Genomic DNA, 111,160 nt, shown 5'->3' with positions numbered 1-111,160 from the left:
GTCCCTTTGGGAAGGTGCTTGTAACACCTTCCAGCATACAATCACACGCTCACGGCTACAACTCTTGGTACACAGTGAAGCTATTATTCCGTTTAATTGTGCCTTGTTGTGCTTGTAAGCGATTTGGGATGTTTAATTGATCGTGTTAATTGTAGTATTAGAAATGAAAATTGTTCACTAACTTTCAGGATCTGTTTCAGGCTTAAAGGAGCTTTAATAGTAATAAATTAGTAAAAACTGCCACCCAGAGTTGTTCTCTCTAATCACTTTTATCATATAGAATCATGCAGCTCATCTGGTCCCCTATCGTCGGGCACTACTTTATTAACTTTAAGGATATGATAATTGTCAGTTTTAACAATTACATTAAGCAACATCACATATCTCCACAATCCGCTGACGCGTTTCGTACCAGAAAGCTAAGTGGCCATTGCAAGGGGTCAAACCAGCCCGATTTACTACACCCTTCAGCTGCATCCGAGAAGCTGAGCGATTAGAATCCTAGGCATAAAAAACGCGCTCCGCACACACACACATAGCCGCATGGCTAACATTTTCCCTCAACCAAAATCATAGCCTCTGGGCACTTTAGTTCCCCCAGTTTCAGCTCAAAAAGTGCCTCACTAAATCCGAACATATGAAACAAATTATCAACAATAAACGAAGCGCAACTCCCGCATCAAGAAGACCTAAGCAATTGGTTCGAGCGCTTGCTGCCGTCATCCTCGTTCTAGGACACCCCACCGTTTGCTGGGAGATGGGACACAGACATGCGTATTGCTAAGGACAGTAGGAACGCACCAGGCACGACTTGTAAGGGAATGAGAGATGCCCCAAAATTTTCACCAATCGCTTCTTTATACGCTGCGACATGAAACGAAGATGATTTTGAAGCATTCGTTTTCTCACCTTCTCTAGCTCACTTCTTGTAGCTCTCACTATGAAGCACTCACTATTGTGCTTTGGTGAGCATCAATAAGTAACGACCAAATAGAAAACGACAATTTAATAAAAAGATTTGAGTAGACAGACCGTCTCGGGTTTTGTAAAAAAAATGTAACGCTTATCGCCATTCTGGCCACCGTTAGCGTCCTATGCGAAGCTGCCTGCAAACCAGCTCTCCGGTTACGCGTATACACGCGGGTCAAATTTTTCAATAACAAGCGATTAAGCCCGACCTACACGCGAGGGATAAAATTCCCTTTTCGCATCGCGGTGTTGCTTTAGGTTGAAACTTTCCTTTTTTTATTTTAAATGGACGCGTCCTCCGTGTTACACGTGTTGTTTTTGCGTTGATTTTGCTGTTGCGATAGCAACATTACCTGACGCTAAATTAAATAAATAAAATTGTGTGTCTGCAAGGGCAAGCAAGTGTTTTATCTCCGTTCGGTTCGGGAGTTCGAATTGATCAAAGGCAGATTATAAATCAGTACACTCGAGGTGTATAAAAATTTTAACACTTTTTCGCAAATTTTCTGTCATCGGGGAGGGATCGGGGATCGGGCGAGTGTGGAGATTATCCTGACTTTTCAAATAGTGTGCACGTGCCGCATTAAAAGTTTGCCCAGACATTTCCCGAGGCTTCCACACAAACACAGCCGGAAGGTTTTCCACGGATGTCATCACGCACGGTCAGGCACGTGCCAGTAAAGCGTCACCCGGCCGACCTCCAATCTCGGAGGCAAATGTCATATTTTTGGGAAAACAAATTATGATTTCCTAATTGTTTTCCGATGAGCGCGTTCAAGGAGTCTTTATGGTTCCTGCATGTGTTTTCCTCCGCAGCATGGTTGTGTTTTTCCTTTTTCTGCTTTTTTTTTTAAAGTTCACTTCCCCTCAACACAACCAGCAAGCCGATCCGGACATCCGGGGCAAGTGGTTGGTTGATTATTAAAAAATAATTGCTTCCCTACTGCGTCTGCATACACCCTCCAGTGCGGGAGCAAAGGGCACGAAATAAACGAACGGACGGTGGCCACACCGGTATTAATTGACACGCTGCCACCGTCATCCGTGTCAGGGTGGGTGTTGTGCGTTAGGAACAACACCAGCGAGCTCAGCAATCCTTGCACCTTTTGCGGAAAACGTGAGATTTCCGTCAGGAAGAAATTTGGATGACTGTTTGTTTTCAAATGAGTTTCCCGTACAATGGGATACGAAGCAAAACAATGCAAAGCAACAATCTGTGCGAACCGTGATATGCCGGAAGGTGTTTCATCGGGATGGAGCTTGTTTTCATTCTGGTCGGAACTATTATTTTATAATGAGCATGTCAATAGAATCAACCGGCATGGGAAACGCATCCGTTCGTGTGAACAACCCCGTGATATGGCACGCCGTGTTGAGGAGATAGGTTTTCCCATAAGTGCAATCTTTCTCAAGGAAATGAAATATGGGAATACTGCTTTATTTTCCTCTTATATACCTCTCTTCTTCTTCTTGGCTTAACAACCTGCTATACATCCTGCCGACCATCTAATGGTTTACGAAACGTCTCGATACCTCGTATTTGGATAGTCAATCCTCACTACGGGGGAACGGACGTAATAGTATTCGAACCCATGTGTAGACCGGCGTCGCTTTCGACTTTACTAGTCGCACATTTGACAATACAATTAATTACTTACTTTCTTATCAGGCGCCACAACTACTTTGCGGTCTTGGCCTGCCGCAGCTTAATCCGAAACCGCTCACGGTCCTGCGCCGTCGTCCGCCAATCCGTTATCCCGGCCTTGATGACGGATGATTCCACGCCATCCTCCCACCTCAATCTGGGCCTACCTCGCCTCTTCTATCCGTGTGGACGGCCTTAAAAAAACTTTCCGAGCTCGGTCGTCCGGTGCCTGGCGAGCCTAATTCGCTGCACGACGGCGAGGTCTTCATTCAGTTCGTACAGCTCGTCGTTGTAGCGAGCATCTTCCTCTCGAACGCGGCTAAGAGAGCTTCGTCTGTTTTGGACAGGGTCCATGTCTCAGAGGCGTATGTGAGTACTGAGACTATTAAGGTACGATACAGTCCCAGATCCGACCGTGGCGACAGGGTTTTTTGAGGTGAGATGTTTCCTCAGGCTGTAGAATGACCGGCTGGCCACCAGCATTCTAGCGCGCAACTCCGTCTGTATGCTGTTTTCGGTGCTGACTTTTGACCCGAGATAGGTGAAGTTTTGGACAACTTCAAATTTGCGGTCACCTACCCGTACATCACCCCCACGTAGTTGCGGATTTCTTAGTAGGGCCGCTGATGGTGCCACCATCAATTTGGTCTTTGCCTCGTTAATTTGCAACCCGAGGTTTTCTGCCGCCTGATCGATCCTTTGGTAGGCCTCTGCAGATCAATGATGTCTATATCATCAGCGTATGTCAGGATCTGGGTTGATTTATGGAGGATGGTTTCCGAAGTCTCCATCTCCCTGACGCAGGCTTTTGGTGGTAGCAAAGGACCCTGAGAGTTTTCCATCCACCTTCACCTGGCACGTGACGTTGGTCATTGTCATTCTAACACGCCTGATCAGTTTGACCGGGATTGTAAAAGAGCTCATGGTCTCATGAACATTACAATTAACTCGCAAAATCGTAGTGGGCTTGTCAATTCATGAGACTCGAGCTACATAATCTTAGAAATCGAGGCGTTCACCCGACTGAAACGCTGAAAGAAGTGGATTGAACATCAATGCGACGGTTACAAAATACCTGCTTGCCGGAGGCTTTTATCGTGATAGAGCTCGACTCGGAAGCAGAGTATTAGTTTTCGGATACGATCTTGAGATGGTAGAGGTGTTCTGCTACCATGGTAAGATCGTAACTTGGGACAACAACGTAAGTAGTGAAATCCGAAGGCTCATTGCTCAGGGTAATCGTGCCTATTATGGGCTCCACAAACTCCTCCGATCCAGAAGAATCCAACAACACACGAAGTACTGTAACAACACTGATACGTCTGTTAGTACTACGGGTACGCATCCTAGACTATGCTGATGAAGGATGACGCCAATGCACTCTGTCATTTTTGAACCGTTGGTGCTTAATGATTATCTTTAGCAGTGTGTGCAAGCAGGGCGTGTGGCAAAGGAGAATGAAGTACGCGCTAGCTGAGCTGCTTGGTGGTGCAGATATCCTGACAGTAGCCAAAGCCGGAAGGATGCGATGCTTTTGAAGATTTACCCTCTCGGAGACCCTAACCGGAATGGCCCCTAAGCTCGGGCCGCTTACTCCGCGTATCGCCACTTCTACGATGGTTAGAGTACGAGAGGAGAATGACGAACACATGCCCCACCAGGAAGGTGCTCGTCAGCAATCCGTACGTCATGAGGCATGTAAATTTACCTGTAAATATGTTTTGCTGACGCATACGAACATGTACAAACAAGCAAATATCTTCCAAAAATACAAAATTTACAAGGCAACGAGCTTTTCGAGGATACGTTTAAGAACGTACAATATGTTATAAAGCTTCTTTAAAAAGATATACATACAAAAACAAACAAACCTCCAAAGGTTTCTACGCACATTTATTGTACGCAGCGATTACGTAAAATACTTCATTGTTTGCCCACTGTACTTAAAGGACCATAGCAAAGCTCCCCAGGGTAAAAGAAGTATTTTTAATAAATTTCCAAATTTTTTCTCTCTCCCAATGGTATCGTTTGCCCGTACGAGCGCCGAACAAATATTTGCCCACACAGCTCGAAAAGAAGCAAACGAGTTCCACCCAAAACGGACCATTCGCCGTTCTTGTGGCATCTAGCGTGATGCCACAGCCCAACCACCTAACCCCTCGCCTTCCGAACGGAACATCCTTCAACAAAAAAAAAAAGACGACGCCAGCTCGGTGCAGTGCACCAAAGCAAGCGGGCCCCCAAGTGGATTCTACTTAGAAAACCATCGAAATTAATTTACACACAAATTCATCAATCCATCACCATTCATTCGTACGCTGGTGGTGTACCTGGGGCGCGATCGTGTGCACAGGTTCCGATGCGTGCCGCGTTGAAGACGGTCATGATGGTTGGCTGTCCGGTTACGGGGTGAGGGCAGTGAGGGCGGAAAAACTCTCAACCAAAATACTAAGAAAACGATCAAGATGCTGCTAGCAAAACAATAACAAGAAGCGGTCAAGAAGATGGCTGCGTTGTTTTCTCGGACCGCATGGAAGTGGGGAGTGTGAAAAAGGGGACAGAAGAAGAAAAGAAACAAATTCTCCAGCCTGATGACCCCCCACCACCCAAATCCTTCCCTCTGGCTGGCTGCTTTGCATACGGAGCATAAACAATCAAGATGGAGCGTCTTGCGCTGGACGTTGGACGGAAAAGCATTTTTTTTTGTCTCTATCGTCTTCCAGTGTACCAACGTTAGAAATATACACTTCTTACGTAACAAGTGAAGTGTTTTGCTAACTAACGTGCGCACGCAAACCGTGCCACCTTCCCTTGGTTCCCCGGACCAGCGTTGGCCGTTGTCCTGGCCATCGCACACCACCTGCCACACATTTCATTCGGCCGTTCTATTCTGTTCTGTTAAAACAACGAATCACAATCACAATAGCGATGATGAGTTTGATTTCCATTGGCACCGGCACTGGCTAGAAACCCATGGCACCACGGTTTGGAAATTCAAATTCTTCCTTCTTCCTTTGCGCCTCTTGAACGTACCATCCTCTTCCCCCCTTCCCCCTAGACACCTTACAACACGGAGTGCTAATGAGCACAATCTGGCCAACGGAAGCCTTCCCGTTCCTTGTGGGAAAATCGGTGACCTCTCGTTGCGCTACGCTAATCGTTCAAGTGCACTCGTCTCGCCTGCTTGCTGTTGGGCCATCTTACACAAAGCGAAAAATAAAACAAAATACACCACACACAAACACTCTCACCCTCGTGGGGTGGTAAATGAACTGGCCATGCTGCGCTTACTCTATCTATTGATCTACCAAGTGATTTGTTGTTTTTTTTTTAATTTTAAATTTGCCAAAGCTGTCTAGAAGCGAGGATACGAAACCTGCTCACGACACTTGCAAACGTGAAATAAATGTATTCTGCACTTGAACTTGGCCAACTGCGGGTCGCGTCCAGGGTTACCCGTGTGATGAATGTACAACAAAACGCGTTTTGTGAGCGAGGAACAAAAGCATCGTGGTTCGCTACAAGTAGCATGGATTTTGGAATAATAATGGAAACAAATGTTTGCTGGATTATCAAACTAATTTTATGGTAGAAAATTTTCAACCTGAGAATTCTCTAAGAATTTTAAGGTCTTTTAACTACAAATTAATTGAAGCTCTTCTTCTTTTGGTTAAACGACCTCTAAAGGTTACGTCGGCCATCAGATGACTTACTAGACTTGCCGATACCACGTGGTTGGAAAGTCAGTCCGCCGACGATCCGACGAGGACGATCCGAAGGAGATGGCCGTTTGAAGACCGCGCCGGTCTTCAAACTGTCGCCTACATTAAAGGGCCGCTCAAATTGAAGTGACGAAACTCATATAACTCATAAGATAAAATTATGCGCGAACACAAGAAGGATTCTTTACAAATATTAGTATCCCTGACCCGGAGGGCTTAAGGTAACTAGCAGAGTCCTACGCCTAAGGCTGTCTCAATAATAATGTGTCGCATGTGTTCAACTCTTTTGTGGCTATGGTGATCAGGTGATCCACTCTCATTCCAACTTGCAGAACGATAAAATTACCAAGACCTCAAATTCCTCATCAGATTTAAGAATTTATTTTGATTGACCTTAACAGTCAGTTGGATGGCGTGTGATGTTGATGGTCAAAGAAGGTATAAAACCCGAAACGAAAATAGTCCTTCTCGGGGAAGTGTCCCACAAAATTCTCTGTCTACATCCGAGAGTCTTCTTCTTGGGCTTCTTGATCACGCCGGTCATCTAATGGACTACCTTACTTGCTGACAGTGCGTAGTTGGATAGTAATTTCTCACTAAAGAGGAACGATCAGGATGAAATTTGAACCCTGGTCCTGTCATATGAAGACTTAGTCACCTCTACCATTGGGCCTCCCTAGTTTATATGCAAGGATATTCTCAACAAATATGTTAAACCCCATTAATTAAAGCATATAACATAACAAATTTTACTGAAAACTTTTCGATCAAATATTTTTAGATTCTATTTAATGTCCTCCACATTTTAGTATGGATTACTTTAGTTTAAAAATCAAACTATATATTATTTTATAGTTTGAGTAGTAAGGCTCACCCTTGCTACTCTGAATACAACAAAAAAATCATATCAGAATGAAGTTTGAACTGCGTGCAACGAAGCCTAATGTAAAACTGAAGCAAATTAATACCAATGAACCACTCAATCGCAATACACCGAATTTCATACTAAACGATCGTTGGTTGCCAGTCCCCCTGTCCGGTTCCGAACACCACTCCCTACGGCCAACTAACTGTGCACTTATTTACTGTGCAGGATTTCCGAACCCAAAAAGCCACCAATCAAAGCTTCCAACTGATCCACGTTCACCGACATTCCGACATTCAGTAGCATCGTCAGGCGAATGGGGGGGGGGGGGGGGGGGGAGGGAGATCGGTTCAATGGATTCCGACAAAATCCACAAGCACCCAAATTTCTCATCAATTTCTACCGTCTTTCTAATCGGTTCACCAGCCGGATTCGGTAAGCCGGCAGGAGTTTGATGAGTTGGCTGGCTGTTGGGGAAAGGTTGGATCTGCCTGGTTGCCTGGTTTTTTGGGGGATGCTTCAGGCCGAAATTAGCGGTCGGACCCGAATTGGCATTCACCCATTGAAAATTTTCAAACCAAAATTCATCCCATTTCTAAACCGGATCCCCCGGAACGATTCCAACCCACCTTCCTGGCTGCTCTCTTGCTAGCTATAAATGCGTCAGACTTTCCGGTTCGATTGATTGCGAAAGGATACTCATTTGTAGTTCCATTCGCAACGCATTCGTATGAAGAGTTTGTATGAAATTCGTAGCCAATCGAATGTATGTTTTACGGTCCGAAACGAGAGTAATTGTGTAATCACGCCATGCTGACCATTACATCTAAGTGCTCGCAAGTTAGAAAGAGGTAAATAATAAACAAATTGTACCAAAATCCGATTTTTTTCCTCTATCTTTCTGATACTGCTGACTGTATTTTGCGTTTTCCATGCCGCATACGATTCTTGCATCCCAACGCCTTCACTATTTTACTACCAAATCTTAATTTATTCTTTTTTATATGACACCTCCTGGCCCTACAAATCATAACTCATATTCTTTTGCATATCAGCATCAAAAATCTACATATTCTGCAGACTCTCTATTGCTCACATATTCTCCACACAGAGTTCGTCATAGTGGTGTTTTCTTTTTTTCCGTTTTGGAAACTTTTACTGCCATAAAACATTCCCATGCTGGACGAAGTCTGAACGTATGGGAGAGTGGAGCACACACACACAAAAAATCCTGCAGACAGATTGGCAGATGGCAAAAAAAAAGAAGCTTAATCCTACCCAATGAAGGTTAGGTCACAATCGTACCATGTGGGTACGGTTGAGTGAAATGCTGCTATAACCTGCCGGAATCTGCCGCTGACAGGTTTTTCCACTGACCGACGATTTTCAATTTTCTGCTTCCGTGTAAGGTTGGGCGAGGGTGTGAATCCCAGCCGAGGGAAACTGGATTCATTCACCCGTAACTGGTCATTCGTTGGGTTTTGGCTTCTGCTTGCCCTTCGGAACGTACCAGCGCCATTCGGTGTCGATGGTACGAGATGGGCTTTGGGTAATGGTCAACTTTACTGCCTCCTGCTTCGTGGAATGGGAACGGCTATCTAAAACAAAACAAACCCCGGTGGAACGCACTGGTGAGGGTACAATTTTTAAAACTGAGTTTTAAAACACAGCAAGAAATTGAGCAATAAAAACAAATTATTATTATTTTCTTCACTACAATGTTTTCCGATAATACAGAAATCAATTTAATTTTATTTTTAGCCACTACTAAGGAAGAAAAAAGTACTAAAATATATATTTTTAAATAGTAAGTCCTGGGGGAAGATGTTCATGTCCGCTCCCTAGTCACAAAAATCACATCCGAGAAAACGCATTAACGCTGGACAGTGCTGACTTCTGTTGTGGATGTGGCGTGAAATGGAATGTCATCACATGCCCACAGAGTCACACACATACAGGCTTCCCATAAAGAAATGGTACGAGATGGGGTGGACGCACTTAAGCGGCACGGGTAAACACGTGGGACACGGACACGAAACCTCACATGATACCACGATAACGAGCCTCTGGACATCAATTCTTTTGCCATCCTTTATGGAGAAGGTTTCTAGCCCGTCACACCAGGACAGGCGGATCGTTTTCATCGCGCGTTATTCAAGAAGCACTCGTCCAAGAAGCGCCAGTTGCAAAATAATGCATCCATCGATGGTATGTACATGGTGGGCACGTGGCATTTGGCACGTATCTGTTTCATGGGTATAGGAGGGAAAATCGGACAAGCTGAAGTGTCAACTAACATACTTCCGGCTTGTCTGGCAGTATCAAATATAACTAAAGATATAGAGCAAGGAAGCAAGTCTGTTATTCGTATGCAAATTGCAAAGCAGAAGACTGTCGCGAATCTTATTCGGAAATTAGCATGCAGCTTATTGCTGAGCGTAATGTTGCGCTATAAATTTAGCCAAGAAGTTTTGTAATGCTTAATCCTTTTTTACAGTGCTAATTTAAGTGAATATCGATTGGACTTTATCGTACTCTTCTTATAAACTCTCTCGTACCAGAAACCTGTGTCCTGTGTCAATAATACTCAATGAGCCCGGATTGCCGAAGGAAACACGAAGCAGCAAAGGATGTTCTCATGTTTCAATCGAGATATGCTTCTTGAAAGGCAAGTACTACACAATTAGGGTTATATTGACATTTGCTCCCTTTTTTTACATCGTTTTTACTGATCATATTCACTAAAGTTAACATATTTTTTAGTAAAAATTCTTATAAAACAATCATGCTACATGTATACTACGAATTCGACCTCCGAATGCAAGTAAAATAGGTCCATCTTTCATCTAACATTTCGCCCCAAAACAGATCGTTTATGTAAGTTTTATAGATTTGATTTTTAAAATAGAAATTTTTTCTCATATCATCTCCACACCACATAACAATAGACGTCCAAGATAAACACGACGCGCGAAAGTGAATCGTGTAGTTTTCTTCCTGCACAAAATCTCGGACCCGTCCGGACAACCTCCGCAGGGCCACAGGCAGGCAGGACAATGGACGAAATGTTATTTTTTAACTCTAGCCCTTTGCGTCCACACACACACAATATCTTCGTGCCTTTTCAGAGGGTTTTTCGTGCTTTCCGTCCAATTCCGTCCGTCGACATAATCCGTCCCTGGTGGTGAGGCTGCACAATGGACCGAATGCCCAAAATGGAGAAAAGGAAATCGAAACCTTTGACAGGCACGAATCAAACCGTACGCTGTGAGCTAGCCAGAAGGCCAGGAAAAATATTCGGTTATTTTCACAAATAATATTGACTTTACAAATGAAGGTTGTCAGGCCGTTTAGGCAGGCCAAAAACGGCCAGGCCAGTAAACGCAAACCAGAGGAAATCAGGCGCACCGGGGGTGGTGGAAAGGGAAACGCGCAGTCACATCCTTCTCGGCCAGCATAAACATTGCTGATGTTTTCGTTTTTTTTTTTTTGTGGTGTGTGTCGTACAATATCATTCGCATTCCCAGTGAACGCAGTGGTCAGTAAAGAAACCCACAGATGGAATGCTGTGTGTGCGCGCCTTTCACTTGGTGCGGGCTCATAGCGAAGTTATTTTACTTCTTTATTGTGAACCGTTTTTAAAGAAAGTTTTGATTTCTTTTTTCAGTGCCACATCATGGTTTAGTCCTGGAGAAAGCGCTATAAAGCATGGTCTGGCGTTGCCGTTATAATATAACGTCTGGCGTTGGCGATCGAAATATAAATAAAATTGCTTTTTTAGACGATTTATTTGTGAAAGTTTTGTTGAAATTATTACATCAAACGTAACCGAAAACATTAAGGGAGGATTTGATGACCGGACAGGTAGAATAATGCCACTAATTTATTTAAATAATTTAAAAAAATTGCTAAATAGCATTACTCTGGGTATAGATAGTTGAATTCGTGTTGATATTAATTAAAATTTTCATAACAAACATGTTCCATCTCTAGTTAGATATCAAATATTCTCCGCAATAGCTGGTCTACCAACTCTTTCGATACTGTTTCAAAAAATCCTCTCACGCTTCTATCTATTTCTTTGCTTTTAATTCGTTTGTTAAGCCAATCAAAACTATCGAAATAATTGGGCTATTTCATTTTTCATAAATTGTTAGCACACCAACCTTAACATACCTAATTTAGAATTTCTTATCTTTATCATCAAATTGACTATTTCATACAAAATGACTAGCTGCACCATATTCTATCCCATACTCTATAATCTGCCACCGTTGAAGCAGTATAATGTAATGTTCATTCTGTTCAATTCATTTGTGTAAGCGAAACGTGAAAATCCCACATAATGGAACGTCCAAGGGAGACGGCACGTGCCCGAAGACCGAGCGTCCGAAAGAGATGCATCGCGACAAAATGGAGGAAGTCAAAAAGGCAACATTTTGTAACCAACCAACCAATACACAATCAGCTTTTACACCACTACCACCGAATCGAAACGCACAAAAGCACGCACACTTTGGCAGAGAGAATGGCTTGCCTGAACCCGCTGAATGGCCGATTTCGGTTCCGCCAAAAACCTTTCCTGGTGTTGTGCCTTGCCATCGAGTTCCACCACAGCTCAGCATTCCCAAACGTCGTGCCGGAACAAGCTTCAGCGAGGACACGCAGAGCACGCAGGACACAAGAGGGACGAAATGAATACAGTTTCCGATACCTTTACCGTGAGCATGCGCTCCACTTGATAAGACATTCCGCCGGATGGTGGTGGGTGCGCGGTGATGTGGGTCCGATGCAGGTTGAAATATGGTGAGCATGGTTTTGGTTTTGTTTTTGCATTTGTTTATTGCTTGTTCGATGCAACGAGCAAGAGCAAATTGCATTTCCGAAGCTAAGAGCATCAAAGCTGTGCGGTCGTAAATGCTAGAGCAGTGGAGTCGAGAATGGAGCGGAAGGATATCGGAATGGGGGATTTATTGATTTTACTACCGAAAATGAATCGTCAACGAATCTGTAAGACAATTTTAATAGCTTTAGTTACATCGCGTTGCAACTTAAATTGATGAAATTATTTTTCCCACACAAATAATAGTATCATTCACTTGGCATAAATTTATCAGGACCATAACTCCAAGTAAAACGATGAAAAAATTTACCAGCAAACGTTTTACACCGCGCAATACGCAGCTCTAACTCCTCTTTTGTTGATGCAAGGAAACGGTCTGGTTTGATGCACTTTTGGCGCCGCATTTTCCTTCCCACGTGCGCGTTCCGTCACCGGTTGTCGTGTGTTTCAAATATGCCTTTTAAATGCATTTCCTTTCTTCTTGCGAGCCCCGGCGAGTAGTGGTGTTGTGTTGTTTTCCAGGTAAAATGCCCTGTCCCACCAGTGAGGGAAAATCCCTCACTTCTATAGAGCCTTTTAGACGACTGCTTTCTCTTCCGCAGTTGCAGCGTTAAGTGCACATTCAAACAAGCCACAATTTACTACCTATTGAAGCAAAAGCTTGAATTCGAGCCCGTCTTCCGGTGTGCCGGTTTGCCGGAGCCTTCGTCCAAAAACGACGGCTAGCGGCCGGGCCCGGGTGGAACCAAAGGAACAATGTTGGTTAAATTGTTTTGAGGCCAACATCCGCACGATTGTTCGGGGGGATGGGGTGAGACGCAGAAGCAGGGAGGAAAACAGTCAGTCGTAAGTTAGAATCTTTTGAAGTCGCGAGAATAATTAACCAGGATGTAAAGCAGTTTTGTGCAAGCTGTGTAATGTTGCTATGTTTGTTTCGTTTTTTTTTGTTTTTGGTTTGCGTCACATAAAGAAAGGAATCCATTACTGAGTTCAGACCTACACAAGAGGCTGGTTTTAAACCTTTGCCATTAATGTTTTGAAGGTACAGTGGAAACATCTAAGCGAGATAAGGTATTAAATGCAATTGTGTGAAAATAATAGACTTTTGTTTGAATTTTTCTGTAACATGCAGTGCATTCAATGTTACATTGTTACAACAAAAGAATTTATTTAGTATGTACCAACGAAGGAGTAGCAAAGTAGTAACAACTCGGGCTAATTTATAAGCAAAACTATTGCCACTTTTAGTGTTCTAAGTCTGGCCGTTATTGTCTAACCTTTTTCACAAATTTATATGATTCTCGTCAAGCATGATCTGATCCGAAGATCCGAACTATTGAAACAAAAGTCACCAACATACTTAGATATATATTTTTAAGCATATTTAACCGCTTCTCTACATATTGCCTTCTTGGGTTTTATTGTGTCAATTTTTCCTTCAATTAATGTCCACGATTGATTAAGCTTACTAATATTGTGTTAAGGTTAAGATAAGAAACCAGTATCAATGAAATTTCAAACATGTATTCGAAAATTCAAGAAATAAATAAATAAATAACCATTTAACTAAGCATATATTGACAAGAGTACCTGAGTCAAAGTCTCGTAGGTTATTGACTCTCATGAATGCTGGTTTATGCTGGTACACATCCAAAGATAATTCTTAACGATTTTTAGTATATGTTACAACGTTACAGGTGACCCGTTGACATGACCAGATGGCTGGTACCTATCAAATTACGCCACGTTACGCCAAGAAAAATAAGACATTCATTTGCAAAATAAATATTTTTTCTTATCAGAAAATTCCTATTACGGCCACGCAACCAACTTTGACGAGTATAACCGGATGCTCCCTTATTTGGTGGCTTTTTCGTAATAAAACTTGGATTCTGGTACCAGATCATTCATCCAAACAGTGAAGAATAATCTCCACAACATGGACAATCTTATTTACTATGAGATGATTGAGGTGGAGCTGGCTGTGTGGCCATCGCCCAGAATTAGGGGCTGCCGGCGCTTTCGAAAAAAATATTTTTGACGGTGAACAAGAGACTGTGAAATTACCTCAGTAGTAGTAATTTTTTGGCCTGCCTCTGCCCAAGGATCTTAACAAATAATTCTGTTACCAAAAAATAGTAACAACTGATCGTTAAGGTTCGGTCCAGAAAGAGCCTTCCAATCGCCTGAAATATAATTTATCATGAAGTATTTGTGTAATGCTTGTCCTTACAATAATACCCAATCTACTAGCATCAATGGGCGACCCGGTGGTGTAGTCGACAGTGGCGCAGGTCTTCAAACGGCAGGACCGGGGTTCAAATCCCATCCGGACCCGTCCCCCCGTAGTGAGGACTGACTTTCCAACTACGTGGTATCGGCAAGTCTAGAAAGCCATTTCGATGGCCGGCATGACCTTAGAGGTCGTTAAGCCAAGAAGAAGAAAAACTAGCATCAATAAAATTTTCATCTTCCCCATCATTATTATCAGCAACAGAAATAGTTTCAAATCAATGCATACCCATTTTTCAATCATGGGTAATCTAAGGCGCAGAATCCAGAATGGCTGGCTGAGAATATTCTAACATTTCTCAATCAAATAGCTGATACTTTTTGAGTATGGAATCTGATGTAATTTACTCCATTAAATTTTTATTTTATAACAAAATTATTAATTTCACTCAAATGCTATACTATGAGAACAATTTTGCGCCAAATTACACACAACCGTAAGAGCGAAATGAAATTCATGTTAAACCATGTGACCAATACATTACACTTTTCTTTTTAAAACAAATAAATATTAGTGCGAAAAAAGTTAAATAGGCGTAATTAAAACCACAACACAATGGAGTTTTTTTTAATTATCTCCAAAATGATTTCAAAAAAATACCACACAATAGGTGCTTGTTGTAACATGTAAAAAAGTATAATAGCTAATACATTATCTGTGCAGATATAACGACGAGCACTCGTGACTTCCCTTGACATAGCGTCCCTAAAAACATCCAACACCCATCGCACACTGATCCAATTTAGAAGCCACCGCTGCCCCTTTCAACTAGGTTTCCCGGCATTCAGTGGGCCACTGGATGGGGAGAGTGGCCCGGAAAAAAGAGGGGGGGGGAGGGGCAACGAAACGAGCGGCACTCAAGCAAAACCACACAGAATCACTAACGAAGTAATTCAAATCAGTGCCGCATGTGTGTCTGATGGTTTTTATTATGCGCGTTTCATACAATTAAACACGCATTCAAATGAACGCCACAAACATCATCTCGATGATGCTTCAGAGTCTGGTTGGTTGGTATTGATTAATAGTCGATTTTAACTGGAAAATTCTCTAGCTACAGCTTTTAGTGGCCTTCGGTTGGTGGCGTCGAAAGGTGTGCACCTTGAAGCTTTAAACAAAAAAAAAGCCAAGCATTGCATTCAGCAGGAAAAACAAATGCATTCATAGTCAAAACTCTAGTCGATCGAGGGTACTAATGTTTTTTTGTTGGCTTTCGATGGTTGTAAAATAATGAAAAACAGTTTGGAAAACAAATGCTTAATTGCTGTAAATGAATAATAACACATCGATTGTAGTTCGACAACGACCGATGGTAAAGTCGACCACTATCTGTTACTAATTTAAATTTACATTGTTGTAGTAAGTATGGTTCAGAATGCGTGTTGAGTACAACTCCGAATGTGTACCACAGGATATTTTTGTATAAAATGCTCAATCCTTTGTACAGCAATTCCGCCATCCGTAGACCCCTATCGGTGTTCGCTCGCTCTCCCCGCCCTGTTAGTAATCCATTTGATAAAAAGCTATAGGACTCCTTTTGCTGACATGCTGGCATTCCCATCTTCAAGCTGTCAAACGTCTGTGGCAATTGCGATCACCTTTCTTGTTTTTTTGTTCGCTCCCATCTCTTTTATATCGGTTAACTGGTGCTGCTGCTGCTGCTGCTGCTGCTGCTGCTGCTGCTGCCGCTGCTGCTGTTGCTTGATCCCAAGTATGTATTGTTTTTCGAGCGGATGTACACACATATTTTTTCGTTGTTCCGTTGCTTTTGACATTTTTTTTTTTTTTGTTCGTGTGTGTGTGTGTGTTAATTCTTCTACTACAGTGCGAACTCGACTCGGACTCAATTTCCATTTTTTCTCGGATTCGCCTTCCCTCCCCACCAACCCCTCACAGCTCCACCGCACTGCCTCACGGCCAATGCGCATATATGAAATCGTGAAGAGTCCTTACCGGGGGAAACTCACTTCCTCACACGCACCGCACGTTCTTGGTCCGTGCCACCTCACTACGCTACGCACCGTATGAGGCCTCAACCGACGAATGCGCGAGCGTTCGCTCCAGTCCCGTTCTCGTTGTTCATCGATTGTTCGATCACGAGTGGCCACTCGAAGATTTTGTTTCTGAAGGAGCGCGATCTCACCGTTGCAGCATGGCTCGCAACGCAGCATATGCCCTTGCTCTGCGCCATGTGCGCATTGTATGCGCCGGTGGAGTGGAAAACCTACAGCCGTCGTCACACCCCACCCGGTGGGCCCAGCCTTCTACCCCCCCCCCCCCCACCCTCTTGACGGGCCGTTTCCGGTTGCAGCCGTCCGTCGGTCCGTAGCTAACCCGCTTTTTTCCCGGTCAGCAACACAATCAACCTATTCCGGAAAGGATTGCCTTATGGCTTTATGGGTTGCATGTACCGCCGTCAGGCGCGGTTGTTTGTATATCCTATTCTTTGGTTTTATTTTTCTATTAAACGTAAGAGTTTAACAGAATCAAGAAATCAAACGATAAGAATCTCAATCTGCTGGACGGCGAGCAATCCTTTTTGGAAATTTTTACGCCGTTCGTTAAGCAATTTAGAAGCTTGGTGGGAATAATACGATTGATAAATTCATTCCATGCATCGAAATTCATCAGTTCATAAATACATTGATTAAATTTTGACTTTAATATCCATACTCCAAACATTCCAAAACAGATTTTTAAGCCTGATAAAGACTAAGGGAACCTCCGTTTTATGCTTAAGTTGAATTTATAATCAGAAATTGATAGAGCACCTTCACCTTTAACATTTCTTCGAACGAGTGATGAAAGAACAGTTGTAGTTTACAAACTTTTCAGCCTTAATTGCTTCTCGTCAATATTTAACAACTTAATAACTCTTATCATTATATTGTCCAGTCATATCCGTTACGCTATTGAATAAATGATATCTTTCCCCAAGTTGTTACTTCCTACGCTTTCTTGTACAGATGGCGTAAAATTTAAAGAAATCGTGGGTTCACTTTCACACCGTTGAAAGGTCATCGTCTTACGAGGACAAACACAAATCCATTCGTCATCAACGGAATGCTTACTACACGTATTATGTAGTTAAAAGGTTTCAAGTGGAAAATAGTGCGAACGTAACAGAGAAAAGTGGATGTATTTTTCCATGCAACATATGGAACTCCTAGGGGTGTCCGTCCGTGCGAAGCAATAGAACAGAAGATAAAAGAGGCTTGTCGGCTTTATGTTGGTTGGTTATGTGGCTGGTCATTTTAAGGATTTGAATTGGGGTATTGCGATTGCGTCTATATTCAACAGACGATTTCAAATAAGTTTATCTTCGTACAGCAAACCGAATTAATTTAGCTCAAAATATTCAAGGTCTAATGCCATAGCAAGGATTGAGATGTGTGAGAACTATCAGTATTTGGGATATCAAATCCACATCCCTGGCCGAGACACCACATAAGCAGGCCCGCTGACCATGTTGTTATAAGGAAATTGAAGTCATGAGACTCTAACATGATACTCCAAGTGTTCTTGAGCTTGTTATTGTTCCAACGACATAAACGACATTACATCGTCTATGAAAAAAATCGCCGGCAAACTCCAATTGAAATAGAAAACTTATTCAGACAACTTCAATAAAGCGAACAAATTTAATTGGGTCAACATTAACGAATTCATTTCTGCCTTTGCTTAACTAAATCACTAAGCCCATCATGGACACATAGGAACCACTTCATTGTCCACAAAAAAAATGCCTCACAGAGTATAAACAAAGAATGAAAGGTGTTCTCCAGGACAAAAACCACCAAAGTTCAACGGAAAACTCAGCAAAGTGCTGGAAAACTAATTGAAAATTTAGTCAAGATTGCATACCAAACATAATGCCTGCTTCACAGCTTGAAACAACTGCCCCAAGTTGGAAATGCAAAGCAGCAACTCGCCGACAACGACACAAGAACGCACAAAAACTAACTCGTCTCTACTGAAACACTTCCAATCAACACCCGGGCGTCAGATAGCTGGAGAGAGAGAGAGAGACAGGGAGATAAGCAGGTACTTACCGAAGAAATGAGGCAAGCAGTCAGTCGGCGGTTCGGGGAAAAGTTAGTAGTTTTTCCTGCTTTCGAGAGGCCAGCGGTGAACAGCACTTGATGACGATTTCGACGTGTGTTGTTTTCGTATGCCGTTTCGATTGTACTGGCTGGACCGGTGAGTTTTCTGCTGTCCGCTGCATGGGCACAGGCCTGCTTCGCCACAAAGCACACAACACTGAATCCCAATACCTTTGGACGGAAATCAACTGTCAAACCTGTCATCACAGTGATCGCGCGATGTTTGATGCGCTAAACGCAGTAGAGAGTACGAAGTGAAAGAAAGAATAAGTAAACTAAACAGAGAGTAGAGAACCGATCGTTCCTCCGATTCCGATGGCAGCTTTGGCTGCCATTATTCTGCGAGCCTCGTTCTTGAGGGATACCTTCATTGCTGATGAGAAGTTGTGGTCATTTTTCCACTCAGAGAAATAATGAGGCAGAATATTTCAACTAAACTTTGGGACTGGGTGGAGGCCAATTTTGAAAGACTTTTTTTCAAGACCTCCAGTAAAGCGGCACCGTACATAATCCCGCTAATAGCCACAGCAAAAGCCACTTACCCGTAGAAAACATTTGACACTCTTTCTAAAAACAATTAAATGAAAAATGCGAAATTAGCAATACACATCCATCAATGAACGGTTGAAGTTTCAGTTCAGTGGAACGATTTTCTTCTACTCCAACCTAATTACCATTGAACATGGGGCCACTTTAATGTGCTCGCCGTTCCACCTAGCACTCCCCAAACCAAACACCTCTTGGACTCTCCGCTCGAATAAATGCACCGAACAAGAAGAAAATTCGGTTTTTTGATGAGCAGACATTTCAAGCACAGCCCTCTCGATGGACAATGGAAGAAGCAGCATCCCGCCGCCCCCAAAAATACTACCCACAAAACGGTACCACTACCGACCGATCCGAACACTTCAGGTTCGGCCTCATCTCTGCTGCTCATCAGCGAGCACACTTTAAGGCGCCATTCGAGCATTCCACGGTCCTAGTCTCCCCGCCGGGTCCTCCTTCTTTAGGTTGAAGCGACCATATCAACTCGTTCCGTGTGCGTAAAGAACCCACCAGCAGTTGGGCGTAAAGTGTGAGGCAAAAGCAAATCCCATAGCCACAATCAACCTGACGTGCTCCACCTGTCAACCTGGTGTGCGCGTTGGCGGCCGTCTAAGCAGGCGCCGGTAACAATTGGAGAGTTTTCTCGATAGTAATTTCCGCCAGGTCTGACCGTTGGCTGGATCGTGCCTGGTAGAAATGTGGAATGAGAGCTTTTGTTTCCTAGAAAGGTAAAACAGTTTTGGGATAAAAGTTGTAGAGTATTAGAACTATGGTTTCAAACTATCCCTGTATAGCAACTTTAGTAAGTTTTGTCCAACACTGTTCACCGACTCTACGTCGACGCCCTTCAAGAGAATCCTACGATTTTCCGGCAATTCTACTGCCAGTGTAACGTTGTTAAAAAGGAATGTTAATCTCAACGGTAGCAACACAGAATGTCTAACATTTCTAATATCTTCCATTGCTTCCATAACAACATCCCTCGTCATCGCCGTCGTCGCCATCGTCGGCATCACCAGTCAATAGTAAGGAAATCCCTTTAGTCACAGCAATTACACACCACGTTCAGTATCCCCCCCCGGGGTTCGCGTAAAACGTTTCGCCGAAAAGTCTTACCCTGGGAATGGAGAAAAACTCCGTCCACGTGCCTGCTCACGTTTCGCTCACCTGAACGAATTAAGGCGCAAACTGGAAATGCAATTTCATTAGTGGCGCTTTAACGTAGCCCCGGCTCGGTTATTCATGGCAATTATTAAACTTCTTTTCATGCTCACCAACTGGTTGGTTGGTTTGGATGTACGGATATATTGTTGCTATCGGTACAGTGGCTCGTCAAGAGTCCGAAAATGGTTTGTTTACAAGCGATTAGAACATTTCAAACGAATTTTGTTCGGTCATGTAAATCGTTTACAGTACTTTTTTTAACGAATGGACAGGGATGATGCCTTAAGGGTTTCTCTTGCTGACTATGGATATGAAGATTCTCATATCCTAAATTAGGATACAAAAACAGGAACCCGGTGGTAGAGGCACCAGTCTTCATATGGCAGGACCGTAATTCAAATCCCATCAGGGCCGTTCTCTCTTAGTGAGGACTGACTGCTCATGTACGTAGTATCAGCAAGTGTAGTAAGCCTTTCGGATTGCCGGTGTGACCTAATAGGTCCAAGAATAATAGGATGCAATTTGGATTGCATTTTGCTTTTATTCAAAGTTCTTTACATATTATCTAAAATAGTGTCTTATACTGTTTATTCGGCAGTGGAAAACATATTACTTCGACTCCACAAGAAGATTGAAAAATTCGGATGATTGTAAAAGGTCCTCCGATTAAGGCTTTTCCAGCAAATGTTATTAGTTGCTGCCGAGGGAAGTTCCGAGACTCTTACTCTAAACGAACCACATTCTAAGCGTTTGTCTTCCGCTCATATATGACCAGCTTCGTTCGGAATTTTTTAAATAGCATTCCCCTGGATCTTAGCCAGTTCGAGCTGAGAGCAGATAATATTGTAATTTTGTGTTTTATTCGTTTGAGGACATTTAAAAATAAATCAATCAAATGGCCACCAAACAATTTTTGATCACCACTTTTGACTCTCCTTTTCCGTGGCGCACAATAGACACGCTTCTCGACTGTTCGCGCATGACCACATCGTGCCCATGTTTCGTGAGGGTCTTGCCAATCTCCCGTTGCAACGAAAACGAAAAGCTAAGGGAGGAAACGTGGCTTCAAATGTCGTGTGACTGCCCAGTAGGTGGTGTTTGCTAGACATCGGGAAGTTAAAGATTTACCCCACAAGACGAAAGGAGAGTTAGAATTGAATGCAAAAAAAAAAAATCACCCGTCGTCCCGGAACACACCCGGATGGTACCGACCGTTGTGGACGGTGTTCTTTTCCCCGGTCCAACAACAGTCTGCTCCTTTTTGCGATCGCTAATTGATGTCTCATTTTCAGTCACACGGGGTGGTCCCCGCGGGACGGGTGGTCGGTCTTGCGCCAGTGACTTTCTTATCGTTTCCTTCGCATGCGCGGTATCTAGCCATCAAACAACGTGAAAGCAACAGAACAGAGGGAACATTTTGCAATGTGAACAATACTTCCTTCCGCTGTGCATTAGTTGCTTCCGTTTTTTGTTGGGGAATTCGGGGAACATGATAGCAGACTGAGATGGAACCTGAGATTGCATTTCATGGGTTTATTGACAAATTATTCTCTGCTGTAGATCATTACGAAATTATGAAGATTTTATATTAAATTAAAGCATTTTTCTGTAAAAAAAATTCTTAAAAAAGACTTTAATTGTGCTTCTAAAATCTCGCATACATCAACCGACCGCTTTCAATACAATTAGAATAAGACGTCGTGAGCCAAGATATCGCATCAGATCGATAAGAAACATTTCACATCCGTATCGTTTGTTGGTACTTTCGCCAATTACCCTCCCTTTAATCAATGCAGATCGATTGAAAAGACTGCGCAGGAAACTCAAGTCCCAAGCCTTACACACATGGCGGTGCACCCGCGGCGCATAATGCAGGATTTGAATCTGTGGCGCGCCTTTAGCTAGACCAGTGGGTTTTTGCCTTCTTCGAGGAAAACCGTCCCAAAACAATAGGATGACCTTTACCACTCAATTGTTCTTCGGCCGTATGTACGGACAGAGGCAAGGAGCGCTCTTTTGTTGAGAAAATTTTTCTACTTCACATCACTGGTCGGAATATAATAAGTGTCAAAAGATCGCGAGAAAATTCGTTAGCCGATGGTGAAGATGCTGGTTTGTGAAAAGCTGGTTACGTCTTGTTGGTGAGAACGATTTTCTCATGGTTGCGTGAGGCTCTGATTGGGCCTTCGTTTGAGCCGTTTGAGCCACTTCTTACAACACCACCCACTGAGATTCCGTTTGCTGAAGGGCTACAGCTGAGGGAGCACCGTGAGAATTCAGGTTCCGGTGGCAGTTTGTAGAAATAGGTGTAGTCACAAAGATCGTTAATATGATAATTGATAAACACAAGGGAATGTTATTAAAATATGCTTTACTTTCATGCTGAAACTAGAATATTCTTCCATATTTTCTGGCGTTTTTTACGAATCTAATTATAGAACAAACTGTAGATCTTTGGTGATCCACTGTAAGATATATTTCAATGATTATCGGACTCTCCAAGCTGTTTTTGTTTGGATATACACCTCTTCTGCCCAGTGATTTTTCAAACGATAGGAGGAAATAGCGGAGTATGCGGCCCCGTAGGGCCCAGGTAGCTGATTGCCTCATATTAGAAGCTTCACAATAGAAGCCCCTCGTCTCTCTTACTCTCGTTACCTTTTATTTGAACATCCCAACAGTCCCGAACATCTTTCCACACAGTGCTTTTCATAGCATTCATTAGCCATTGCTCCTGTCTTTAGTGATAATCCTTGTGGGAGCAGATTTTAGCGACTGGATCAGAGGCAGATCTTCCTATAAGCGGTCTGAGCGGCCGCACAGGACCCCCGACTCGAATGTGGCATAGTGATGGGATCCGATATCAATTCCGCCAAAGGCATTCAATTCGCCTTAACTTCCTGGCCACAGCATGTGGAATTACAGGGCCCTATACGATAGGGCCCCAACATCATTTTCGCTTAGGGCCTTAGAAGGTCTAAATCCGCCTCTGGTCTGGATCGTTCGATGTGAATCTCGTGACGCAATCGACCCACGTTAACCAGAAAAGTTTTATGCGACCCAAAGGAATTAAGTTACAGTGCAAAACCCCAAGTTTTCCCAAGACTTCCCAACTCAACTTAGAAGAAGATACTTACCATCATGAAGTCCATAGATGTTGACAACATGTCCATGAACCAACAGCTATCTTTTAACCATACTCGGGTCCTGTTATCACTCTGGAAGTCTGGATAGTTGCATCTTCCCTATCCATTAAATCCTCAACAATTTCAAAGCGCAATAACAGCTTGGCAGAGAGGTTTATTATTCACATTTTACTATGTTCTCAATTTTTTTCTACATACCAAACAGTCGGATAATAAATAAATCCATACACCATAAACATTAGTCGATAAAAGAAGTTGCGTCAACCGTTTAATATTCACAAAATACGGTTATGATTCTAAATATGGTTTCACGTGAATAGTCTACCGATCATCTGTCTCATCGTAAGGGCGAAGTTACGCTTTCTTACTAGCACAGAAAATTCAATTGCTGTTCAATCCCGCAACTGTCTGATCTGTACCTACCAGGTAAATGAAACAGTACATGATCGATACAAATGCAATTTTGTACACTGACGATCTTCCACTAGTAAGTCCTACACATGATACTCTATCAACCTAGCGTCCTATCTACACCCTGGCAAAGTGAGGTTTCTTCCCGCTTAGAAGATGTGGATATTTGGCCCTAAGAACCGGTTTGTGTCTTTATACCCAGGTGTCCCCTCTAGCGTGCTGTATGAGTTTTGCACCTTACAAACTACACACCAATTTGTACCATTCACATACGGGGCAAATAGTTTGTTTGTGATATTCTTAAAAGCGATCCGTATTTACTATCTTAAGTCCAAACCGATCGATCCTCTCTGCCATCCTGTCTCTGCTACCATTATGCTTTATATGCGTACGAGGATATATGGGTGGTGCAGATTGCCGAATGTTTTGTAATGCAATTTAACACAAAACTCGGAAGGGGACCGATCATTCTCCCGATTAGTACTGTCTCCGCTGATTGTTAAACCGATTATTTCCGCCCCCACCACCACCACCACCGGAACCATAATTGTTCTGTCCGTAGCGGTTATTGTTGTTATTGTTGTTCCTATGGTTACCTCCACCACCACCACCACCATGAAACTGTCTTCCACCACCGCCGCCGCCGCCGCCGCCACGACCTCCACGGTTATTATTATTCCGTCCACCATTGTTGTTTGTCCAGCTGCTATTGCTACGATGATTGTTGTAATCGTACTGGACCTGATTGGCGAACGGGTTTGGCAGCAGGTTCGAGGCCCCGGTCGTCGACTGGGACGGCGTAGAGGTATTGCGCGAAATTTCGTTCATCATCTGCTGCTGGTACTGCTGTATCTGACTGCTAAGCTGCTCGAACACGCTCCGATTGCCGGTGGCCGATCCGGAAGGCGCGGATGCTGTAACATTATCAGCCGACTCATCGCCATTCCCTTGGCGACGTTGCTGACCTCCCTGCTGGCGATTGTACTGGCCACCGGTGCTATAGGTACTGTTACCGTCATTGTTATTGTATCCGGAGTTGTAGTTGTTGTGGGAACCTTGGGGGAAAAAATAGAAAATAGTTATCTTCAGAATCGTGATATTGTTGCACTTTCTGTACCAGCAAGACTGATAGCAGACCATAAAATCAAATGAGTAAGCGCTTTGCATGGGCACACCTATTGACGATCCCGTGTCCTCTTATAGTCAACCATACCTCTGCTATTATTTTCGCAATTTGGAAAAAATCCCATTTCGTCATGTCTTGCTACTCGATGTTACCGTTACGCCTGGCGGAATATCGAACCACTCGTCGCATAATTACGTCCCATAAGCTTTGTACAGCGACACCAACGCTCACACCCCACCAAATCAATCCCACAAAGAAAAAAGGTCAACTCGTACGGCGAAGGATTCTGCGTCCATGTGCAGAGCGAGCTACCGATGTTTCCGTTTCCTCAACAAACACCATCACAACGGATGGAACCAAACAGTAGCCACCGTCGTACTCCAGAGTGTATCGCTTCTACGCTGTTTTCCCAACGAACGAAATCCCAACACGAATGGAAATAGAGGGAACCTTGCTCAAGTGCCGAACATTTCCACACCAAGGATTCGAGTGGGGCCCAAAAGGAGATCAACCCTTTGGATGGGGGTGGTTTGCCCGCAGCCATCCTGCTCAAAGGCTCCAACCCCTTGCAAAACTATGGCTCCCACACTGTACAGAGCGCACAGCACGAGAGTTAAGCAGCCAAACCACAGCTTCACCTGCTTCCTCTTTTTCCTGTCTGGTGACAATTTGTATTTGTTCCGCTAAAAATCTACCTATGCTCCAGCCACACTTTCTAAACTGGTACAAGAGAGGCGCTTGTGTGGTGAAGTGGTATGAGCCCTTATTGTTATTATTTACGCTTTTTTGTCGCAACCACAGGACACCAACTTCTTCCGTGTTTGGTGTTTGGTTCGATTGTTCAAACAGGATAGATTTGGTTCTGGCCAGTACCAGGGACGATTGTTCGAAAAGCATAATGATTATGGGATTGTATATTCCAGATGTTTGAAATTAATTCTTTTCAACAGTTTATAGTGTGTCATTCAGACCAGGCGGTAAATTAAAGTCCAAAGTAAACTGGAACACAAGCCTGACATGAGTGGATGAATTAAACAACTTTTCAAAAGCGAGATAAGTTATCTAAACACTGCACAAACTATTTGTTTTATTAGTCCTCAATTCTTCATCTGTCACACTAAGTAACTTTGCGCTTACATCCATACACCAATACCAAATCCTCAACAGTTGCATCATTAGCAGCGGAAAGTGCATCGAGCGAATGAATATGATGAACCCCTTAAACTAGCGGTGGACCTGGGCAAATCCTAGGCTATATTCGCTGCATTCGCCCTCACCGGGTGCCGGAAATCACTTGACTTACAGCGCCTTTCATTTGAATAGCTCCACACAGACACACACACACACACGCTCGCTCGTGGCACAAATCGCCACGAATTTCAGCGATAGAAGATAGAACAGAACGAAGGACCACACAGCGCGGAGGATTTAGAGATGAGATTGATGCGAATTTTCCACCGCCACCTAGCTGCGGTGTGCAAGTTTGAAGAGAGTACTTTTCGCCGTAGAAATGATGCGCCCTGCTGCATTAAGCCTCTTGAATTCAATTTGCAATTTATTGTCCGATTGTCGCCGGCATGACATAAACGAATGAAACGGAGGGAAGCATTGGAAATTGTATACGAAAAAATCTCCTAAAGTTCAAATACTATACTATTGATTTGTAACAAAAGCATTACGCTCTTTTCTTAAATAAGAAGTAACGTAGATTAAGTTCAATAATTTGGTGCCTGTGATTCCTACAAGGCAAAAAGTACCATACGAAAAAAGAAGAAAAGCTGGTGCTAAGATTGGGACAAAACAGCTCTTTTGAATAAGCGGAGCGAGCCGCTCATGCCTCTTCTCGGAGAGCGGTGAGCGCCAAGCAGCTCAATATTGAGCAAATTGCGCTCAGAAGCTGATTCGGTTTCAGTTTGTCAATTGCTTTCTAAGACTGAAATAGACTTTACTCTAAAGAGGTTCACCAACACGATTAAATCGAGTGACGAAAATCTCACCTAAACTAGTGCACTGTTTCTATCAAGGCTTTTCGTCATTAATGGTTTATTTCGCAGATGGGAAGATAGTGCCGATCGGATTTCACAATTTGTCCTGTTGTGTGGAGATCGACATCGTTAGCAAATATAAAGATTTGTTTTGAGCGCTTTTTCCGATACAATACTTCTACAACAACCCAACCCAGCTGTCTTTGTCACCTGACAAAGGATAAAAAAAAGGATCACACTCTGAACAAGCAGCAACGATGACAACTTTAACAACCGTAAACAGTAATTAGGCTCCGTGAAAAGCCATAGGCCGAACATAATTACCTTTTCAACAAAAACAAATTGGTGCAATGGCAAGTCACATTTTGTGCGATTTTTTATCACGACCATGATGGTTATCAGATTACAACGAGAAGAAATTTAAACAAAAGTAAAGCATTATGCTTCCCATTTCTTTCGGCTTGTCCTAACTCTGACTGCACGCTACACTTCGCTTCAATGCAATCGAACCTTCCGTGTACAGAGACGGGAGGAAGGTTGTAATTTGATGCCAATCTGATATCTTAGCCCAACTACAAACCGCGTCGCCGGGTAGCTTGTGAATACACGGATACCATCAAATAATATGTTTTGTTGGCAAACAAATCTACAGCAAACCACAAGCACACGTTAATGACTACTGAAGAGAAGCAACAACAAAAATGCTTTGCGGACTAGTTGGAAAGCATAAAGATGAGTGGCTTCGGGCGGTATCATCCTTCGCGCAGTTGACTCCTCGATCCTCAATTATTATCTAATCCAAATCCATTTTACCTTTCCACCGATGGGAAACGTGGGATGCTAGGGAAAAAAAAGGCTAAGAAAGCAAAATGTGAAATAGGGATCAGCTTAAAATCTTTTCTCTAGCTCTGTCCCTGCGTTTGCGACACAATGAGAAGCTAAACGCACTTCGAGAATGGATACCTGGCACATTAAAGCGAAAGATCCTTTTGTGTGTGTGTCCTTTATGGTACGATATGATCTTATTAGACAAAATGCTTTCGTTTTCTGCACGGTGGCTGATAACAGGACCTATGTTATTATCCTCTTTTAGGACATCTAACCGATTTAGATTTATGCTCCTACAATTGATGTTTTCTTCAATTTTATATTTTTGTTTACTTCATGATACAAAAGGTCATAGTTTGAGACGTCGCGATTAATCCAATGATGGATTGTATCTAAAATTAAAATAAAAATATTATATTTATCACCATCGTAAAACTGTCCTCCCCATCCATTCCATTTGCGTAGGCAATTATTTGTCCTTGTGCAAGCCTTGCCGCAAAATAAGATTCCCTTCTCCGTGTGACGCTAATGCTTCATATAATTTCGATTTGCACCATCGCTTCGTTTTGCTCCGATCGTTGCACGATTCGATTATTTGATCCAGGAACGACACTTGAACAATTCCAGAAGCTTCACATGAGGAGATGCTTTAGAGATTTTCACCAAGCGTGCATGATTGTGTCCACGCATATCTAAAAAAAACCACAGCACATTCCATTCCTTTCGACAGCAGCACACAGATTCCGGGGTGCTATCTAACCTAAATCTAACCACCCCACACACATGCAAACACGCACAAAAGGAGAAAAAACGTTTGCTTTCTTTTCCGAACATCCCTTTTCCTTCATCGCGTTGTTTTGTTGTTTATCTTTCTTCAAATGCTACGGGTGGGAAAAACAGAGTGAAGTGAAGATCCTTATTAGAAACAAATAATCATTCCTTTTCTTCCTTCTGTGTGCGTGCGTGAATGGTGAAAGCACTTGCAAGTGAACCCTTTCCACTTGAAGGAGATGGGAACCGGAGGAAAAAAAAATCCTTAAAGGCCACAAATAAACAACAACCAAATGCGACAAAGCATGTGAAATGTATGAAAAAAAAAAATAAAACAAGGCTGTTAAACTGCATTGATTGTGGACTGGGGAATTGGACGACAAAAAAACAGACTGTGAAAACACACCAAACACGATTGTGTTTCTTTATGCCACACAATGGTTGAAGTTAGCGTAAACAGTGTACGGTGTAAGATTCGATTCCATATTCCAGCATCAGAAAAGAAGTTATGGTTCAGTATTATAACATCCCTATAATGATTTTCAACAAAATAAAATTGTACGACACGGTCAACTTTGTTGAGTCTTGATTAACCTTACATTAACCTTAAAAAATGGTCGACTCATCCTATTAAGCAGAATCTAAATTAAAAAATCTCCTTCTACTGTTTCATATCAGCTACCAGACAGGCGCTAACATTTAAATTGAATTATTAACAATTAAACAAAACAAATAGATTTTACTCCCCTGGTTACATACCATGGTGTTCTGTACCGATCTGTGTATAAATCTTCGCGAAATTGACCACAAACCTTCGGTCAACAGTCTGGCAACACCTGTGGCAATAGACTAGGCTGAGATGCCATAACTAATAAAAACTTTTTGAACCACATTCGAAAGACGATGCTCAGAAAACAATGTAACCCCCTTTGTATGGTAGAAGAATATAGAATTGGACTGGCCAGGGCCGATCGGACTGTTAGCATACTAAGAATGACACCAGACGAATCATCATCTCGAATCCTTGTTGGCATATCCACATGGGACGATCTGGGCTACAGCAGTCCTGCCTTCCCGTTCACAGGATTGGCTAGCCAGCTACAGAGAAATAAAGTCATGGAATACGGAAAACCAAGACCACCTGAGATTGTAATGTTTCGGGCAATCGGTAAAAGAACAAGCCGATACATAAGCTAGGATCTTCTGTCCTAACAGTATTGGGAAATTAATTTTAACTGAACTGCATCGCATATCGATGGTTCTAACTTTTCCTAGGCAAAAACACCATCCAACATCAAATTGTAAATTCAATCCATTTGGTGCAAAACACAATCTGCCATTAACGCTCGTACCACAATATCCCTCGGGGACAAACACTTCAAACTCGGCTACTGGTGTTGTGAGTGTACCAGCGGTGCGCTAAGCAGCTTCCACCCGCAGGGGGCTACTTATGCTGGATGGGATTGCACGATGCATCATCATTTGCCGATTGTCCCAAAAAAAAACTCAAACCGGCGTACGTGCGTTTGTGATTGTTGACGTTGATTGCATACAACGCTTATCATTCTTCCGTGGTGTAGTGAAGAAGAAGAAGGAAAAACGTCTAGCAAAACCCACAAGCCATCATTATCCAAGCCGCAAAGCAGCCGTGCCATTGAAATGAGCCGCCCCATCCATCCATCTATGCAGCCACGCACACACACATACACATTCTCTCATTAGTGAAAGATATACCAGAAAGTCTAAGTCCGAAAAATGTACGTTATCACCACAAAACCACCCCGAAACCGGGAACTAATTAACCGAACAATATCCTCCGTGCTATTGCTGTTGTACCAAACCAGAGAACGGGGTATGCATTTGGACGGTGCCACTGCATGGAGAACGAGGAAATGACAGGAAGGGTAAAAAACGTGCCAAAGTGGCAAACCCTGTTAGGGGAGACGCTGAACGATTCTCGTCTCGCCCACCGGAAGAAACAAAAGCCTTACACCGACAATGGGCGATTCTGTCAAGAGGACACTTATCGTTCTTTTACGTGGATTTACGGGCGGTAGGTGAGACAATACAGGGGGGTGAAAGTAGGCTAGCAAAACTGCATGACTTCTAAACCAAACCAATCTGTGCACGTCTGTCCACTGTTGAGCATGATCGCTAATTCATCATTATCTGTATCCGTTATTCCGAGGTTCGTTGCTTAATTTGAAGCCAAGATCTGCTGTACTTTTGTGCGATACATAAGGGACATAGCTTTCGAGTGATTGGATTCTTCAACTTTCCTTCAACTTAGTCCAAAAAAAAGCATTAAAAATTTGATAAGGGAAACTTACCTCCTCCACGTCCATTGTTGCGGTTGTTGTTATTGTTATAACCTCCTTGGTAATTGTTGTTCCTTCTGCCGCCATCATCATTGTTATTACCATATCCACCTCTGCCACCACCAGCTCCACCACCGTACCCTAGTCCAAGACGATTGTTCAGCATACGATGTCCCGAAGATCCTAGGGACGCTCGATCGTTCCGCTGTCCGAACCCAATCACCGGACCATCGTTCGCACCGAGCACTTTCGGTTGATCCTTCGCATTCTCCAGCTTCCGGGCCGGAAACACAAACCCGTCCGCAAACTTAGGATCCTGGAAGCGGACCGTTAGGACCTGATTTTCTGTCACTGCCGCCAGTCCCGGAATGGGTGAAGGAAGCATACCCTCTCGGGGTACATTTTCCTTCGTCGGAATAATAAAACCTTGCAGATGATCGACCGTTACCGGCATCTCGCGCTCGTAATCTACGTCCTCACCGACGTACAATCCGGCCAGCGTTTTATATCCAGCCGAACCAGGCAGTACGAATAGTTTCGCATCGCCATTTTCATTTCGCAGTCGTTCCTCTACCGTTAGCAATGGTACTTTTGGATCCGTTGCTTTGAATAGCCGCTTCTCGTCGACGAACGGTAGCAGGGCGACACCCTGCCAGGCAAACTTTTTCCCATTCAGATCGATGCGGAAATCGATCGGATAAAAGTCGATAATGGGACTGCGCGGATCGACCATCAGCTCGGCGAATGCTGGCGGCACGTGGCTACGGCTAGCAGCCGGGAATACACCCATCAACTGCTGTAGCGGTTTGAAGGGTGTTCCCCGGTCGAAGTGAGTATCGACGTTCTCCAGATGCTTTAGGTCCGAGGCAAACGGTGCATAATGGTACGGAAAATACCATTCCCAGGATGCACAGCCCTGATAGTAATACTGCAATACCCAGCAAAGTCCACGCACGTACTCCCAGGCAACCGTTTGACGGAATTTTATGTTCTGTGGCATAACGTCAAACTTGGATTCGTAGTACCGGTCCTTAAAACCGTCTTCCCAAAGCCGCACCTCGTCCGGTGTTTCCTTTTCCTCGTCGTCGGCAACCGTCACGGCGAGCGGTTCTTCCGGTTTGCGTTTGACGCCTCGTGGACCTTGCTGATCGGCACCGGTGTCAGTCGCGGTCGCCGCCTCATCCTTAGCCTTCCCACCCTGCCCAAGCATACGAAAGTGGGCCGCTTCCTGACGCGGATTTACTATCGCCTGCGGCTGCACACCACGTCCAAGCGGAGTCGGTGCGAACTGCGAATTGTTGATGTGCTGAAAGTTGGGCCGCTGTTCGCGTTCCTTCTGCAGGCGCATCCGCTTGTTACGCTCCTTGAAGCGATCTTCGCTCACCTTCCGCTGGCGAAAGATTTCATCCTCCGCGTACCCTAGATCGGTCATGATCATTTCGACCCGCTCGAGCAGGACGCTGCCCGAATCGGTCAGATAGCCCTGCGTTTTGTACACACACTTTTTGTACAGCGTCACCAGCCGATCGATCGCATTCTCGCGAATTTCCAAGCTGGGCAGATGGGGCAGGAAATCGTTACCGACGAAAAAGCACATAAACACCCAATCGTCCAGCACGCGCTCAAAATCGTACGCAAACGGCAGGTTGGGCATGTCGAGCTCCTTCTGCAGGTACTCCTTCAGCACGTTCAGCCGCACGAAGATGTACTGCGTTTCCTTGCCCGGTGCGGGCGGTGTCCGGTTGGCCAGTTCACGCTCCGACTGTAACCCTGCGCACGACTTCATTTCATGTCCCATCTGCTGACAAATGTCGCACGGTCGATCTTTGTTCGGGAGAAACTCTTCCCGGATGATGGTGAAATGCGTTTCGTGCGTTGCCAGCCCCAACATGATCAGATCCGCATCGGCACCACACAGCACATGGTGCGTGTTCGGATCGTAATCCGGCTGTACGCGCTGCTTCCGTATGTAGTCCATAATTTTGTGCTCACCTTCACCGGGCACGTTCGCATCGGACAAGATCACCTTCAAATTCTTCCATCCCGGATTGTTGTTCATCCGGTCGTGTACGTAATATTGCAGACACTTGCTTAGCCGGTCCATGAACGGTGTGCCGGGCGTAATGCAGTTCGAATCGAAATGACTTCCCTTTTCCTTTTCCGGCGGCAGAATCGCACCCTTGGCTGCTAGCTCCTCACGGATACGGGCCACTTCGGCCGCTTTTTCAGCCGTCTCCTTCGAGGCCCGGAAACGACGAGACCGCTGCTGATTCATTTTTGCACGAGGCGCAACACCATCGATGGCCATGTACAGGACCTTCCGTGGCCGGACAATGTTCATCAGTCGATCGATACACTCGAAGATAGCGATCATCATCTCATCCTCGTTTCGTGGAGCCGGTTTATCTTCCGGATGTGTACAAGGGTGAATAATACCGTTCATATCGAGGTACAAATTATCAAACTCAACCCTGTTCGGGTTAGGAGCGGACATGTTTTCGTAAACAACATTTCCCTGATCGTCTACGGTCTGCGGGCAAGAAATGGTCGTGAGATTAGAGAAGGGTTCGCTTTCTCTTCGCAAACACGGTCGCCGCAGCTTGCTTACCTTCTGCTCGACGCATTCGATTATCACGGACGGGTATTTTCGCGACAACCAGCGGAAAAATGCTGGTACTCCCATGATGTGGACGAATTGGCGGTGGTTTCGTTACGCGAGATTTTATTTGCTAAGAGATATTCACTAAATTCTACCGAAACAAGATTCGTGTTTTTATCCACTCTCTGTCCTTTCCCACGAGTTTAGAGTTGCTGTCAAAAAATGTAGCATTTTCTTGCTGTCGAAATTGACAGCTGCGCGGGTCCTGTCAACGTCTGTAGGAGCTGAAAAATTTTGCCGGCAATTTTAATTGTTGGTTGTTGATTTTTAGATAGGGATAGAGGGAGTAGGGAAATTCAAACTTGCTTTAAGAAAAAATAACATGATTCTAAACCTGGAACTAGCAAACACGAAATGTTTTTCAATGCATTCATTAGGAGCCACGCAGATCAATTTACTCGTACATTTTGTACATTTGACAGTTGTGCTTCGACTGCCAAGAATTTCGTCCTGGATAGTTTTTCGAATTGATTTATCACAACTTCGTTTTATTTATATTGTTGATAATGCACTCAAATCATCTTCTTTTAAGCAACTGAAACAAAATTATTACTTTCGAAACAAACCCCAACTGGTCGATTGTCTAAGCAAATTGTGAAGTATCCATCAAAGCCCGACCATGGACGAACCTACGCCATAGGGTGTATTTTTGCTTTTGGACAGGAATTTAGAAAGGAAAATAAAACTACGTCAAATTTTTCGTCATCACAACACTAGGAAGGTTGCGAACTATTTCGTGCAAGCCTAGGTAGTATTCAGAAAATCTGTGAGTGTTTGCTGCAACAAAAATTACCGTCGGTTACGTTTTTTTTTCTATTGCTGTTCGTATATCAAGGTGTTTTCATCACACGAGTGCGCAGTGTGTCCGTGTGTCCCAGTGTGCTGAAGTAACGAAAAGGTCACTCGAGGATCGGTCGGTCAAGCAGCACAGCTGTAGTGAAACGTAGCTCCAAAAGCAAACAACATTTCCCCAACCTCAGAGTACTGTGTGCGTGTGAATAATTCCGACGTAAACACACAGCAAAAAGGCACCTGCGGATCGAATACGGGTGCTACACTTCGCTCGAATACGGGTTTGCTTGCAGTAAGCAGGGATTCACCTTATGTAAGGGAAATTTTGTTGTGCGATTTGTTGTTGTTTACATTCTCCGCCCTTGGTGATGATGATGGCCTTTTGTTTTCCATTCCCCCCAAAATCAGGATGTGCCCATTGCCACGGATGCATCAGACACGGATTGCCTGTTAAACGCACGTTAGCCGGATCGCCCCACTAATCGTGCCGCGTTGTCCCGACAGGCAACAGCAACGTGTAATCGTGGGGGAAATGTTGCCGTTTCTGGATGAGACCGATGAGTTGTTCAACTATTGGATCCTAAGGTTGCTGCTGCTGATCGTTATCTATCTTGCGTGGCGCTCGACGTACGTGAGGGAAGATCGCACGAATGCGGCCGTGTTGGTGATTGAAAACAATTTGGGCCGCTTGAACAGCATCCAACCGCACAGCGTTACGACGATAATACGTAAGCAGCGTGTTTACTGAATCCTAATACATCTGTTTAACGCGTTTTACTTTCCGGTTTGCAGTACGCAGTTCCTCGCAGCAGTCCAACATATCGAACGTAACGGAAACGGAAGAGCTTGATTTGGAAAACGATAGTATAGCGTCCTCGATCGATAACATCACACAATCCATCCTAACGGAAGCGTCCGAGTCAGCGACTGGACTTGACTTAAGCGATACCGAAGGCTATCCGGGTGTTGTCGGTGCTCCCGTCGTGGACACATTTAACGATCCGGGACCGGAAGAAATCATACGCCAGATGGATGCTACCGATCCCGAATCGTCCCTCCCGTCGACGCAACCCGTGGACGTTTCTTCAGCGGAAATAACCGGATTGCGACAAAGATTGAATGTTACAGGGAGTAGTAGTAATGGAGGTTTATCGTCGGGAGAAAAATCGTCTACCGATGTGGAGAGTAGTACGGGGGGAACCGCTGGTTCGTCGAGCAACAGTTTACCGGATCCTACTCCATTGCCTACCAAACCTATTCGAATCAAGCTGAAGTATCTGAACGATGACTCGAAGCTGGTGGAGGGCAACCTGAACGAGGGTATCGGTGAGTTTAAGCGACGAAACTTTACCCTTGAACTGGCGGCCCATAAGCTCGTACGATTAGTATTCAACGGACATGTGCTGCAACCGGACAACAAAACGCTCGCCGCCTGTGGACTGTTTGACAACTGTGTCGTGCACTGTTTGATACACAATCAGAAATCGGCCCTGAACGGTGTTAGTGGGGATCGGCCGTTGGAAAGTTCGATAGGGGATAATCAAAACCAAGCGCACGGTACGACCGGCAGCGGGATGGACAATGGGGATGGTATCGATACGGACGGTGTAAACGATCGGCGTGGTGCAGATATGGATAACAATCGATCCGGCGGTGGTGGTACCCGTTACGGGACGTACTTCATTTACATTGGTACACTCGCCGTGACCGCGGTCATACTGTACGGATGGTACTGTCGCTTTCATTATGGGCATTTGTTTAACCTAAACTCCACGATCGGACTTATCGTGACAACGACTACGTTCCTGATCATGATGCCGACAATTATTCTGGCTGATAGTAATACACCAAATTGAATTTCGTCGGGTACAGTGAAAGCGAAATTTAGACCCAACCGACCCCCCCCCCCCCCCCCCTGGACCACTGGTTTCCTACCGGCAAGCAGTGGCGTGCACTTCTGTTAACGCAAGATATTGTATCGTGTGGTTAAATGAATGACCACCACTACACAGAATTAGTGTTTATTTATCAATTGCTCTATCTTGTTTGATATCTCTAAAACGCTCCTTGTTTTGTACATATAATGTGATCCAATAAAAGGTAATCCAACAACACGAACGTAATCAAAAGGAAATTTTCCCGGGGTTTTAGCTGTGTGTCAGCTGTATTTGTGTTCGATAAGATTTTGGTATGTTGGAGGAAATGTTCTGTGGTGACATATAGGGTAAGATGGGGCAAGTGAGCTACCTAGTGTTTGTACTGTAGATTTTAGTTAGTTACAGCATGGATTGCTTAACGTGGCACACTGGTCCTAATTTCCGCTAAATAGACGCGAGCATACGCGAGCCTAGTAGGCGATACAGTTTGCATGAATGACGTCATCAATCGCATCGACTACTGTCCGGCGCACTCTGTCAGTGTTTTGTGTTTATCAACATCGTACCAACTGCAGTAATACTCATACGCTCAGTGCAATCCGACAGGTTGTAATTGGAAGGTGCCAACAAGATGAGCTCATCAGCCGAATTGCATGAATTGCGAAACGCATTCGATCGATTTTCCGTGTGGATATTAATGCGGTAAGTAATTTCTATACTTTATTCCTAATTTCGTTTACAATCATTTTTTACTACTTTTAGCTATGCGTGCAATCCAAATGCTACGATCGTCAACTTGTTGCACGGGAAAAACATTCATCCCAAATTGTCCAACTACATGATAGTGCTAACATCCGATGGAAAGGGTAATGAATTGGAGCTCTCAGTGCTAGAATTTCATCTCACAAAGGCACAGTTTGAAGCTGTTACGAAAATCACCCGACAGCAACAAATCGAACAGATGGTGGAGGATTTAAATTTACCTTCCAAATACTTCTTCCAGCATTACATTCACATTGCTAACGAGTTTCCACCTGCAGAAGAGTCATACGGTCTGAAGCTTTTAAAAAATAGCGATCTAAATTCGATCGACTTATCTATGGTACCAACCAACGCCCTCTGCCTGATAAGTGCCGCACGTGAACAGTGCAATGCGATAAGCAAAAACGTGTACGACATTACCTTACAGCGCAGTGGCCAAACAGTGCGACAATTATTGCAACAAATCCCATCCATGGCAAGAACAAAAAAGCTCTCGCCTGCAAAGATATACTATCCAATCGCTCCAAAACCTGTTAATGGTATCAAGCTGGAAGATTTATCGTCCCTTCTAAAAACGACCGAAGGCCAAGCACCTTTAGGACTTTTTCTCGTACGACAAGCGGTACTGAAAGATATTGAACGGTACGTAAAAAAAGCCTGCTTAGATCGGTTGGAAGATGTGTCCCCGGAAACTTGGTTTCTGGTGAGTGAAACAATTCCGTTTGAAAGCACCACGTTTCCGTATCACTCAACCGTACACGAGGTAGCATACGTGCAAGACTATGGTATAGTGTTTTGGTTGCGCAGCCGAGGACCAGCGAAGACTTCCGTTGGGAAATATTTCACAATAAACTGTTGGAATGAGTATGATGCGGTTCCACCGGCAACTGGCTGGCTGAATGTGTTGGTGTCTAATGAAACCGATGGAAGTACTACCTACCTGCAGCGTTTTGCCGAAAAAGCTCAGCAAATGGATCCGTTTCAAGCGATCGTTCTTTTACAAGCTATTGATGTGATGAGTGTTCTACAAAATCCTGAAGGAACGGTACTTCGTAAGCTTTGCCGCTTGTTTGATGCAGAAAGCGATGAAGAACGTGCCATGGTAGCTACCGTGCAGCTGGTACTGCTGATAGACCACGCGATCGCGGACAATGGGTCAGATGTAATGGCGCAAGCTTTGGTTCAATTGTTGAACTCTCTGGACGATAACACTCGCCAGCGTATGACCGTTTGGATCGTTGGAGATGATCTTCTATGGACATGTGTTGCAAGCAACTGTAAGCATTCCGCCATTAAGCACACTATCCCAAAGTTGGTGGAAGAACAGTGGAATGAATGCTTATCCCAAATGCTTAAGAAAGAGGACACCGATGAGGTGGACTCGATCGCAAAGCGCATAATTGCAAGCAATAGTCGAAGCGTGGGTCATGATCTTTTTGGAAACGTGTTTGTAATTAGCGTCCTGTCGGAAAGTGTATCGTCCTACTGGTGGATCGATGCAATGGAACGTTACGTGTGGGAACACATCGCACCTCCAAACAGCCAAGAATTGGATGATCTGGAGAAGTATTGCTATGAGCGTATATTTGAAAATTACTCCGATTGTATGAAGAATTTTTCCTCACGCAGTGTTGTAAAGCATCGAACACTTCAAACATTGCTGGCGGCAAGATATCTCACCAAGTACCCACATTTGATCGACATTGTAAAGTGCCGTAAAATAGGGTTCGATTTAATCGATCTTTTACTATTCCGGCACAGCTCGGTAGCGATCGCAGTGCTTCATCATGATCTGGAAACTGTACGTGGAAGCACACTGGAACAGCTAACCTCAACCGCCGATTGTTTGCATCGAAATCTTCTCCATGTGGTGCACAACTCGAGGGAAATTGGAGAAATTTTACTTGCGTCAGGAATTGCCTTCGATCAGCAATGTGCTGCACAGCTGAACAGTTGGACACCGATACTCGTGGCCGAGGATCGCTGTGATTGGCCAATCGTTGACAGTTTATTAGCGAAAGGAGCTACACTGTCGGACCGGAACTCAAAACTCCACACCATGCCGGAATCCGAATTATCCGACGTGTTTTGCGACTGTATTGCAGAAAACTGTCCGGCACTTATTGTGTGGATTTTGGAAAATCGTCCCAATTATCAAATTACCCAGCAAAACATTTACTCCTTATCGGTGTACGAAGAGTTCCGAGATGGTGATCTGCTCTTTCGTATACTGACACTTGCCCAAGAGCAAGGACTTCCGAAAAAAGAACCACCATACCGGTACATCTTTGACAACACTGCACTGGACAATGCGGTCGAAGATGATCGTATTGAGATGGCAATTTTTCTCGTAGAACGACTCCACTTTGAGCCAACCGAAGAATTCCAACGATTAAGAGCACGGTACCAGAAAAATCCGCAATTAAAAAGCTACAAGCGGATGTTTGAACTTTGTAGAGATGGTGAGCTGGGTAAGGTGCAAGCTATGATTGAAGAGGACGGGCTCGATCCACATTACGAGTACGATGGTAGTAATCTGCTGATTCAAGCAGCAGCTAGTGGAAGTATTGAGCTGGTTCAATATCTCTTCGAATCGCATTGTTTCAGGGATCGGTTGGATGATTGCGATCAGCACGGTTGTTCCGCATTGTCGGAAGCTTTAGTCAGAGATCATCAACCGATCGTACAGTTCTTGCTCGATCATAATGCAACGGTAAAACCAAAGTGGATAGAATATTGCCCCAATAAGCTACCGGCCTATAGCGTAAAGGTAGATACAGAGGATTTCCTATCGCTCGTAGCATGTGATCGAGAAAAGCTGGAACAACTAACAATCGATTACAGTCGTTTCGAGGTTGGTGAACTCTTGTTGCATTGCTACATCCGATATGTGGAGGAACCGAATGAAGATACGTTCCGATTTCTGCTCTCCCAATACGACAATGTGGACGTACGAACAGATGAGTCCTCCGAGGTACGGTGCGGAGAAACGCCACTTCATATCGCTCTGCTGAGCGGTAATAAGCGGTGCATAGAACTGTTGCTAGCAGCGGGTGCAGATATTTACGCGAAATCACTTAAGCATGAACTTACCTCGTTCCACTACGCCATCATGGGTGGAGCTGATCGATCGCTTATAAAACGACTAATCGAGGAGTATGGGTTCGATGTGAATGTGCGCGATGCACGTGGTCGTACGATCAGTTTCTACATGCCGCTAAACACCGATCTATACGATTGGTTGACCGATCAGTACCAGTTCGATCCTTGTGCCCGCGATAACGATGGACGTTCGTTGCTTCACCATCGGGTAATCAGCAACAGCTTCTTCGGACAGGCGGAAATTGAATATCTGCTGCGGATGCCCCAACACTTCTCGCCATCACACACGGACAATTGGGGTCGACTGCCGTTACATTATGCGGTGGAGATGAATAATTTGACGATCGTTCGACTGTTGCTAAAATATAGACCGGATCTGGGCGATGTTCCGGACGGTAAAGGTGTGACAGCGATTCAGCTTGCACGCGATCTAAACCATTCAACAGTGTGTGAGTTTTTCTCGATGTTTAACGAAGGAAAACTGTTATAGGTAGGCGGAAGTTGGCGCAAATATGCCATAGGGCGCAAGTGACTTAGTATTTGTACAGTAAAAATTCTGTTAAGCGACCATTTAAATAAACAGAAATAAATCGTAAATGATAAAAATCCTCATTTTTCTGCCGATCAACAATATTCAGTGCAATCTTCTAATATTTCAACCAGTTAGGAAAAGCTCCTAAAACACATAGAAACAAAAGCCAAAAAAGTGTGAATAGCATGCCAAAGTTGAGACAAAAAGACGTCGAATCACGATAAAAAAATATTTAAAAAAAACATATCTTTTAACGGAAAAATCGTGTTTGGGGTAAGAGCGTCTCTCACTTGTCGCGAATTTTATTGAGAGTTGAACTATAAAAATATCGTCAAAGCTTTTGTTCATAACTACGGGATCTAAATTCTGAATTCGAAATCCGGTTCGTATTTTTTTCATAAACGATTATCGAACACATGATGAGCAGGATGCTGTGTGTTTTTCTAACGGGATAGGTGCCAAAAAATAGGTGTCCTGCGGCTAGAATTGAATTCCCAGTGAGAACCGTGACCGAAAGGAGCACGAATGAACACGAAGATTTACCGATAACACACGTCAAATGCTAGAAGCAATAGGATCAAATCCTAAGACCGTAAGGAGATAAGTTCTGGTCGTAATGAATTTATTTTTGAAACCCAAAGTGATGGAATTGGTGAACCAAATGTATCCCTACCATTTAGTAATGAAACATCTCATCCGATATTCCATTTTTACGTAATTTTCGATGATTTTATCTACATGGCCGTCTTGCCCCGTATGGATGACACCACAATATTCTCAACAATTCACCACATTTTTAACCATTTTTAGAGCTTTCAATAAAACGGATAGTTTTTGCATGCTTATTAATTGCTCAACGTGGCAAACTTGCCCCAATTTCCGCTAGATAGGTAAGCATAGTTTTGATATTGTAGGATAAAATTTATTATACAAAAACATATTATTTCCATTGTACGCTCACATTAGATATTGGTTCTTCTATTACAATAACTTGTGTTTTTGTAAATAAATTTACAAATACCAACACAGCACAATAAACAAGACAATAGCAAAAAAACGGATCCCCTCACAGAACCATAGAGGATTGAGAAATAATTGTTCCTAGTCTGGCCCTTCGATACATGTTCAGGGAGAGAGAGAGTATTGCATATATCTGAGAAACACAATTTGTCATCGTTATAAGAGACGCTAGAATGCAACGTTTTCGAGTGCTACAACTGGCTAGAATTCCACCTCGAGATAACAACACAGGAACCATTCTCAAATGTCCCTCTGCCGGCGGAGTAGAGATCAGTTTGGTTGATGAGCTTGTTGATGGGCGGCCGGCGGTACGGGGGGTTGCAACGGCGCGACCAAACCGCCCACTGCTCCTAGCGCTGGTACTCCCCCTGAACCCTGCGCTAGTACTGGCTGTGGACCACCACCACCACCGAGTCCCATCGCTGCTGCAGCTGATTGATTCAAAAATGCCACATTGAATGGTTTCAACCGTCCCATCGCGTTCGGTTCGTTTATACTGCCCGAGAATGCCGAAGGACAGGGTGACATGCACGGGGTCGAGCAGTGGCTATTACTAAGATCACACTGATCCAGCTCCCGGATCAACTCATCGGCCGTCGGACCTCCAACGGTACGCTTCGGTTGATCTTTCTTTTTCGATATCTCCAGCGCCGTCGTAAGATCCCACATCTGAATCGCACCGTTACAGTGGCCAGACAGAATGAAACGACGCGGTCTCGATCCCATGCGTGATACTTCACATTCGTGCTCACAGAACGAGGTGATCGTCGTACCGTCGACGGATCGTATCAAGCAGATGCGCTCACCGTTCGAAGCGAGCCGAACGTACAGTTGATCCGTATCGGGGACAACCTTCTGCACGAATATCTGCTCTTCGTCCTGCTCACCGAACGGGCCAAAATCATTTCCAGCCGAGTAACTAAACGTTGAATCCACAGCCTCAAGCGAAACGATCTAAAATGAGCGCATAACAGCGATGGTGTTAATGTGTACCTGTGCTACCAAAAGGGGCGAAAGGGTTTACCTTGAACGATGCTTCCGGCGTTGATTCGGGCTGGGTGGAGATCATACCACGAAACCGTGGCACCTGCCACGTACGCACGTGATTATACTCGCTGCATACGGAAATAAGAAACTTCTCCGATAGGGTCACCTTCGTCACCGGACTCTGATGGACGGTGAACGTTTGAAACAGCTGCGGCCCATGTCCGACCGTTTCCGGGTGCTGTACAATAACGCGAACCGAACCGGACCGGGTACCGTACGCAATTTCGATCCAATTTCCCGAAAGGCCTAGCGAAATAAGCGCGAATTGTAAATGCGTAAGAGGAATGGTAGATTAAAATGCATAATGTAATAAAGAAATCAATCACGATCGAAGAGCGTGTTGAATAGGGTAATAAAACAACAAAATCACACTCATAGATTGAAACATACAGAGGTGGATGATGATAGTTGGAAAGGAAATGATTTTCCCAAAGTGCTTCAGCTAAAATACAGGTTTATCGGCAAGGAAAATGTGCGAAATTATTACCACCTTAATATTTATCCAAACCGTAGCCCGGTCGGAACCACCTGGAATCTAACACTAAGTGGAAAAGATCTTCTAGTAACTCATTGGAAGAACTTGCATTCTTGGTTGATGAAATTGATAAATTGGTTGAGAATTGAATGGTTTTCCACTGAGCGTCGAATGGCAACCATAACCAGTTGGAAGCACCGCGGAGTTAAACCGTTTACGCTCACTAGACGAATATTGAGACGACCAGATTGAACACGAGCATTGATTGATCGATGTTGATCAGTGATCGATCTACGGTGGCTTAGACGGCATCGGTGACGATCGAAGATATTGTACCAAAAAATTATGCAGTGGCCGTGAATAAAGTAAGCCCACCACCGCGGTCTATGTTTCTGCAAATTAGGTAAAAATGTGTTTGTGAAACTGATTTCAACGAATCTACTTAGTTGTAATTAATTCGCACCTTTTCCTGCCACACCTTGTATTGCTCTAAAAATTTTAAAATAATGAATCGACTATCAACGACCACACACAACCACCAAGGATTCAACGTTGAGAAGAAAGAAAAAATCAACACATGATCAGACTCGCATTCAATGAACAATTATGAACAGCAAATAGCGAAAAACAATACAATTATGCAACAACACATACACACAACATAGAAAGAGAACATGCCGGTTGATGAGGTGACTTGTATGTAGCTGAATGTGGCACAATCTTGAGGGCAAAGAAACGAATTCAAACAGCACAGACGGGCAGGCGCCCAGTGCAACAGAATTAAGAACCAAAACAGCAACAACAAAAATACAGTAAATTAACAAAAACAAACAAAAAAAAGAAGGGAAATCAACATTCACAAACACAACAAAAAGCGGTGTGAAACAGCGTTGCGTTTGCTTTGGGCCCTCCGTTTTTTTTTAGGGAGAAAAAAACTCCGTTTACCTTCCTTCACACGATCCGCGGCTATTACATTCATTCGCAAGCCGAAAACACGATAAGAAATGATCGACAATGATCGATTCACGCCCCGCACAAATCGCGCATTTACCGGGCGAAATAGGAAGGCGGAAATACAATAGAATAGAAAAAAGAGAGAGAGAGAGAAAAAGTGTGATTGTGTGAGATATATTATGGAAATACATCACCATATGTATTTTACGAAAATTTCGATTATATGCCCTACTATTAAAAAGAAAACAAGCTAAAAATGATTTTAAATTTGCGTTTTTTTTTTGGTGTCGCATTTTGTACAGATTTTCAACAAAACGACAGTTTGGTGTTCGACAGGTGTGGTTGGTGCCCGTTTTAGGTTGTGTTTAAAAATTTCGGGTTCAATAAAGAAGATAAATTACAACACGAAAGTAAAGGGAACAGAAAAGAAATGGCATAGCAAATTTGGTTAAATCAAGAGAGAGGGGAAGATGATGGGAATTTTTTTTTATATGAAATGAAATTGCTAGAAACATGTGATGTAATTTGGAACCACGAGCCGGATTGCATGCAAAAAAAAAAAAAAAAAAACAGAGCGATTTTCGGATCGCTTGGAGAAATATGTGTACAACGGAATTTTCAAATAAGCATTTTCTATCATTCGAGTGGTTCAATTTTCCTTGTGTTTGGCACCATAAATCCAATTCATTCTCGTCGATGGCTTATTATTTTCGGCTGGTTGATATAGAATGACTCTTAAAAGTAACCTCAAAAGCTATGTTCTAGTGGGGTTATAAATCACACGATCTTCGTGATCATTAACTACATATAATCTTGTCGTTGACAAGGAAACCCTCTGATCTACGATCAGCGGAAACCAGCAAATGGGCCTGCTCAAACAGTTAGAGCGTGAACGAAATTATCCGGTTTCGGCTAAGATGCATTGGAAAATCTCGAGGTTTGCTCTGCGTTCTTGAGGGACACCAGGATAACTATGATGGACGCTGCGGGCTACTTGGCCTCGACACATTGAAACAGAGAGACTCAATCTATACGCTCCGGCAAGATTGTTCACTGCTTAAGTGATATCTGATGTAAAACAATGCCGTGCTTATGTTGATTCCTCAAATCCGTTCAGCATTCTTAAATTGTATTCGAGCTGTGGACTATAATACTAGTAACTTGTAAACAGAAAAGTAGAAAGAATGCTTCAAGGGGGTCCCTGGCAGTCCGTTGAATTTAATAAACAAGTAAGATTGTGCTTCCAAACTCATCGAGCGGTAGAGCTTGTTGACGGTAAAGTATTCGCCAATGTCTGTAGAACGTTTACAAGCTTTTGTCTGCAGGTCTTACGTCCCAATTCGTGGTTTTCCTAAATTACTTACAGAAATGAGGTTTGTTTTTTTTTTTTTTTTTTATTCATGAGGGACGGCCTGGCCGTATTGCTTACAATAAACTTAAAATTAGTATACTCCTTTCCTCTTTGCAGGGAGACATTTCCTTCTCCGAGCTGTGAAAGGGCACCATATCCCGGGTGTGCTCGGTTGTTCCGTTGCGTGTGTTCCGTCATCCAAAGCCAAAGTCGTGTTCCTAGCGGGGGTCTTATCGTGTGAGGGTACCTTATCCCGGGGTATGTCAGGCGTATCCATGCTCGTGGTCCAGATGGTAGCGGGGGTCTTGATCATTTTCCTTTCCGAAAGTTCCTTGATTGTGTCCGATTGTTGTGATGAAGTCTCGATACTGTCCTTCTTCACCCCGTCGCTGGTTTGTCCGTCCATAGCATAGGCCGATGCAATTTTTCCATACGCTACCCAACCCTTCACGCATCGTACTCATTCATACATTCAAAATGAGGTTTGTTGCTGAGAGGAAAAACCGTTTCGTACAAAATTTGGTGATCTGTTCCTATATGCCCTTAAACCACAATCAGCAAACGATTGACGCTTTGCTTTGATCGTTGAGCTTGAGCTTCCGCATCCAATATCCATGCCAAAACTTGAAGAAATTTGGAAAGAAACACTGTATAGATACAACCCGTTTTTGATAAGCGAGAGCGAAAGAGCAATCTCAATGATATGGCCAAAATCAACAGTCAAAGCTAGAAAATGCCTTTTGGAAAAACCGTTTAGTTTGTAAAAGACGATTATCTCCGTTGAGGGACTCGTGAGCCATACGTTTGACATGTTTGTGCTAGACAATGAGGATGTTATACATGCATGCCGTTCATTGCATTTCCCCGGGAATTAAGCAATCTTCCGGCGGTGACAAGTGTATTTAATCGTGTAAATGTGATTTTTCGGTGCTCGAAATTGGAAAACCGTGTGCTTGAGGTGGTGGTGGTGGTCGTGATAGTGTTATCATTGTAAGTAATCGTGCATATTACATGGTAGCGTGCGCGCTTCGAATTACAGCGTGATCGAAGGATTCGAACGTAAGGGAAAAACGGGGAGCAAATAGCACTACAAACAGGACACGGTTGGGTGAAAGAATGATTTAAATACTCACTTGTCGTTTTCGGCGTTAGGTACACCGATATAGCGGTAATGTGATCATTCGAAGGATCCTTGTACAGTTCCGTCACCAGCAAATCATTGTCCTTCATGCGTAGTGGAAATTTCTGCATATCTGCAACACATTATTGAAAAACCCGTTGTTAGCAACGGCCAACCAAAAAATGCAACGCTCCACACACTTACCAATGTAGTAGATCGAACCATTGTTACATCCCAACAGCAGGAACGAACCGGCCGTATCGAAGGATAGTATCGGGACGAGATCCTGTATCTGCCAGTGCTGTGTCATCGCATGCCAAACGCCAATCTTCCCCGATGACGACAGTGCTACCAGCTGGCTGCCGATGAAGAACAGATACTCGACGCGCACGTGCAAGTTAAACGTGCCGACCTCCGCCTTACTACCATCCTCCGAGATTCCCCACAGTCGGATCTGACTGCCGTACGAGATTGCTACCATCTTGCTGTGCGACTGTTCGCCCGCGGACGTTGCCAAACTCATCTTCGCATTGATCGCGATCCGCTCGATCGTCGTTTCGATGTACGGCGAAATGAAGATCTGTTGCCAGCCGGAATAATCCTTCAGCCGGTAGCACGTGACGAAGTGGGCGTACGCAACCGAAATCCAGTTGTGGTGTGCCTTAATGATTTGCACCCGCATCGGATCGGCCCACCCGGTACCGGTTGTACCCGGTCCAAACAGTAAGCCGACCTCATTGCGTATATATTTGTTCAGATCGACGGACGAGTTCCGCGAGTGACGCATCATGTCGAGGGAGGCAGTACGCGAGTGGCCCGGCATCCACTGGGAATTGCCACGATTGCTATTACCACTGTACGATACACGCAAATCCCACGATGAGTTACGCGAGTGGCCAGCGTGTCGGGATGAGTTACTGCCGCCGCCGCTACCTCCTCCGGCTGATGATGTGGCCCCGTTTACACCGCCGACACTACCACCAGCTGCTGTTCCAGTTGCGCTACCCGGAACGGCACTACCCCCACCGCTACTGCTGCTTCCGGAAGGACCTGGTGCTGCACCCTGCGAAAGTTCCGGCACACGTACCATCGATCCGGGGCGAGCATTAATTTGACACAGTCCAACGGGAGCGGTGGCAGACGCTGCAGGATTATGTTGCGGGGCGGCGGAGATCGCCAAATTTGCCAACGGAATCGACTGTTGCTGCCTTTGCTGGCTGTTCGAAGGACCCGGTACGGGTTCCGATTTGTTCTGTGTAGAGGAGCTAGCAGAATTATACGAACCTGTCGTCGTAGTACCGGTGCTTTTCGAACTGCCTGACGAACCCGACGATCCGATTGGAATTTCTTGTATCGGAATATCTGCCAAGAAGAAATCGTATGTATCAGTGGTGGAACGATAGGTCCCGGAACCTTACTTACTTGGTGCGGGAAGATAACCGTAAAACAGCACATCGCCACAGCTGGATTGGTCCATCTCTTCGCACAGCATAAGCCTCTTAATTAGTGGAGCAATGTTGTAAAATTCGGCCTCATGGCGCAGCACACGGATGTCGACCGACTTGATGTCAATTTCCTTCGTCCGCAGGTAGTTCAGTACTAAGCTGAAGAGCTTCGGATCACGGTCGATAAAAATAGCGTCCGTTTCATCTCGTAAGCTGTAAATAGTGGGACCATTAGAGATGGTATCATTGCTTTCCATCCTACTGAACTCACCTCGATATGCGCCCATTCAGCAGCGAGGTAAAGAATGTATCGGGAACCCATGTTAGGGTTTGCCGGGAGGTGGAAAATCTAGTACCACCAACATTCAGATGCACAATGTCGCCAACGTTGTTCGAGTAGGCCATCTTTTAAGCCACTCTTTCCACCCAATCGATATAAATTAAAACTCGTGTTTCTTCTTGCTGTCTGGTGGAACCGATTTTCACTTGCAGTTTTGCACAGCACACACAACACACGTACACATACCCTGTGGCTCCACTCTGTTCCACTACCTCGTCACCACATTATCACATTTAACTAACGGATACGTTTTTCACCATTGTTCTACGGTAAAACTTTCTATCTGTACACGAAATGTTCATTACAAAAAGAGAATGTACATTTGATAACAAAAAAGCAGTGTTGTTTGCTGACGGCAGTGCGCCAGCATCTGTCAGTGATACCTGCAGCATTCAGCAGGTTTGTGTGTGCATCGTAGAGTTGACGGGGAATTTAAATAGAAATTTAAAGATAAAGGATTTAAAAATTGCAACATAAAACTCAAATGCATCAGAAGAATAGAATAGAGCAAAATAAAGACACTGCAGAAATATTGGTGCTGAATTGCTGCAGTGGCTGAATTAACCATGAAGATGTGGCTTTGACAGTTCTGCTGACTGTTGACACTTCGCGTAGCGTTTGCGTTTGTTATTGTTTTCTTTTCTTCCTTTCGCTTTGTTGTGCAGCATATTTGCGTATGTGCGTACACGCATTTTTCTTGCCGCACACACAGCAGTGGATCGTACGAGTATTATTCAACTATTTGCTGCTCATTTTCTCCTCCTACATTCCGGCATCAGCACGACTGCGCCTACTGTGATATTTCTGCATCTCCATACGCTTGCCATACGGATGCCAAGGTGGAACAGCTGGAGGTTATTTTGCAGCGTTGGGATCTGTTCGTGAGAGTCTGGTCTGCCGGGATGGCAAACGAGATGACGACGGAACAGCATCCGGCGGCCAGTGGTGAGGCAGGTGGCCCTATCTACCTATCGCCCTTCGTATCGGTTGGTGCCTGTTTTGTGATATCGATAATTTATGTCGCTAGCCTGTATGTGTGGAATTCAAAGCACGATCGGTAAGATCTAATGGTTCTGTGTAACACAGGTCCCCGTTAGCTCAGACCAACTATATGTATATATATACCACCGTAATCATCCCATTTTAGAGACCATCCTTCAACCATAAAGCGGCGATTTTTTAGCGTATTTGTGGTAATGCTCGTAGCTCCATTTTTCGTGCTAACTCTTACCAGTAAGGATGTGTTCCAGCGTTACACCATGTGGCAGATTATGGGATTCCGGAAGGAAGGAATGTTTACTGCCACGTTTGTACCACTGTTACTCACGATGGTACTGTTTCTTGGTCCGCTAAGTGTGCAGCTATCGAACGGCATTTGGCGCATCTACTCGGAACCTATGTACTGGATGAATGCGATGCGCAATTTGGTGTGGTTGAGGAACCATCTCGTTGCGCCCCTGTCGGAAGAGTTCACCTTTCGTGCCTGCATGCTGCCCTTGCTACTACAAACATTTCGACCATCGATCGCAATGCTAATAACACCACTGCTGTTTGGGCTGGCCCATCTGCACCACATCAAGGAACGGCTGCAGAACGGGCGACCGCTACGGGAAGTGCTGGTAGTGTCGTTCTTCCAATTTTTCTACACCACCATCTTTGGCATCTATTCGGCCCATTTGTTTGTGCGGTCGGGACATTTTGTGGCACCGTTTGTAGTGCATGCGTTCTGCAACCATATGGGCTTTCCCGATGTGCAAGAGGTGCAATCGCAACCGCACCGGAAAAAGTATCTTTTTATCGGGTTTTACGTGCTGGGGTTGGTTGGGTGGATTATGCTTTTGCCCACGCTAACCACGCCAAGCTGGTATGCCAATAATCTGTTTTGGGCATACGAATTGTAGCTGAGTAAGGGGACAAAAGAGAAAGGATCTAGTGCCATCACACTATCACTACCCTGTCTGCCCGTCTGTTCCATGCTATGTGTTCCATGTCCTGCTTTAGAATAATTTGTTTAGCGAACCATTGTGTGACTCTAATTGTTATCCTGTCTGTGTGCGTGTTTTTTTGTTTCATGTTCGTTTTCCATCGAATGTGTGTATGTTTATAATAGATTTTGTTTTAAAAATACGTATAGCATTGAACAGTCAAAGTGATCCTTACAGAAATGTTGAAAATAGTGAAATATACATCGACGGCAGAGACCTATGGCATGCGTTTTCAAATTATAGGCTTATTATTTAGTTATTGCATTGGGCTACGTTAACTGCCTACGCTCACACGGTCACACTAGGTTATTTTAAAGTTTAAAGCAAACAAAATATCATAAGCCGTTTGATGTGGTCTTGCGCCAACATGGACATAGATATGTTTTGTTTCTTTGAATTATGTTTCAATATGAATTGTATAATAGGATTGATTGAATTTTAAAACATAATAAAAATAAAATACACTTATTACTTAAATCTTCTATATCTACTCTTCTTTCGTTTCCTGCAAATGTACACGGGCAAATCATGCATATTTTTTAAATTTTTTGGTGACCATGGAAACAGTGTTTTGAAACCTCACAAAAGCATTGATCATTTAGAACTGTTGTAAGGCTTTGTGGCTGTTTACCTTTACTGCACCGTATAACCGCGGCTTCATGTAGCTTGACAATTTGCTTTGCCAGTGATAACCATTAGCTCCAAACCAAATTAACAACAATGCGCTAAAATGGGCACAAACGTGGAAAGTAACGAGGTGGATAGCGCCAAACAAGCGCTGATGGGTGCGCTGGGCGACAAGTGGACCATGTACCTAACCAACATGAAGCTATGGTTTCGCAAGAAACACTCCAAGGAAGAGTTTGATCTCGAGTGCCGGAAGCTGTTTAGCACGAACCAGCTCCACCTGCACAACCGCTTTCTGTTGGCCATGCTGAACAAAATCGATGCCGTATCGGTACCGCAATCGACCACGGTCCATTTCGACGGCACACCGATCGGTTCGAGGACTGGTACGTACGGCACGATCGGTGATGGTACGAGCTACAGCTGTCTCGACTCGATGCAGCAACACGATGGACGCAGCAGCAAGAAACGGAAACGTTCCTCCAAATCATCATCGGATCGTTCCACCTTTGAGCCAATGTCACCGTATGATTATATACCGCGCGAACCGGCGACCCCGGACCAGGACCATTCTTCCTCGTCACTGTGCGGAATGGGCACGCATCCGACGTTGCGGTATGCCGCACAGGAATTGTTTCTACCCGATAATGGACTGGTATTGGGCCGGTTGCTCGTAGGAGCCTGGGAGCATGGACTTGCAAGTGCGGATGACGGAGCGGTTGAGCTGATCGTCAGTTCGGTGCAAGTGTTGCTGAAAAACATTCTGTCGGCTGTTATTATGAATCGGAAGCATTACCGGGTGACAGCGAATGGGACGTATTACTACGATGTGGGCCACGGGATGAATCAAACGATGGTACGAAACACAGTAACGAAGAGCAAAATTGACGATGAACCGATGGAGCTGGACAGGGAGATCATAAGCTATGTGAAAACGTCTCCTACGGATTCTACGTTTCTGGCAAGCTGCGAGCAATTGTAGGTTTACCGTACAAGCTGGGTAGGTGGGAGATTAGCAACTAATTGGCAACTGTTCCAATTTCTCAATTACAGATATCCTACCGTGAGTCGAAAAATCAATGCCTACGAGCTGTACCGAGCGCTGCAAGATCGGAACCTTATTTCATCACATTCGGTGTATTCGACGAACATTGAACGAATTTCAAGCCAACTGTCGTAGTTTCTGAAACCTTTTTCCTTCACACTGAATAGAAGCAAATAATGAAGGTCATATTTAATGATCTTCATTATAATACTGACCTTGATAATAATGATAGAGTAATACATGTCACTTCACTTTCTCAAATTGCTTTTGTGTAAAGCTGGGTGTAAACACACGCAAAGTGTTATTTATTTAAAAAAAAAATTATTTAAAACCTTATTTGAGAGAGGGAGAGAGAGAAAGAGAGCAGTTAGAAAGGTTGAAGAAACACTTTTCAATGATCATTTAGGTGCAGGGCGTTGTGTTTCTTCATGGCGGGCAAATACTCGGTTTGAAAGGCACAAACATGACATCTCAAAGGACCTTCGCGCAATGCCAGAATATAAGCGTCTGATCGTTCCGCGATGTGGCCGTACAGCTTCAACTCTTTCAGCACAGCTTAAACATAAAAAAATCATTGTAAGAATAATGCTTTTTTCTCTTATTTCATTTAGACCCCCTAACTTAGTAATTAATTAGTTGAGGTTGATTCTATAGCAAGAGATAGCATTTAATTTTTAGAACCCCATTATTCACTTCACACTACAGTTACCTTCATGCCTTTGGAATACCTCCGAATGGAAGATTGTCCAGTGGTGTCGTCGCTTCAGGCTCGGTGAATCATAATCGTTGGAAATAACGTGCAGATGTAACCGTTTCATGTGCGGTTTTAGATGGTACCCAAAGTTGAACTGTTTCACACTGAGTCTCATTGACTGAATTACCTGCCTGCCCAGCTGATACATATCCTCCAGCAGCTGAACATCTTCGAACGTGAGCTGACGCGCAATCGTGAGTCGCGGTTAGAATTGTGTTGAAATAAGTCCCACGACCTCGTGCTTACCTCGTGCAGTGTATCGATAGCCTTTCTCGGCAGCACTAGAAAATGATGGCGAGCTTTCGGATGTAGATCCCTGATTGCAATCGATTTTGCGGTACTGGCCAAATGCAACCGTTCATCTGCCAATTCGCGCACCAGCTGATAAGACCAGTGCTCGCGTACCATCGTTGCAAAGGCTTCCTCGTCGGCGTTAGTCATGTTAGCGAGCTGTAACCGGTCCCGTACACTAGAGGAACGACACATCCGACACCAGCCGCTATTCAGAACATACTAGGTTCGAACAATTGCGGCCAAACCACGGTCCCGCCTAATGGATGACGCTACCGCGCGCATGTATGTATGTATATTATGTTTCAAGTATTAAAACGCTAGTGTACATAAAGTAGGGATTTTTTTTTAATGATCTTTTGTGGGATTTATATTTGAAATCATACGGTTCGCGTTCGTATTTTATGTTTACGAATCAATGTATTAAAAGAAACACGATATTAGGAACTGGGCATACTTTGTAAATTGAATGACTGACCATTTTGTTTGGATCAGCGATTCAGCTCTTACAAATAAACACCATCCATAAATTGTTGTTAATCTGTAAACCAGTCGAAGAAAAGGATTTATTGTGTTAAATGGAGCACATCGAGTTAATATGCGTTTAACCATTAATCTGCAGAAACATTCTGTACGTTCTGGGTAAAGATTATAGAATAGTAGCTAATGCTAGTTTAAGCTGCGACTAGCTAATGCTAGTTTAAGATGATAACAGACTATTCTTTTCTTATAACTTGGTCTGTAAATGTTAGCTGATTAGTAGGACAAATATCATTGATTATTTGTTTCGTATCATTCATAAAAATCCTGCTGGTTTCTTTTAAACAAAAAAACATCCTTTTCTTCTCCGGAACCCCGGTCAGTATCACGTGAATATGCAAGTGAATTACGGAAATGCAATTGCTATAGCGCGTTTTTTATTTTTAATGTTATTTATTTAGTTTATTTATAACTAATTATGATAATACAATGCCGTATTGTCAACACCGCTTGTGATGACTAAATTGTACAAACATAATTAATGGATTATAGCACTTCTCGTTCCTCTGCGGACGGCCTTAAAATTGTTTCTACCCAACTATTTCACTGCAGAGACACCTTCGTATCAGTTCGAAACAGATGAGGCCCGCAATAGCAGCTTTGTAGCAGTATTTTGTTCTCCCGGTCACACGATGAGTTAGACTATAGAGGTCTCGATGCACTTTGTCTCGATTGCATCGCGTTTCATTGCTCCGATTTTTGTATGTTTAGAAAAGTGTCTACTAATGAGCAACAGCAGCATGAGCATTTTTGGAGTACCTCTCAAATTTCCCACCCACTCGAGATTTTGATGTACTCGAGACCAGAGGCTTTCCTGCCAAAATACTCCAAAGTGCTACTAGGTTTCATAGAGCTCAGCCTTCATAATTGAAGTGGTTCCTCCATTGTCTTTCCAAATCTCCGGGGTTACACACAATTCTCCGATGCGTTTTCATATCGAACGTGTCCAGTGGATTCAGCCGGTCCGAGCGGGTAAGGGGTAGGGACTTATGACTTCCGAAATTTTGTTTATAAAAGGACTCACCTACCTTCGATTAGATATGTTACACTTAGATTTAGTTTCACAAGCGATCGAGAGATTCGCTAATATTGGATATTTGTGGAGTGAACATAGGAAACACTCGATGGCGAATGCTTTAAAATCTCCAAAGATAAACACGTGTGCGATTAAATTTTCCGTTTGAATATACTTTTTGTCGTTGAATGAACGCTGCTAGTGAAACTCGGATCAAATGTTCTACGATGACGTAGAACAAATGCTAACTGGGAATGCAACGTGTAAACGCAGCATTAGCTACACGGGCTATTTGGGTTTTTGTTTATGAATGACCCCAGCATTTGTCTTGTCGTACGTATCCAAAGCTAGCCGAGCTAGCGAAAATATACCGTCTCTATGGCTGAGGAAGCAATATTTGAATTCTTACATTCGGAAATAGTAAACTATACATTAACGAAAGAAAACAGTAAGGTAAAGTATGAATGAGTGTTCTTGGCTGTTCAGCTAGGATGACATTACCACCACCTTCAATCCGCTTTGCAGGAAAATGATCTTTCTACGCTAGAATACATCGGCTTCACAACTGGGTACAGAATAATCGAACGATTAACGCGCGAATGGCCTCGATTCAAGGATGAGCTGGATACGATGAAGTTCATATGTACCGACTTTTGGAGCTCAATCTACCGCAAACAGATCGACAATTTACGTACCAACCATCAGGGGGTGTACGTGCTACAGGACAACGCGTTTCGCTTTCTCACACGTCTCTCGTCCGGCTCACAGTATCTAGAGCATGCTCCAAAGGTAAATGGGAGAGTGTAGCGTAGCAGATGACCACTCTACGGGATACTGATAGTTTTTTGTGGTTCGATTTGCAGTTCGTTGCGTTCACCTGCGGATTAGTGCGGGGTGGGTTGGCAAACCTTGGCATTACCAGCACGGTTACGGCAGAAGTGCAGACCATGCCTTCGTGTAAATTTCACATACAGGTTAATCGAGCATAAAGCGGAGGATATGGGAAAAAGGAAGCTAATTTTCCACCCAGAAATTCCAATATTCCAAATGAAAATAAAATAACAAAGGAAATGACACCGGAAGGGAGAAAAGAAAACCCCAGTTTGTTATTGTTTACATTTTTGTGAGTGCGGTGAGAAACGTCAGTCAATTGGTGTGGAATAGGAACGCATGTGGGTTCTTCGCTGTACAATAGATATCGGTTCGAAAAGATGACTGCCAGCGGTACGATGAAGAAATATGTCCTTTGGTTTGCACAAGAGCATGTAGACTTCAGGCAAGCGGTAAAGTATAGTGTAGTTCACAAAACTTCCCGCGTTTATAATGCCGTTCCGTGTGTCCCGTTGGTTGTTACTGTTACTCCTCCATAGGAAATCGCTTCCCTGATGCGGATATGGAACATACAAATGAACACACCGGCCAATCACAACCCGGAACGACCTTTCTGGGTGGTAGAAATGCAAAACAATGATGCAGCTCGCAAGCTTGCATCCCGTTCAATGTCACTGCGCTGTATATTCGAACTGTGGGCACATTCTGACCAGGGTCTGGCACACTTTCACGAAACACTACGGGCACACATTGAAACGCACCGAAAATCGCTGGCGTCCCATTTCGAGGCAACCAAATCGTTCAAAATAACGGTGGAAACGTACAACAAACACTTTAGCCAGAAGGACAAGGTAGCGAAAATCGAAACGATGCAGTACCTACCGGTGGAAGGGCCCGTTAATTTGAAAACACCGGATGTGCACTACTGGTACATTGAGTTTTGGGGCTTGGATCCGATGAACGTGCCGGAACATCCGCACGATGTACTGTTTGGCCGATGGATAGCGGATGGGAAGCGTGATATGATTAATGAAATATCGTTGAAAAATCGTAAATTTATCGGAAACACTTCGATGGATCCGCAGCTGTCGTTGCTGATGGCAAACCAAGCGTTGGTATGTAGTGGTGATCTTGTGTTGGATCCGTTTGCCGGTTCAGGTTCGCTGCTTGTTGCTGCGGCAAAGTTTGGAGCGTATGTGATTGGGGCCGACATTGACTACATGATTGTGCACGGGAAATCGAAACCGACGCGTGTGAATCAGAAGATCCGTGCGGAGGATGAAAGTATCTACGCGAATCTGCAGCAGTACGGCTGCGGAGGTCTTTTCGTTGATGTAGCGATAGCGGACTTTTCACGTAGCATTTGGGCGGAAAGCATGGTCTTTGACAGTATTATCACGGATCGTACGTAGGGGTTTTTGGAGGGTCCTATTGCTGGAAAAGAATTTAAAAAAGTGTACTTAAATCCTTGCAGCTCCATACGGCATTCGTGAAGCCACGGAACGGATTGAGTTTAAAACGCAGCGAAGAGCGACCGCCATGACGGAGGATGCGGTACACTATCCCTCTACCTCACCGTACCAGCTGTGCCAGATGTACAAGGATTTGCTTCAATTTTCCGCTCGACATCTAAAGCTCGGTGGACGGCTTGTTTGTTGGTTTCCTATGTTGAGGTATCGTTATTGCGGCAACTTCTACACTTTTCTCCTACTTGAACTAACGTAGCATGAATCTGTTCCTAGGAAAGATCTTGATTCCGATGTGCTGCCACGCCACAAGTGCCTTCAACTGGTGGCAAACTCCGAACAGCCACTATCGGGGTACAGTTCTCGGCGATTGCTAACGTACGAGAAAATCTCCAACAGTGAATCCGATCTGAACGCATTCGAAATGCCCGACAAGGTCGTTGAAAACTTCCGACAGCGTTACTTCACCCAGCTGGCTGAGGATAATGGCACGCGAAAGGAACGCAGGTTGGCGTTGCGTGAGGTAGGACGCAACGAGGCAAAGAAACGGGGCAAACAACAGCAACCGGATGGAAAGTGGCGTTACGCACAAGAAACGCCGGATGGAAATTAGTTGGTAAGCGACAATCCAATTTAGGTTGAGAACTCAAGGACCCGTTTCTTTTGTCCGAAGATGATTTTTATTCGAATTGTGACAAAAATTACATTATCACACGGCCCCATTTTGTATCGATTGTTACATACGTTTACAATTGTGCTTACGAAACTGGTTAGAGGGATAGCAGCCGGTAGGGAAAATAGGTTCTTGTGTCTGGTGACTATTTCTTACTCAAGATTAGGTACGTATAAAAAAAAAGAACCAAACACAATACAAAAGCGTCCACTCGCTTACAACCAATTCGAATTCACATTCTGGCAACGGTTATTTTTTGTCTCGGAACTCTAAAATGAAACAAATAAAAGGGCAGTTTTTAGTTGAGCACAATTTGTGCAATCTTTTTCATCCTACCTTATGTGAATGACCCGTCTTCGATCGCTCGGGTGAATAAGATCCAGCTTCTGGCTCCACTCGTACTCCTTCCAATCTTCTTTTCTCTTCTTTCGATCGAAGTACGCAATAACACAGCTAACTGGAATCCAAAACAGTGCCGTAAGCATAACCACCGCCACTGTAAAAAGAAAGAAAGAAAAAGGGCTCCTTAACGCACCATTTCAGCACAAATTGCCACACAAAAGACACTTACTAACGATGTTGTCGCGCAAGAACCGCAACACCTTGTTAATGTTAATCTCCTCAATAATGTCCCAGAACCGTTCCACCACATCCTGGATCGTTTTCTCGCACATTCCCTTGTTGCAGAAGCCCTGTATGCACGGTGTCCCATCCGGCAGGACATCGGGCGGTTCCACTGGGAAGCACGTTTCGTTAATGCTCTGCCGACAGCAACGTTTACAAGCGTCCGCTATAATATCGCACATGCAGCTCTGCAAGCCTTGCGTTTCACAGTACGGTACACACTTCCCATTGCGACATTGGCCCCGCTCCTGGCACATCGTACCATCGCTCATCGGTGGACTCTTGGGACATTCGGCATGATTTCCCGTACAGCGAGCTTCCTGCTCACAGGTGGCGTACTGTGCCTCGCGACACTTTACGCCCGCCATCATGTACTGGCAGTTCTGGCAGCAGGGTGAATTTTTATCACTACACACCGCGCCCTGATTGCGCCGCAGCTTACAATTTTTATCGCAGCACGCGTCATTATCCTCTGTACCGAGCAGCCCCGCATCGCACTGCTCATCGCCCTCGACCCGCAGATTGCCACAGAACGATTCTTCCGGCTCGGAAAAGCAACGGCCCGATTTAGCTTGCAACACCTTACGAATCGAGCGTAGCGAGCATGGTGAAAACTTCTTATTGTTAACATCGTACCCGCTGACGGAGTACGTGTACATCAGGAAGCTACCGCCCTGGGAAGCACTCGGTGAACATTCCGGAATGTCGGGATCATGCTCCGAACCCCAGTTGTGACCAAACTCGTGAGCTGTTACAAGATCCGCTTCGCGCGTTATTACCCGTTGTCCGTAATGATTGCGGGAACTGCTGAGACCCGAGTTTAGGTACAGTGTGTAGCCATTTTTGAAGTATTCTGTCGAAATGGTAGATAAGACGAGTTGGTTTAACCTTCGTTTCAATGACCAAAAATACATCTTTCTATAAGCCACTCACTCGCCCGGGTTAGGCCATTTGTATGTATTTGTACATTTTTTATGAGAGTTTTGATTTTTCCGTCTAAGAAAACTAATAACTTTTGATCTGCGAACAGCTTTTGAAGTTTTCATTCATATATCAGTTTAGTTAAAAGACAACAAATAGTCATCTTTCTTGAAATTTTCATGAAAATATGAGGTGCAGCAGCCAATAAAAACCAGATCTCTTGCTAAATAATGTAAAAAATGTTTTTCTAAGCATTGCAAAAGCTGATTAGCTCCATTATATTGAATGTTATTGAAAAATCAAAATGCAAAACATACCAGGGCAGATGTCAATTGCAATAAAGGTTAAAGTTTGTAGTTAAAAATGAGAATTAAACTAAATTTTGAACAAAGCTATCAGTAAAGGGTTCAGTGTGAGACCTGGTGTACAGATGCCGCCGACCGAATTGCGACGCGGAGAGCCCACGTACGCTAAACCGAGAATTCCTCCTTCAAACTTTAGATCTGTAAAAAGATGTGCCAAGCAAAAATCCTTATGACTGTACTCCCGGGAGAATACCTACGTTTGTTTTTTTTTTTTTTTGTTTATGAATATTTCAATTACAATTTCCAAACCCATGTTTAAGAAGCAGCGTGTTAAATAGAGTTTTGGCAATTTTTTCATTAGTGGATATCTTAAGGTAGTTATGGTTAAAAACATTTTCCCATTGGAAGCTTACCTCGAGCAAATTTCGTACATCCCACTTTTCGCGCACCATGTTGTAGTGCGCTTCACCACCCCGAACCCTGGTCGGTTCTGAGTGGACAACAATCTTTTTAATGACGAAACCCATTCCCTTAAATCCTTCCTGATCGGACCGATCCTGCCAGATGGTGTCGTTGTAAATTTTGTGAACACGATCGATAAGGCTTATCTAAAATCGGGATGTTAAATATATTATTGCGATAGTTAACTAGGAAAATGTACTTAGCATACCAAGTAATTGATAGTCGTTTTTGTATTGCTTCCACCCATCTCCTGGAAGAATCGATAGTCTGCGACGAGCAGCAAAGGGCACCGAGTTTTGGTAGGTGTGTACTCGTACTGATCGGCCTGCCGTTTGCGGCGTGACTTTTTACTATTTTGGGAATCTTCCGCATGCCACACCGTTTCCGGCGTTGGTTCGCTATCGTTTTCATACGCTTCCACATCACCATCCGCAAATACTTCTTCACTAGCGTCACCATCACCATCATCATCGGGCTGTCCTTCCAGCTCTAACCCTTCCTTGATGTACCCACACGTCCGGGGCACTCCCAAATCGCCCGATATAGCATCAACCTGATCCCAGCTAAACTTGATGTCCGACGTACGATACGCGATCATGTGCTTATCGCTCAGGTGTGGCAAATGACGCCACGACGGCTCAATGTGGTACGTTTCGTCCGGTAGTACGACCGATGCAGTCATCACCCCGTCATCGATGTGTGCATTCACGTGCGATTCCATTTCGCCAAACACACGGCCTTTGAAAAAATTGCTCCGATCGAGATGTACAATCGATTCACTCCCATTACCATCGACTGTGTACGCTCGGAAGTTGCTGTGCAGTACCGATGCATGAGGGTGCAAAATAAGGCGAAACTTTCTGCCCAACACGTTAAATTCCACCTCCTTGATCGTGTTGAACGGATGGTTACTGTGCTTGGTTCCGCGCTTTTCGATCCGATGGGATAGATCTTTTGCGTGGAGCGTCTCATAGTATTTGAGATTTTTGTGCAGTTGTCCTGTAGAAACCATGAAGGTGAAGAACATTGTTTACCATCGAAAATGCGAGTCTCTCTATTGTATGGAGATAGATAGTAACTACCTTGCAATGGTGCAATAAAGATGGCAAACGAAACCACCAACAGCACGGCCAACATGATGCTGGGGAGCGACATGTTCTGGCCCGTTTGGAGCTGGGTAAATCCTTTGAGAAACTTTTCTTTCTTGTGCGATAAAAAGAATGGTGGTTTGTTTTCACCTTGCTAAAGTCGATTTTTCACCATACTTTTTCTGTTGTCAATTTGACAGCAGTTTGTTGACAGTGAGGCGTTGGTGTGAGAGCGATAGAAGATGCACGCCTGACATCCTGCTTTCAACACCACGAACAGCTGGGGATTGTTTATGTTGGTAATTGTGGCGATTGTTATCGCAGGGTGGAATAAATAAAACCGGCTTTTAAAAACAAATTTTACTAATTCATAAATGGAGCTGCGCTGTTAGTAACAGCAGTTTGTTCAAAGTTACGAATAGTTATTCGCCAAGCTTTAATTCTGCAAAATGGTTACGAGGTGGATTTTCTCCAGACGGTTCTCTTCCCAAGTGCAGTCCTCGTTCGTTACCACTCCAATATTTTACGTGAATGCAGGTAATTAAGACCACTTCACTTACATATAATCCCTCTCGAAGAAACCAGCAGCTATTACGGGATTAATTCCATCCACACATTCATTCAAACAAACCCTGTTGCCGTTTCCAACCAGCTCCTCACATAGGGCATCTCTATTCGTCTGTGATTGCCGATGCAATTCATCGCTTTAACCAAATCGCCGACTGCAACGAGCCGGGCCAATGTTTCTTAAGCACCGGAACCGATGAACATGGACTAAAGATTCAGCAAGCCGCCATTAAGCATTCCACCTCGACGGAGGATTATTGTAATGCTATTGCGTCGAAGTATCGTAAACTGTTTGACCGTTTTAAAATCGACTATACACGTTTCATTCGAACCACCGACACGGATCATCGCCAAGCAGTGCAAGCATTTTGGCAATCGCTAGCCGCTTCCGATAGTATATATTCGGCCAGCTACTCTGGATGGTACTGTGTGCCGGATGAAACCTTCCTTACCGATAGTCAGCTGAAGGAAAATGAACGGGGCGAAAAATGTTCTCTCGAGTCAGGACATCCGGTCGAGTGGACGGAGGAACAAAACTACATGTTTCGCTTGGGACGCTATCAGAACGATGTGCGGCATTGGGTGAAGGGGTTGGAAGGTCGTCGCATACAGCCAGAAAAATTCAGCCGTATATTGCTTCAGTACTTAGAAGAGCCTCTGCCAGACATATCCATCTCGCGACCAATGAACCGTGTATCATGGGGTATTCCTGTCCCGGCGGACCCATCTCAATCGGTGTATGTGTGGCTTGATGCACTGGTAAACTATCTAACGGTGGCAGGATATCCCAAGCAAAATTTCCGTGCCCGTTGGCCACCAACCGTGCAGGTGTTGGGGAAAGATATTCTTAAGTTTCACGGTATCTATTGGCCGGCCTTCTTAATAGCGGCCAATTTGGAACCGCCACGACAACTGTTGGTCCATTCGCACTGGACTGTCGATAATCAGAAAATGTCCAAAAGCAAGCAGAACGTGGTGGATCCGAACGAGCGTGCGGAACTGTACACCTATGAAGGTTTGCGATACTTTTTACTTCGCGAAGGCGTGGCACACAGCGATGGAAGTGAGTATTTATGTAATCGTATAGTTTGCAATAACTTACTGTTCGCCTGTTCGTAGATTACAGTGACACAAAGATTTTGCGAGTATTAAATTCGGAGCTGGCTGACACGCTTGGCAATCTTCTTTCGCGTTGCTGTGGGAAAGCTCTTAATGCGGCATCCGTGTTTCCGGCGATCGACAAGGAGGCGTTCGAATCGTTGAAAGAAGTGGATGCTACTAAACGGATGTTGGAAGCGCTTGAAGAAATGCCAGGTGAGTTCAAAAATGCCATTATCCAAACAGAGGTATGAAGGTATACAAATTATTCCTTTTTTCAGATAAAACGCTAAACCATTACAGAAACTTCAACTTTTACCTGGTAATTGATGTCGTTGTGCATCTACTGCATACCGCAAATAATTTCTTCGAAACCACTACACCATGGAAGCTGAAGAAAAGTGATAATCCTGCCGATCGTGCTAAGTTAAACACCATTCTTTCCATTACGATGGAGGTACTTCGTCAGACAGGCATCGTTACACAGCCGATTGTTCCGGGACTTTCGGCGCAGTTGCTAGATAAGCTAAAAATTTCACCTTCAGCTCGCCGATGGTATGATCTGAAAGTGTGCCTCCGTTCCGAGGACAAACCGTTGTTGGCAGACGAATGCATACTTTTCCGGCGTATTGTGCCACCGGCCCAAACGGTTGTTAACAGCGAAACGAGCCGATCCGAAAAAAAGTCACCAAAAAAGCGAAAACAATCCAATTGAATGCGACAGATTGAAGAAAGAAGTAAGAATAAAGCAAATGTAGAAATTAGTCAAATTTAAATTAATTTGTACAAATGCTCTCGCCCGAGAGATAAAGTGGCTGCGTTCTGTAGCTGTCAAATTGCTGTGCATTTCCGTACGTACGCAACCAAACAGCCATGTGACAGCGCCGTCAGACGTGTTGACGTTCGTCATCTGGTGTATGTGGAAAGTCTGCGGATCGCTGCAGCGTACGGGAAACAAAATAATAATTGTGCCGTTTTGTGTGTTTTGCATTGATTTGCCTTGCCGTGTGTGTGGCAAAACAAGCGTCCTTGCAGTAATTTACTGGCAGCTAGGGCAGCATTTAAAGTGCTTATATTATTTGTTCAACGCGTGTGTTTTGTTGTTTGTTAACTACTACCGATCATTGTTGATACTCTGATACACCTCAGCATCATCGTCGTCATTAAAATATCATCGGCATTCGCAACAACGCTCAATCAATCCGATTGGGGCAACTGCGTGTGTGTGTGTGGTGCGTGTTTGGAGAAAGTGTTTTGGAGACTCAATTTCTAGCTGAAAGTGCCTAACCGACTAATCTTATCCGTGTAAAACCCTTGAACCGCGTGAGATTCGCCACAAACAGATCAAATAACAGTCTCAAATATCGCTACGAATTAAATAAATAGGTGTAGTTAATCGAATCTACCATACAGCTGCAATTGAACCTCACTGCCAAATCACTGTAATCAGTCAGTTATCTAAAGATCTTCTGGTAAGATTACAAGTGCATCACCACGGACCTTGATCCCTTAAACCGAGTGTCGGATTTACTGTGTCCAAACGCAGCATAACTCGCAATGGCTTCCAACGTTCCTCCACCGGGTGGAAAAAGTGACACGTCACGGAAACCACCTGTGATAAAGAATCCATTACTGAGCACGCAGGTTACCGGATTGACACTGGACGACTTTGCGCCGGTTGCGGTGTTGCAGCCTGCGGCACCGCTGCCGCCCATCGTGAAGGAACCAACGGAATCAACAGGTCAGTCGAAGGGAAACCGTACCATACTCTTACTTTCAATCGATACGAATTGGGGTTGGATAGAATTTAATATAATGCTTTAGATGGTCCTAAAGCAGAACCGAGGCTCGCAAGTAAGTTCGGTTTCACACGATTTAACACATACGTTACATTTGTTAGATATGGATTGGAGACTTCAGGGATGTCAAACATAGGACCTAAAATATTGGGAATGTTTTAAGATTTTGGGACTGCTATTTTCTGGATTACAGTTTGAGCCACTTTCATAATATTATCGAGTCCGATCCGTGGCGGATTTAGTTCCTCAGAGGCCCTAAGCGCAATAGAAGTTAGAAGCCCCTTTCGCATTGAATCTGCTGATCGGGGCGAAGGCTCTTTGTGGATGCAGGAACCCTTACCGTTAAACCCGCCATTCGCTTTCGATTTTATTATTGGGGCATGAGGAAACAAAACATAAAAATCACAACAAATTTTAAATTCAAATGCTACATTTATTTTGTTTTCACGTCCTAGTTGAATGTGTTTGGTAACTACCTTTCTCATACTACAAATACATTTGACTGTTGCTGTTAGTGCGTGGGTCCCTTACGTACTAAAGCGAGGAGAACATCAAAAAAACTTATTTGCTTAAACACTACACTATTCAAAAGGCCTTAATCCTTACTTGGTACGCCGCGTACCACTGGACTCACCCCGGTAAATTGGTAACTCTTTCGACTGTCGCCGTTTGCGAATGCAGTATCGTATGAGCAGTATAAGCAGTATGATCAGCGCAATAAACAATAGTATACCGAGCACGACGGCAGCAATACCGGCTTCGTTCAGCCAGATATCTGTTACGTCCAGATTCAGACTGCGCACGTTCCGGCTGACATCGTACGCTGTGACGGTTACGCGCGGTTGGCAGCAGGAAGCGGTATAGCTAGCCCGTACCTCATCACGTGTACCGGCTGTGAACGGTGTCTTATACAGCAGTCCAGCCGGGCTGGACGAGATGCGCATCAGTCCCGTCTCATAGTCGCGTGCCATCACCTCAAGCGTCCAGAACGCGCCGGTACAAGTGGCCGGTGTTGATCGACCTTCGCAGCGGCTGGAATACGTGTACCAGAGCGATGGGCGGGTCGTATCGGCAAGCCCGGCCGAATCGGACACGGTAACCCAGGCTGACTGGGATACCGTATCGACACCGGTTGTGGAGAACGTTACCTTGTCGCGGGAACCAACTTCAGCCGTTGGTGTCACAATTAACGCGACGGCCACGGTGACTGACTGTCCGGGGCTTAGCGTTACTCTGATGTGATGAAAGAAACGGTGACGGTGGAAAAATTATCACATTGATCAGTTTTAGGTTGTTGCTTCCACTACACAAGCATAAACTTACTGTCCTGGATTGAGTGATCGTAGAAATGCTAGCTCGTCCGTGACGCGGAAGAAGTACGTGATGGGTGTTTGGCGGTAGTTGGTAACTTCGAAGTAGAGCTGCAGTGTCTGTCCGCGGGCTCCAATCAGCTGCGAGTTAACGCCAACATCTACCTTGGTGATGGCCTGGATCGATGCTCGACCACTGATGATGCCACTGTCTTCATCGGTCAGCTCGGTTTGGCGGGCAAACCGATGCTCTTCACCATTCGTTCGGGGTAATTTCGAGCTGTTGGATGATAGGGGAGAATAAAGAATGGGTTCATTTTTATAATTTGTCTGTCGCTAGCGTAGTATAGTTATGCACCTTAAACTCTAATAACATGTACACTGACAAAAGTACTAATTTTAAAGACTATTCAAGCGAAAATACACTCTCTGTTAAGAATAGTTCATATAATGTCTTTTATTAAAATCTTTAGATCGTTTGACATTTCTCGATCACTTGTCATAGTGTGATTTGCAATATGTTCTCCTTTCTGCGAAGGAAAGCGAAAACATCGATTAGAGGCCATATCCTACCAGTACGAAAGTCTTGTCAACCAAAAATTAATAAGGAAAACTTGAAGGCCTGGTGGTGTTATCGTTCTGCATCTCCCCTGGTTCTGGTCAAAATATCCTTTCATACCTTGAAGAAAATCGTGAAGAAGATCATGATCGTGCATAGAAAATATCCTCAATTTCCTTGACGAGAGTTGAAAGAGAGAGGGTCACACCTCAACTGAAGGATCTTTGCCAATCATTGTGCGATCAAGACTGAGGATCAGCTGATCGTCAGGGCCTAAAAAGGACTGAAATCCCAAAAAAAGGCTGCCGACTGTCCCATGCTCGTCCCAATTAAAGGAATGAGCAGTGTCTTTATTTTACCCCACGTAGGCCCCAAGCGAAGCGGAAATTGGCGGGCCTCAAGGGCTAAGTTCGTGTGACGACGTAGGCGAAATGTTTGTTGGACCATAGAATTGTGAGGTGTTGAAGATGGAGTTGAGGGGGGTGGGGGTGGAGGGGAAGCTGCTTAATTTGCCACCGATAAACTAGAGACTAGATTCATACCCATCCTATTTTGTAATGCCTCATGTTATACTAAATGATCATGGCATCAACAGCATGCAAGCGTGTCTGACGATGTCAAATGTTTCGATCCATTCTTACCTTCCACCACCAGAGTAAAGCTGCAAGTTGATGTTTCCTTCCACATTATTGCTCAGCGATTCCTCGGCTTCCGTTTCCCACAGCTCTGGTGCCGCTGCTGATTCAGAGCCAATGTCTAAACACCAATGGAAAAGAAAAAAAAACAAATATCAGAGTGAACTTTATCCCTCGCAGTTTCGTAGAATAAGATGATAACCGCCGCGGGAGGGAGGATGATTAAATTGTGCACGATTTGCAATGAATCACTTGCAGTCAATTTAATTTCTGCTTGTCCACAATCTGGACCATGGTCAAAGGTTACTCTCTCACTGCTGTTCCGGGGACGGACAGCTGTGGATCGCATCCATTCCGGTGACGCTGCCGTTCTTTGTTTGATCTATCAACACCCACTCTATTTTACAACTATTCTTTCTTGCTGCTCTCATTTCTTATGAGCAGATGGGCAGCAAACCGAGGACAAATAGCGCCAATATTAGGGTGAGACGCATAAACGCATAAATGAATGGTGTTTAGTATGTAAACATAATACACGCAACAACACACATGCACACAAACAAACGCTCCAGAAACAGTGTTAACCCGATTGACAATGGTTTAGATCGTAACGAAATTTATATTTAGGAAAAAAAAGAAAAACGGACTCACAATGGGTCGGACATCTATTCTGTTCGGACAACAACCATAGACGGGCGAGTTTTTTTTTGTGTGTGTATTTGTTGTTGCACGCGATCTACCTAACAACGAAGGCAGAAAGCACACTCACTACTAACTATCACCCAATCGCAACATCTGCGCATCGGACCAAGCCCCCATGAAAGGGCCGGCAGCGGGGGAAAAAAATACGCGCCTCTATCGTGCCCTCAGACACGCGCGGAAGATCAGTCAGTCGAAAGCAACGGAACGGAACGGATCAAACGTCGCCGTTCGGAGGCCGTTTCAGTGAGCTTTGTTTTCCCCTCATCCGGGTTTCCATGGTGATGCGTTGATAAGCTCACTACACTGAAGCTGTGTGGATGTTTGGATCGTGTGAAGCGAAGTGCATAAGGTCAGTGGTTATGATTCTGTTCTTAAAATTTCTTTCGTTTTTTGTGTGACTGTAAAATCATCTCGTCGTGTGTCGTGTGAATGTAAATTTTCTTGCCAAATGGAATTTTCCAACGCAGCGTTAGAGTTAATTTTAACCCTCCGGAACTGTGTGGATGACGGTGACAGAAAAGTGTCTCAAATTGGTGAATGCCATGATTGGCACTGTGGAACTGTGAACGCACACTACCCCAGTATAATTACATCGATGGTGCCAAGCACAAAGGGGGCGCCCTTTAACATTGTAATACTGCTACTATCTCTGGCGCATTGCTAACGCTTCCCAACTGGGCTGGTGGGCCCCTCTTTGGGGCATCCGTTCCCGGGTGCCGTTAATTCGCCGCTGTTTATTAATTTTGCTGTCTGATTTGTTTTACTGGAAATTGTGTGTGTGGGAGCGGCTGAGTGGCGGTGTTTTGCCATGAGTGTGACCATTATTTTGGTTCGATTTTGCTATTGACCGTCCTTTCTGACACTCAGAGGAGCAAGGTCGGGGAAAGGGTTGCTGCCACCCTGGGACCATGCTTATCAGCGCTCTGTTTATTGATCGTGTGCGAGCGTTGTACGTCATCGGCAAGTGTATAGTATTAAAAAACAGCTCTTTTGAGGCATAATAATACACAAAAAGCTCGCTAGAAAGAAGAAGGGTGGTAGAAGGGGGCTTTTGCTGCTTGTCAATAACGTTCAGCCTTCTGACATGGAATAGTTAGAGTAAAGTTTATTTTTTAAGAAACCAAAACATACATACCATACATTTCGATTCCAGGCCAGTAGAGTTGTGAAGACTTAACAGTAACGTTGTACAAATTCCCCAACGCACTTAACGAGGATACATTCAGCCTATAGTGTCCCGGATGTGTTTGATTTAGCTGGTATAGCAGCAAAGGAGACTCCTTCGGGTTCACATTTCGCGTCCTTAAGTGATGGTCCTTGTCGCGAATCAGATCGATTAGAGAACCTAAAGTTTTTGGGTAAGAGCGTCAATAAAGGGAAATAAGAATGTATGAAGAGCTAAGAGTTGCCATATCAATGATGCGGACAACGATGATCTCATTCTTCAAGCTTTGAATTTCCCCTTTCCGGTTAGCTAAGGTGAGGTTTAGCATGTTTGTAACATGAAATATTGATGACTTGAATGTGTGATGCCCTTAAGCCAAGGATATAGTGGATGATATGGTGGAGGCGCTTGCCTATCAATAAGAAATGAATATTTCTTCATCGCTCGTTCGCCCACCGTCTGCTAACCGTATGCTAATAGAAGATAGCCATGTTGCGACTCATTCATCCATCCTCAGCCCCCTAGTCGCATGCTTTGGTTTTAGCTTTGGTTTTTTATAAATTTTCCATATGTCCGTGTTGAAAGCCAAACAAGCAAACCAGACTGACGAAAACAAAAATCATACTAATGAATTAATACATACATACAACACACCCCCAAGCAAAAACAAACAAAGAAAGCATGCAGCAAAACAACGGTGAAGCAAAGCAACCCTGGCGGCTGTGAGCGCGAAAGATACTGGGAAAGTAATAATTTATGAGAGAAAAAAAGGACTGACTCGACCCCAAACGTGTACGAGAACGCGTGGAATTGTTTATGTCCATCGACGCACATGGCGTTGTGATGGAAACGTGCTTGTGCGTGTGTGTGTGTGTGTGTGCGGTGGTAGTGTTGGTAAAGTCGGCTGACTAGATTGGTGGATTGGGGTTGGTTTGGTCGGCGTTGTTGGATAGAAACAGCTGGTTTTGTTTACGATCTTGCGTGCGTAATATGGGAGAGAGAGCGAGGATATAGCATAAAAAGAGCGAGAACATACACGTGAGAGGAGCAGAAAGCAATGCAGGAAAATGGGCCAGATTGGTATGGAAGATAGTGGGGATAAAAGAAAAGCCAGCAGAAGAAAGTGCTGCATTCGAATGTTCTAGCAGTAGGAAAAGGAATTAGGTGCGAATGCCAACTAACAGAACACAGAAAAGAAGGCGGTGGGTGTTGCTGCGATGGAGACCTTGTGCATTATGTTTATGCTTTGCTTCTGACTTGCTTGGTAAACACCACACACACTCGAGAAAAACAAAAATCATTATGCGGTTATCTTCACTTTTGAGCAGAGGCTTTAATTCTGCTTGATAATAATCGTAATGGAAAACCGAAAACCTCCGGTGTAATTAAGTAATTAAAAGCATTAAAACTGTCTGTCTGCTCCGCGGCTGAAGCCGTACATCCCTTTTTCTTCGAAATTTGGTTTATGTTTATGGTGAATGTTTTTATTTTCTAGCTTTGCTGCAACATTTGAACTTTTAATTATGTAGTTGAGGTTTCGGTACATCAACCCGCATACGTATGGTATCCCTTGTCGGTAATGATGTTTTGGAAGCCAAAACAATTGCTGAAAGTACCTTTCCTTTACTCTAATGTAATTGGTGTTACATTAAATTGTCTGTTTTTCAACCAGTGGACAATTTCATTCTATTACGACGATTTTTATTATTTAAAAAAAACGATCAAGAAACCCGTTATAATGTTTTACCACACTTAAAATAGTTTGTTTTGCAATTTTAGATTTTATGAAGCAACATCCAGCTTGTTAAAACAATTTAAACTGAAATGCATTTTCATGATGCACCACGATCATGTGGACTGCAACACAAGGATTTTGACTGTGTACTAACCACTAGAGTGGGTTAGGAATCGAAAGTGAGACAAATGTGCTCCCTCCTACACACAAAAGCACACCTGCACCCACTAAATGAACCACTAAAACGAAATGAACCAAAAATTTCACTTTCTATGCAACCATACTACAACAGCGTTCCATCGCGTCCATTGGCTTGCAGAGGGAAACGGCGTGAGATCACACTTTACCGGGCCGGGTGTGTAACACAACAACGCCCATTATCCTCCCTCCCATTCGATAACTCGCACGACTGGTGGTGGTGGCCTGGAAATGGTTGACTGCGCACGATCATAAAAAAAATACAATGAAATAATTTGCAATTAGTTCAAAGCTCTAAATATTCACCCCAAAACCGCAGTGTTCGATAGCTGCTGGTGGTGGCATGTATAACTGTTACAAACCCCGCGGATTATTGTATGTTTGTGTGTGTGTATGCATGCTTTTCGACCGATCCCCAATCACTGCCACCCCGTGACCGTGTGTGCCCTGAAGGATTCACCTGCGCAGATCCGCGCGGTACACGTATTTGTTTTGGTTTCCGTCAGCGTAGAGCGCGAGCTGACGTCATCGCTCTCGCGATGCGGTTTGCTCTCGAGCATGAAACACGCATTTACATCGCTCACTGTTGGTGGCGTGCGGGCAAGCATGAGATGGAAAAGCCAGAGCAGTGTGAGCGTGTCAGAGTGAGAGCAAGAGTATGTTGTGTGTTGAATCCGGTAGTTGTCAAAAAAGGGCGATTCAATGTTCGTCGGGACATCACGGCAGTAAGTAGTGCTTTTGCTAGGCCTGGAGGAGTGTTAGAAGCTGCACACTTCTTTTACAATTCACCTACATTAGAGGGGGACCCGTTTTGTTAGTGAGTTAGTGATTTGGGTGTGTAAAAAAGGTACAAAACCAAACAGCCAAAAGCGATTGAAGAGAAGCAGATCTGACGTTTAAAATCGCAAAGTACACCGCCGTAGGAGCTCACATTGCAGATTCCTTTATTGTCGTCTCACTCTCGTTGGTGAAAAAAGTTACACCAAGAAAACGGTAAGTACGTGTCCTGACTTTGCTGAGCAATTTTTGCGATTTTGCTGTGTGTATAAAGGTGGTGTGATTTTTACAAAACTGTTATGGAAAATTACACACAAAAAGTGAATTTTCCCCCAATACCGTATCCTACGGTTACTGTGTGTGCGTAAAGTGAATTGTTCGGAACCGTTTTGTTGCTTAGTTACTTGAATGTGTAAAGAAAAAAGGCATTTTGGGGAGGGGGAGGTGTACATTTGTGAGATGAATCATATGATAGAGTGAGATTTTGCTACGATGAAAGTAAGAAAAATATGTGCGAGTGCGGGAGGGGAAGGTTGGGGAAAACGTTGGAAAAATCTATCTGGCTTGAGATTTTGCGCAATTTGTTTATGCTCCTGAAGGCAAGAGAAGTGAGCACACTTGCGAATGACGTGAGCGAGAAAAGTCTAGTGAGAGAGCGTGAGATAGTCGACCTACCCTCGTGCTGTTTTGGATTGGGCGCCCTTTTGTTTTGATTCGCACTGATGCCATGCAGAAATGATAGTAAATATGATTATTGAAACTTGTGTTAATAATTTTTGTGAAGTTCGGGAAGCCAATAATTGATCGATCCCGCTTGATTGCGCAGATAGCGAGATGAGATCTGTGCGAACGATCGCAATAAACATGCCAGAAGGGTGGTGTTTGTAAGTGTGTGTGAGTGTTAATGTTGTGCCAACTGGCGGAACGAACACGTGTAAAACCTGTTGTCTTGAATCGTTGCAAACGCGTCATATGGTTCAAGGTTGCCACCGTGGGACGCCGCCGACAGTGTGGGGATTACGCGATGTGTCTTGCCGGTTTGGCAGTATGTTTCTGTGTGTGTATGTGAACCTTCCCTTTGGACCCGGTTCGTCTGCAGAGACGTAATCGAAACCGGCTTTACTTACCCTCCTGCTGGTTTTACCGTGTTTGAACAGTTTGCTCAGACTAAATAGTTATTTCTGGAGCGCAGATTGCTCCGGGAAAGGTTCGCCCAGTGACCTCCAACGGGTCCATGCGTATTTTGACTGACGGGCCTCCTTCATTGAGGAAAAAAAAATTAGTAGTGGTAGTGAGGGGTGGGCTCGGACATGATCTGCTTTTGGCGAGCCTTACGAAGAACAGTTAAGAAGACAGTTAATGATCGGATTATTTTTTTCGGAACTATTTACACACACACACACACACACACACACACACACACACGCTAAAGATGTAGGAAATGATTTGAAAAGTGAAACGGATAAAAACGCACATAGCAGGAAACATCAACAGGAAGCACAACAAGCGATCACAAACACACCTACACAAGACACTCGGCAACTATGGCCATTTACCCCAATGAAAAAACCCAGTTGAATTGATGGTTGATGATTTATGCTTTTTGTTTTGTTTTCATTAATTATTTACAACAAATATAATCGCTTAATAATGTTAACACGTAAAATAGGAGTTATCCTTAAAGCTAAAGACGGCGCTTGTTTCTCGGTATTCATTACGGCTCTGTATCCGTATGAATCGCATTTCTCCTGTGATCGGTGGTAGTGTACAAACAAAGGGTTTGTTTTTTGCTATCGAGCAACAAGGCAAACGAGGAGAGATTGAAGGGAAGATGTAAGAAAAATAGGAACCGAACGATCAGACGATTCTGCATTTCGATGTTTTCTTGTTCACACAGACAGTTTGTGTGTCGTAAGTTGTACAGTTTTTTTTTGTCAGTAAAAGATAATATAACATATCAAACCGATTATCATTATGCAAAACATCACTCTTTCTTGCCACAAGAGAAACCACACAACACACACACACCTTTTTATCCTAAACAACAAGTTTTGCATTAACGTCCTCTTGAGACTAACTTAAGACATATACGATTTGTACTTGGAAAAGATTGGAAAATTATCTTGGCTTTCAAATCAAAAGACTCTGCGATCCGATCGAAGGTAACCAAAAACGCACACACACACACCCCATTTTCATACAGCGCACAGAAACAAGCGATGTTTTTGTGCGTTGTTTTCCCGGCGCTCGAATATCGATCGTGCAATGTTGCGTGCAACATCGTACAAGTTGCGTTCAAAATGCCCTCACAGTGGTTTGTATCCATACGATGTTAACGATCGTTACGTGCAGATAGTTGCTTCTACATGCTGCTATTGTTTTCTTATTTTAAATTTGTAATAAAGTAATAATTAGTTTGCAAAGGTTTTCCAACTTTCTGAGCTCTTCTTGAAAATTTTAATAACATGTGTTGGAGTCTTTTCGGAATCTATTTTGGATGAATATAGAAACATGTTCGTACTTTTATCCATCCGTCGCTGGAACTGATCGCAGTAGTATAAATAGACTAAATTGTAGATATCGAACAGAAGAAGAATATCGTTTTAGAGGAGTAATATCGAGCATTAGGTACGATTCACTATATTCAAGATTCAACAAGAATATCTTGCTAACATTTTACAGCATTTTCCTGACTGATTTCGATTTCGATTTCGTGTGTTTTTGTTGTAAGGCACAAAAGTGTTAATTTCTGGTTTTAGGGTTGAAAAGCGTACTGACAACGACAACAATGTTTATAACATAAAACCCGACGCGCCAACAAGAAGCAGGACATACATTTTCGCGCGCATGATGGAATTGACGAATTAGCATGGGGATGGAGCAGTCCCTGATGTGATGATGTTTTGTCATTTGATGGAAAACATTTAAAACATAGGGGGCCTGATATAATGCAGGGGGAAACGTGGCGGGTTTGACGAATGATTTGACATCCATCCTCCCGCGGGGGTCATGATGATGATGATGATGATGGTTGGTTGGTTATGGTTTTTAGTCACCATTTGGCGTTTCCAGGGTGGCCTGATCGATGTGACCGTGCAGCTTAAAGTACAAACTGTTCACGTCCTCCCCGACGCTGACCGGGATCGATTGCGTGCCGTGCAGATCGTGCTGGGATAGAAGGGTTGTCTGAAATGCGAACGCGATGAAATCATCGTACATCTTGTAATAGTGTCAAACATTGTAACGCATTTCTTACCAACACTGGATTACTGCCAAAGTATCGATCGATTTCGAAATGTATCACACGGCCACCGGTCTTGTGGGCTAGTTCGTGGAGTGCCGTTTGGTTGGTGGTCGGTTGGTCCAGCTGTTGTTGGCTGTCCTGAATCTCTTCACCAAACCAGATGACGTAGAGCTGCCGATGTGAATGTGTTGAATGATATATGAGTATAAATACAAGCTGTTGGCTAACCACCCAAGAACACCAAACTTACTCGAACTCGTTTCTTGAGCAAGGTGAGAGCTGTCATGCGGGAAAGCTGTGCATCGGTGGTTGCTCTGCTGGTGGCCAGGAAGATAGCACTATCGTACGGTATCTCTTGTGAGGTTCGTAGAATGCTGTAGTACTCGCTGCCACCGTGATCATAGCTAGGCTTCAAAAGATTGACTGCCTCCATTAGGGTCTTCGTGTTGCGGAAGGTAACAGATTTGGAGATTCCTACCGATTGGAGAAAAATGCACATTGAACAAAAACTGCGGTACGTAATCTAACGTGCTACCGATCGTCAACACTGATGACGCCTGACGTCATAACGACCAAAAGTTTATTGTTTAACTTTTGGATCACGCTCCAGTTCATGACAAGATCACCTGTAAACATAGGCTTTCTCACGGCGGTACGTGATGAAGGCAGGTGTACGTGATGGACAGTCGGGTGAGTTTGAAACTGTATCCAAAAAGCAGTACTTACCGGTAGCGTTGTAGCGCATTAGGATCGCATCGAGCGGCGATTTCGGTACAAGGGAAGCCTCCAGCACCTTCTTGGTGAAGGCAAGCGAATCGTTCGACGTGTCCACGAGAAAAGCGATCGGCATCCGCAGGTTCTTGTCAGCGATCAGCTGCGCCAACAGTTCCGGTTTGGAAAGTTTACTCTCGTCAAACCCACTGCCACCACTGGTATGCGTTGATGGGACTGGTTTTGTTGGTCGCAGAGGATGCAAAACGGCTGGCGGATGGTCTACGTTGCCGGTTGTACCTTCCTGGTCTGGGCTCGTTCCTACCAATGCTCCTGGCGGTAACGTGGTAGTAGTCGCCAGCTGCAGGACATCGTCCTCTTGCGTGTCCTCTACATTGTTCTCTCCGTCGGGTGAGGTGAAGTGTTCGGCACTGTCGTTAGCTCCGGTCGCACCATTGCTGCTCGTGTCGGCACCATTGTACAGATGGTTCGTTGTTTCGGAAGGTAAATCTTGATGCAGATGATGGTGCTCTAGAGCTCTACTGCTTAGGGTAGGTTCCTCGCGGGAATGATGATGCACTGCCCGGTGAAGCGGATGATCTTCCTGCGATTCACGCGGTTGCTCTTGCTGCTCACTCACAAACGCCTGTGGAACGCTTGCACGCGCCTCAATGTCTACACTGGCCGGTTGTTCGACGCTATCGTTCCGTTCGCTTGAAGTAGCTAAACTCGATCCATAGTCCGGGATGGAACTACTGGTAGTCAGGTACTGATCGTCAGCCCCGGTCAGCTCCGAACTGTTGAAGCTGTCGGGGTACATGGCACGATCTTCTTCGCTACTACCGAACGATCCCGCACCACCGACCTGGTGTTCGGGATTGTTGTGATGTTGATAGTAGACACTGTCGAGCAATCCACCCGGTGGAAGCATATCGGAGGATGCAGCTGCTACGGTATCCGCGGCAACGGTGGCCGATTCGTCCTGCATCACACCCGTATTACCACCATACGCTAGAAGTGAACCGGTGGGACCAGCCACCATTACCGGGCTTCCGTAGGGACTAGAATAACTGTCACTCTCCCGACCATCATCTTCCTGCAGTTCCAGGGTGGACGTTTGGCGGGAAATGGACACTAACGCTAACACTAACACTAGTATCGGAGGATACATGGTGGCGGTTTCTTAGTAATCAGTTTGTGATGTAATATCTAGCCGATTCTAAACGGATCACTGTTTTACACTGTATAATGTTTTAGGGAATTTCCTTTCTTCGTCTTTCCGTAACACGCTGGCGTAAACACTTGAGGTACTCATTAAAAATGAAGAGCTTGTAATTGCTTTAAGCTTAACATTGGTCAATTGATCGTTGTGCCTTGTGGAATCGTTTTACATAACTGGCGATCTGTGAATTATAATAAAAACTGTTCATTAAAAGGCTTGTTAGGAAATAAATTTTAGGACCAATTTCTAAATACTACACAAGGCTTTGACCGTATTGCCAATCGCTCAAACTACTCATGTGACTTGCTGTCCATAAATACTAAAACTTTGCTCAGAACTGTCAAGACTAACACAGCACTGTTGTCCTTCTTATTTCTAGACGCGAGCGGTGTACAAAACTAAGCACAAGACCTTTGCCGAAGTTTAATAGCGCGTTCAACAGTTGCCCTTTTGTACAGGGCGACTTTACCGAATGGACCGATCGTCGTTGTACAGGTTACCAGTCGCTACGGTCTTAGATTTAGATACAGCAACGAGATCCCTTCGCACGGCCGAGATCCGACACTTTGCGACACAGAAGTGCGTCGTCTCCTTTTCTTTCAGTGAGCTTAGCCCACCCGTAAGCTACCGTGTGCCACAGCCGACTGAAAGTTAGTGGTACACCTTGAACGTGGTCGCAGGCTCACGTCCGCAGCCGCTGCCCGGACCGGGCCAGTATGGTTTGCTGCGGTTTGCTACACAACAAACCCGCCATCATTGTAACCGCCGTGGATAGTAAACAGTCTGCAACACCGGCTTGTCGGCTTGGGTTTGTCGCCGGTGCTAGACTATTTTTGTATGTGTCTCTACATTCGCGGGTCGTGGTCATCAGTGTTGCTGCGGCGTTAATAATATGTTTTCGTAGTTTCCACACACTAAACCGACAGCTTTGTGCTAGGGCAATGTTCAAATGATTCCCGCGCCGCTTCGGTCTCCATCGTAGTATCGACCGGTTTTCGGATCGCACGAAAATGGGATGATAATTTATCAGCCACGATCTTGCAGCCAGCTCAGAGAGGACGTTTTGATTTGCACGGCAAGCGAGCGGGATGTTGTACATAGTTTGAGAAGTACAGTGGTTTACTTTAGGTTTGAAAATGTTTTTAAACCCCACTTTTTTATGATCAATCAAATTCCACCAGCCGACGCTTCTGTCTCGTTTGGTTCATTATTGACGTAATCGGAGATCTTGCTTTCATGATCTATTTGTACGTTCCGCCGTACACCTTGAAGCTATGACGTGAAGCTTGCCCCAACTTCCTTAAAATAAATCCACCCACAGGGTGTAAAATCGAGTGCACATTGCCAATATGAAACCGTTTCGATGGCTGGGAAAACTTGCCACCATTGGAGCATTGTGTTGCAACGTGAAGAATCATACAAAATAGAATAGGGTGATCATAATTCATGGCTCCATATGCCCTAGCGGCATTCCACCACGGAAAGCGAAAGTTTAGTACATCACAACACATAATAAGCATCATAATAGCGTTTAGCTTCGTGTCGCGTGTACTCCCCCAGTGCATCGCAACCTCGCCATCGATCGCATTGACTTGGCTGTCTAGATGAGCTGAACTGCTTTACTTCCGGATCGTGTTTTCCCTCTTTCGCGTACAGATCGTTCTGCTGATCGTTGCATTATAATTCATCATCTTCACCGCAAACTCCACTCGTGCATTGTGAGTGTTTGCAAACAACAACAAGCAGTATACCAGTCGTTTGGGTTCACAAGCATGCATGCACTAGCGCTCCCACATCTTGTTTTGCAGCGTCCGGAGGCGGGAGGCCTACTTTAGTTGGTGTTCCGACATTATGATCATTGAGCGCACCGCTCATTCTTCAACACCTGATCAAAGCTGGCGAGCTCCACGTTGGGGAGACCACCCGTGAGGTGGTGGCCGTAAGAGAAAGCCAAGCTGTATTGCGATATTGTAAAACCATTGTGACACTATTATTTAGATTTCTGATGTAGCGTGAATATGTCGGACCGTTTTCAGACTTCAGCAAAGAGATTCAATTGATGGGTTTAGAATTTGCATCAACCCTTTGCTATGTTGTGCGACCGTACTAGCGTTTCTTGCACTTTCAAACGTTTCTTTATTCTACACTTTTTTCAGCATTCCTGCTGTCAAACGCTAGGGAATAACTTTACCACGCTCTGACTGACACAGTGTCGAGCCTCCGACACACAGGGCCAGTGCAGGGGGTACAATCGGATCAGTAAAGCTAGTGTTGATTTGTTGGGCTATGAAAATGTGACACCTATATGCCGCTTAGCCGCCATTATCCCCTGGCAAGCAGTTATTTATTCTCCTCTCTCTGTGTTAGGTTAAACCGGTGTGAAATATGAAGCACCCACCCAGGGGTGTTTTGGTGAGTTTCTTCATTTGCGTTGGAAATTATGCGTTTTCCTTCTTGGGCGACTGGTGAATTGTGTCCTCACAATTGTCGCCGTAGTGCTCTCATTTAAATAAGAAGGTGCGAGCAAGAATTCTGCATCCCTAATGTTGGTTGTGGTGGTGGCGGCGGTACCGGCTGACTTTTTAATGTTTGCCATTTTATTGTGTATTGTGACTTTTGTCTCGTATTCTTCAGACGAACGGCACAATGGCTCAGGGTGAACGGTTTTTGTGTTATGCTATGCGTTTCCCGGTGGGGAACCTCATAACTCATCTGATAGTATAGAAACAGGTGGGTTGTAGGAGGTATTTTAGCGCATGAATTGACACCACTTTATTGTGCTCTGGAGGGGTTACAGTTACAAAGAGGATTAAATAATAAACTACAAAGAATGTTGTGAATCGTGAGGTAGAAAACTGAATAAAAACGAGTACTTCAATCACGACACGACTGGGAGTGATATAATGCTCCAGTTTGTAATCCTTATGGCATAGTACTATCGTAACTTTCTTTTTCTCGCCTATTATTTCCAACTCAAGGGCGGCCCTACTGTACGACCTATATCCGCTCGCCACTGGAGAGCTAACTTCGCTCAGCTTCTGTACAAGACTGTCCGATGGCCAGAGCCACAGCACGCCCAGTGAAAGGCATCGTGACCTTCACAGCCGGTGCAGCTTAAGAGTAAGCGGGAACACGGACGAACAAAAAGAGAAGTTTAACAGATAAAGCATGCCGTCGGAGTGGATCTGGGTTAGCTCAGATTGCTGGTGTTACATCGATCGCACGTATCAACTTCAGTCACCTGATCGCGAGTCAGCTGACAGTGGGAATTGAATAATTGAACAAACGGTTCGCTTTCGCCGATTGGTGGGTTGCAATTGACAACTCGATTATGGCTGCTCCGTTCACTGTGTGCGGTTGATAGTGTAATTATTTTCCTTTCACGAAACACACACTCGGGTGTGTTACAGTCCACACTAAAAAAGGAGTTTATAAGTAAGACAATAAAAATAATGAGGACTTTTTAAAGAAAGTGTCGCTCAATTTCGGGAAATATTATCTCTTCATTTCTCTCACGATTATGCCACTATTTTCCCCTTTCAAAGGAACTTTTTACGATCGTGCTAATTTGCAAAGATTGTAAATCAGTATTTCGTGTGTCTAAATTAGAACCAGTCGGGTGTAGTGACTAGCCTTCACTTCTATTATTAGTATGTTTATACAACTTTTTATGGGACTGCCCGAAACTGACCAAGCCTCTGTGTTCACATTGTAACGACTCATGAACGAAAGCAATGCAAAGCAACGAACGAACCCCACCCTTTGCCCGGATCAATATAACCACGGATTGGAGAGAATTACCCTTGCGGTTGTCACATTATTTCTTGGTCACGATGGAGATGCCGCACCAACCGTCACCAACAGCACATGCTTCATGGTTTCAGCAAACCGTCCGGTTACACTAAATTCTTCCGCTAACGTTTAGTGACGTGTATTAGCGACGCCCAGTTTGCACAGGGCAAGGAAAATTGTACAGGGGCACGGCACTGCAAATGAAGTTGCTTTTATGCATGTCGTATTTTGTCACATTTTCGCTTGAGTTGATCGTCTGGTTCGGTGGCAGTTGTTTGGTGATTTCTTGTGGCACAAGCCAGACCGTGGAAGAGTTGGGACGATGTACTGCTTAGGAAGACGCGAAACACTGACCACCACAATGTGGTGGTGAGTTCGTAAAAGTTTACCACCATCGGGCTTAACACTATTGAGCTGACCGTAGATTTGTATGGCAAATTAAAAAAAAAAAACAACCAAATCTTTTAACAATGCCACTCGTGCTACCGTATGACCCCGAACGGAAGGTTTTACCACGGTAATAGAGTGGTTCAGAGTGAAGAATGGACGGTTCTTCCGGGCGGACCCATTGCAACGGAAGAAGGCCGGTGTGATATAACTCACGTTTCTTTGGTCACCTTTCAGCAGTTGCAGCCCATCCGGTGAGAGAGGGTGCGCCCTCTTTTGTTGTACATTTCGCGTACAGGAAAGCATGTCCTGAATAGGATTTGTACATTTTGTGACAAAAACTTGCAAAATTTTATGTAGATCGTGCCGATAAGGACAGCAGAATATTCTTGGTAGAAGCTAGTCAAGTTCAACATTTACAAACACATAATAAAAGTAGCTTTTGTTTAAGTACGTTCTAGCGGTGTCTCGGATACGGTGTCTGTGTATGGAACCGGTGGGATAAACTTTGAACCAACGGCTTCGGGTATGCAGCACAATCTACCATCGTTAGTCTTAGGCACCTGCCGCGTATTATTGGTGTTATGACCGTCTGGCTGATCCGCGTTGTTGCAGGGTGTAACTCTCCCCCCCCTCCCCCTTCCTTCCTTCCTTCCCACCTTGTGCTAACGTGCTGACTTTTTAGTGGAAACAAGTTTTTTCGCTTCACTCTCGCCACCTCGAACCGACCGGACGGAATGACGAATGCTGCACCACCTGACTGTAACAGTGTCGCTGCGAATGTACCACCCCGGTGTCGTTTGGTGCTGCCTGGAGACACAACAAGTCTCTCGGACAATAATGATACGAAAAAAGTCCCCCCCGAAAAACCGGTCCCCAGGCTAGGCGAGACAGCCGTGGGGCAGGCGGCACGTGAAGGGACTGTTTCTCGGTTGCGAGCGGTCGGATTATAGTGGAGTTGCGGTAATGGGGAATCTGGGCGGAAGACCAAATTGGCATTCGGCGCATGGTAGGAGAGGATCGCGACCTGCCATGGATAAATTCTAACGAAGATCGATTTTTTGACATCATCTTTGTTGGGGAAAGAGAATTTTCTGGAACAGGGAAGCATGTATGCTAGACGTGTGCAGCATGTATGGGCGATTTTATGCCAATAAAAGTCAATAGTCGGTTGCAGAGAACTGAGCGCGGAGGTTCTTTTTGTTTGGATATATTTAGTTTTTTATCTTCTAACACTCTCAACAAGAATAGGAAGGAATATTGAGTGAACAAGAGCAAAATCAAAATCGAATTTCGAATAGTAGGAATCAAAATGGTTAACTTTTCAGACGTTTTAACCTTCCTTTTGATGATGGCAAGTTTGGTTTTTATTTTCGTCGCTAGAACTTTCACTAGAACATAGCGTTCGCACCACAATACAAACAATTTATAAATTTACATTACAGTAGCATTTGTTCATTTAAATCTAAAAAAATCTAAGCATAAATATGTAGCTTCGATAGAGACGTTTCCCCATTGGTAAGTCTAACTGGTCGTATCACCTCATAGCTGCAAGAAGATGGTGAGACGATGCTTCAAGCGATGGTATTTAAAACCCTTTTAGATTTCGAGGTTCGAGCTGACTTGAATGTGAGAGTTCATTCAATCTCTCGGTTCGATAGTCAGTCTGGTCGCGGTGGGATCCCCAGAGTTGGAATTATGTGAAGAGGTCAGTAGGTTTACACTGACACACGCACCGGTTTTTTTTTTTTTACCACAACTTATTTGGTTTGTCTTGACGCAATCGAAAAGGTAAATCAAAATATCAGCCAATGCGCGATGGCAATAGATCGCACGCCGGTAGATCGATAAGATGTCCACCACGTTCCAGCGTTTTACCCGGTAGTGTACACCGTAGCGAGCGTTCCTGAGAATCGTTCGTTTGGCACACAAAATGGACAAGAAGTTTGGTTCGATTCGTTCGACAACACAATCGTCAAGGGATACGATTACTTTGCTGTGACGTGCACGTCCATGCGATATGTCTGAGCCACGCATCGTTTCGCTTTCTGTGTCCTATCCCTTGAATGAAGCCCACGATTGCTCAATCCAAAACCACTACTGGTCCTACCAAAAGCGTGCCTTTTACGTTTCCCATGCGACGCTTGGTTTGAACATCTCGCCCCGATAGTAAAGGTTTACGGGCTAGACATGAACACCGCCTCGGTTGACCTCTTCATGATGCTGAGTCGCTCCTTCTTCTCCTCCTCCAACTGCCAACTGCACACCGCGTCTCAGACCGACGATAACCTTTGAAATTAACCCTACCAGCCGGTGAACCAGCAACCATCTCACCACCTGGAGGTCCGGCTTCTTGTAACGTTCAGCAACTGCTCCGGCCAAAGATGACTTGTTGGAGGGTGAACTTTGTTGCCCGCTAATAGAGAGCTTTTGGTCTGCCCCCCCCCCCCCTCCCCCCAAGGTACTCACACCGTCGTAAGTGGCTAGCCAAACCGCATACCCTTCCTCCAGTGCTGGCCAAGCTAGGAGGGTTGGTTGGTGTTGAGGGTGAACAAAATTCCTTTAAACAAGAGGAATGAAACAAAAAACAAAACAAAAAAAATCTCTCACGAATCTCGCCCCCAAAACTGAACCGTCTCTGACTGTATGATTTCGAGCGCAAGCGGCATTTGCTGTTGGCATGCTTCAATGTTTATGCGGTTGATCATGATGGTAAATGGAGTATGCGGTTGGTTGGGCGGTGGCGGTCAACGCACAGGCGCCCCTTCTCACGCCTCGCTGCGGGGGATGTAGGACCGCCTAAGCCTCCGGCGCGGGCTGGTCTTTTCTCCCACCGATGCTGGGCAAGGTGGTTCGCACGGGGCGCGCATACGTATGCGCCAAGAGCTTGTAATTGATCTTTTCTTGGTTGGATGCGAAGCAAACAAAACAGCAGCAGCCGTAGCAAAGTTTGAGAGAAGAAATAAAAAAAAAGTGCGATAATAATGATCCGCTAGACGGTTACGTAAGGACAAGTGTTTTTTTTTTTTTTGGTTTCGACGATGATGTTTTGCTGCTGCTGTTGGCCCGTTCCCGCTGCCCACCGCCAAACGGCGGCAATCGATCCGCTGGGAAATGGGTGAAGAGGTGTTGAAAAGAATGTACACATACAGAAAATATGTATATGCGCGGCTCGGCACTTCCACAGATCATTCTTCGAGCGGCAACCGTGGATGGAGAAAGAGGACGGCAGTGTGCGCGCACCCAACAATAGGTGAATGAGAAAGGTTTGACGCAGATATGGTGGCCCCGGCGGAAAAAGCATGGGCACCACCGCTAACTGGTGCTGTTGTTTGGTGTGTCCTTGAGAAAAGAAATATTAAATTCAAAATGCATTTTGCATGTGTTTTGTTGGGTGTATGACCATTGCCCAGCGAAGCGAGAGACAGAGGGAGAGAGAACTGCTTTGGTGAGCAATGAAAATTAAGAGCTTTAAGTGGTTCGCGTTGACCAGGAGCTTAGGTAGATCCTCTGCCACTAGACATACTTTGAAGAAGTACCCTTTGAAGGTAACAATAGTTAGTTTTCTTGTGGAGATATTTGTTGGTTTGTTGATTAGAAATGGTGACGATTTCACTTCTGTTTGCATCAAAACATCCCAGAAAACCGGTTGTCTGTCAGCTATTAACTAAGTTCGAACACTACCTATTGGAAGTTAGGAAACTTTAGGAGCTTCTATGCAATCAAACCTTCAATGCCATGAACTCTAACAGCCATGGATATAATCGACACACTATTAAAGTATGATGTTTTATCTCCACTTTTTGGAGCATTTATACAGACAGACTGCAGGGTGAACTTGTGAGGATCATCTTGACTCGCCTGGAAAAAAAAAACCGGTCCTGATCACTAGCAAAAATCCTGCCCCGCTGTGTCTAGTTTTGGAAATCGGTGTACATTAAAGACGGGCATGTTTGGAGTTTCCGGCTCGATACCAATCAATGGTGACCTTAATTATGAAAACAATTCACACGCGCCCGGTTCGGCAACAGACCTTAACAGACTTCAGGCATGGTGGAGCCGTAAAAGCCCAGATATTGCGTTTGTTCGAACTGGACAAACAGTGCTGCTCAACGGCCACAGGGTGTGGAGGGCATCTGGTTATTGGTAGGGCAGAAATTCAAAGTCAAACGACGAGATCCACTAGTTACGTGATGTTTTGATGGCGATTAAATCAATCTTTCGTATGGTTCAAGATAATTTAAGGCTTTTTTTTCGACCACGAATGTTTGGTTATGATTTATTATTATTACTTAATATATAAGTAAAACCCTTATTACATTAAGGACGTGAAAACACGCCATTATAACGTATCGCTTCCGGTAAACATGTGATGCGTCATCATTGTGAGCTTAATGGTGGTTTTTGACAAAATTTTCCATTCTCCACCAGTGAACCGGTTGCTGATCACGCATCACCAAAATCGATCTCTCTTCCATTGTTCCAAAAATTAAAAAAAAAACACACACACACAACAGGAACTCCAGCAAAAGTGTGCTGAGGATAGGATTCGCCAACGAAAAAGGACCCCTTGCGTAGGGCGGTGATAAGGAAGAAAGTCTCTTGACCAATTCTCCACCCTGGGGTGTTGTTATGTGTGATCGAAAAGCGGGGGAACCACACACGATAATTGAGCCACCTCGCCATACCATACGTGGTCCGGTTTGTGGTGGCTCGTCGTTTCCTCTCGCTATCCTCCCCTAAAAGGTACTTGTTTCGACACTCATTGTCCCAAAATTGGGACTCACCCGAGGCTTTTTACATTCCCACAACCCACAAAGTGCAAACCATTAAGAAAAAGGAACCACTAAGGTGTGTGGTTTTTCCCCCCTCTTTCTTTGTTTTTGTTTGGAGAAGGAACACCAGAAGGAGCTGTTAAAAAAGCGGTGGAATGTACCGTAACGTGCAACCCCGAACCGGGCGATTCCCGTTGTGGTGTCGGGCGAGCCTGTGCTGCCCAAAAACGGTTATTTCTTTTGTGCGTGAACTCTACCCCGTCCAAAGAAGGGATGTGAGTACGCGCTGCCCAGTACGCACGAGGGCCTTGCCGTTGGGGTGTGAGGAGGTTTTTGTTTTGGAAACGGTTCCGGAACATGCGGGTACGCGACTTTTTCGTGGCTTTCATTTTATGCGCGCACTTATCCTTCGCCCGCTGCTTGGGTGAAGGAGTAATGTGAGGCACCACTCTCTGACCTGTCGAAATGAGCCCTTGGAATTCTCGGTGTGCGGCTGGGTGTTGCTGGCAGCAAACAGAGAAGTTCTCTCCAGCGCGCCATGGCAGGAGATGGATATTTAACGAAGGAAGTTTTTTTTTCTTCACCTCGACTCTTTGGATCATTGGTTCCTGTCGGGAATGAAGCGAGTGTGTCTGCTGCGGGCACGAATATCTGTCATTAGGCGCAGAGATGGCAGTGACAGTCGTGTTAATTTTGCGACCACACTCTCTCTCTCTCTCTCTCTTTCTCTCGCTTTGTCCCTCCGGAAAGTTGAAAAACAAAAAAACCGGTCGCACGTCGCCCGGTGATGATGATCAACCGGTGGGCCTGGTGGTACTGGTTTTTTGGAAGCTGCAGAAGAAGGATTTTTGCTCGGCGTGTTTCACTTCCTTCGGCATACGAGCTTGGATGTTTGTCTCTGTGTGTATTTGCGTATTTGGCGAAAGCAAGACCCGACCCGTTCAACACGGCAAGATTAACCGGCGGTCAAACGCTGGAAGTGTCGGAAATTTTTGGGGTAGATTTTGTTGTGCTCCGAGTCGCTTTGTGCGCGACTCCGGCCGGATGGACAACTTTACGACTTCCACACGGGTGGAAAAGGAATACAAGAAATCGCTAACGTAACGTTTGGCAACAAACGGGCCAAGGAATAAGCAACCGAAAAAGCAGAAGCTTAGCATTGTGATGAAACCTTCCGATGAGACGCACTTATGATAACGCCAAGTCTCACAGTTCGTGGAGCGAATAACTTCTCCCATTATGGTGTCCGTAATATCTCACCATCGCGGATCGGTGACTTACAACGACACCAGCACAGCTGTTGGTAGCGTATTTAGACGCGTGTGCAACTATTGTATCGGCGATCAGATCAGATCAGATCGCTTGTTGTGCGCGTACATGTCAAACGAAAGGAACCTGCTGTGGTAGTTGCGCCCTGGCAAACGATAACTGGCTTGCTTTCGTCAGCTTGAACACACCCACGTGCGACGGAACCAGGCCGGGGGCATATCAAGTGTACAGCGAGATCGTTTCAATCGATCGAGAGCCGGTCGTGTAGTGTGTCCTGTGACTGCTCTCTAAGCGTACTTGCGCGCAAAGTCGCTGCTGCTGCTGCTACCACGCGTAGATCGATTGCATTCCGCGGTTGTCGTGGTGTGAATCAAATGTGCTCGAACATTTGCAATGTGAAGTCTGGTCGGCGGCAAGTGCATGAAATATCGTGTGAAGTTGGTCGTCGGGAGGAGGTGTGTGTGTGTATGAAACATCGATCAAAACGCACCTCTCCAGGTGTTGGATTGCGTTTGGGGGATCGATGCCGCGATCAAGGTTCGGCGTTTCTTTGCTTATCTTGGGGGAAACAATACACACTGACACAAACTCTATCACTGCCTGCTTGCAAACGGGCAAAACTACTGGCGTGTGCCAAAAAACAATCTAGGAACTCACACGATACCAAGCACTGACCACAGTTTTTCTCACCGAAAAATCATAAAATAATGAAAAGCGTTGAAAGTTGCAAATCTAATTTCGTTTGTGGTTAACCGTAACCATTCACGTATCTGGATGCGACTCGATGAACATCACTGCAACCGATCGCCTTAAACACAAAACATTCACATTTTCAGCAGCTCGCGATCGAAACTTCATTTTCACATCACATCATCTCGTCATCACATTGTCGCCAAATACGGCAAACTTTTTTGTTTTCTTCGATAAAACTTTTTCTTCACTTCGCTATAAGCATAATCTCAGGTATCAACGAAAACCTCCAATTAACATCTGCCTGAAGCATGTGGTTTAGCATTCGGAGGTTTTTTTTTTAGTAAACACAAATTTGACCCAGCTTTGCGAAATCGCCCCGTATTTAGAACAGCGAAACACACGCGTAACGTTCAAGAGGAAAAAAAGGAGGCAGCTTTAGAACTCACACAAACACGTTCGCACACACTTTTTGCTTCACCTAAATTCATCTGAAAGTTGTGGAACACGCTGCTCTCAAACCCGAAATTTAACTCAAATCATTGTAGTATTTGACGGTTAGAGTTTGCCCCACTCGAAGCAATACTGCGTTAACAGTCACACGATCTATATTAAGTTAAAATAAATTGTAACGTTCCACTGACTTAGACACGGACAGACCAGCCACACATATCTGTTGACGGACGCGTAGCGAAACACCTCCAATCCGGCCGGGCGCTAAAATGAAACTGAAAGCGAACGATATTAAGCAGGAATTTTGTTCTGCTGTTTGTTCGCGTCTTTCAAATCCCCTCCCCACCCCGCTCCAACTCCAACTCCCCGCTCCAACCGTCTCGTTTGCTCCAACGTTCATTCGGATGCCTTTCCTATGCTCCCCACATCGTTGCTGCCCGTCAGGTGGCAGCGTGGAGCCTTCGGGGGGTTTGCTGAAGCTTGGCTTCGGCGTTGAATCGCACACAGCCTCGTTCGTGTGGGGTTGGTGTGTTCATCCGGCCGTTTGGTGGAGTTCATTTGTGGCAGTTGGTTCATTTGTTTGGGGTGGTATTATAGAAGAAAAAGAAAGCCTTTTTTTTGCACCCCTGCAAAAGTGGCTTTAATCCTTGGCATATGTAAATGAGTATTTTATTTCGTATCGGGTGGCGGATTTAATAGTCATTGCGCATGAAAATTACTTCCAAATACTGGTTCCCAAATTCAACTGAGAAACTACGTCGAGTAGTAGTTATCAAGGCACATCAAAGGTTTTTCTGACCGATGAAAGCTTGTAAGGTGTTGTTGACAAAAAAAGGTGCGCACCACAATTAGCGTTGTTTGCTGTTAAAACGAAGATAGTGGGACGTTACATAATTGCTCGTACTCACTCCTCATTATTTCCTTCAAAGGTGTGCTTTAAGTGGCCTATTAAGGAAGGTAAAGTACGGAAGTTTGAGCACACCTTCGTAAGTTTAACCTTCCAAAGAGCGAACAGCGAAATACAGGATACTGAAAATTCATTTAACCAAACATGATCAACGTAATGTCTGACATTTTAGACCCATTTTCGAGTGGCGCTTTGACTTGTTTTTTTTTTCTTCTTCTTTAAATTATGTTCTTACGACCAACGAACATCAGCATTACGGGGACTTTCGGCCCAGCTAATTAAGCGAATCTGCCGCCGAGAACAGCTGCCTGCCATAAGTTCTTGATTATCCTCGTTAGCGTCCCTCGTCGGGCCACATTCGGGTAAGCGCTCTAGATTTTCCACCCGGTTCCACCGAGCATGGTTGCGAGCAAACCGGTTCACTTCGCACACAAGATTGATTCACGGTTTTCGGAGGGGATGGGGTGTCTCAAGCTCATCGCTATAAGCTTTCCGAATTATGGTAATGTGGCTTCGGTGTAAATATATCTCGCTACAGACTACGGGATGGGGTATGAACGGCGGTTCTCGGGTATCGGAGGGGGAGGTGTGGAGCAGGCCGTCCAATGTGTTTAAGATGCTTGCATCAAGATCAAGATCGTTCCGATCGTTTGCGTTTTAAGATCGTTTTGAGCGCGGCTTATGGAACACAGCCGCACAGGTGGAAAGATTTAATTACCAATCTCTCCACCGCAAGCATGATGCACAACCCCGCTTTTGTTTTTGCTGTTGTTTCTTTGCTCTACACTTGCGAATCAATCGCTTAAAATACATTCTAGCCGAGAGTTGGCGCTCATTTGGTTTGTTATTGTTTTCTATTTTACTATCGATCAGCCTCGGAGGTTACTCGGTCGGGGAGCGACTTTGAAAGCTTCTCTTCGCTTCACGTGATGCCTCGTCGTACAGGGAATCGGGAAGGGGTTGCAAGGGGCAAGAGGGAGGAGGTAACCTTCCATTTGTAAACGGTAGAAGATACGGTGGAAGATACCGTATCGTTAATTGATTTGAATAGCACGTGTAATTAACCAGTTCGACAGGGTGGGGAAGGCAAATCATAATGATTGATTGGCAAATTAATTGACCCAAGCGCAATAATTTGCAATCCGGTTCAAAGTGGTAATAATAATACATTTTGTTGTTATGGTAATTTTTTTTGTATATGTTACTCTAACATATTAACCATTTAGAGGAGTTTCTTATCAATCAAATGTGTTTTGTAATAATCGCGGCCTACCTCAACATCCGATCTGTGTGTGTGTGTGTGTTAAGGAAAGATGCCACGTTGAGATGGTTCGTCTGGATGGTAAGCATGTGGACACACGTGAAACTTGTTAAACAATAGCAGTGAAAATGGGAGGCAGAGTTTGAGGACAGCTTAAGGGCGCGAGGGCTAGGCAAAATCCGCGGCACAATACAATGGTGCACTGATAATGGTGTGATTAGTGCGACCGCTTATGATTGGTTAATCGAGGCCAGATCATCAAAAGGCAGATAATAGGATTGAATGTTGTCCGTCGCTGTCATGCTAGTGATGGCAACAGTAAGCGGGATGCATCACGGGTGGTGTGAAGCTTTGAGAAGGAAATGTCATCGAGTGCAACAATAAGAAGCAAGGCAAAAAAAAATCAACGTAAAACAAATAGACCTATTTTTCTATCGAACGAACGCTCTACAAACGTTCTGGAAAATGGAGTGATGGTAAAGAAATTAAGCTAAAGTTGATCATGAAGTTGCGCATGAAAATATTTGCAAAATCATTGTGACTGCAACAAAATAGATATCTTCTCAACATGAACTTATTTCACCTTCTTAGAAGAATCTCAATTCTTCGTCGTCGGTTTGAGGGCTGTAGCTTCAGCCCTTTTGCGGACTGGTCGCACTTGTATGTAAATTTAAATCCAACTTCCCTCTCAATAGTAGCACCAGCGTCTAATTGCTTTACAGTAGTGCACCTTTGTACCCTTGCCAGTTGTTACTTGTTTGCGGTCGTGTTTACCGGTGAGTGTGCTTAGTTTTAAGTGAAACGTACATGAGCAAGCAACTTAACGCTGTCTTTTAATAAATGATCGGCTGTTAACTTCGGGCTTACGCTGGTGATGATTTGTTTAATCGACCGTTTCAAAAAAGATGATCGAATGCCATTTTTTTGTGTGTGTTACCTCCTACGTATGGATGCTTGGAGTGTAACGAGGACAGTTTACAGTGTTGCACACCACACAAGCGCTTTCAGTTTCTATGCACCCGATGGAGGCGCACGGTGATAGTGTTTGCCAGCAGGTTTTCGTTCCCTTAACGCGCCCGTTACGTAAGGTACGGCTTTCGAAAGGTTCTACCATTCTCCGGGTTGGACCGTGAACGCAGCTCGAAGGAAACAGGGTGATAAAAAATAATCATAACGTGTACTGCTACTTACGTACAACGTATGGCGATGAAACGAGAGGTTCGTCGCTTGTTTGTGAAATATAAGTCTTTCGATCAGTGGAGCAAACAGATTGATGGTAACATACAAATGAGATTAATTTAAGTCAAAGCCACACAGACTTCACTTGTTTTTTTTTCCACATTAACAGTGGTCTCACTCACTTTAATTCAAAAATTCAATAAATATCTCACACGAGCACTACACTGCACTTCACTGCATGGCGAATGTGAAATATTTTCCTCTGGTTTGTTCACATCATTTTACACACGCGTGTTATTTGTGTCCGGTCCGGGCGACGATCGATCATAAACTGGCCTGTGGGTACGTTTTGGTGATCGGTACTGAGTTCTGTCTCCCCGTTCGGTATTGTATAACTGACTCCGATGGATCCGGGGGATGATTCCTGTCTGTTTTCGAAAGAAGGAGAGTGTGCGCCTTGAAGATAAAGGAGTAAGAGAGGCAACAAATCAGAAGGAATAACACCATCCAAACAGGGTACGGTCCTTCCCATACGTGTATGACGTGTGTACATCCACCCTAGAAACGTACTAAACCTACAAGCAATATTTAATGTAGCGCACACCGCACAATCCCAGTGAATAACGGCCGCGACAAGTGATCGCGATGTAAGGCGACCGGTACTGCTGGCAAGTGTTTCTGTGCACAAGAAGTAGCTCAGTTTTGGGGTGTGTGCCAAACTAATTCCCTTTGCGCACCTTTGAAACGGCACTTGAGAACGAGTGTGGTGATGTGTCACCTGTAGGAATCACCGTTTCGGCGCAGACACAACCGCTTTTCGAGGAAATAGCCCTGACAACGCCTAGATGAGTGAAAAAAGCTTTTTTTTTAACAAACGAGAGCTGATAACAAATTTAGCATTGAAAACACACAACACAAAACCTTCCGAACAGGTTGGAGAATTGCGCAACGTTCCTTGAACTGTCCCGACAAGCGGTGGGTGCGGAAAACTATTTTTAATGGCATGTTTTGTCGATGGGACGGACTGGATAATGGTGCGTGGTGGTTGGGAAATTACGGAAATGCTCTGATAAGATTGTGCATCGTTTGCTTGTTTACTTATGTGGTTGTGTGTGGTTTTGTTTTATTTTTATCATTGAGTAGAAGAGTATTGGAGAAGGGTGATCGAAAAGTCGTCCATATTTGCGACTGTTCGGCAGTGAATTCCTCGTGAATGTTGTTTACCTATTGTGTGCGTTCGTCACGATAGTAAATGTATTTGAACGATAAAGGGTAGGTAGTTTTATTTTTCAAGGTAATTGCACTTGACTGTGCTCTGGTTTAAAAAAAAAGCTTTTAAAACACAGTCACAATTAGTATACACAGTATTTCATGACATATGAATAGGTTTAATTGGAAATGTTTTCCATTCATGGTCTCTTTCTGAGACCAGATGAAGGGTGTCAATAAAAAGCTCGATCAAACCGATCATGCTGCTTGATTGACTGTTATCGAGGGCGTTCCACTGAACTGAAGTGTCCTTAGGCATCAATTTCTCCGCCTGTCAGTTTCGTAGTCGATCTGTCCGCCTTCGGACGCGCGCGCTCGTACCAAACCTTCTCCACAACTCGGTTGTCAAAAGTTCAGCACAGAGCTGACTGGTTTGTTCTTCGTCCCTTTACAGGCTGGGCAGACTGTTTGGAACATTTGTTGTTGTTCACGGTCGGCCACGGTCAACTGGAATGGGTTTTTTTTGTAAAAGCAACAAAAACCACCATCAAAACAAGGCATGAATGAGGCTAAATGGGTGCCTAAGGGTCACAAAATGCGCGCACGTGCGCGTGTGTGTGTGTGTTTGTCTTCATATCCCCATGCATGATTGATGGAGATCCGATGCGATGGTGAATAATTTGAGTCAAGTGCCTCGTAAAGATTGGATCGTTGAAGTCACCGTACAGCTGACGTCACTGCAACTGTTCAGTTTGTCAGCTGCGCCTAGTCACAGATACAAGTGAGGCAAAGCATCCCAGTCCAACCAGCCCAGTCAGAAACCGTGGACACCCAGTTGAAGTAATTAAGCACAGGTTTCGAGCAAAAAGGGGGGGGGGGGGGAAGGGGAGGAGGAAACAAAACTGTCGATGGTCCGCACCACACGTTGCCATATTTATATTTTAGGACAAAATTAGTGAATCCCCGTTTTTTAAATGTTTCTTTTTGTACGATTTTGGCCGTGTCCAGTGGTAAGAGTAGTACGTCGGCAGCACGGCAGCTACTGTCGATGCACAAAGCACTCCACACCTTCGCTAAGAAACTGTGTGTCCTTGAGACCAACTAATGAGGCCAACCGTGTGTGAGTGTGTGGCTTCTAGAGTCTGTCTCTTTACCTGATGTAAAAAAATACCAAGGGAAAAACAACGCAGCGTACAGATTCTTCCCGAAAGTAGACATTAGTTTCCTTTCGATTCTTAAGAATCGGCTTTACCCTATGCTCGTTCGGAACGTGTAAAACCAAACGGCCCGCGCCAGAGCACATAGAAATAGGGGCAGTCAATTTGAACGAGAGCTTGTCCGAGCTGTAGTGATTGGAATTTGTGTGTATGCAAAAAGAAGGAACTATCATAAGCAAAAATTAATGATGTTGGAATAAAAATCCCTTCAGGGCATGGGTCGTCGAAATGGTCAACTGTGAACAGGCTCCTCTGCTCAAAACGTAGGAAGGAAGGAAATATCCGCTCAAGAGAACGGAAAAGGCGAAATTGTTGTATTTTTTTTTTGACTCCATCAAATCGTAATCAAAGGCAAACCGGGCATGCACGTGTGCGGAATATCTTCTCGAGCGTCTTCTCCTGCTGGTTGTCCTGTTGTGAAAATCCATTTCATTCCTTGGCATGCCCAGCAGCACGGATCCTGTTCGGTAATTACGAGCTGAAACCGGGAGCCAAATGAAAATTAATCTTTTCGCCGTGGCCGCTGTGTGTGTGTCTGTGTGGGGAGAGGGGGGGGGGGGGGGGGGAGGTGGAGGTCTAAAGGGTTGATGGCACGTTCTTCTACCTTCTAAATGTGTGGAACTACAAGACATTTTTATGCTACCGAATTGAGGCTTGGTGGATGCGGGCACACGATTTTTTCCCTCCTTCATGCTTCGCTCATTCTTTTACGATCTTTTGGAAGATTTAATGGATTGCGAATATTTTTAAAAGCTGAAACTCCACACAATATCCTTTTGTTTTGCAATGTTTATTTTGCATTAATGTAAAGAAATGCTTTTCTGTGGAAAAAATACTCGCTTTATGGCAACCATTATGAATGTTCTATTTTCTTGGTTTGATTCATTTTACCCTAACAATATTAAACTGTTATTAGAATACACACAGAAGAAGAATAAAAAGAACGGGTTAAACGGGATTGCCATTGGAAGGAGACGAATAAGGCAAAACTCTCAAGAACCAAAACTGGTGAGATCTCTTGGTGTCAGAGCAGCAAAGTGGTCTCGAGGACGAGGTGTGTGCCTGGTTTGTGCTTTTTTTGGTTTTGTTTTGTTTTTGTGTTGTTGTTGTGTGCCTCGCGGTTTTACTCTTATTTTATCGCGTGCCATGCCTGAGGGGCAGCGTGCTGCTGCTGTTGCTCCTGAGCTTTTATTAGCCTTTCCCTTTGCAGCAGTGAAGAAACATTTTGCAAAAGCCCACCACCATTCGCTGTTCGCCTTGGATGAGTTGGACGAAAATTTCAAGAGAACACACACACCAAAAAAAATGAACCAATAAAAAATGAGACGAAAAAAAAACTCCACATATAGAACGGAAAAATAACGAGCACGCAAAGAATTTGGAGCAAAATCAGGAAATGAAATGAAGAAAGCAAAAACAAAATGTTATGTATTGCCAAAAAAAAAAAACGCATAAAAAATTTCATCCATTCCTGATTTCTTTTGGTACTTTTGGGACCTTTTTTTCTCCTTTTCTGCGTTCGTCTGCTTCCACTTGTCGCTGTCCGTTCGTTCCCGATCCTGCCTTTCGCCAGGTCCCAGGCCTGTTCACCAATAAATTCCTTACGCGCGCTAGCAATCTTATATGCTGGTCGTATCCGTTTCCACAGATGCTTTTGTCGTCTTCATCTTTCGGTCCTCCGGTTAGTTCTGCCCGCTGGCAGCGGACAAAAATTCCCTTCCCTCACCCCCGCGTGTTCGCTCGAAACGCTTCGAACGCATAACTAACGTACGATGATGTTCGATGCGGTCCAGCTGTGGTAACATTTGGCACTTGGCATTGCTGATCTGGTGGCGGGGGAAGAGAATGTTTGGTCGGAGGTGATCGGGCCAAACGGAGATTTACAGTACACCCCTCCGAAAAAAAAGCGTTCCTTCACATTCCTTGAACCGGGTCTGGTGCGTGAGTGTGTGTTTGCGAATATGAGAAAAGAATGCAAAGCAGCAGTAGCAGGAGCAGCAGCGGCAGCAGCAACAGAACTCAAGACATGGTGTAAGGAAAGAAGGTTGTTCTGTTTATTATTTGCCCACAAAGAGAACGAGTGGATTGTGTTTTTTTGTGCGACGAGAGCATAAAGAAATGCGAAATGAATACTTTGGCCATCATCGATTTCCAAAAGCATGAGGCCTGATCAGCAATAGTGGTGATTGCTCTTTTTTTTTCAAATGATTCTGTTAAAAAAAAAACAACTGAATGCATGATAAGAGTCGCGTGTGGAAGCATTTCTTGCACATCAAGACACGGACCACAGCTGGTTTTTGTTTGTTTGTTCCAGTTTTTGGACGGTTCTTGCACATCATCGTGATGATGTGTTAGAGTATGGTGTACGATTACCATGGAACATGTAGATGCATTAAATTACGTTTTTTTAATGTCATATAAACGAATGATCTTTATTCTGCGATGAAACGCATGCATTAAAGAACATTTGGAACTGATAATTAAGACATTTCATTCCATGAATTGTCCTAACAATCCGTCCAACTATGATTGTATTATTTATGTTGTTCACGTTCAACATGTGACAGAGTTATCCGTGTTTTTTTAAAATAGCTTTGACCAAGACAAAATCCAAGAGCCTGCAGTTAAATTCGTACACTGAGCTCTGAGCGAAAAAATCTGAAATAGTTCATACAGTTCAAACTGAAACATTCAAACAGTAAGTCTCGTCGTCTATTGGCTAGACAAAATAGACTTTGTTATACAAAATTGAACCGTCCATGTCTGAAATGCTGGTATCTATATTCTGGCTGATGGCGTTTGTGAAACAATACTCTCAACTCAGCTTAGCTACGATAAATTATGGGACAAATCTTATTCTCTTAAACTGAAATCAACATGAAGTTTCAATCAATCGTTAAAGCTAAAAACGTGTTAAAAATGAGAATGGTTTCACGTTCAAAATTACTTTGATTGTAGATAGATTCGAGAATAAATTCTAGAGCTATTTTGATAGCATCGCTCCGCGTGTGTTAATGCCAACATTTCCTGGCAAAAACTACTATTTTATTATTTAGCAGGATCTGTTTCTTTCTCGAACGATGGTCACGAGTCTCTGCTCACACCGCAATACATGAAAATTAAATATAAAAAGATAAATCCACATCCTACCAGGCTGCTCCATTCGATAAAAAAAACACCCCATCCATGCAAGGAAGATTCCGTCGCTTCCGTCTGTTGATCTTGACCCTGTCACTTTTGGTTCTTTGTTTTATTTTCGTTCGTTTGTCTGCTGCTCCTTGTCGATGGTGGTCCTGCCGGTACTATAAAAGCATACAAGCATGATAAAATATAAACAAACCCCCTAAGCCGGTTCCAAAAACCCGGCAGAGTATCGCATTCGCAGCCTCGAAGCAGGCATATTATGCATTCTGATGGATTAGTATGCCATACGTGCGGCTCCACATGGCTCCACCAAAAAAAAAAAAAAAAGGTGATGATAGTAGCACGCCATCATTCTCGCATGCGTGGGCATATTATACGCGATGGAGTTTTCGATTTTTGTTTTGATTAAAATTTCGTCAACTATTCGTGTGACTGACCGCGGTACTGGATGGACGGGGGTACATATGGAGGTTGTTAGCGCTGACATTGAAAATTGTGCAGAAGTTGAGGAGAAAGCGCGCGTGCATGCTTTGTGTATTTTGACGGTGAATAACCTCTACAGGGCCTCGCTTTACTATATTATATTTTTATAATATAAAAAAAAATCTTGTCTCTTACTCTTACTAAGTTCTTCGCAATGAACGTCACCAAACTCGTCCAAAAGCAAGGCACGATGACATCATGCCCGTACATCTTGGAAAAGAAGGCTCGGTCACATTTTTCAGACACCTTGCTTACGGTGCGAACCATCGAATACTGTCCCATATTTACCGAAATTATTTGCCGCAAGAATGAAACAGCCAACCTTTTCTCACTTGGGGATGTGTTTCGTGTGGCGGATGATCTTATCGATTCGGGACGGTAAATATTTTCAGAGGCCGCATTGATGCACGTCTCGACGGCGGCATGTTCTTGCGGCCAAAAGTGCAGTAGTACGTTGCACGGCTGTTGAAGCCGCTCGTCGTCCCACTCGACGTACAAGCGAACAATTGCAACAACTGCAGGGTCCGACCAAGAGGTGCGAACCGTTTGTCTCAACCGTGTTGTTGTGATCCCGAATTCGGGGGCACTTTAACGATGCCCAATTTTGTGTGCAATACCTTCCACTTCCTCCACTGCCGTGCATTCTGTTCTGCCAACGCAAAAACGATCGCTATGCAGCGCACGCAACTATCCGTAGGGTAGAAGATTCCGAGTGGCCGAGGTAGGTGACCGAATTGATGATCGTACGGACGGTCATCGACGTTATTAACATCTCCAAACTGTCACTACCGTTGCGGTGCTTGTTGCTGATGTTGCCGGCGTTCCAAATGTGATGGAAGACATTGATTCAATGCAAATCAGTTTGTGAGACCTATATGTTGTCGGCGGGTTTTTTTTTTCTCTTACGTTCGACAAGCAAGCTACAATCCCGACACACGGCTACCGAGGTGACGATGATCAGTTTTGTTTTAGATATTTTATTTAAATTACTTTTTCCTGTTGCATCTGGTTTAAATGCGATTGAAGGTGATCATGGTATGAGCCTGTTTGTTGGTGTTTGGCATGGCAAACACAAGAAAGGGGAAAGTCAACGATCGCGTTCTATGTCGTTTCCGGTTTGCAAACTGTAAAACTAAATATCTCACCTAACCAAACCAATGTCACAGATTTATTGCTATTAGATTATTACAAAAAAATATGTTACACATTTATCTGTTTGCTACACTACTTAACCTTCACGGTGACCTCCACACCGCTGGTTAAACATAGTTGTGTGTTGACAAAAGCGTTGAAGAAGGGTTTTCTTATCTGTCAGCAAAAGCAAAAACCTGGGTGTAGGAGTGTTTGCTTAACAGGGTGCCGTAAAACTAGCGATCGCAAATGGTTTTACTTTTCATAATCCTAGTAGGTAGGTCAACAGTGGAATGTGTTGAAGTTGTCAAGGGCCTCTCTTCATTAGTAATTGGTTTTTACCATGAGTCACGAAACGATCGAGTTTTTGGATAAGATATACGATGGTGAGAATCAATTTTTTTAGTATTAACAATAAAAAAATATTACATTTTGAAGTTTGCAACCGACATACAGACATATTTGACACATAACCATTTCTTAACTAGAACTGAACATCTAACATTGTATCGTTCGTGTTAGATTGCGACAAATTGATAGCACGTTCAGAGAAAAGGGTCCATTGGTGACTTTAATTCTACAACCTGAGTGAGACGACGAAGGGATGAAAGTATATTAGCATAAGTGAATAATTACTCCGTCATGCTGCTGCAGAACTGCTTTCTCTCGTTCTCGCTTGCTTGACTTGTTATTTAACACCTTTTTTTTACATAACCATAGGTAGGATTACATATGCAAAGTCTCTCCCGCTGTGAAGTGGAACGCAATTATTATTCACCGCAGTCTACGCTAAGGTAATATCCTTTGCGGTGAAGGGTAAACGGTTCTAATCGTTGTTACAGTGCTGACCGATGCAGTACGTAATTTTATTTTTTTTGCTCGAACACATCTGTATAAGCTACTGGGGAGTGCAAAAAAAAAAGAATGCTTAATCGATAAAAATAAGCTACTTATAACCTTGATTCCTAATCTTTTTTTTCTCAATTCATCTATTTTACAGTTCCTCCAAAACCGGCCATCTTTAGCTCCCAACAACTGGTGACTGGTACCGTTCCAGAGCTACCACAGGATACGGATAGTTTCAGTGAAATCGATCTTACCGCAACAAGCGATCCGCAAACCTTCTCCCTGCCGCCCACGATCGACTACAATCCGCTGCAGGATTTGGAAGATACGGACGCACGTGCGAGCGCTAGTGGTTGTCAGTTCGGAGACAACGGGGAACCGTCGGCAACATCATCATCGTATTTGCAGCAAACGTCGGCACTGACCGCCCAGTTTGCCGCTCAATTACCGAACGTCGCGTCAACGGTATTCTCGACCTTCAGCCGTGTCATCAAGGGCAGCTCGCCGGCCCCACCATCATCATTATCGTACGCTAACGACCACCCATCAGCGTACGGTGCGCAGCCGGAATTTCAACGTACGCCCAATAATCCATATGAGCTACTATCGCCGTCATCGTCGTTAGTGCCATTAATAAATTCATCCGCGTGCGACCCATCGTCGTCCTACCCGCCGGTCGCACCGGAAAATCATTCGCATTTGGGGGTGCAATCATCTGCAGAACAGCAACTACCACCCCCACCACCACCAACGTTCTACAATCCGGAACAGGTGCCATCGGCTACTGTGCAACCGCCGCCAACCGTACCCGGATTGTCAAACACGTACCGATTAGGAGGCAGCAAGAAGAAAACGTATGCTCATATCCCCGGTCTAAGCACAACCGCCCATATTGCTGGTTCGTCCGCTGCACCATCATTTCCAGCTGCTGCCACGGTACCACCCGTGATACTTCCTCCAGGGCCACCGTCTTCCGCAGTGCCAACATCGTTGCAAGCTGCTACGGTACCACCTGTGGTGACATTTCCGCCTGTATCACCACCGTCAGTATCAACCGATATTGGCGTGCCATTTTCATCGGCATCTAACCAGCTAACGGAATCAGCTCATCAACTTGCGGAAGAACCTCCGAAGAGTAAACCGACTCTTTTTAGCTACCTTCCGAACAGCATCCTTGAGAAGCTTCCCAAACCGGGGTTCGGAAGCGAAAAAAAGGAAGAACCGTCGCCATTTGTTGGCGGAATATCAAGTGGCTCAATCGCGGATCAGTTTGTCGATGTTAATGCTACTTCAGCGATACAATCAGCAACTGTAGTGACATCAGTCGCTCCACCACCGTTGAGCAGTGCATCGTTCTTTGCGCCACCTCCTGTGGTTGAATTCACACAACAGTCACCAGGCGTTTCGCAGACACAAGCTAACTCTTTTTTCACAGCGCCCGCTCCTGAGCTGGGCGTTGAAGCATCGACAGTTACAACTGAGGCGCCAACAGCTCCTCCGCCGGCATTTTTCTCACCAGCTGAAATTCCAACCGTTCGTACCGGGCAAATAGGTGCTAGTTCTGCGAAAAGCAATCCGTACAGCTCTTCGCGTATAGCGGGAGGTGTTGGACGGTACAAGAACCCACTTGTCCCGATTGTATCGCCCGTTGCTGGATCGGTATTTTTACCAAATCAACCTCCGCCGTTAGCAGCAGGTGGACAATCTGGAAACGTACATCCGGAAGTTCCAGCAGTTGCTCAGCCGACTAATTTTACGCCTCAGATAGTTCCGGCAGCAAAGTTACCGATAGCACCGGTGTCTATTTTCGATCCCGCTGCATTTGTGCCGGTAACTTCCGATAAGAAAGAAGAACTTCAGCAGCCTGCCTTTGGTTGGGATCCGAAGATACAAGAAAGCAGTGTAAAACCAGCACCGATTCCAGTTTCTGCTCATCAGGAACAGGTGACACCGCAAGAAAAACAACAACAATCTGTTCCAGCCAAGCAAGGAAGCGATTCTCTGCTATTTCCCACATCAAGTAGCAACCTTGATGCACTTGGTTCAGGAATAAATACTGACCGTAAACCTGCGTTTTCAGGAACAATTTTCAATCCGTATGCTGCTCCTCAGGAACATCGGGCAGAACAAGTGGACAGTCCTGCTAATGTCCAATCGCAACCTATCACTGTAATTGAGCCTTCGTTTTACAAATCGGAAAACGTTTCCGTCGCAACATCTACTGCAACCACTGCTAGCTTTCCACAATTTTCTGTTCCATTGAGCGGCGTTGAATCAGTACAAAAACAATTTGACACGTTTACCTTTGGAGGACCGCCGACCCACGAAGCTTTCGTTGTTCCGACGACACAAACCACTCCATCGTTCCTGGTAACAGAACCAGCACCGCCGACAATCGGTAGCACAAAACCTATCGTCGATAGTCGTTCAAAATCCAGCGAAAACGTCCTGTCGCCACCACCACGACCGAACTCGAACCTTAGCGAACCGGCAGAAATCTTTCCTGGTTCTGTGCCACCGGCAGACATTTTCCGACCGGATCTATCCGGACCACGTGCAACTTTGGTACAAAAACAAACAGAGGAAAAGCAAAGTGCAGTAGCAGCAACAGCAGGAGCACAAGATCCTAACGGCAACAATTTATTTAACTTTTTTGCTTCAAAAACTGCACCAGTGTCTGTTTCGTCGGGAAAACAGTTTGAAGAATCACTAGGCAACGAAAATTTGATATATCCCATTCAAACGACGGTGTTTCCTACTAAACCAACGCCCGAACCAACACCTGCTATAAATCCGCTTGATTTCTTCAATAGTAATACGATCGTCACGCAGGAAACCGTCGCCGCAGATAACGCCTCCAAAACGGGTCAGACAATTTCATCCGTACCGTTATTTAACTTTTTCGGACGCACTGCCGATCCGATTTCGACTTCATCTACCGCGACGGTAGCACCGGTCGAAAACGCATCAGTTCCGGTAGTTACTTTAGATCCTGCAACCGGGTGGAAACAAAAAGATTCTGTGAAGGAATCTGGAAAATCTGGCACTGATCAAGCTGTCTCACCAGCTTCCGTATCGAACGTTAGTAGCTTCAGTAACTTAAACGATCGGTCCGACGAGGAAGGCGAACCAGAAGTGACACCAATTGAAAACGCTTCCAACGAACCGATCTTCAGTAGCGATAATTTGTTCGATTTTAAATCATCCGCCTATCAGGACGGAGGAGTTTTCTCGCGAGACACCAACCGTACCTACGACACGTACGACGGAAACAGCAGTATGGCAGCGATGGCAACCACAAGCGTTGGTGCACAGGATGGCACCACTACCAACACAGGAACATCGGTTGCTGAATCGAGCACTACGAATATTGCCTATCGCCCGACATACAATCATTGGTTTTATCGGCGTGAAGTTGAAGGGAAAAGTATCTGGTCACCATTCACGATGGCTGATTCGATGGCACTAGAGGACGGGTTAACGACACTGTTAGCAAGAGGCGACAATGAGGCAGAAAATGACAGCAATCCGCCGGTAATCGTCCACACCGATGGTGGACGGTACGATGTATCGATCAAGGAACGGAAAAGAACTCCGGTATACTGGAAGGGACCCGCTAATGAGGTGCGCCGATGTTCTTGGTTCTACAAAACAGTCGACTCTCGGTTCGTACCGTACGAGGAGGAGGTTGCTGATCTGCTCGAACGCGAGTACAAAGAGGCGGCCACCTCGGGTGAATGGCACAGGCGTATTACGCTCCCGAACGGTGAAACGGTCGTCTTTCATGGACCATCAGTAATTGTACACTTCCTGCAGACACAAAACCCTGACGCTTGGGGCAGTGGCAGCTCTCCGGTACCTTCCACGACGAACCGTCCGCGGGTAGTGAAGCGTGGTATCGACGAGTTTAACATTGATGACGATGAGCCAGAAAAGATTGACCACTTACTGTTCATGGTGCACGGTATTGGCGAGGCTTGTGATCTGCGGTTCCGGCGCGTTGAGGAAGTAGTGGACGAATTTCGAAGCATTTCAGCTCAACTCGTACAAAGCCACTATCGCTCGTCGTTCGATCGGGGTGATGTGGGACGGGTTGAGATTCTGCCCATCTCCTGGCACGATGATCTCCACTCGGAAGAGTCCGGTGTCGATGAGAAGCTAAAATCGATCACGCTTCCTTCGATTCCGAAGCTTCGTCACTTTACCAACGACACGCTGCTGGACGTGCTGTTCTACACGAGCCCAATGTTCTGCCAGAGCATTATCGATGCGGTGGGTAAATCATTGAACCGGCTGTATGCGCTCTTCTGTCAGCGCAATCCAACGTTTAGTGGCCGCGTTTCGTTGGCGGGTCATTCGCTTGGATCGTTGATACTGTTCGATCTACTCTGCCATCAGAAGAGGGTGGAACAGAAGCATTCGAGCGAACCGGAAAATTCGGTAAGTTTAGGTTAGGTGGGAATAAAAAGGGATATCGTCCCGATGGTGTCTGCAATAATTATTGTATTTGGGCTGGTTGTAGGAGAATCCAGATGATGATTCTATTTCCCCGCTAACACCACACCATGCCGTTGCGAAACATCGACCATTGGTGCGGAAATGCTCACAACAAATCAACTACGAGGTTGGTCCCGCCGGTACTGGCCAACCGTACATAACCTACCCGCAGCTAATGTTCCAACCAAAAATGTTCTTTGCGCTCGGATCACCGATCGGTATGTTCGTGACGATACGCGGAATCGATGCACTGGGGCAAGACTTTAAGCTACCGACGTGCGATGGATTCTTTAACATCTTCCATCCGTACGATCCGGTGGCGTACCGGATCGAAGCTCTCATCAATCCGGACCTGAGCACATTGGCGCCCGTACTGATTCCACACCATAAAGGCCGCAAACGGATGCATTTGGAGCTGAAGGAAACGGTGATGCGGGTTGGTAACGATTTGCGACAGCGCGTAACGGACGTGTTCCGCAATACGCTGGACACGGTGTATGCGCTGACGGCAATGGGCACGCGACCCGATTCTAAAGCGATACAGAAGGAGGTGGATAAGGTGTTGCAGGATCAGTTGACGTTTGAAACCACGGGCTCGACGTCTAACCTGTCCGGTACGAGCGATGTCGATAGTGGTGAGACGAATCTGCCGCTTGGAAAACTTAACCAATCGCGGCGTGTCGATTATGTGCTGCAGGAGGCACCGTTTGAATTCATAAACGAGTACTTGTTTGCGTTGACTAGTCACGTGTGTTACTGGTAAGTAGGAGCGAAAGTAAAAATTCCTACCGGAGCAAAATGTAATTTCTCACTATAGTGAGAAGCGCCTGTTCACTATAGTGAGAAGCAAAATTTGTTTCCTAGGGACGTTCCGTAATGGATTTAAATTACTCTATTAATTTTGTAGGGATTCCGAGGATACGATGCTATTTCTGATGAAGGAAATCTACAGCAGTCTTGGCGTACAGACGGACCATCAAGTACCGCAGCAAACGATGACTATCGAGCGACCACTCGCCGCCACCAGTCCCGTCGTGGGTGCTTCGTCTTGTTCGTTAAATAGCAATTACAATCTTTTCCCACACGACTTGCAGTCACGTGAGGGTCCCGAGAACCGGCTATAGTTTGCGGGACATGAGTAGGATAAAGCACGTTGTAAATTCCGATTGTTTGACACACAGAGGGACTATGGATCGGGAGCCTTAGGCTATCCGGATGGTTGTAGTATCCTTAGCTAGTTGCATGTTTTAAGTAGTCCTTATTTAAGTTTTGTTTTTAATAGAAGGCACGATGTAAAATTATATTCTTTTCGTGAGCAGTGTTTCCAGGATTGTCTATTCATTTTGTCAACTCAGTCACAGATTAGTAGATGTACGAAACTTAATATATCAACGCAAAACAGCGCACATTGTATCGTGCTAGGTTAGGTAAAATAAAATATAGCAAGAAAATTAAAACGATAACCGTTAGTGTCCATTTTTCTCTCACCTACTTCATACTGAACAATTTAATGTACAATACAGTGCATAACAGAACAGAAGAGCTATTTTTTTGAGACTAACTGGAAAAGTTGAAGAGATAGATAAAAGTGATGTTCTGCAAAGTTTTATAATTGCACTCCAAGGTTCACTAAACAAAAAAAATCAATATTTTTTTTACATTATCCGGTAGTTTCTTTCACTACCTGTTTTTTTACCGAATTTTAAAATGTTGATTTACATAAAACATTATGAATTTTCGAATGTGGCCCTGTAGTTACGATATTTGATGTTATTTTTCAACTCAGTAAAAAACGTAATGGTGTGCGTAAAATATTAAAAAATGTGATTTTCATTCCCTAATACTTTGCAGAACATCACTTTTACCTATTTCTACAACTTTTCTTGTTTCTCTCAAAAACTAGTGGCCCAGTTTTTCTGTTTCGCACTGTACAACAATATGTCTCATGCAGCGAGATGAATGAAACTTCTCACCACTGTGATCTCTCGTCTCAACAAAAACCTGTAGAGACAACCACGATCATAGAACGTCTCATAAAAAGTACATAATAGACCAATTTGGTAGCCTGTGACCTTGTAACCATTCAATTCTATTCATTCAAGCACAGCAAACTCTTTATTACAACAAGTGAAACCTTTATTGGGTACATCAATCCGATTCGTTTTCCCACTCCTGCAATCAAATCTTCAACTGGGCCGACTTAGTAACGACCTTGTCACCGTAAAGTGCTACAATCGGGTTTACTTCTTCGTTCACAAACTCAACCACCTGATCGGCGGCCCGACCGGTGAACGTTTTCGGATCCAGTATGCTACCGAGCTGGCCCAGAATCGGTGCAAAGTACGGATCAGCCCGGATACGATCGACCAGATCATTATCCTTGCCGTGCTGTTTAACCTGTGCACCAGCCTCGTGTGACAATACACGAATCTTCTCGTGGCACACCTGTCGATCACCGCCCGCCTTCACCATCGCCATAATGACGTTCTCGGTCGACATGAAGGGTAGCTCCTGGGCGATGTTACGCTCAATCACCTTCGGATATACCACCAAACCCTGGGAGATGTTGAGCAGCGTTAGCAAACAAGCATCTGCCGAAAGGAACGCTTCCGACAGTGTTAGTCGCCGGTTGGCCGAATCATCCAGCGTACGCTCGAGCCACTGCACTGCCAGCGTGTTGGCAGCGTTTGCTTGCAGCGTAATCATGTGCCGTGCCAACGCACAGCAACGCTCCGAACGCATCGGGTTACGCTTGTACGGCATAGCCGAACTACCGATTTGGGTCTGTTCGAACGGTTCCTCCAGCTCTTTGCGCGAAGCGAGCAGCCGCAGATCGGAACACATCTTGTGCACGGTAGCACCGAGACTAGCCAGCGCGGACACAATTTCCAGATCCACCTTGCGCGAATACGTCTGCCCAGTGACGGCGTAATACCGCTCGAAACCGGCCAGCTTCGTGACGGTTTGGTCGAGCTGACGCACCTTCGCGCTATCGCCAGCAAAAAGCTGCAAAAAGGAGGCCTGCGTTCCGGTCGTACCCTTCACGCCACGGAAGCGCAAATTATCCCGGCAGGCGCGCAGTGCACGTTCGTCCATCAGCAAATCTTGGATCCATAGGGAGCAACGCTTTCCGACCGTCGTTAGCTGGGCCGGCTGCAGGTGAGTGAATCCGAGCGCAGGCAGATCGCGATACTGCATAGCAAATTGTGCCAGCTGCTTGATCACACCGACCAGCTTCGGTAGCAGCTGATCGAGCGCTTCCTTCAGAATGAGCAGATCCGTGTTATCGCCCACAAAGCAGGACGTGGCTCCGAGATGAATGATGGGAGCGGCCAGCGGGCACTGTTTGGCGAACACGTGCACGTGTGCCATCACGTCGTGGCGGGTGAGCGCTTCCTCAGCGGCAGCCGCCTTGAAGTCGATGTCTTCGACGTGTTTTTCCATCTCCCGGATTTGCTCGTCCGTGATGTCCAAACCCAATTCCTGCAAGCAAAAGTACAAATTAATTCACATTACAGCATAGCAACACGAGCAAAAACAAAAAGGTACGTACCTTTTCTGCTTTCGCCAACAGAATCCATAACTTGCGCCAGGTGGAAAACTTGTGCTGATCACTGAACAGATATTGCATTTCTTTGCTCGCATATCGAGTGCTCAGTGGGGAACGGTAGCCACGGAATTCAGCGTTCAGTTCGGCCATCTTTCGGTATTGGTATTCGGTGTAGAAAAGCCGGGAACAAATAGTTCGCAACTGGTCACAAACTCACTCTTCAATGGACTGGATCGTCCGATCTCTGATCGTACACTGTTGGTAACTGACTGTGGCTGCGTAACGTACCGCCCCAATCTCAGATCTGATAAGTCGACTAGGTTTTACGTACGGCGCAAGGACTTTTGGTTGCCGTTGTTTGTTGTTTTGGGGGCCCTAGTGATAAGGGTCAAATTGCGTAAAGAAAACACATGGCATGTTGTTTACAATCTTACCGCTCATCTTGTTGCTATTCTTGCCGTTCTGGAATGTAACTAGAATAAAACTGGGTTAAGAAGATCAACATGATGGTTTATTTTATAAGAATAACGCTAGAAATAACTCAAAAAATGCGTTTGATTACGAAATTGAGCTCATTTTTATCGTAAATTAAACATTTTTTGTTAATTTGTTAACGATATTTTTGATTGGCTTCTGGTGGTGTCAAATGAAGTTTATAGCAACGGCTTGTGTACTTGAAATTATTCGACAGGGTGATTGTGATCATATTTTTTAACAAAAAAATAGTTTGTTCTTATAATTTGGCTGCTTACAATTCTTAAAAATATATGAGAAATATTACCAAAGAATCGATTTTTCGTATCCAAACTGAAAAAAGTAATTAAATCAGTAAAACAAAGCGCATTTTTGTAGTAGACACCCGGTACTGGTGCTTGTACACAAGCTTGCACGCTTCTGCACAACTTGATGTGGTTCTCACCGTAGTTGATGGAAAACGGTCTGCATTTGGTCTTCATATTTGCTCCATTTGAGCATGTACTTGGCTAAACAAGCCCTGGGCGGTCGACATATAAAACTTGAAATCTGTAACCCTAAAAATTTATTTGTGGTATGTAGCTGGAAAAGCCACAGTCCAGCGGAAACGATGCGAAAGGGATGTGAAACGCGATTCTGCGGTGTGTGAGTGACCGTTATCGCTACCAATTGGCCTCATGAATACACACTATCAGTAACGGTGTGCATAGTAGGCGGCCGCCGAGGGCCTCTAATGTTTGATGGAGGTAGGCCCCGGCAACTCATCCCGCCTACGGCCTCTTCCGCTTGATCAGTTCTTCAGCCGCTCGAACCGCCACTGAACATTTCCGGTCTGCTTGAGTTAACTTATCTCTAACTCCAACTATCATTGCTAGTCTGGATGGGATTCGATACTCTTTCCTGTCGTGCAGGATACAAAAGGAAAACAAAATTTTTCACATTAATATCTCTTCTTGGCAATACGGCAACGTGCCGTCATACTTAATAATAAAAATAAATAATCTCTCTTCTCCAATATTTTGCCTCAAATGCGAGGCTCCTCGCATTTAAGCTCCTCGCGCACGTCTTCTTCGCCATCCGTATTATTAGTGCAGTTTTCCGTTCATATACATTTTAAGAATGCAGCCGACCTTGAACCGAACGTTCAAGATAGGAAATGATTTGTCAATGGACCGCACGAACGAACACGCCCGCAAAGATATCTGATTCGTCTTTTTTCCTTCTTTTAACACAATCACCGCCAAGCCAATATGACAACGAACGAACGAACGAACGAATGGCAAAAGGCTTGAAATTGTCTCGACGGGGTGTCCACTCGTCTATGGCGCGTAATACCCATATTTGGAAGGTGGGTGGTGGGTTACGGGCAAGAGAAATTTCTCCGAAGGCTGTCCATCTATGGCCATGCGCATCGGCGGTTCCAGAACAGACGGTGTGCAACAGCAGTGTCACCGAGACAATTAATCGTCGATCGATACGATGTAACTAACCTTGAGTTGGATATAAAGTCAAGGGTGGAGCTGATCACAAGGCATGATCGGTCGATCGAGATAAAGCCTCATCGTTATCGTGCACATCGTCGGAGGGTTGGTGGGTGCTACACTGCAAAACGGTCATTTCCGCACTTAGGTTGATGCTGCCGGCAGGAGTATGGGCAACACAGCAAACGGTCATTGATCTATATTACAGGTTTTTAACTTGATTTCTTTGTGAACAGATCGTTGCACAGGGTGGAATCAAACCATCCTCTTGTACCGTAAATTACAAGAAAATACAGCAAAAACTGTCTTCAAAATGGTCACACAACAAAAAAATCACTCTAATTGAATTAACCGTTGGACAAAGCAGAAACAAAAAAGCAAAGAATCACACATGGAGTTACCCTGTCCACACGTGGGTAATTGAAGCGATAAAACAAAGAAAACTCCAAATCGTACTTACGATCACCGTTCGCCATTCCATCGCCATCCGTACCGACCGGTGGTTCGTCGTGAACTTGTCCTTGGCCGCGACCTGCGAGGGTCGTTCCGTTCCTCTACGGTTGGTCGGATGGTACTGTGCCGTGCCGCGGTAGCAGTATGCTTTTCGCTTTCTTCACGTAAACGAGGACGAGACGAGCGCAGGAGCACAAGTGAGCGGTAAGCCATCACAACACATCTCAACAAGTTACAATTAAGAGTGACCAGGGTCACAGACTCCATCGTACCTTAACCATACGCTAGGTAGTTATGTGTCGTAGCACGGTTGCTGTTGCTACTGCTGCCGGTTCACTGTACCGGCACAACAACACTCCACAATGGATGCTGTGGCCCTTTTTGCAGTTATAAGGTTTAGCTCACTGAAAATGCTACAAAAGAATGACGATGATCGACCACATTTATCGCTCCACCGACGCGTCACCGCGCGAGAGGTCACAAATGTCATCAAGGCCGTAGTAATCTTCTATACCCGCCCTTAATAAGGTCGACATGATTCCTATGAGTAGTACTCTCTTCTCATGCATCTGGACGGTTCTATACGGTGTTTTGCTAGTCGGTCGGATCTTCTCAGGGTGACACCACCCTGATAAGCCGCCTCCAGACAAGAACGAGCAGCGAGCAAAGAATCTGGCAAATACCTATCCCACCACCATTTTTTTTTTTTTTTTTTTTAGCGGAGGTACCCGGACTTGTTGGCGAGGCGATGGAGAAGACGGTGGACGGCTGTGTTCTGTGCGCGAATTGCGTGCGTCTCCACGATCGCGAGAAACGATGCGGTGCGGCAGTCGAACGTTGACTTGCGTACGGTTCGGATCATCTCGTATGGTGGTGCGCGATCGCGATCGTGCGCAAACCGCGGTGCTTTGATACGCGAACGTTTTTAAAGATTAAACCCCGAATAACGGATCGATAACGGGGAGGAGTCGCTGTCTCTCTAAATCTCGCTCGAAGGCATCACCACATAAGAAAGCGGTGCAGTTACAGCAGTTCAAACCATTCGACAAATAGTGCCATTTAAACAAACAAAAGGAAAAACAACAAGCATATATTGTGCCACAGATATGATCGTGCAGGAACACCTTCGCGAGTGTTAAGAAGTTGGCCTGCTATCAGTTACAGTGAAAACAAAAGTTGCTCCACGTTGGTGTTTGCTGATTAGCAGAATCCAAACACAGTGCGAAGCAGTGACGCCACGTTGCTGTCCACCTTAATGCATACGACCAATCAATGGAGAGGGTCCCTCCTCGCGATAGAGATTAGTTAGCCAGCCCTGTAGTACAAGTGTGCGAGTACTAGGTACTTTTGCTGGTTACGCAATTCCTGCTGCAACCGGTTGTTACAGTTCCTTCCAGCAAAG

The 111,160-nt window shown here is 44.7% G+C and overlaps 14 protein-coding genes across 14 annotated transcripts; 8 read left to right on the top strand and 6 right to left on the bottom strand.

Moving 5' to 3' along the window:
- Positions 1 to 24,181: 24,181 nt before the first annotated feature.
- LOC126559704 (5'-3' exoribonuclease 2 homolog) lies at positions 24,182 to 33,472 on the bottom strand. The gene is made up of 3 exons (XM_050215875.1): positions 33,344 to 33,472; positions 30,748 to 33,265; positions 24,182 to 24,762 (listed from the first exon to the last, which is right to left on the bottom strand). The coding sequence occupies exons 1-3, from the start codon at positions 33,416 to 33,418 to the stop codon at positions 24,185 to 24,187; spliced, it is 3,171 nt and encodes a 1,056-aa protein (XP_050071832.1). The 5' UTR covers positions 33,419 to 33,472; the 3' UTR covers positions 24,182 to 24,184.
- A 1,240-nt stretch (positions 33,473 to 34,712) lies between these two features.
- Positions 34,713 to 36,042, top strand: LOC126558134 (transmembrane and ubiquitin-like domain-containing protein 2). The gene is made up of 2 exons (XM_050214089.1): positions 34,713 to 34,914; positions 34,979 to 36,042. The coding sequence occupies exons 1-2, from the start codon at positions 34,719 to 34,721 to the stop codon at positions 36,040 to 36,042; spliced, it is 1,260 nt and encodes a 419-aa protein (XP_050070046.1). The 5' UTR covers positions 34,713 to 34,718.
- Positions 36,043 to 36,694: 652 nt separating this feature from the next.
- Positions 36,695 to 40,417, top strand: LOC126565566 (uncharacterized). The gene is made up of 2 exons (XM_050222760.1): positions 36,695 to 36,765; positions 36,826 to 40,417. Exons 1-2 carry the CDS (start codon positions 36,695 to 36,697, stop codon positions 40,415 to 40,417), a joined length of 3,663 nt encoding a protein of 1,220 aa, XP_050078717.1.
- A 1,267-nt stretch (positions 40,418 to 41,684) lies between these two features.
- Positions 41,685 to 48,276, bottom strand: LOC126557059 (SH3KBP1-binding protein 1). Its single transcript, XM_050212702.1, has 7 exons — positions 48,143 to 48,276; positions 47,849 to 48,084; positions 46,631 to 47,788; positions 46,440 to 46,559; positions 43,947 to 43,967; positions 42,504 to 42,772; positions 41,685 to 42,433 (listed from the first exon to the last, which is right to left on the bottom strand). Exons 1-7 carry the CDS (start codon positions 48,274 to 48,276, stop codon positions 41,750 to 41,752), a joined length of 2,622 nt encoding a protein of 873 aa, XP_050068659.1. The 3' UTR covers positions 41,685 to 41,749.
- A 750-nt stretch (positions 48,277 to 49,026) lies between these two features.
- On the top strand, positions 49,027 to 50,113 carry LOC126558640 (CAAX prenyl protease 2). Its single transcript, XM_050214692.1, has 2 exons — positions 49,027 to 49,268; positions 49,359 to 50,113. The coding sequence occupies exons 1-2, from the start codon at positions 49,114 to 49,116 to the stop codon at positions 50,110 to 50,112; spliced, it is 909 nt and encodes a 302-aa protein (XP_050070649.1). The 5' UTR covers positions 49,027 to 49,113; the 3' UTR covers position 50,113.
- Positions 50,114 to 50,917: 804 nt separating this feature from the next.
- Positions 50,918 to 52,003, top strand: LOC126558514 (transcriptional adapter 1-like). Its single transcript, XM_050214537.1, has 2 exons — positions 50,918 to 51,801; positions 51,877 to 52,003. The coding sequence occupies exons 1-2, from the start codon at positions 50,927 to 50,929 to the stop codon at positions 52,001 to 52,003; spliced, it is 1,002 nt and encodes a 333-aa protein (XP_050070494.1). The 5' UTR covers positions 50,918 to 50,926.
- Positions 52,004 to 52,259: 256 nt separating this feature from the next.
- LOC126565556 (aprataxin-like) lies at positions 52,260 to 53,063 on the bottom strand. Its single transcript, XM_050222749.1, has 3 exons — positions 52,869 to 53,063; positions 52,578 to 52,803; positions 52,260 to 52,423 (listed from the first exon to the last, which is right to left on the bottom strand). The coding sequence occupies exons 1-3, from the start codon at positions 53,061 to 53,063 to the stop codon at positions 52,260 to 52,262; spliced, it is 585 nt and encodes a 194-aa protein (XP_050078706.1).
- Positions 53,064 to 54,832: 1,769 nt separating this feature from the next.
- Positions 54,833 to 55,457, top strand: LOC126559309 (trafficking protein particle complex subunit 6b). The gene is made up of 3 exons (XM_050215445.1): positions 54,833 to 54,921; positions 54,994 to 55,257; positions 55,332 to 55,457. Exons 1-3 carry the CDS (start codon positions 54,847 to 54,849, stop codon positions 55,455 to 55,457), a joined length of 465 nt encoding a protein of 154 aa, XP_050071402.1. The 5' UTR covers positions 54,833 to 54,846.
- Positions 55,458 to 55,467: 10 nt separating this feature from the next.
- Positions 55,468 to 57,378, top strand: LOC126565546 (tRNA (guanine(10)-N2)-methyltransferase homolog). The gene is given in 6 exon segments (XM_050222737.1): positions 55,468 to 55,481; positions 55,597 to 55,644; positions 55,646 to 55,751; positions 55,839 to 56,703; positions 56,774 to 56,972; positions 57,042 to 57,378. Coding segments are annotated over 6 exon segments (1,569 nt in total).
- Positions 57,379 to 57,670: 292 nt separating this feature from the next.
- Positions 57,671 to 60,905, bottom strand: LOC126557184 (ADAM 17-like protease). Its single transcript, XM_050212867.1, has 7 exons — positions 60,833 to 60,905; positions 59,959 to 60,749; positions 59,702 to 59,896; positions 59,403 to 59,541; positions 58,010 to 58,915; positions 57,775 to 57,934; positions 57,671 to 57,707 (listed from the first exon to the last, which is right to left on the bottom strand). Exons 1-7 carry the CDS (start codon positions 60,903 to 60,905, stop codon positions 57,671 to 57,673), a joined length of 2,301 nt encoding a protein of 766 aa, XP_050068824.1.
- A 382-nt stretch (positions 60,906 to 61,287) lies between these two features.
- LOC126557590 (methionine--tRNA ligase, mitochondrial) lies at positions 61,288 to 63,218 on the top strand. The gene is made up of 4 exons (XM_050213411.1): positions 61,288 to 61,375; positions 61,491 to 62,468; positions 62,525 to 62,719; positions 62,785 to 63,218. Exons 1-4 carry the CDS (start codon positions 61,288 to 61,290, stop codon positions 63,216 to 63,218), a joined length of 1,695 nt encoding a protein of 564 aa, XP_050069368.1.
- Positions 63,219 to 64,051: 833 nt separating this feature from the next.
- On the top strand, positions 64,052 to 104,927 carry LOC126556641 (uncharacterized). Its single transcript, XM_050212029.1, has 4 exons — positions 64,052 to 64,244; positions 99,458 to 103,743; positions 103,826 to 104,559; positions 104,708 to 104,927. Exons 1-4 carry the CDS (start codon positions 64,061 to 64,063, stop codon positions 104,922 to 104,924), a joined length of 5,421 nt encoding a protein of 1,806 aa, XP_050067986.1. The 5' UTR covers positions 64,052 to 64,060; the 3' UTR covers positions 104,925 to 104,927.
- Positions 64,905 to 76,587, bottom strand: LOC126559712 (uncharacterized). Its single transcript, XM_050215884.1, has 8 exons — positions 75,354 to 76,587; positions 74,878 to 75,101; positions 74,640 to 74,798; positions 74,440 to 74,569; positions 68,644 to 68,853; positions 66,813 to 66,927; positions 65,626 to 65,892; positions 64,905 to 65,535 (listed from the first exon to the last, which is right to left on the bottom strand). The coding sequence occupies exons 1-8, from the start codon at positions 76,507 to 76,509 to the stop codon at positions 64,905 to 64,907; spliced, it is 2,892 nt and encodes a 963-aa protein (XP_050071841.1). The 5' UTR covers positions 76,510 to 76,587.
- A 1,015-nt stretch (positions 104,928 to 105,942) lies between the features above and the next one.
- LOC126557886 (adenylosuccinate lyase) lies at positions 105,943 to 107,512 on the bottom strand. The gene is made up of 2 exons (XM_050213795.1): positions 107,354 to 107,512; positions 105,943 to 107,283 (listed from the first exon to the last, which is right to left on the bottom strand). Exons 1-2 carry the CDS (start codon positions 107,498 to 107,500, stop codon positions 105,979 to 105,981), a joined length of 1,452 nt encoding a protein of 483 aa, XP_050069752.1. The 5' UTR covers positions 107,501 to 107,512; the 3' UTR covers positions 105,943 to 105,978.
- Between the last annotated feature and the right edge of the window lie 3,648 nt (positions 107,513 to 111,160).

The sequence above is a fragment of the Anopheles maculipalpis genome, chromosome 2RL (genome assembly GCF_943734695.1).
Source record: "Anopheles maculipalpis chromosome 2RL, idAnoMacuDA_375_x, whole genome shotgun sequence".
NCBI classification, from domain to species: Eukaryota; Metazoa; Arthropoda; class Insecta; order Diptera; family Culicidae; genus Anopheles; species Anopheles maculipalpis.
The sequence above is the reverse complement of the archived record's forward strand: the minus strand, read 5'-3'. Positions and strand labels throughout refer to the sequence as shown.

What these genes read in the sequence shown, in the direction of transcription:
- LOC126557886 (XM_050213795.1), bottom strand. Translation starts at nt 107,500, where the DNA reads ATGGCCGAACTGAACGCTGAATTCCGTGGCTACCGTTCCCCACTGAGC. An exon ending in TGTTGGCGAAAGCAGAAAAG is followed by an intron (nt 107,284 to 107,353) that starts GTACGTACCTTT and finishes TTTTGCTTGCAG; the next exon opens with GAATTGGGTTTGGACATCAC.
- LOC126557590 (XM_050213411.1), top strand. Translation starts at nt 61,288, where the DNA reads ATGGTTACGAGGTGGATTTTCTCCAGACGGTTCTCTTCCCAAGTGCAG. An exon ending in AATATTTTACGTGAATGCAG is followed by an intron (nt 61,376 to 61,490) that starts GTAATTAAGACC and finishes GTTTCCAACCAG; the next exon opens with CTCCTCACATAGGGCATCTC. An exon ending in AGCGCTTGAAGAAATGCCAG is followed by an intron (nt 62,720 to 62,784) that starts GTGAGTTCAAAA and finishes TCCTTTTTTCAG; the next exon opens with ATAAAACGCTAAACCATTAC.
- LOC126558514 (XM_050214537.1), top strand. Translation starts at nt 50,927, where the DNA reads ATGGGCACAAACGTGGAAAGTAACGAGGTGGATAGCGCCAAACAAGCG. An exon ending in CTGGCAAGCTGCGAGCAATT is followed by an intron (nt 51,802 to 51,876) that starts GTAGGTTTACCG and finishes TCTCAATTACAG; the next exon opens with ATATCCTACCGTGAGTCGAA.
- LOC126558134 (XM_050214089.1), top strand. Translation starts at nt 34,719, where the DNA reads ATGTTGCCGTTTCTGGATGAGACCGATGAGTTGTTCAACTATTGGATC. An exon ending in CAGCGTTACGACGATAATAC is followed by an intron (nt 34,915 to 34,978) that starts GTAAGCAGCGTG and finishes TCCGGTTTGCAG; the next exon opens with TACGCAGTTCCTCGCAGCAG.
- LOC126559309 (XM_050215445.1), top strand. Translation starts at nt 54,847, where the DNA reads ATGGCTGAGGAAGCAATATTTGAATTCTTACATTCGGAAATAGTAAAC. An exon ending in TAACGAAAGAAAACAGTAAG is followed by an intron (nt 54,922 to 54,993) that starts GTAAAGTATGAA and finishes TCCGCTTTGCAG; the next exon opens with GAAAATGATCTTTCTACGCT. An exon ending in ATCTAGAGCATGCTCCAAAG is followed by an intron (nt 55,258 to 55,331) that starts GTAAATGGGAGA and finishes TTCGATTTGCAG; the next exon opens with TTCGTTGCGTTCACCTGCGG.
- LOC126559712 (XM_050215884.1), bottom strand. Translation starts at nt 76,509, where the DNA reads ATGTATCCTCCGATACTAGTGTTAGTGTTAGCGTTAGTGTCCATTTCC. An exon ending in CTTTACTCTGGTGGTGGAAG is followed by an intron (nt 65,893 to 66,812) that starts GTAAGAATGGAT and finishes ATCATCCAACAG; the next exon opens with CTCGAAATTACCCCGAACGA. An exon ending in CGATCACTCAATCCAGGACA is followed by an intron (nt 65,536 to 65,625) that starts GTAAGTTTATGC and finishes TCATCACATCAG; the next exon opens with AGTAACGCTAAGCCCCGGAC.
- LOC126559704 (XM_050215875.1), bottom strand. Translation starts at nt 33,418, where the DNA reads ATGGGAGTACCAGCATTTTTCCGCTGGTTGTCGCGAAAATACCCGTCC. An exon ending in TCGAATGCGTCGAGCAGAAG is followed by an intron (nt 33,266 to 33,343) that starts GTAAGCAAGCTG and finishes TCTTGCCCGCAG; the next exon opens with ACCGTAGACGATCAGGGAAA. An exon ending in CAACAATGGACGTGGAGGAG is followed by an intron (nt 24,763 to 30,747) that starts GTAAGTTTCCCT and finishes TTTTCCCCCAAG; the next exon opens with GTTCCCACAACAACTACAAC.
- LOC126556641 (XM_050212029.1), top strand. Translation starts at nt 64,061, where the DNA reads ATGGCTTCCAACGTTCCTCCACCGGGTGGAAAAAGTGACACGTCACGG. An exon ending in GGAACCAACGGAATCAACAG is followed by an intron (nt 64,245 to 99,457) that starts GTCAGTCGAAGG and finishes TCTATTTTACAG; the next exon opens with TTCCTCCAAAACCGGCCATC. An exon ending in ACTAGTCACGTGTGTTACTG is followed by an intron (nt 104,560 to 104,707) that starts GTAAGTAGGAGC and finishes TTAATTTTGTAG; the next exon opens with GGATTCCGAGGATACGATGC.
- LOC126557184 (XM_050212867.1), bottom strand. Translation starts at nt 60,905, where the DNA reads ATGTCGCTCCCCAGCATCATGTTGGCCGTGCTGTTGGTGGTTTCGTTT. An exon ending in AAACGACTATCAATTACTTG is followed by an intron (nt 59,897 to 59,958) that starts GTATGCTAAGTA and finishes TCCCGATTTTAG; the next exon opens with ATAAGCCTTATCGATCGTGT. An exon ending in CGGCGGCATCTGTACACCAG is followed by an intron (nt 58,916 to 59,402) that starts GTCTCACACTGA and finishes CCATTTCGACAG; the next exon opens with AATACTTCAAAAATGGCTAC.
- LOC126558640 (XM_050214692.1), top strand. Translation starts at nt 49,114, where the DNA reads ATGGCAAACGAGATGACGACGGAACAGCATCCGGCGGCCAGTGGTGAG. An exon ending in TGGAATTCAAAGCACGATCG is followed by an intron (nt 49,269 to 49,358) that starts GTAAGATCTAAT and finishes ATCCCATTTTAG; the next exon opens with AGACCATCCTTCAACCATAA.
- LOC126565556 (XM_050222749.1), bottom strand. Translation starts at nt 53,063, where the DNA reads ATGACTAACGCCGACGAGGAAGCCTTTGCAACGATGGTACGCGAGCAC. An exon ending in CTATCGATACACTGCACGAG is followed by an intron (nt 52,804 to 52,868) that starts GTAAGCACGAGG and finishes ATTGCGCGTCAG; the next exon opens with CTCACGTTCGAAGATGTTCA. An exon ending in GGTATTCCAAAGGCATGAAG is followed by an intron (nt 52,424 to 52,577) that starts GTAACTGTAGTG and finishes TTTATGTTTAAG; the next exon opens with CTGTGCTGAAAGAGTTGAAG.
- LOC126565566 (XM_050222760.1), top strand. Translation starts at nt 36,695, where the DNA reads ATGAGCTCATCAGCCGAATTGCATGAATTGCGAAACGCATTCGATCGA. An exon ending in TCCGTGTGGATATTAATGCG is followed by an intron (nt 36,766 to 36,825) that starts GTAAGTAATTTC and finishes TACTACTTTTAG; the next exon opens with CTATGCGTGCAATCCAAATG.
- LOC126557059 (XM_050212702.1), bottom strand. Translation starts at nt 48,276, where the DNA reads ATGGCCTACTCGAACAACGTTGGCGACATTGTGCATCTGAATGTTGGT. An exon ending in CTGAATGGGCGCATATCGAG is followed by an intron (nt 48,085 to 48,142) that starts GTGAGTTCAGTA and finishes CACTATTTACAG; the next exon opens with CTTACGAGATGAAACGGACG. An exon ending in CCTAACGCCGAAAACGACAA is followed by an intron (nt 43,968 to 46,439) that starts GTGAGTATTTAA and finishes TGAATGTAATAG; the next exon opens with CCGCGGATCGTGTGAAGGAA.